This window comes from Eumetopias jubatus, unplaced genomic scaffold, assembly GCF_037043125.1.
Source record: "Eumetopias jubatus isolate StellerSeaLion01/CBP00866 unplaced genomic scaffold, mEumJub1_p1.0 scaffold_7, whole genome shotgun sequence".
Classification (NCBI taxonomy): Eukaryota; Metazoa; Chordata; class Mammalia; order Carnivora; family Otariidae; genus Eumetopias; species Eumetopias jubatus.
In genome coordinates, this window is record NW_028274813.1 from 128,683,447 (window position 1) to 128,827,625 (window position 144,179).

General features: G+C 46.6%; 1 protein-coding gene and 1 pseudogene across 3 annotated transcripts; both read left to right on the forward strand.

The window, feature by feature from the left end:
* Positions 1-29,798: 29,798 nt before the first annotated feature.
* ST8SIA2 (ST8 alpha-N-acetyl-neuraminide alpha-2,8-sialyltransferase 2) lies at positions 29,799-91,519 on the forward strand. 3 transcript variants are annotated; one of them, XM_028122196.2, is made up of 6 exons: positions 29,799-29,896; positions 62,487-62,549; positions 65,930-66,058; positions 69,865-70,122; positions 75,989-76,282; positions 91,234-91,519. In XM_028122196.2, the coding sequence occupies exons 1-6, from the start codon at positions 29,799-29,801 to the stop codon at positions 91,517-91,519; spliced, it is 1,128 nt and encodes a 375-aa protein (XP_027977997.1). The 3 variants fall into 3 exon arrangements, with proteins under 3 accessions (XP_027977997.1, XP_027977999.1, XP_027977998.1); XM_028122198.1 differs by lacking the exon at positions 65,930-66,058; XM_028122197.1 differs by lacking the exon at positions 62,487-62,549.
* Positions 55,853-56,431, forward strand: LOC114223248 (alpha-enolase pseudogene; annotated as a pseudogene).
* Positions 91,520-144,179: the final 52,660 nt, after the last annotated feature.

The window sequence follows — 144,179 nt, forward strand, 5'->3', positions numbered from 1 at the left end:
ATTGACTTATTTCACTCAGCATAACACCCTCCAGTTCCATCCATGTCATTGCAAATGGCAAGATCTCATCCTTTTGATGGCTGCATAATATTCCATTGTATATATACCACATCTTCTTTATCCATTCATCTGTCGATGGACATCTTGGCGCTTTCCACAGTTTGGCTATTGTGGACATCGCTGCTATAAACACTGGGGTGCACGCACCCCTTCAGATCCCTACATTTGTATCTTTGGGGTAAATACCCAGTAGTGCAATTGCTGGATTGTATGGTAGCTCTATTTTCAACTGTTTGAGGAAACTCCATACTGTTTTCCAGAGTGGCTGCACCAGCTTGCATTCCCACCAACAGTGTAGGAGGGTTCCACTTTCTCCGCATCCCCACCAACATCTGTCATTTCCTGACTTGTAAATTTAACCATTCTGACTGGTGTGAGGTAATATCTCATTGAGGTTTTGATTTGGATTTCCCTGATGCCGAGCGATGTTGAGCACTTTTTCATGTGTCTGTTGGCCATTTGGATGTCTTCTTTGAAAAAATGTTCACATCTTCTGCCCATTTCTTGATTGGATCATTTGTTCTTTGGGTGTTGAGTTGGATAAGTTCTTTATAGATTTTGGATACTAGCCCTTTATCTGATATGTCATTTGCAAATAACTTCTCCCATTCTGTCGGTTGTCTTTTGGTTTTGTGGACTGTTTCTTTTGCTGTGCAAAAGCTTTTTATCTTGATGAAGTCCAATAGTTCATTTTTGCCCTTGCTTCCCTTGCCTTTGGTGATGTTTCTAGGAAGAAGTTGCTGCGGCTGAGGTCGAAGAGGTCGCTGCCTGTGTTCTCCTTTAGTATTTTGATGGACTCCTGTCTCACATTTAGGTCTTTCAACCATTTGGAGTCTATTTTTGTGTGTGGTGTAAGGAAATGGTCCAGTTTCATTCTTCTGCATGTGGCTGTCCAATTTTCCCAACACCATTTGTTGAAGAGACTGTCCTTTGTCCATTGGATGTTCTTTCCTGCTTTGTCAAAGATTAGTTGACCATAGAGTTGACAGTCCATTTCTGGGCTCTCCAATCTGTTCCATTGATCTATGTGTCTGTTTTTGTGCCGGTACCATACTGTCTTGATGATGACAGCTTTGTAATAGAGCTGGAAGTCCAGAATTGTGATGCCGCCAGCTTTCCTTGTCTTTTTCAACATTCGTCTGGCTATTTGGGGTCTTTTCTGGTTCCATACAAATTTTAGGATTATTTGTTACATTTCTTTGAAAAGAGTGGATGGTATTTTGATGGGGATTGCATTGAATGTGTAGATTGCTCTAGGTACCATTGACAGCTTCACAATATTTGTTCCTCCAATCCATGAGCATGGAATGTTTTTCCATTTCCTTGTGTCTTCCTTAATTTCTTTCATTAGTATTTTATAGTTTTCTGAGTACAGATCCTTTGCCTCTTTGGTTAGATTTATTCCTAGGTATTTTATGGTTTTGGGTGCAATTGTAAATGGGATCGACTCCTTAATTTCTCTTTCTTCTGTCTTGTTGTTGGTGTATAAGAATGCCATTGATTTCTGCGCATTGATTTTATATTCTGCCACTTTACTGATCCTGTATGAGTTCTAGCAGTTTTGGGGTAGAGTCTTTTGGATTTTCCACATAAAGTATCATATCATCTGCAAACAGAGTTTGACTTCTTCTTTGCCAATTTGGATGCCCTTGATTTCTTTTTGTTGTCTGATTGCTGTGGCTAGACTTCTAATACTATGTTGAAGAGCAGTGGTGATAGTGGACATCCCTGCCACATTCCTGACTTTAGGTGGAAAGCTCCCAGTTTTTCCCCATTGAGAATGATATTCGCCGTGGGTTTTTCATAGATGGCTTTGATGATATTGAGGTATATACCCTCTATCCCTATACTCTGAAGAGTTTTGATCAAGAAACGATGCTGTACTTTGTCAAATGCTTTTTTTGCATCTATTGAGAGGACCATATGGTTCTTGTTCTTTCTTTTATTAATGTATCATATCACATTGACTTGCGGATGTTGAACCAAACTTGCAGCCCAGAGATAAATCCCACTTGGTCGTGGAGAATAATCCTTTGAATGTACTGTTGGATGCTATTGGCTAGTATTTTGGTGAGAATTTTTGTATCCATGTTCATCAAGGATATTGGTCTGTAATTCTCCTTTTTGATGGGGTCCTTGTCTGGTTTGGGGATCAAGGTAATGGTGGCCTCATAAAACGAGTTTGGAAGTTTTCCTTCCATTTCTATTTTTTGGAACAGTTTCAGAAGAAATGGTATTAATTCTTCTTTAAATGTTTGGTAGAATTCCCCTAGGAAGCCATCTGGCCCTGGGCTTTTGTTTTTGGGAGATTTTTGATGACTGCTTCAATTTCCTTAATGGTTATAGGACTGTTCAGGTTTTCTATCTCTTCCTGGTTCAGTTTTGGTAGTTGATACATCTCTAGGAATGCATCCATTTCTTCCAGGTTATCTGATTTGCTGGCATATACTTGCTCATAATATGTTCTTATAATTGTTTGTATGTCTTTGGTGTTGGTTGTGATCTCTCCTCTTTCATTCATGATTTTGTTGATTTGGGTCATTTCTCTTTTCTTTTTCATAAGTCTGGCCAGGGGTTTATCAATCTTGTTAATTCTTCCAAAGAACCAGCTCCTATATTCATTGATCTGTTCTAGTGTTCTTTTGGTTTCTATTTTATTGATTTGTGCTCTGATCTTTATTATTTCTCTTCTCCTGCTGGGTTTAGGCTTTATTTGCTCTTCTTTCTCCAGCTCCTTTAGGTGTAAGGTTAGGTTGTGTATTTGAGACCTTTCTTGTTTCTTGAGAAAGGCTTGTATTGCTATATATTTTCCTCTTAGGCCTGCCTTTGCTGCATCCCAAAGATTTTGAACAGTTGTGTTTTCATTTTCATTGGTTTCCATGAATTTTTTTCATTCTTCTTTAATTTCCTGGTTGACCCATTCATTCTTTAGTAGGATGCTCTTTAGCCTCCATGTATTTGAGTTCTTTCCGACTTTCCTCTTGTGATTGAGTTCTAGTTTCAAAGCACTGTGGTCTGAAAATATGCAGGGAATGATCCCAATCTTCTGGTACTGGCTGAGAGCTGATTTGTGACCTAGGATGGGATCTATTCTGGAGAATGTCCCATGGGCACTAGAGAACAATGTGTATTCCATTGCTTTGGGATGGAATGTTCTGAATATATCTGTGAAGTCCATTTGGTCCAGTGTGTCATTTAAAGTCTTTATTTCCTTGTTGATCTTTTGCTTAGATGATCTATCCATTTCAGTGAGGGGGTGTTAAAGTCCCCCACTATTACTGTATTGTTGTCGATGTGATTCTTTGCTTTTGTTATTAATTGCCTTATATAATTGGCTTCTCCCATGTTAGGGACATAGATATTTACAACTGTTAGATCTTCTTGTTGGATAGACCCTTTGAGTAGGATATAGTGTCCTTCCTCATCTCTTATTACAGTCTTTGTTTCAAAATCTAATTTGTCCGGGCGCCTCGGTGGTTCAGTTGGTTAAGCGACTGCCTTCGGCTCAGGTCATGATCCTGGAGTCCCGGGATCAAGTCCCCCATCAGGCTCCCTGCTCGGCGGGGGGTCTGCTTCTCCCTCTGACCCTCTTCCCTCTCATGCTCTCTGTTTCTCATTCTCTCTCTCTCAAATAAATAAATTTAAAAAAAATCTAATTTGTCTGATGTAAGGATTGCCACCCCAGCTTTCTTTTGGTGTCCATTAGCATGGTAAATTGTTTTCCACCCCCTCACTTTCAATGTGGGGGTGTCTTTGGGTCTAAAATGAGTCTCTTGCAGACAGCATATCGATGGGTCCTGTTTTTTCATCCAATCGGATAGCCTGTGTCTTTTGATTGGGGCATTTAGCCCGTTTACATTCAGGGTAACTATGGAAAGATATGAATTTAGTGCCATTGTATTGCCTGTAAGGTGACTGTTATTGTATATTGTCTGTGTTCCTTTCTGGTCTGTGTTGCTTTTAGGCTCTCTCTTTGCTTAGAGGACCCCTTTCAATATTTCTTGGAGGGCTGGTTTCGTGTTTGCAAAATTCCTTTAGTTTTTGTTTGTCCTGGAAACTTTTTATCTCTCCTTCAATTTTCAATGACAGCCTAGCTGGATATAGTATTCTTGGCTGCATATTTTTCTCATTTAGTGCTCTGAAGATATCATGCCAGTCCTTTCTGGCCTGCCAGGTCTCTGTGGATAGGTCTGTTGCCAATCTAATGTTTCTACCACTGTAGGTTACAGATCTCTTGTCCCAAGCTGCTTTCAGGATTTTCTCTTTGTCTCTGAGACTCATAAGTTTTACTATTAGATGTCAGGGTGTTGACCTATTTCTATTGATTTTGAGAGGGGTTCTCTGTGCCTCCTGGATTTGATGCCTGTTTCCTTCCCCATATTAGGGAAGTTCTCTGCTATAATTTGCTCCAATATACCTTCTGCCCCTCTCTCTCTTTCTTCTTCTGGGATCCCAATTATTCTAATATGTTTCATCTTATGGTATCACTTATCTCTCGAATTCTGCCCTCGTGATCCAGTAGTTGTTTATCTCTCTTTTTCTCAGCTTCTTTATTTTCCATCATTTGGTCTTCTATATCACTGATTCTCTCTTCTGCCTCATTTATCCTAGCAGTTAGTGCCCCCATTTTTTATTGCACCTCATTAATAGCCTTTTTGATTTCGACTTGGTTAGATTTTAGTTCTTTTATTTCTCCAGAAAGGGTTTCTCTAGTATCTTCCATGCCTTTTTCAAGCCCAGCTAGTATCTTTAAAACCATCATTCTGAACTCTAGGCCTGACATCGTACTAATGTCCATATTGAGTAGGTTCCTGGCAGTCCGTACCATCTCTTGTTCTTTTTGTTGAGGTGATTTTTTTCCAACTTGCCATTTTGTCCAGAGAAGAATAGATGAATGAGAGAACAAAATGCTAACAGACTAACGATGTCCCCAGAAAATATACTCTAAACAAATCAGAAAAGACCTGAAACTGGGGGAAAAGAAAGATAAAGAGAGAAAAAAGAAGAAGAAAAAGATAAAAACAAACAAAAACAGAACAAAACAAAACAAAAAAAAAACAGAATATGATCAAATATGATCAGGCTGGTGCATAGATCAGTACCACACACTAGATTTTGGGTGTATTTTGGTCTGTTAGAAGAAAGTGCCTCCCAAAATTTTAAAGAAAGAAAAACTTATATATGTACAAAAATAGGGGTTAATATGATGAAGGGATGGAATATGACTGTAAAGATGAAAATTATAAAATATTTTATAAAAGGAATTGATGAGAAGTTGTTTGAAAAAAGAAAGAAGAGGATTTAAAAAAAAGGGGGAGAAAATGTGATCAGGCAGGAGACTAGAACAAAGCCATACACTAGAGATTCAGGATATATTTTGATCTGTTAGAAGAAACTGTATCTCAAAATTGTAAAGAGAGAACAACTTAAAAAGATATATATATGCCAAAAATAAAGGTAACTACTATGAAGGAATAGAATATGACTCTAAAAATGAAAAAGAAAAAGAAAAAATTAACTTTGAAAGAGTAAAGAATCACAGTAAAAAAAGCCATGGATTCTATGTGCAGTATTCCCTTGCGCTGGAGTTCTGCTGTTTTCATTGATCGGTAAACTTGGTCTTGGCGGGCTGTTCTTGCTGATCTTCTGGGGGTGGGCGCATGTTGCCGTGGTTCCCAAATGTCTTTGCCGGAGGCGGAATTGCCCTGCCCTTGCAGGGTCTGGGCTAAGTAATCTGCTCAGATTTGCTCTGGGGCGCTTTTGTTCCCTGCAAGCTTTCCGTCCAGCTTTGGAGGATGAGAGTGAAAATGGCGGCCTCCCAATCTCCGCCCCAGAGGAGCCGAGAACTCGCAGCCCCGCTCCTTGGTGCGCCCCCAGAGAAAAGCAGTCACTCCCGTCTCCCTGGTCTCCGGCCGCACTCCGTGCCCACCCGGCCTGTGACCGAGCGTTTCTGTCTCTGGCCCCCGACCCCCTGTGGAGTCTCCAAACCCAGCAGATCCCTGCAGTGCGCTCCCTCACTGCTCCTCCCCGGGAAGGAAGGGGAGTCTCCCCAGATCTGCCGCTTGTTGGGTCCCTGCTGGAGGAGCAGTGGCCCGACTGGGCCGGATCACAGTTTATGGCAACCCCGAGCTGAGAGCCCGCGCCTCGGCTCCGTCTCTGCAGCTGGCTTCCCCGCTCTGATACCTGGGAGCTCTGCCGCACTCAGGCACCCCCGGTCTTTCTGTGACCCCGAGGGTCCTGAGACCACACTGTCCCGCGAGGGTTCCACCCCCCGCTTAGCCACTGGACCGACGTCCCTCGGCGGAGCGGACTTCTAAAAGTTCCGATTTTGTGCTCCGTGGCTCTAGCACTTGCCAGAAGCGGCCGACGGAGACCCCCTCCCCCGCCGTCTATCCTCCCGAATATCGCCTCGGATTCGCTTCTCCGCACGTAGTACCTTCCAGAAAGTGGTCGCTTCTCTGTTCAGAGAGTTGTTGCTACTCTTTTCTTCGGTCTCCTGTTGAGTTCGTAGGTGTTCATAATGGTTTGATCCCTGTCCAGCTGAATTCCTGAGACCAGACGAAATCCAGGTCTCCTACTCCTCTGCCATCTTGCTCCATCCCCTCTGATGTCACTTCTTATAAGAGTGCTAAGTCCATCATGAAGGTCCCTACCTTCATGACTTCATCCTAACCTAATTATCTCCCAATGGCCTCATTGCCAAATACCATTTTATTGGGGGTTGGGGCTTCAACCTATGAATTTGGGGGAGACACATTCATTCCATAACATTTGGGCTCACCACTCAGTAGCTAAGGGGTCTTAGGCAGGCTATGTAACCTTTCTGAGTCTCAATTTTGTCACCTGCCAAACTGGAAGAGTTGGACAGTTAAATGAAAACCTCAACATAGTTCATGGTACATAGTTTATCCCGCATATGTTATTGGTGGAGAATACTTTTTTCACAGACAGAAGTACCATATACACAAGAAATAAGGGCAGAACTGCTTCTCTTAAGGCAAACCTTCCATCTGGGTCTCACTTCTCTCTGGACACAACACTAGGACCCAGGACTTCAGAGAACATCATTTAAAAAACCACTCATCTGGGGCGCCTGGGTGGCTCAGTCATTAAGCATCTGCCTTCGGCTCATGTCATGATCCCAGGGTCCTGGGATCGAGTCCCGCAAAGGGCTCCCTGCTCAGCAGGGACGCTGCTTCTCCAGCTCTCCCCTGCTTGTGTTCTCTCTCTCACTGTCTCTCTCTGTCAAATAAATAAATAAAGATTTTTAAATTAAAAAAAAAAACGCTCATCTGGCACAAGTCCACCACACTTGTTGGGTGGTGATCCCACCCTCACTTCCGGGGTCCTAAATATTCAGTGCACATTCATGTGAAGACACTGTCATAACTCAGGCAAGCCTGGATTCCTGGGGCCACATCCATATCCTCAAGACAAGTCTCTTTCTCTGCACCACCATCTTATCCCAATGCCCTATATTCTCTCTTCAATGTCTGTACCATGCCTCCCTCTCCAAGAATGGACTTAGATTCTCAACCCCTTTCAACTTGTGTTTAACCCTCGCCCCCCCCACAAAAAAGGAAAAGGAATCCAAAAGATTTATTTTTTTCACGTTCCAGATTAAAAAATTTGGAACAGCACAGTGTGTATATGTACCATGGGCTTCAGTGTAGACAAACTTACTAGATTTAGGAGTCTTATTTTCTCTTAAGTAGTTGTACAGCAGGTTAAAAAGTATATGATTCAGAAGTTTTGCATTCATTAGTATCATTTCTATGTTGCCAAATGCATAATTCTGATTCACAGTTCCCACTGAACCTATAAGGAAGAGGATTTATTTTATCCTTTCATTTTATTCATTGCTTTTCCTTCCCTTTCAGTGTTTCCCTAGGACTGCGTCATGGGCAAAATTTTGCCTGTCGTTAGATATGAGATTACAGCAGTGGGAGTTGAGGATCTGGGTATCAGTCTCCCATTGGCTGGTACCTACACCTGGGTGGGATAAGGATGTTTCTGAGGAGAGTTGTGGCCCCAGCCAAAATGTTTCTAGCCAAGGAGAGGAAGACTTAGCCCTAAGGTATTAGGACTTCCTCCTTAATGTTTTGTATTTTTGCTCAGTAGCTTAGACAATGTATTTTCCTTTTAATCTGACTATCCTGAAATTTGTAAGTAGTTTCCATCATGAATAGCAGTTCACAGAAGAAACATAAGAAAAGATGTTCATTCTCACATATAACAAAATAATTTGCATTTAAAACATCAAAATACTAATTTTTTTCCACCTAGCAGATGGCAAAGATCAACAAGTGTGATACAATGCTATATTAACAGGTGTGAAGAAACATTTTGATGGAAGAGTATATTTGCATAGCTCTTTGGCAATGGCCACCAAAATATAAAGTGTGTATGATCCCCAATTCAGCAGTTCTGCTCCTGGGACTTCTCCGAACTCCAGTGGTCCATGTGAACATGGCTGCAGAAAACACCATCCTTATGGAGACTGGACGCCCGTTACATTTACCCTCAAATCTTAAACAGGAACCCAGATCCTACTCAGAGATTCTACCACTCTTTTCCTGGTCTCATGACTTCCTGCTTTTCGAGATGACTACATCATACGGGCACCTGACTTCTTAAACCTCCAACTTCTCTCAGCTGGAGACCCCACCTCAGTCTTCATGGAGAAAGAGATGAAGATCCAAACTGGTTTTCCCAATTAAAAAATTGTGGCAGGCCTATCATGGGAAGGGAAGACAGCATAGGATTTGCTAGTCAGTCTCAGAGGTAAATGGGTTTAAATATCACATATTAGCATGAGATTTTGGCCAAGTCATATAAACTCTCTGAAATTCAGCTTCTTCGCCTAAATAGCCTAGATTCTGACCATGCCCTTAAAGAAAAGAGGAGAATCAAGAATGACCAAAGTCTCATACAGATAGATGGCATTTAAATCCATTTACCCCTGAGGTTGACCCATCACCAGATCCTGTGCTGTCTTCCCTGCACAGACAGACCCTCCACAAATTTTCGGTATTTTTTTTCCTCTGGGTTTGTTTTCTTACAGTTATGAGAAATAAACTAACTTCCCTAGTTACCCTCAAAGCCTCTTGTCAGGAAGTGCCTTTCTTTTATTAGAAAAGAGATCTCATTAGACAGAAACAGGGATGAGGCCCCAGGCAGTTCTTTGTATCTTCAAAAGCAAAGGCCTTCTACTAATTTCCTCCCATAAGTACTTTAACAGAAGGGGAACATTCATAGATATAACAGGGAGAAGAAAGATCCACACTCCTTCCCCTTGGTTGTTTCAGGTTAATAAGCCAGTATTTGTGCAAATGAATTGACTCTGATGGCCACATGAATATGAGCCTGCCAAAAAAGATTACTCCAAAAATGAGCATAGCATGGACAAGTCAATGCCACACTGGGATGGGGTCATGATCTGCCTGTCACTCACTGTCTTCCTAAAGACATCAGATGGCATTACCTCCTAGGGTCTGGGCCATCAGATGGGCCGTTAAATCTGAATTCATCCAGTGAGGATGCAAAATGCACTTGATTTAGTCAACTCAAGAGAGGCTGAAAGCCAACAGTAGGTTCCATAAAGGTTTTAAAATTATCTCCTGAACAAAGAGGCTGTGAGCCCCAGCCAGCATACACCTGCAGGAACTGGGGGAATATCTGTGGGTGCTTGATCAAGGGAGCCAGACATAAGATTGGATTGGACTGGGCTCTGGGAGTCATTACTGTGTATGCTTGCCATGGTGTAGGGCCCTTCCTCCTGGGACTCAAGCACCTCTTCAATCTAAAACTGACTGAAACCAAGAATAACATTTTATTGAGGTGATTGCACCTAGCCTTCTGCTCATCCATCCTTGATTTCTTCTGGCTGTACAGCTTAAGAGTACCCTGGTTGGATTCCATAAATTTCATCTCTAGTGCTACTGTGTTCTATTACCTGTCTCCATAAAGTTCTGAATTTTCTATGGGTCAAGCCTCTTGGATGCCACTCCTGCCCTGGTCCTCATCATGATAAATGTCCCCACCTGGTCTTCATTGTTCCAGTGCCCTATCATCCCCATTGTTCTCAGTGTGCCCAGCTCAGCAACAGCTTCTCCTACCACCATCCCTGGCTTACAGAGGAGTGGTACCACTGAACTTTTTAGTGATGCTGGTGCCCCCTCATCATTGGTCTTAGAAAATGGTATCATCTTTGAGACTTCCTTAGAACATCTGTTAAATCTCCTGGCTTTATATGGTATACCCACTCCAGTCCTTCCTAAGGGACCAACAGCTATTAACTTACATAGCTGTATACCAGGGGAAAGGGAATACTCAAATGTTTGGAGGACTGTTGGACACATGATTAACACTGACACTCATAAACCTAAAACATCATAGTTCTCTCTTTCTCTGCTAGGTTGGGGAGCATATGGGGGCCAGGTAACACATGGAGTTCTGGTCAAGTCCAATAGATCCTCTGGGTCCATGGACACACCTACTAGTCACTTCTGGGCCCCAAATGCAGATTTAGGGTTTACAAACTCAGGAACTGATGCACCCCCCCATTGGGTTCTTGATTTATGGGGTGAGAACTATCATAGTGGGGGACTCCAAGTGGAAGCCTCTGGAATGGTATTCTTATTTGGAGGTAATTCTCCATAATTCTGGCATTTCTGCTCATCTTTTGATCCAAAGGCCCTGCAAAAATGCTTCTATAGCAGACAGCCTTTGAAGCTAGAGAGAGTGTCTCCCTAAAGATAGAAATCCTAGGAAACATTCCAGGATAATAAAATCTCCCTCCTCCCAGGAGAGAATTTTCTTACCTTCCAGGATAATAAGCCTAATCTTTCTCTGGAGAGAAAGATGGGCATGTTTGCCAGCAACCTTTATAAGATTTGGCATTTCCTGAGCTCAATGTTTCTTGGCTGTGACACAGACCTGTGTGTGCAGCATCCACTAGGCCCAGTCCACATCACCCCATGGAACTTGGGGGGTAATGGGAATCCATGCAAACAAGTTTTGCCATGACTAATAGATTGTCTAAATTCATTTTGCCTCATTGTTCTCTTACCAAATTTACAGAAATGTCGAAAGCAAATTTTAGGAACTGCTTGACTGCTTGATTTGACACATCCTCCTCCTCCAAAACAAGATAGCAAATTTTTCTTTAGCATGGCAGAAATTAGTGACACTCTTAAAGACCTAAAGTTGGGATTGGCAAATTACAGCCCACAGGCCAAACCCAGCCTACCACTTGTTTCACTAAATAAAGTTTTATTGGAACACAGCCATGCTCATTTGTTTATATATTGTCTATGGCTGTTTTTGCACTACAGCACTGTAGTAGTGTTAAACAGTTATAACAGAGATTATGTGGCCACAAAGCCTAAAATATTTATTATCTGGTGCTTTAAAGGTTTGCTAAGCCCCCATCTAAGGATTGCAGGCTATGCAATCCCCATCATACCTCAAATGAATTCATCAATCTGGCCCCTGGAAAAAAACAAAGGGATCCTAAAAAATGACAATAAACTACCACAAACTCAACCAAGAAGTAGCCCTAATAGCAGCTGGTATGTCAGATGTATTGACTTTGTTAAGGCAAATTAACATGACCTCAGGTACATGATATGAAAAGAGAATCTGGAACAGTTTGCATTCACATGGAATGGGCAACAATATAATTTCATAGTTTTGTTCCAGGGATATAGGAACCCTCCTGATAAAAGAGATGTGGATGATTTGGACATCCCACAGAACATCACATCTATCTTCTACATTGATTACATTGTGATAAATGGGACAGATAAGAAAGAGTTGGCTAGCACACTGGATGAGTTGGTATGACACATGCTCTTGATGGTGGAAGGTAAACTATGCCTAAGCAGGGCCTGCTACATCAATACAATTTTTAGGGTTACAGTGGTCAAGGGTAAGCCAAGACATCTCCTTCCAAGCTGAAGATAAAATATTATATTTTATATCTGCAGCCATGAAGAAGAAAGGAAACACAATGCCTGGTAGGCTTCATCAAGTTCTGGACGTTTCATATTCCACACCTTGCAGTACTGTTCCAGTCTATAGACTGGGTAAATTGAACACTGTATACTTTGAGTGGAGCCCAGAGACAAAAAGGACTTTGCAGCTGGGCTGGGCTATAGTGAACGCACATTGTTATTTTAGCCATATGACCCAGAAGAACCTACAATATTGAGTTATTGATGGGGGGGAAAGGTGCTGTGTGAAGCAGATGGTATGTTCCAGTTAAAGAACCACAGTGCAGGTCCCTAGGATTCTGGCAAGGCCTTGGAATCTGCAGTGGAGAACTGTATACCTTTTGAAAACAGCTCCTAGTAGAAATGGAGCACCTGATCTTGTAAACATCACAGGTGACCATGAGTCCAGAACATTCCATTATGATCTAAGTCTGTCAGACCCACCATGTCTTAAGGTTGGGTTGGCCCAGTAGGAACCCATTATAAAATGGAAAAGGATAAGATTGCACAACAGTATGCCTAGGGGGGCACAAGAAAGCTGCATGAACAGAGAGCCCAGATGTCCATGACTTCTCCCTCAGCCCATGCCTGCAGCTGTATCAGAACCATGGATGACTAGCTAAAGGAAGAAAAAGCCAAAACTTGGTTATAGATGGATCACTACTATGGGCTACATGCTTGTGTCCCCTCAAAATTCATATGTTGAAGTCTTAACCCCCAATGTGATGATTTGGGGGGTCTTTGGGAGGTAGTTAGGTTTAGATGAGGGTGTGAGGGTAGGGCCATTGCGATGGGATAAGTGCCCTTATAAAAAGAGGAAGAAGCACCAAAACTCCCTCTCTCTGCCATGTGACGATACAGAGTGAAGGCAGCTGTCTGCAAGCCAGGAAAAGAGCCCTCACCAAGAACTGAATCTGTGAGAAAATAAATGTCTACTGTTTAAGCTACACAGTTCATGGTATTTTGTTATAATAGCCTGAGCTAAGACAGCTTGGGATGTGAGTGCAAGCCAAAAATGGATGACAGGTGCATGAGAGCCTAACTCGGGAGTGAGGGGGGGGTGTGCTTTGAAAGACAGTGGTGAGGACAATTCTTCCAATGGGTGGCACTTCCAGCAGTGTAATTCGTTGTACTTTGTACAGAAGGAGAAGTGGCCAAAGGCGAGAAAATATATATATATATATATATATATATATATATATATATATATATATATATGGCTCATGGGTAGTGTGACTAGTCCGGCTGGGTGATCAGGAGTCTGGACAGAAAGATTTGGAGATTAAAAACAGAGAGATTTGGGTAGTGGCATATGGATGGACATATGGCAGTGGGCACAAGGTGTGAAGATCTTTATATCAAATGTTAATATCTACCAGTGAGCATCCACCATGGATGAGGCACAAAATAACCACCAGGACAAAATGACTCAGCCATTTGAAATATCCACCCTAGATTACGGGTCACATGAATAGAGTGGCCACAGAGAGGGGTGAATGCTATGCATGGTCCCAACAGCAGGGGATCCCACTTACCAAAGCTAGTAAACTGCTGCTGCTGCTGAGGGTCCAAATGCCAGCCACAGAGAAAACCCTGAGTGCCTAATATGGCAACAAACTTAAAGGAATACAGCTGGCCACTTCAATTCTTCCTTTCTGGAAGAGCTAGAGATTCCTTTTAGGAGGAATAGATGTATAATTTCAAGTATGAATTTGCCTTTCCTGCTTACATGGCCTTGGCCAGCACCACTTTCCAAGGGCTTAAAATTTTTGATCCATTAATATAAAATCTTACATAACATTGCATCATAAGAGACACACTTTGCAGCAAAGGAGGTGAGGAAGTTGGCTTATATGGAATCTACTGGTCAAATCACATAATGCACCACCCAGAAGCTGCCAGGCTTATAGAGTAATGGAATGGCTTGCTGAGGTTTCAGTCGAAGCACCCTTAGATGCAATACTCCACGAGGATGGGGTACCTTCTCCAGGATGCAGTATGCACTTTGAATTAAAGACCTGTATATGGCACTGTGTGCCCAATGGGAAGAATGCATGGGTCTGGGAACCAGGAGGTAGAAGCAGGAATGACCTTATTTAACATCCCTCCCACTGGAGAAATTTGCATTTTCCCTCCCTGTAACTGGGTTCTTCAGAGTTAGAGGTCCTGTTTCCCAATGGGGGCACACTTTTGCCAGAGCCAGAGCAAGAATTTCATTGAATTATAAGCTGTGGTCGCCACAAGGGCACTTCAAACTCCTTCCATCCAGAAACAAACAGGTGAAACAAGGAATCACCATCTCAACAGAGAAAACTGTCCCTGAATGTGAGGAGAGGTAGAGCTCCAGGTGATCTACTTGGTTACTTTCAGTCAGTCCTCCCTTCCAAATGTGAAGGTGAGCAGATAAGTGCATGACTCTGGCCTGAGGAAAACAGAGTGATGAAGGACTCAGACCTCTGGGTCACTTTAGCAGGTAAGCCACCGAGACTAGCAGAGGTGCTAGCTGATGGTAAGGGAAATCTAGAGAACAATGAGTTCCAGGTGGGCCCCAAGACCAGCTGCTATAGGTCCTTCTAATCTTCTCCTACATTTCCTACAGGAAGGGAGCAACACACTGGGATCTTGAGAATGTATGTGAAGAAGTGGATCTGAGTGGTACAAATAGTGGACCATGGTCCCAGAGGCGTCCACCAAGATCTCTATGGAAGAGAGGACCTGTCACAGCTGTGGGGGGTGCTGTCAGAGGACAATTTCCAGTTGTCAATTCCTCCAGGTTTTCTCAGCAGCAAAGAGTGACCTCACCCAAGGGCATGTCTTTCCTAGGGTAACACATCCAATAACCCATTGTGGGGAATATAAATAGCTGGCATTTTCCACTCAATGGGGAAAAACTATGATTGGCCAAATATGATCAGGAGTTCTCCAGACAGTTGGCCAAGCTTTTTGTTAGGCCCACATAGCAGTTCCACTCCCCCCACTACCAGCCCAGCCTTGCTTCCTTTCCCTCTTTTCCAGTGTGGTTCACAGAGAAATGAGCTGCCCAAAACCCCATTCAAGGAAGGACATGGTGTCCAGTGTGGAAGATAACAGTCAGCAGCCTCCAGTGTCAGCTCCTTCCAGGTCTGTGTCAGGGGCAGAGAGCCACCAAGCAGAAGTCACCCCCCTCTTGGGGGCAGCCTGCATCCAGAAGCTCAGCAAGTAGGGCTATAGAGGCTCTGCCATTTCAGCCCCCTTCAAGACACATCTCCTGGACAATAGTTGCTCCAGAGTCCCCCTGCCTCTGAACCGCCCCAGTTAGATTGAGGCTGTATTGACCTGCACTGCGTTCATTCGCTTTCTGCCCAATCCTGCTCCATTCTCCTTCTTTCACAGGTGTTTATCCCTGATAAACATCTTTACAACCCAAACTGTGTTCCAGAGAACCCAACCTGCAACAAAGAGAAGGGGGAAATATGAATGAAAGTCACCCCAAATCATAGTTCCCACCATAAATATAGAGTATGTCTCAGAGACATGATAGCTCTGTCGTAAGTATATGAAATCAGCCAAATAAATTGTAAACTGTTAAGTCACCCTTCTGTTTACTCAATGACAGTGTCAAAATCTCAATGTTTTCATCAGAATAAAATATAAAAGCCTGCCAGTACCTCATCTAAGTGATGTGTAGTCCCCAAACATTTTAAGATTGCTACATTTACGCAATCCAGACATCCACTATTCTCCTATATATACCTCCAGATCTCTCATCCTGAGTATTAGTTATCTAGTGCTACGTAACAAATTACCACAAGCGTGACAGCTTAAAACAACACACATTTATTATCTCACTGTTTCTGTGGGTCAGGAATCTAGGCATGGCTACATGGCTTAGTTGGATCCTTTTTTTTAGAGTCTCCCACAGGCTGCAATCAAAATGTTGTCCAGAGTGGGGTCTCAACTAGAGGTTCAATGGGAAAAGCTCACTCGATGGCTGTTGGCAAGATTCATTTCCCCATGGGCTATTGGACTGAGGGCCTCAGTTCCCCACTGGCTGTAGCTAGTGGCCACCCTCCATTCCCTGCCAGGTGGGCCTTTCTGACATAGTTGGTTGCTTTCATCAACATAAGCAAGCCAAAAAAGCAACAGAGCCCAAAAGCAAGACAAAAGTCACAACCTTTTGTAACCTGATCATGGAACTGACATCCCCTCAGTGTTGCTGGATTCTGCTGCTTAGAAACAAGTTACTCACCTGGAGAGGGTTATACAAGACTGTGAATACCAGGAGGCACACCACACCATGCAAATATGTACATGTTAATGTTTGCAAAAGTGGAATCCTATGGTTTTATAATCTTCAGTTTCCTAAAATGCAAACCAACTTCTATATACATAAATATCACCAAGTTATGATTGTTAATGACCACACAGTCCTCCACTGAATAGCTATCATATGATTTGTTCATGAAGGCCTACTGCTAGCCATTAGGTTGTTCTCAATATTTCATTTCTATAAATGACATCGTTATAAACATCTTTGTATCTGGACATGTCCACATGCATTTATGTATTTCCTTAGGAAAAAATTTCTGAAGATGGGCAGAATTATTGGGTTGAGGACATGTTCTTTTTAAAGATTTCTGTTACTTTATGAGATGTTTCCAACTCCAATTAATGGACTTGTTTGGCTAACGAGAGGCCTCCATTCCTCTCCATAACTCATACCATTAACTGCTCCCAGGCTGTGCAGGAAGAGCAGGCCTCCCGGGGTTCTGCATACTTCTATTCCCACTGACCATCAATTCACCTTACAGAACAAGTGTCTCCTATAGCAGGGCTTCTGCATATCACTAAATTGACCTCCAGAGAAGTTGTTCCAATTTCCCCTCCTGTGAACAGTATATGGGATTCTCCCCATTTATTGAAAATCTATTATATGAGAAGGTGCTGACCCATCATCAGTGAAGTATGCACATTCTGGGTTCTTTTTCCCAATAATGTGGGCTTCATGTTGATTCAGCTCCCAGATGCCCTTGGAGCCAGGCAGAGATCACAAGTGTATGAATCAGACTAGATCTAAAATACGTGGTGGAGCCTATGGAGAGCTGGGAAGTCTGTGGTACCCTAAAGGTTTCCAGACTCAAAAACATTTTTAAACACTTTGCTGGTCCAAGAAAATATCTGGGAGGCTTAGATTAAACTTGGGCTATGAGTTTATGATCCATGATTTACACTTGAGAGAGTGTTGGTGAAGAACAGTTATTACATCTGAACACAAAAAAAAAAAGCATTGCCTAAGCAAAGCCAATTGCCTCATACAGGTGACCCAAAAGCAATAAATATATCCTTACTCCAAAAAAAAATATCTCATACAAAATGGGCCAGTAGGTACTGCAAGATGGACAAAGTGCACAAAAAAAAATTAATAAGCTTTCTTTTCTTGGGAAGCAAAACTAGGTGTCATAAAAAGCATAAATGAATGAACAAACGATGACAGCTTTTGGGTACAGCGTTCACTCCCTCCTTATCTGCCGCAGGAGCAGAGCTCACCCGCTTTCAGAACCTGGGAGCAGTGGGAGGCGCGCTTATAAATACTCCCACGCTTGCCGTGAATCGCAGTCGCTTCAGCTCCGCGTCCCTGGGGACTGACTCTACGAACTCTGCAACATGTGACAAGCGTCACCCGGTAAGTGAATCAGGGATCTTTTCCAAAGACTCCGGGGGGGGGGGGGGGGGGCGGGGGCGGGGCGAAGCCCTGGCGTCTATTTCTTCCTATCAAGGCACTGGGTACAGTGCTGGGCTTTTAAAGGGAAGATACTGAATAGTGCCTCATTGGCCGGTGCGTGAGCTGCGAGGACACAGACGCTTTACTAACATCACCCTCTCCCTCCATGCCCAAGGGAGTGGATCTTCTATTTTATGTACGTGCCTTGGGGGAGGGGGAGGCGCATCGAGAGAAAGGGTGATTCTTGGTCAGGATAACTGGGGAAGTAGAAACATTTCATATTTTCTAACTCTCCAATTTAAACAGCTAGAAACGCACATCTACTGTAGTTGTGCCCAAATCGGGGACAGTGCAAGATGTTGATCTATTACTGATTTTCACTGATAGTGTGCTGTGTCCATCTATCATTGATTTCCATTATTGATTATCTAAAGAACTGCTCAAATTTCATTTCCTCGCCAAGGCTAGAAGGGACATCAAGAAGAGGACCCCTCTGCAGAGATAACTGGGATCATCCAACCAGTTTCTGGTGATTTGTGTCCATCTCCCATCTCGTTTGTTTTGAATACTGATTTCCCGACATAGTGTGTCTACTTCTTATCCCAGTTACATGCTTGAAACTGGCTGAAGGAAACCGGCTTCCGTGGGTCTAACACAGGTCAGTAGGCAAAATGCAAGATTTTTGTCCTCTGGGTGATTGTGTCCTTTCTCTGTTCGCATTCTCTCGATTTCCCTTTTGACCCTCCCTGGCCCAGCATCTACCTGGCACAGGCTCAGCCCTGCAACGCCACTTCATTTTGGAGACCCTTGTCTAGCACAGTGCCACCTGGTGGCCCTTCTCTGCTGTTGCAACAGGACAACAAAAGCCAGGAAAAGACCACCACATGGGTGAGCGTGAATACACCCAGGATTGACCCCATGCAAGAAATCAAATGACTGGAGAGAGAGAGAGAGAGAGAGAGAGAGAGAGAAATTCCTGCTTTTGTGGAATGGCCCATAAATTCCCAAGTTGTATGAAAGCACAGGAAGGATTGATTCTGTGGAGTCAATTTTCCCAAACATCAAAACTATACTCCTCTCCATGCCTTCTCTCAAAATACCTTTTCTATTGTATTTTGTCAGCGGACAAAGATCACTTTTGAGTGGTTAACCACTCCCTATGGAAGCCTTCTCTTTACTGGCTTCTGAAAGCGAGACTGGAAAATGGTTTTCTATTATCTAGCAAATTATGATGAATCATCAATATTATTGATACTTATGAGTTTATCCGTTCAAAGGACAGCAGCCACCTTCGAAGGGTAATTCCTGCTTCAGTGGGAGGGGACTGGCTCTCACAATGGCTAGCTGTGCATTACAGGCCCAGATCCCTGTGGGTCTTCTGCCCCGCGAGGAAAAAAAAAAAAAGAATGAAGAGGCAATTATCCCTTTTTTTTTTTTTGACTACGCTTTGGTAATGACAACAAAAATATGTGTTTGGTGTGATTTTTAAATTTCTCCACCTTTTAAAGTGGATGCTGCTGAGTGATTTCCACCCCATCATTATTTGTGGTCAATTTCATTCTAGAAACAGGGAAATAAAAGTTCTTTTCTTGCCAGTCTCATCTTTCCCATTGGTTTCCTCACGCCATGCGAGCCCCTAATGGATTTTGAAAGGAATGCAGCATTGCTTTGGCTTCCTCGTTTATGGAAGGGGCACAGTTGTGGTCTGAGCGGTGGGACCCTCATCCTGCAGGAAGGGCACTGGCCCCTCCCAAAAGCTGGCGGACAGGAGGGAAGGAAGGGGAGGGGAAGATGTGTTCCCCTTTGCTGGGCCTAGAACCGTAAGAGAATATTGTCTTTTGACATGAGCCTCGCTACAGAACATAAAATCTTCCTGAAATACGTGAGAGTCAGGAAGTGAGCAATTCAGGTGGAAAGGGAGAAGGGCAATGCTGGAAATGGGAGAGGTCCTTAGAAAAAGCCAGATGAAGTCCCTTATACCTTCCAAGTTTTTAAACTACAAAGTAAGTACTACAGGACCCATCTTAAATGGTCCAAAGTGGGGATTATTCACACAGAGAATGAGAGAAAAGGAAGGACATTGTCAAGAAAGTCCTTTGAGTCCAGCCATCAGTGGTTCCTTTTTGACCTTCCCTATGGACTCAAGAACCACACTCCACACACACAGCTGAATCAGTGGACCGGAGCCAGTGGGTCCCTCCAGTAAAATTTAGAGATTTTGGCCGAGGATCTTATGGGCACTTAGAGAAGTATAATAACCCGCTATGGGGCCTTTCTGGATCTGAGACCCTGGCATTTTCCTTTTGGAATAAAACTGAAAGATCAAGCTTCCTAAACTCTCTTGGACATATGTTCTGCTGTCTTGGGAAAATCACATAGCATTTTTCTGACTCAGTATGTGAATAACTTAAATGGTCTTTGGGGTTGCTGTTATGTGCCCAATCTACCTCTAGTAATGTCACATGGCTGGAGGCCACGGCTGCTCCCAGGGCCACTCAGGAGAATTTATTAAACTGCTTTCCAACCAAAAGAGTGACCCAGAACTTATTTGTCATCTCGATGAGTTTCCAGAAACCTGCAAAATGGACTACGTTTCCTCCCTTGGATCAAGTCTATAACTGGGGTTCTGTTACTGATCAAGGTCTTGCAAGCAAATTAATCATGGCCATTACCAATAACATGTTGATCCAAAGGCCGGTACATGGCCACAAATCTCCATAACCATTTGGAATTGTCAAAATAATCTCCCTGTTGGTAAACATTTACTCTAAGCTTTAGTTATTTTTTATTTTATTATTTTATTTTATTTTATTTTGAGAGGAGGAGGGCAGAGGGGGAGAGAGAGAGAGAGACTCTTAAGCAGGCTCCACACCCAGCATGGAGCCCCACGCAGGGCTGAATCGATCTGGATCGATCCTGAGATCATGACCTGAGCTGAAATCAAGAGTCTGACACTTGACCGACTGAGCCACCCAGGCACCCCCTAAGCTTTAGTTACATGCAGGATCCCAGTGCTCTCCGAAAAATGTTTGCAACAAAAAAACATGCAACAACTGGGTCATAAAGATCATCTTTACCCCAAAAAATGTTAACTATAATAAGTGTTAAGTAGTAATAATGCCCTCTTAGAATCTGGAAGAGTTTGAGACAATTTGGATTTTAGAGTTTGGATTTTTTTTAAAAAACTCTCTAGGGAAACTTATATTAGTGCTTTCTTTTTCATCTCAATCAATTTCCTCCCACCAGAAAAAAGAGGGGGGCGCCTATTCCAAAATATGAAGAGGCCACATAGCTGGCTTCAAGGTGAGGATCATTCTTCTCTCAAAGAGAGCTTTGCATAGTGAGATGACCCAGTGGCCCGGCCAAGGACTTTATGTGATGACTTGAAGAAGAAGGATGTCTTGATTATGACCCTCTTATTTGTCTTTTCCCCTCTGCCCCTCGTTTTAACATATCCTCAATATCGCTGCCTGCACAAAACCATTGGCAGCAGAGTTTGAGCCATGGTGAGGTAGAGGGGAGAGTCCATCTCTTCAGCCTCAGGAGCTGGGGGGATTGGGGCGCCATGTGGGCATGAAGCTATTGCCTACTGTCCCTGCACACAGCTCTATGAGTCACCCCTTTGCTCCAGAAGCTGGGACTTGGCCCCGACGCAGAGCAATCAACAGAGAAGCCCAGGTTAGGTGATAATCGGGTGACATCAGGGAAGAAAATAGGAGAGAGACGCATCTCCAGGGCTTTCTGATGCTAGCGGGCAAAGTTTTATAAGACTGTGTTTTCCTTCATCAGAAACTGCAGTATGAATATTAGGTAGCTGCTCACAAAACATCAAAGGAAGGTTGGAAATTGTTTGCAAAACCAATTTTCTTTACTATGTGTGTTTCTATTGGGTTATTAAGAAAGACTATTAAATTCTGGCAGGACAAAAAATTCAGTGCTGAGCAAATAGGCACCACAAATTGTAATGACTTTTTTTTCCTGATTACAGGGTAATTTATGGTCATCATAGAAAATCTATAAAATGGAGAAAAATAAAGATCAACCCAAATTTCACCATCCGGAAATAACTGCTATTTGCATTTTATATGTGTGTGTGTGTGTGTATGTGTGTGTGTGTGTATCCTTTCTATTTTTGCATTATCCTAAATAATAAACAGAAGTCCATATGTAATGAACACTTACTTTATGCCAACATACTCCTAAGTACTTGAGTTATACGATCTTAGATCATTCTTACCAAAACTCATGAGTTAAGTGTTATTATCTTCTCCATTTAATATCGGGAAAATTGGAACTTAGATCCAAAAAAAAGGAAAAAAGCTAAGTTCCGAACAGCAATCTGTGTGGTCTCAAAATCAGCTCGGAGCAAGAACCACTCAGAGTGTGGTCCAGGGACCAGTGTGTGAACTGGGCTCCTGGTCCACGCTGAGATGAGCGCAGAAATTGAAGACAAGCCTTTAGAAACGTTCACAGCAGTTTCACGTGTTGCGGCATCTGTGTGGTCAGTGACTCCCCTCGATGAAGAATGTGGAGGTGCTCGACGCACATGGTGAGAGGCCCATGATGTGAAATGCACACAGGTCCCATGGTAGGACACCTGTTGTTCTGCAGTTGATGAGATTTAAGAACAGAGAAAAACCTGGTCCTGTACCACAAATAGTTTGCAAAGTTCTGCTCTAACCCGTGTTTTTATTTTTTTTATTTTTTTAAAGATTTTATTTATTTATTTGACAGAGAGAGACACAGCGAGAGAGGGAACACAAGCAGGGGGAGTGGGAGAGGGAGAAGCAGGCTTCCTGCAGAGCAGGGAGCCCGATGCGGGGCTCGATCCCAGGATCCTGGGATCATGACCTCAGCCGAAGGCAGACACCCAACGACTGAGCCACCCAGGCGCCCCTAACCCGTGTTTTTAAATGCAGGTGTTGCTATAATTCAGCTGTGGGGAAGCCCATGATCAGGAGGCCATGGCCATTGAAAAGATAATCTGTTACAGCTCCCAAGAGGAGGGCGCAGGCCATGCCAAACGGGAACACACACACACACACACACACACACACACACACACACACACACACACACAGAGGCTCCAGGGTCCGTCAGCTGGCAGAGGAGTGGGAAAAAAATGTGGGCAAGAAGCTTCCTGGTGGTTGTCATGGGAAGGAAGAGGCGAGTCAGGGTAAACAGGCTTAGAATTCACTCTTTGTAATTTCGGTGGGCTCTGGGGCACAGGGGTTGTCCCTCGTTGTCTTTTATGGGGCCTTGGGGTGATTAGGGCAGGGGGGGATAGTGCCCCAGAGAGTGACAGCCCATACAGGAGGTGGATGGGGTGTAGGTTCTGGATTGGCTTGTTTGCAGATGAAAGGCACACTCCCAAACAAATCCCTTACTCTCTCTGGGACTGACCAGCCCTAGGAGAGTACTTTCCAGGGTCAGGGAAGGCCCAGATGTCAACTCATTAGAATAAAAGGATCTGCTTAGTACAAATCAAGCCTCCTAGGATACCTCCCTACAGTGATAACAAGGAAAGAGTGTGGCAAAGTAGGGCACTAAGAAACAGGAAGCTATGACAGTCTGAAACTTGGCTTCAGGAACAGCTCTGTGGCCACAGACTCGGGTATTTCTGGTCAGGCCGCACAATCATCTGAAGGCAGGGCTAAGGCAGGGAGAAAAACCCTGTGGTAGTCTTTTCTGTCCCCCATTGTGGCAGAGCCTGCCGGTTGCCCCTCACATCTGCCCTTCCCCTTCTTCCACAACAGGCTTCTCAGCTGAGTGCACAGAAGGCCAGAATCCCCTGCAGCTAGAAGGGGAGTCAGCAGAAGCGCTGTGCAGTAGGTTTCGGGAACTTCTTATCTCTCCTCCATTCTACCCCTGGGAATCTGGAGGTGACGAGCGGTGAGGAAGGGCCTCATCAAAGGGATGGCAGACAGAAAAGCTGGAAGGACCTGAATCCTAAAGACTTTAGGGAGCTCCATGGCCAAACCAGCCCTGGCTGCCTACCGGGGGCATTTGCACGTGAGAGAGAAACAAACTTCTTTTGAAGAAGCCATTGGCATTTGGGGTTTACGTTGCTTAACCTAATCCAAATACACTCCCGCAGCCAAAAACCACTGTCTTTTGATCTTCCTGTAGTTTTCCAGTCTGCTTTGTCAAACCAGACTGGGGGAACTGGGAAGAGAGGATGAAAAACACAAAGACTCCGTGTGGGCTGTGGAGACGTAGAATAGGACTCCCAAAGGGACATTTTACAAGAAACCTACTTGGGGCCCAGGGCACTCTCCTCCGGCCAGTGCACTGTGCCAAGATCCTAGCAGGTTCACATTCCACTGAATGCTGCCACGGTTCAGGAGACTCTCCCATCTGGAGTTTCCTTTAGAAATGGTATTTCGCCAAGCATGCTCACCAATTCATTGGGACTGTGCCAGCTTCCTGTTGCCGCTGGTCACCAGTATCGTGCTGGAGGCAGTTCCTGCTGATTCTGAAACAGAGCCATTATTAGAAATTAAAGCCTGCAAACTTCCAACTACATAAATGTATTAAAAACAAAGGCCATACATGCTCAGAACTCATCACTTCCAAACTTTATCTTCTACCTTTTACCATTATCCATGCCCTTGAGATTATTGCATCTATTGTAAATATGTGGTGGACATACCATATCATGGCGGGCCAGGGCACACCCTTCCCAATGTTGCCTTCAGTGACGTAATGGTGGTGGCTTGAAACTGGCCATGGTGGGAACACATATTCACTGGATAATGTGGGACCAGGAGAGGAATAAAGCTCCCTACTCCTTGGGAGTTTACAGTCTCATTGAACTGTCATGGAAAATGACATGGGAGAGCGTAGGTATGGGAGACCTGGCACGGAGCTCAGCTCAGAGACAGGAGAGACAGAATTCTGCTCTCAGCTCTGAAACTAGCTAATGAAGTACTGTATGGTGACCGACATAACATAAAAAAAAATTTAATTAGAAAAATAAAATGAAATGAAACTAGGAATGGACCTGTGGGCCATCTCTTGATCTCTGGGTCCCAGGGTTTTCCATCTGTAAAAATACCACAGGACTCCAAGCCCCACAAGGGCAGAAACTCTCCCTAGAGTTCACCACTGCATGCCAGGCTTCTAGCATAATTCTTGACACACCATAGTTGATTGAGTGAAAGGACAGGGGTGCACCCTCTCTACCAAACTGCCCAGCTCTGAGAATGCAGAGGTCCATGATCCAAACAGAGGCTAGAGAAAGTGACACAAGACAAGACAGAGAGCCAGGGATGGCTGACCAGGGCCAGCTTCCTTAGATGTTCCTGGGGAGGGGGTCATGCTGGAGTTTAGGCAAAGTTGGATGAGCTGATTCAGAGATCCCAGTTGTAATTTCACTGAAGCACTGTTGAGAATCGTGAGAGGACATTCCTTTTCATTTATCTCTGCCACCTGGTCCTTGACTTCATGCTTTGGTTCAAAACCACCTTTAATCCTGACTGAAGAATTTGGAAAAATCCCAGCAAAAAAATGAACCACTGTGCCCCCCCCCCCCCCACTCTGCTATCACTTCCAGCTCCCTGTGGAGCTTATTCCCACGTCCCTCCTAAGGTCTCTTGCAGATAATTCCAGAAACATTTACAGCACTTGCCTGGGTATATTTCTTTTCTTTCTTCAGCTAATATACAATTTTGCTATTTACAAAAGCTACAAATGGAATGCAAATGTGCCCGTTTATTTTCCCATATTGTTATTGCTGGATTCTGATTTTGAAAGGGGAAACGTTGCATTTGTGAGAACATTCAAATTTAGTGTAAATTTCAAAAGGGAAGTCTGGTTCTCTCAGTTATGGGAGGTACAGAAATACAATAGCCTATTAGTCTATTCCAACTAAGATATTCTACGTCTTTACACACACCCCCACAGCTCCCCCACACACACACTAAACAATTCATAGCTCCTCCTTCGGAGATGGACTGTTACCACTCTAGTTTTTTCTTAAACATTCTAAACTGCTTTCCAAGCCAGTTCAAGGGTAGTTCGGTACTGGGTCAGAATTTTGGATAAGAAAAATTATTACTTATTATTGAGGGTTTTTTTTAAAGATTGGATTAAAAAGACTGCTTTCTTCTGTGCGGAGAGATGAAAATTGAGATTTATGATTACGATCTCACCAATGATGGAGGGTGTGCAGTGAGTGAAGATAAATTTGTTCCCTGAATCCTGACATACCAGAATGAAGGGGATTCAGTAAAAATCAAAGCTGGTGCCTATTTACAAATCCATTTAGAACTGCCCAATGTGCTGGAGAGGACCTTGGCATTCCCACAATCCCAGAAGTCACCGAGGCCCAGGGGAGGCCAGCTGCATTGAAATTCCCTTTCTGCCAACAGAGCTTATCTTGGGCAATCGAGCCCCTTCTGAGCCACAGTTTCCTCCATTGTAAAATGAAGATGATGGTAGCTGTGTGAAAGGATTGCCAAGAGAAGACTTTATTACCCGCAAGACGTAGTTCAGGTGAAAACTCTCCATATCTTGAGTGAAAGGCACAGAGAGGTTAGTTGATGTGTAAATGATACATACGGTTTTTGGGTTTTCAGGACTTTCAACTCTGGGTGGGGGTCCCCACTCTTGAGGTCAGCGCCTAGAAGGGGAAGCATGCCCTTAGTCAGAGTCGGAGACAAGGAAGGGCCGTGTGATTGCTGCATGTGATTCCAAGGGACCCCTTCTCGGCTCTGCAGAGCTCCCTGCTCCTCTATCCCTCATTCATATGAACTTCCCAGAACCCTATCAGTTGCCTGAATAGCTAATCTACTCCATTAATTTGAGTTAAAATGTTAGTGGGTGGTAATGACTTTTCATTTGCTGCCACTCCCATATAACTCTTGTGTTTTAACCCAAATATTCAATAACTTAACCTAAAGAAGTGATTACTGTGAGTTCTCCTAGCTTCTTAGAAAGACCAATGTAGAAGGGCAGCCAAGCCAAGTGTGTGCCCGTGTGGCAGTTTATACCGCATGAGCAGACATGACACTTGCTGCCAATCCACTCATCTTCCCTCCTTCCAGACCCCAGGAACAAACTCGGTTTTCAGAGACAGCCTCGAGGCAGTGAGCGTGTACAGACCACCATAAAAGGAGCTGGCCCACGTGGATTCAGATGCAAGTGCTGCTTCCAGACAGACATAGTTGACCACTATGACCAGGGTCCCCACCACTCTCCAAGTAAAACCCCGTCTCAGCGACTGTCAGTGCAAGGATAGGCTCAACATTACAAAGCTAGCCCTTTCCCAGCAGGTGTACTTGATGGATGTGGCTCTGTGGCTCTCGTTACAAGGATTTCTCTAGAAGGGATGGAAGTGTTCAACAGTTTCCACGTTTCCTGTCCACTCATGATGACTCTTCTCAAGTGAGTCCAAAGAAGGGAGGCCCCAAGCCTGGGATGACCTAATAGGAGTCACCTAATAGGAGATGGGTACACTCTGTCGTAACAGTTGTGATTTGGATGAATTTAGGATCACAGCAATCTCTCCATGATGTTCAGCATAGTGAGAGTGTGGCTGGTAGAGAAGCAAAGAGCAGAGAGGAGGGAGGCCAGCCAGTTTCTTCTTGCTCTCCTGTGTGGTCTTATTAATCAATTATAAGCTATGCGGGAGATCATAGCCATATCGTAGCTTGCTCACATCCCACACCATAATTACAGCTGTCTTCCTCCTAAACCATGAGCCACTAGAGGGCAAGAAATGCCTCTCTCTCTTTCTTTCCCTCTCTCCCTCTCCCTCTCTCCCTCTCTTCTCTTTGTAGCTCTAGCCCCAAGCACAGAGTGTCTAGCACAGGGTAAGTGCTCAATAAACATTGATGAGTAATAGAGTCAACAAATGAGTGACTGAAATATGGAGCAGCATAACAGGTGCACCCTGTTTTTACTTCTCCCTGTTCAGATACCACAACCATTCATCTCAGAAAAACAAGACAAAACAACAACAAATACAATTCTACAACTCCTTAACCACCCATCAAGCAAGACAAGGGAAAGATCAAAGCATTCAGAAAAACTGGAGACATGATGGTTAAGCCATGTGGCCAGCCACACTGATGGTAAATCCTCTTTTGATGACTGTTACCACCTCTAATGGACCAGGAGACTGACATCCAACATTGTACTCAACATCACAAAATCTCACTCCAAGAAAAATAGGTGGTATTCCAGAGGAGCTCACTGTAGGAGTGGAGGTACACAGATTTTGCAAGGGGCTAGGAAAGAAATGAAGTGCGGTTATGGGGGTCGGTGTACCCCTCCTCTGGAGAAAAGACATCTGTTCCCCACACCCAGAGCTTTCCCCTTTTTTCTGGGCTGCTTCCCTCTTCTGCTCTCCAGGCAGGGTGATGGGAACTACTCTTGCAGGGGAGAACTTATCTTGGCTTCCAGGGTCAACAAGAGCTGTCCAGCAGCCCGCTAACTTGGAAGAATTCCTCCTGTCCCTCCTTCCTACACACAAAGAGGCAGAAGGACTCTGGGCACAGGCAGCCCTCTTACCGCCCCTCCCCCCCCCCCCGGGCCAAGGTGCCTCTGAAGGGACTAGCCACTGACATCCCCTCCCCAAACCCCTGTGAGAACTGGTTCTGTGTGGGTGGTCCTGGGGGAAACAGCCAATGTGCACCGTTCCCCTTCATTCCTGAGTCCTTTCCAGGCAATTAGGATATTCCATATAGCTTCTTGAACAGGACCCTTTTTCCCAAACTCACACCTCAAGGACCCTTTCATAAACCAGATGGTCACTTCTGGGAAGTTACATTTCCTGATTTGAGGATTGTTACAATTAGTGCAAGAAAAAAAAATAGGTTATTATCTAATTCCAGTAAAACTTAATGGGGCCCTTCCCAGGCTAATGGTTGGTGCAAAATGTAATTTGAGTTAAATTGTCTAAGGCTGGGGAAGCGAAAAATATTAGACTTGGGGAGCATTACACCTTGTGGGAGCCATATTTTCTAGCAGGCCTTTAGATCAAGATAGGACCCCTCGGGGCGGGGGCGGGGGCGCTACTGATTTTGCAAGGAGAGGGCAAGAGCTGGGGAGGTAAGCCCACCCCAGAGTCAGAAGGGCCAGGGCCGAGGCAGGGCAGGGCGGATGCTAAGTCTGCCATTGTGGGTACAGCAGCCACTCCAGAGCTCTAGCCAAGACTGCGTGACCTCAGGCAACTCGGGGAGCCTCTCCGGATCCAGTCTCGGTTCTGTCAGTGGTGACCAAGATGACCGCCCGGAGGGGGTGGTTTTTAGGGGGCTGAGCACCTCGCCCACAGATTGCAATCAGCATCTCCGCTGAAGTTGGCCTATCTTGGGTATCTCTTCTCTCCTCCCCTTCCCCCACCACCCCTCCTAATTCGTCAACTGCCGAAACATCTGCCTGGTTGAAACCGCCTCCTCGCCGAGCGCTGGGGGCTGTCCCCAGGTGTAGGTCTTTGTGTCGCCAAAACTTTGCGAGAAAGCGAGGGCGCTGGACAAAGAGCGAGCGCGGGAGGGCGTTTGCCAGCCGGCTGGGGACGCCGGGCGGTGCGCACTCTTCCCTGGGTTCAGCTCGCTACCCGGACGCCAGCGGCGCCCCGAGCTCAGCCTCCCTAGGCGGGGAGTGGCGGGTTCTGGCCACAACCCAGCGCCCTCGGGAGCTGAAAGAAGCCAGGCGGGAGGAGCAAAGGCGGATGGCTGGACCTAGGAGTTGACTAAGGGTGGGAGGAGGCGAGCAGAGGCGCGGAGCAAAGCTGTCAAACTGCACTCGGAGCCCCGCGCGGGGCGGAGGAGGGAGGGGAGGGGAAGGGGAGGGGAGGAGAAGGGAGGGGAGAGGAGGGGAGGGCGGGAGCGGAGAGGGAGCGAGCGGGCTCGCCGCGCCTGAGCAACCCCTGTCTGCCGCTGTCGCCGCCGCCGCCGTCGCTGGCCCGCACTCGCCCGGAGCGCAGGGTGTCTGCCCCGCTGCGCGCCGCGCGCGGAGGCTCCGGCGCCTGCCGCTGCGCCCTCCAGCCCCGGCTCCTCGCGCCGGCCCGCGCGGGTCCCGGCGGGCGCGAACCCACCATGCAGCTGCAGTTCCGGAGCTGGATGCTGGCTGCGCTCACGCTGCTCGTGGTCTTCCTCATCTTCGCAGACATCTCGGAGATCGAAGAAGAAATCGGGTAAATAGCTGCGCCCAGGCCCGTGCAGAGCCCTGGCGGGATCTCTCCCACCCCGGTACTCCGCCCCCCACACCCGCTTTGTGTGCGCCGCGCCCCCCTATCGCTCAGCTGGAGAAGTGGGGGAAGGTTTTGGCCCGGGGAGGCGGTGCCGGGGGACCGGGACGGTTTGGGGTGCGGAGCATGGGGGCGCGGCTGCCCTGGGGTGTCCCCAAGCGGGGAGCACGGGCAGCCTCCAGCTGGCCCGCGTCAGGGAGCAGACTCGCCTACCCTACCCCCCTTCCCTAGCGTGTCCGCGAGCGACGTCGCCGGGGTCGAGGGAGGGCGCCGGGGAGTGTCTGGGGTGGGCGGAGGGGCCGAGAGTGGAGGAGGCAGGAGTTTCTTTGTCTCCAGCTCGGCCGCTTTCTCGCCTTGGCAAAGTGGGCAGGGGGCGCGCGGGGATCTCTGCGCTGGGGGAGGGGATCCCCGGGTTGGAGCGGAGGGCGGGGCTCTGCACTGGCTCGCGGTAAGGGGAGTGTCCCCAGTACCTACGGACTGGCGCACGATCCTCCAGCCGGCCCCGGAGCCCGGCGTAAGGACGCCGGCGGGCACCGCTAGAGGCGGAGCGCGCAGGGCTGGGCTGAGACTCTCTCCCTCGCCTGGCTTTGGACTCTCAGCTAACCCCACGGCGCCCCCTGCGCCCCCGGGTTCCCGTGCGCTCTTAGTGCGGAGACGGAGACCTTTCCGGAAAGTCTGTATCGCCGCCGGGTGGTCTTTGGGGGCCCCCAGGCGCGCGGTCTCGCCCGGGCTTCTCTCCGGATCTCTCCAGAGGTGGGGCGGGACCGCGAGACCCTGCCCTGGCGCGGGACTTCCAGGAGTGCGCACTTGCGGCGCGGGACGCACCCGCAGTCGGTCCTGGAGGCTGGGACTCGTGCCCAGCCCGGCAGCCTCCAGCAGGCTCGGCCGGGTCTCTCTGCTTCGGCGCCACAAAGAGCGTCCAATCCGCGGAGGGCAGGTGGGGAGGCACCTAGGGTTCTGAGGGGCCCTGAGGAGAGCAAAGGTGAGGTCGCCGAGTGGGCAGAAGGTCCCCTCTTCCTTGGGGCTAGAGCCAAGACTGGCGCCCTACTTGAGTCCCGCGCCGCGTGCGCCCCCTCCTTTGTCCCATTTGTTTCATTCATTACCAGCTCGAGTTGGAGGGCCCGCTACGCTGACAGGTCCCTCAAAGGGAAATGCCTGGATCCCAAGGCCCTAAGGACCCAAACCTGGGGCAGGCGCCAACTTCCTGCTTTCTCCTTTTCTCCCTGCCCCTTCCCATCTCAGAAACCCAGGAATTCCTTCTGTGAACTCCACCACTCTTCAAGAACCCCTCCCTGTCTGCGTCCTCCTCTTCCTCATCCTCGGTTTCCCCGAAGCTCCGAAAACTTTCACAGATACGGTTCACTTAATACGCGACGTGCTCCCACGAGGAAATAGAGAAATCCGTTACTTTCCATAGCTGTTCGCCTCAAAAACCGGGGTCGGAGAGGAAATCGGGAAAGCCAAGTCTTGGGTGATGGATGACCCGGTGGGGGAGGGCCTTCCTCTAGGTTCTCCCTCTCTTCTGCCGGCTGTGGGCTCTGCTTGGCCCAGACTACTTGCTAACCTTGACAGGTGAGAGGGAAGGACCAGCAGCTGCCCATTGTTCTGCTATAGAAACCTAAGAAGTGTGGAGCTCATTCAGGGATCCCTGGCTTACCCATTCTCTGAACTTTTACTGAATAGCTTCTACATGCCAGGGACTTCTAATTTTTAAAATGCAATCAGGAAATCATTTTGCACACAATGCTGCACTTTCTTGCCAAATGCTTTACAGAGCCGCCCCCCCCGCCACACACACACACACACACACACACACACACTCCACATCAGGTTATTCCAACAGGGTATCCAGGAATAAGCTCCTAGGCCAGAGCTAAGAAGGGCATTTGCCTATATATTTAAAACCCAGAGTTCCTCTGCTCTGCGTGTGCCCGGGGACCTGTTTCATTGGGGAGGGGAGTGTCTATTTGGGTTGACCCTGGGAAAAATTGTCAGATGGGTCAAATGTGTAATCTTCTGTGGCATTATCCCTCCTTCTTGGTGTCCCTGTGCTCAGGCTGACCCCTGGCTCGAACAGTTTTGACCCAGGCTTGAGACATCTCCCCCAGTCAATCCCTCCCCCAGTCCCACCCCCAGTCTGTCTCACACATGTTTAAGTGGAGTGGAGGCATATCTGGGATTTGCCAGGGCTAAAGGAGGAAGGACATCGCGCAGAGGACCAGAATCCCAACAGATCTGATGTCTGCTTAGAAGCCAGGTTCCAAGCTCAGTCACTTCAATCCTTGGAACCACCCCAACTTTGAGTGGCCAGCCAGGGCTCAGTGGGCCCTAGCACAGTGGCTAGTGAGGGGTGCCAGGAGTGGGGCTCTGTCTTCCTCATCTTATTCCTTCCTGGGAGACCTGGACGCATATTCAAGACCACGGTGCCTCTGAACCAGCCGTGCCCACCCTTCCCCAACTTAATCTCAACCTGCACCCGGGACGATTGCAAATTACCTGCCAGTGTCAGTCCCTGGAAGAAAACACTGGTTCTATAAACAGATGGCTGTTTCTGGGAGGGAGACCCTATGGTGTTGTTAGGAAGGGAGGAAGGAAGACGTCTCTTTCTGGAGTAAGTATTCAAGGATTAAGGAATGAGAAGTGAACGAGGAAAGAGAATTGCACACGCATTGTCTGGTGGAACAAAAGTGAGATACACTTTGCTTAAGCTCTTGATCCCCTTTCTTCTAAAATGAAGCTTTTGGTATGGTAGTCTCAGAGGTCCTGTCCTGCCCAAGGGATCATACAATGGGTTGTGAGGGGCAGGTTTTCCTTCCTGAAGCTTTTTCCGAGAGACTCGTTTCTTTTCCTCAGTGATGATTTTCAACTTCTAACTTGCTTGCTTGTGGAAACGCCTCCCTGGGGCTGAAAGGGAAAAGGAAATGTAGAAAGATGAGTTCTCTGCAAAGCACTCAAAGAGCGAATTCAAATTCTACATCAGACATTGGGTGGGGCTTTGATAAAACAGCCCCCATCAATTCATGCAGTGCCCCAATTTTTAGACCAAGTTGTAAGCTAAAATGTTTTTTCTGGTTGTCCCCTGAGCTTTAGTCTTGAGGGTAACTTAAAAGAGAGGGGTGTGAGGCCTGACTCTGTTGTCCACCGAGGTGTCCCCAGAACCCGGCACACAGAGGCATTCAATAAACTTCTATTGCACTGGCCCAGTGATGGTCACATATGGTATCTTTGGGCAAAGCAGACACCCACACAGCCTTAGGATGGAAAGGAAGTGTGAGGTTCCTCCTAGGAAACCTCCTCTTTTTTTACAGTTAGTATAAATTTGACCCTGCGAAGCAGTATCGCCTATCCAATATCACACCCTGACCTGGTAAAGAGAGGACAAGCCTGCACAGGTCTCCTTATTTGCAACCCAATGCCCTCATCCCCAAATGAGCTCTTTGAACATAGTCTCTGGTTTAAAAGAAGGTAACTAGTAATAATAATGGTGATGGTGAAGATGCAGGTGATGATGGTCATTAGCATTTATTGATTTATTGAGTGCTGGCTATGAGCCAGGAGCCATTCCAAGCACTTCATTGATATTAACACATCTTTTCGTCATGGCAACCCAATAGTCACCTCCCAGGGGCAACAAGAGCTCCTATCGGTCGAGCTCTGTGTGCCAGACACTGGGCTAATGGCTTTAAAGTACTACTCTGCTCAATATTCTTGAACCTCTTTAAGCTAGGTACTGTGGCTATCTCCGAGTTGTCAGTGAGGAAACTGAGGCTCAGAGAGATTCGGTGATCAAGCAAGGTACCCTAGTTCTGTGAGAAGCCAAAGACCGCCTTGCTAGACTGCCCTGTCTTCTGGGTTCTTTCACCCTGCAGTAATACCACAGAATGGGTCTCAGAACTTAACTCATTTCCCAGGGATGTTGCCCAGGCCCAGAATTTTCCTAAGAGCGTGGTCTGGCCTCAGCAGCTTGCAAAGAGGGAAGGAGAGTGGAGACTGTGGGAAGGACGGGGGGCTCGTGTGTCCCCGAAATGCCCCTTTGGTCCCGTCAAGTTCAGTGTGATGCTAGAGGACAGAATGGCACTATTTGGCCCCTGGCTTTCTCAGACAAGCTCACGTGCCACAGGCAGGAGCATCCTAGACTCACAGGTGGGGCCTGGGGCTGAAGCTTCCGGAGAGAAGACTCCTATCCATTTGCAAATCTGATTTCAAATGTCAATTGAAAGAGAATTCTGGCATCTACACACCATATGATTGGGCACCTGGGGGCCTGGAGCAGGCGTGATTGTAAAGATATTTCACAACGGGTCCCTGTGAACACTGGCCTTTTGGCATGGACGTCTGACTGGTCAGGACGGATGCCATCCAGGCACCCTGGCCAGGGGTCCTTGTGCACCCCAGGCAGACATCAGATCACGACTGGGGAGAGTTAAGACGGGGGTCAGGGCTAGCTCTGGTCCTTGGCTGTGACCAGGTCTGTGAGCAGGCAGCCGCTGTGGCCATCAGCCAGGAGTGAGGTGAGGTGCACCTTTTGGTGGTGGGTGAGTGCAAGCTGATGTGAAAGAAAATGAGCTCCTCTTTGAGCACTTGAAGTGCAGGCACCTTGTAAGGAGAATACATATTTGCTTAAGACGATGCAATCTTTTTTTTTTTTTTTTTTGGAAAAAGCTCATTCTTCTTCCCAATCCTGGTGTACTTCCCTCTCGTATAAACATGACTGGAGGATAAAATAGGAGGGAGAAAGCTTTGGTTTTTAACTCACTTGCTCCAAGTCCTGTTGCCAACTGTTCCTAGCATCAAATTTAAATTGTAAATAGATACCCATCTTAGAAACCGATTCACCACTCAAGGCCTCTTTCCCCTTATAAAGCAGGGTTGCTAGGTTTTAAAATTGTTTAGGTTTTACAAACTGGGGATGTTGTAAATTGCAAATTATAAATACTTCTCAAAGAGAGTGGAATTCTAGAAAGGCTCCCATGCTTTGAGCATGGTGTGCAAGGTAATACATAATCTGGCCCCAGGCTCCTGTTTCAGCCTCCCTGAGCTCCAGCCATTTCTGTTTTGCTCACGGTTTCCTGGAATGAGCCATTACTCCATGCCGCCATGCTTTTGAACGCATTCTTCCTCCTTTTGGGAAAAATCTCTTTGCACACCATTTCCCTCCTGACTCCCACCCCACACTATCCTCCCTTCCCCTGACTCCACCTTCAAGGCTAAGGTTTGGTAGCAGTTCCTTTGTAAAGCATTCCCAGGGCCCAGACCCTCCCTGGACAGTCTGAGGTGGCCGTCCCTCCTGTGGATTACCCTTAGCACGCTGTCATGCCAGTATCTACACTAATGGAGATGGCCTCAACAATTCTGTTTTATTTTTCTCTGCCCCTGGCCCCTGGTGATAAGCATTTGGTTTAGTGCGTGAAACCCATAATATAGTTTTCGGGCCTAGGATGTGGCCAAAATAAGCTTTCAGTCTTTCTGCTCCCAAAGGTCTATACTATTCTTTTTTTTTTTTTTAAGATTTTATTTATTTATCTGACAGAGAGAGAGCACGCACAAGCACAAGCAGGGGGAGAGGCAGGCAGAGGGAGAGGGAGAAGCAGGCTCCTCGGGGAGAAGGAAGCCCGATGCGGGGCTCGATCCCAGGACCCTGGGATCATGACCTGAGCCGAAGGCAGACGCTTCACTGACTGAGCCACTGGGCGCCCCTCTACTATTCTAATAACAAGTAAACACCCTCTACTTACCTGGAAGATCCTGCTTTTCCCACCTTATGTATCCGCCCAGTTAAGGGCGTTGTTCATCATCTTAGAATGTTGGAGGTGGACCTATAAAAGTAGAGGACCCAGTGGTTAGGTTTCCAGCTGCCAGTTCAGATAAAAACCAAAACTGTCGAGACCCACCTCCACGCCTCTGTTCAGCCCTTGACTCTCCAGAAAGCAGGCTTAACTTAGAGCCAACCGTTTCCTTCCAAGGGCTGGTCCCCAGAAAGGATGCTGGAAGTTGCGTGTTTGAAACATTGAGAGAGTATGAAATGCGAGGTCAGGTCAGTGTGTGGGATCTCCAAGACTTTTCTTATTAAACATTTTTAAGTGGTGCTTTGATTTGCAAACACTGATCAAACCAGGGAACCGTGATGGATGGGTCAACACTGTGGCAGCTGCGTGGACCCTAGAGAAGCTCCAGAACCTCCTATCTGTTAGCCCTCTCAAGCAAAAGCGAGTTCTGGAGACAAGATGGAACAGAAAGGTCTGTGGGAGGGGCAGAAACATAAACGATGCCACGGGGGAGGGGTGGAGCAGGAGGGGGTTGCGCATCGGGTGGCTGTCTCCTGTGGGGGGTGGGGGGGTGGGGCCGGTCCATTTCTCCAAGAGAAGCCCCAGGGTGAGAGACACTTGGGTGCCATCTGCGTCCAGGAAAACCATCTCCTGTGTCTGAATGACTGCCGGTCTGGGGCTTGTCCTTAAGTGTTGAGATTAGTCACTCTCCTGGGTGGCAGCTGGGCTGGTTTTAAATTCTCCCCAGTCGCCTGCAATCCGTCACTCGGCTAGGAAGCCGCCCAGTGTCCTGACGGGACCTGTTTGTCCCAGTGTTTTCTCAGCTTCAGCTGTCACAGACTTCACCGTGGCAAAGGTAACTGCTCCATCCGGGGAGATGGATACAAGCCATGTATCCGTGTTATACGCCAGGAGCGGCTCCTCCCGACAGTCTACTTGGAATCCTGATTCGCTGCTCTTGGAGATCCAGCGTCCCGCCTTGTGGGGTGTGTGGTGCGTGTGTGTGTGTGTGTGTGTGTGTGTGTGTGTGTGTGTGTGTGTGTTCCTAAATTGCTCTGCAAGAAGAAGCCTCTCGCTTTGTCAGAGAGTTTCCCAGCACCTTTTTTCTTCTTACTGGAGGAACACAGAGGCCCTCAGCCCTGCCTCCCAGCCCCTTTTCCAGGCTCAAGGCGACAATTTTTCCTCCTCCTCTGGCCTCTTAGCGGTGGGGGGATCAAAATGACTCTGAGGTCAGCAGTCCCCAAGGCTGATCCGCAGAAGACCCGGGATCCCAAAGGGAGAAGAAGAGAAAGAAGAAAAAGAAAAAGCACGACGTGTCCATGACAATTATGTTCGTTTCAGGTTGCTAACCACCGATCCTGAAAATGACTCTTCTTTGTTCTAAGATGATGTTCTTCTTTCCTTTGAGGTGTAAAGGTGTCCTCTCTTTCCTGAGAGAGGGCGATGGTCTTCCGTGGCCGAGGAGGTTGGTGACCCTGTGACTCCCCGACCCCAATTTTGGGGAAATGTTACCGATCCCTGAAATCTAACAGTCTGGGGTCCGAGTGTGCCTTGAAGGGTAAACGGAGGGGATGGCTTCTGGAAGCGCAGCCTCACTCCTCACACATCTTTTCTTCTCAGAGGTGGACGCCATAGAGAATAATGCATCACTCTAGGGTGTGTGCTCTGCGCCGAATGATACTCGAAGCCCGTTAGCTTCTTCACAACCTGTCCTCTCAGCAGTCCTGTGAGGGCTGTGCTACTGTTACCTCCATTTCACAGTTGAGGAAACTGAGGCACGGAGCAGTTAAGGAACGGGGCCAAAGTCACACAGCTAGTAAGTTGCAGAGCTGGGATTTGAACCCAGGCTGTGGGAAGCAAGGAGAACCACCCAGAAATGATGTACTAAATGGCATCTGGTGGTACATCTGGGGAATCTGCACACGCCTCCTTCCAGAAGCTAAAGCTGGGAAACATGAAGGTCTGTGGGGAGCAGCGGTACTGAGAGAGAGCTCCGGGGCAGTGGAAGGAAGCTGGCTGGGAGGGGACAGGCTGGTGCGGGGAGGTGGCATGTGCCCAGGGAGCCCCATTTTCCAGGCACTGACACGTGTGCACCATTCCACTCCCTTAACCCCCACAACCACCCCGTTTGCCCATTTGCAGATGAGGAAGGGGAGGCCCGGAGAGGTTCCAGGATTTGCTAAGGTCACACAGGTGGGAAACTGAGGCACTGGAATCCCAGGCAGGCTTGCCTGACGCCACGGCCCGTGCAGGCCTTAGCTACTTTCGGGTACTGGAATTACGGGGCTGCTGCCCTATTCCGACAGCTCCCTCTGTCCCACACAGAAAGTTTGTAAAGGGAAGCTGGGGATAGCTGAGACATCAGGAAAGACTCATGGCAGGTCAGAGGAGCCCCCCAGACACAGTGCTGGCCGCGGCCGTCGGGTGCCCCATTTCAGCGGATGCTGAAGAAGGGGCAGCCACACTTGTACTCTGCCGGGGAGGTGTGGGAGTGTGTTGTTAGCTCCCCAGCTCCAATTTCCAGAACAAGAACATTGGCTGCATTCAGAGGAGCGATACCCAGGATTAATTCACACCTTCTTTCTCAGTAAATGCCAGCGTAGCTTAAATAGTGAAGGGAGGAGGCATAAGATCTCCGGAGAAAATGAGTTGGTAAATTGATAGGGTTGGTGACTTTCAGTTGCTGTTCTCCTGTAAGAAGCAAAGCCTCCCCGGAGTCCCTGGGTGGCTCGGTTGGTTAAGCGTCTGCCTTCGGCTCAGGTTATGATGCCAGGGTCCTGGGATGGAGCCCCGCATCGGGCTCCCTGCTCAGCGGGGAGCCTGCTTCTCACTCCCACTCTGCCGCTCCCCCTGCTCGTGCACTCCCTCGTGCTCTCTGTCAAGTAGATAAATAAAAGCTTAAAAAAGCTTATTAAAAAATAAAAAAAGAAGCAGCAGCAAAGCCTCTCTGCACCTCCATGGTTCCCAAAACTTGGGACTTCACTCTCAGAGGACTCTATATGATGTCTGACTGTACCCGGATCAGTAGGTTGAGTTCCGAGGAGAAGCAAAGAGAAGGGCAAGACAGAAACCCCCAGGGCTGTATCCATCCTGGCCTTCGCAGGATGCCTCTTAGGCTGTGTTACTCAAGGACAGCGTGCTGACAAACGGCCTCGCTCAGACCCGCGGCGGTCCAGCCTTGGGCGTGGAGCCAGCCAAGACTCTGAAGCCCCTTCCCCAGCCTGCCTGGTGCTCCCCACTAAAGCTCTAACCTCCAGCAGTGTCAGAATAACTCGCTTAGGTCTTCACTGTGGATTTCTCCCCGCTGCCAACGTGAGGATAACTATGGGAAGATTGAGGCTCTCATCTCTGGAGAAACACTACCTGTGTGATCTCACGCAGGTGACCTCACCTCTCAGAGCCCCAGCTTCCTAATCTAAATAACGGGGTTAAAAATATCCAACTCACAGTGTTCTGAGGATTAAATAAAACACACATCATAGGAATGAAAAATGGTGCAGCCATGATGGAAATCAGTGTGGCGGTTCCTCAAAAAATTAAAACTAGAATTACCATAGGATCCAGCAATCCCACTTCTGGGTGTGGACCCAGAAGAATTGAAAGCAGGGGCTCGAACAGGTATTTGTATACACATGTTCATAGCAAGAGTATTTGCAATAGCCAAAAGATGCCCAAGGATGGATGAAAGGGTGAGTAGAATGTGGCAGATAGTTATGAGGCGATGTTACTCAGCCTTAAAAAGGAGGGACATTCTGGAAGGGGAGTAAGTCGGAGGGGCAGACGAACCATGAGAGATGATGGACTCTGAAAAACAAACTGAGGGTTCTAGAGGGGAGGGGGTGGGGGGATGGGTTAGCCTGGTGATGGGTATTAAAGAGGGCACATTCTGCGTGGAGCACTGGGTGTTATGCACAAACAATGAATCATGGAACACTACATCAAAAACCAATGATGTAATGTATGGTGATTAACATAACAATAAAAAAATTTTTTAAAAAAGGAGGGACATTCTGACACAGGCTACACTATGACATGGATGGACCTTGAGGACATTATGCTAAGTGCAATAAACCAGTCACAAAAGGACAAATACTGTGTGATGCCACCTCCATGAGGTGCCGAGAGTCATCAAATTCCCAGAAACAGAAAGCTGAATGGTGGTTGCTGGGGGCTGGGGGAGGAGGGATTTATTATTTAATATGTACGGAGTTTCAGTTTTGCGAGATGAGAACTCTGGAGATGGGTTATACAACATCGTGAATGTCCTTAACACGACTGAACCGTACAGTTAAAAATGGTTAAGATGGGAAATTTTATGTTATGTGTATTTTAACCACAATTAAAAACACATACGGATGCAAACCGCCAAAAAGAGCACCTGGCAGGTGCTCAAGACACATTGATTTATTTTAAGAGAGTGGTTATGCTCTTAGCCAAGCAACATCAATGGGAGTACTATTTAATTCAAAAAATAATATAGTACCAAAAAGCAAAGTGGGGAGGAAGTAGAGGGAGAAAAAGAAGAAGGAATATAGACCTAGATTTACAGAAATACAAACCACTTGCTGGAGGTGGCCAAATACCCAACACTTGGGATTTAGGATTGTGGAAAGTGCAAACACATGATTTCTTTGTTGTACTCTGCGAATACTTGTTGGCCTGCCTGCCCGTCTAAGATCAGTGGAGGGGCCAATGAGGTCTCATAAAAGCCCAAGCCGCATGGAAGGCAAAGAATGGTGGGGGGGAGTAGGTAGGGTGGAGGGGTAGACAGCCCAAACCACCCTCCCACCCAGATCTAGGTCCCTATGGCTGCCTCTTGCCTTAGCACCTGCATCAGGATAGCCTCGGTTAGTGTTTTGGGGTCAGTGTCAATCTGAAACAAGAAGAGAGCCCCCAAATGCTAACCCACAGAGATTTAGCTCTCTCTGGCCTGGGAAGGGCTGAGATACAGCTGGATCTCTCTCTTTTAGGCTCAGGCCACACAGTTTCCCTAACACAGGAGGAATGAGCAAGTGCCGTGGATTCCAGGGGCAGGAAGTGCCAAAGCTATGGCTCAGCGTCCCATGAGGGTTGTAAGAAAGAGTGCTAGCCCCTCCCCAGGGTTTCTGATTCAGCAGGTCTGGAGTGCAGTCTGAGAGTCCAAATCTCAAATGAATAAGTTCCAGGTGATGCTGTTACCCTTGGTGCCTCCAGGGACCACACTCGGAGAACCATGGGGCTAGAGCCTTGTCACTCAAAGGGTGGTCCTCAGACCAGCCACATGACATCATCTGGAGTTTTGGTGGAAATGCAAAATCTCAGGCCTCACCGCAGACCCTAATGAAATTGAATCTGCATCATTATAAGACCCCAGGTGATTTGTATGAACACTCCCTCCACTGGTGGGAATAGCTGGTTTCCTGGCCTTCTGCAGAGCCCCAGCCCAAGTTAGTGAGTTTGGCCCATCAGACCAGGGGAAACTTTTCCAAGGATCCCTGTTACCCATCACAGAGTTGGCCTAGAGTTACTCTCAAATGTCAGAAAAACTTACGAATAGTTATTATTATAGCCACTCGCTGGATGCCTCTATATGCACCAAGAGCTTTTCATACATTATTTCTCACATTTATTATAAGACATCTACAAAACCCACTTTATGGAGAGGTAAACTGAGACTCAGGTAAAGTAACTGCTTCCTAAACACAGAAAAAGAGAACTGAATTTTCTCAAGGTCTAGATGGCCATTTCCCAGGTGCTGGAGATTTAGCCCCAAGGATTAGCCTCTCTCTCTGCCCCTTTCCCAGATGAGGCCCAAGACATGAGGCAAGGCAAGGAGAAATCCCAGCCAAGGGTGGAACTGATTTATGAAATCAGTTTTTTAAGGAGGCTGCCGTGTGTCTATACCAGAAACAACCTCAACCCAGAGCAATAGCACATGGTTGAAATTTCCGGAGAAGCTGGACAGCAAAGCACTCCTTGGCTGGATCGTTAAACCTCCTCATGAGCTTGGCTGGGATGTGGTCATTCACATAGGAAATGGCCCCCCTTCCCTGTTGTATACGCATGGAGTTCCTGGGGTTCCTGGGTGGTTTTGGTGGCTTACCTAGCCTGCAGTCTCATCCCAAACTGTGCTCTGTTACAGAAAGCAGAGGAATTGAGGTGGGGGAAGCCTCTGGGGGTGATCAGAGGCAGGTATAAGGGAGCCCTTAGAACCAATCTGCTCCTTCAGGTAAAGACAGCCTCTGGGCAGGCTGGTAGCCAAGAATTTAATTGTATTTATTTTTGCCATTACTTTCTATTGAGGGCAGGGGATATTGGTATTCTATTTATAGCAGTGATATAAAGATTCCTTTTATGATAAATTCATTTATGTTTTTAAGTGAGTCATTGTAAAGAAAAGTATTAAGTCAATAAAGTGGAGTTAGCAAAACCCGAAGGTAATCCAGGAAAAGACTGATGTCTACGCAGTGATGATGGGCTAGCCTTAGTTCTTCCCCGTGATCGTTATCTGCCCCTTTGGTAGCAAAGCTGTGACAATCCTTGCAAAACTTCTATAGAGAGGAAGTGAGTTAATCTTCCCAGAAAGTAACTAGTTACAGAGACACTTGCTCACTGGACCTGGGAAATTGCCCAGGGTACAAATAAGGAATTGGCCAATGAAACAGTCTTGTGAATGCCTCGAAAGGCAAGGGCGATTTAGGCCCGAGAGGCACCTCACCCCCAGCAACACCACGAGGTTAGACTCCTATCTCGCAGTCTCCTGACACACTCTACTTCTCTTTTGTGCCGCACCTTATGCTTTGCGTGTCTTGCGTGGTACCTTTCTTGCCTGCAAGATGGTAGCCCTAGGAGGGCTAGGGCCATTGCAGACCTGTGCTTCTTGTGCTTCCAGCTCCTTGCATGGTGCCTCACAGAGACTAAGTGCAGGTTTGGAGGACAAAGGAAGGAAAGGAGAGGGGGCAGGAAAGGGGGAGAATTCGTTCCTTGAGGTTCAGAAAGGCCCCTGCTGCCTACATCCTGAGATCGTGTCTATGTTTCTCTCCATGGCCAAAGGAGAGAAAATGTAAATTATACGAGCCCCCCATAGAACTGTCTGATTTGAAATCCATTAAGTGCCATCCTGTTTACAGAGGAAGCCCTCTTTCCTTTTTCCTGGTTCCATGAAGAAAGACCAGCCCCCCCCCCCCGTTAACATAAATATCGCTCGCAGGGTAACTCACGGTTCTATACAGTCTCCGTGACCTGGTACACAGAAGCCAGAGGACTGGAGAGATGTGGCCAGAATCAGGAATCAGGCGAGCTGGCTCCTGGCAGGCTGAGATCAAGCTGATAACAAGGAGATTAATAAGGGTCTGCAACCTCCTCCATCCTGTAGCATCAAGAAGGGTTTTTAAATCAATGCTGGTTTGGCTGGCTTAATGGTACCTAATCTTACCTTTTGAAACTGGAACATTTGGGAGTTGAGATCAATTGAGAGAAAATCAAGTAAAATGTGTTGACTTTCGGATTTTTTAGTCTTCATCAGAGTGCCATTGTGTAGCGTTGTTTTTATTTTCTGTCTTGGAAATTGGCGATTAGCCACTGAGACGATCGTTCAGCCTGGACTAGGAAGTGGTGTATTTACTTTTGTTCTTACTGTTTTCATCCATAAGACAATCTCCATGAGAGAAGGGTCCATTTCCGCCCCATTCACCAATGTGTCCCCACTGCATGGCACGTGGTAAATGCTCAGTAACGGTTTCTCAAATGTCACATTTTGGCATAACCAGCGCATGCTATCTGCCATGGGCTGGTCTGCTGGAAAAGTCTGCTCCTGATAAGGTGTAGAAACAGCATGGTGCCCCTGGAGAAAAACTTGCCTGGTACCTAGATTCGGTGACAGTTACCACAAGCTTTATGCGCTCATCACAAAGCCGCATCCAACTCACTGTATACAGATGCTCACAAGCCCTGTGTTGGATGTTGGCGCCCTGCAAAGCTGAACCCAGTATAGAGAGAAGCCTCAAGGTGTTTGTGGTCTGACTGGGCAGAGACTTCTTAGGGGTTGATGACAGATGTGTCTGGAGTGAGCAACAATTTGGGGATCCGGGCTTTGGTTGTGGATTCGCCAACACCAGGCCATTCACCTTAAGGCCTGAAGCGCCTGAAGCGCTCTGGGCCTCAGTGTCCCTATCTGTAGAATGAACTGGTCTTCTCTGGCTCCAACGCATCACAACTGGGTGCCTCCCACAATGAGTTTCCCTGTTGGAGGGAGTCCAGACTCACTGGAAATAGCAAATCCTTTTGTTATGCCTCTGAATTCCTTGCCCTGAAATTTTAGAGCAGGGCAATAAATAGGTGCTGGTCTATTTTCACCCACCACCTGCTCTACATTAAACAGAAAAAAAGGCCACCATCAGAGAAGACAAACTAACATACTGAGCACCTGCTACATGCCAGACATCACAATAGACACTCTCACACCTCAATGAAGTGCCTTGATAAACTTGCAAGAGGTTCAGTAGCATCACTGTTTCCTGCCTTCCACGACCACTTGGAGAATCATTATATTACAGGAGGACTGGTGTTCCAGATAAATTATGCTCAATATTCCATGTGTTAGAAAAGCACCTGAGTGTGTCATAAAATATAAAAAAGCTGTTACCAAATATAGCTAAGTTGGGGAGTTTTGGAAGCCTTCTTCCTTTGGTTGTCAGGAAGATTCATGTCACCAACAAACCTCTCGTGTGTGCAATGGCAGTGCCTGTCCTCAGCGGTGAGCCCTGCCTTGTAATAAAAATGAAAGTGACATTGTTGTGCTAATGGCACTGATGATTCGTATTATAGGAGCTCCAAAGAGGGCTGAAGACAAGAAAGAAATTTTCCAGAGGAGGCAGGATCAGGGTGGGAGTTGCGTCCGAGGAAGGGTCCAAGGACTTAGCCAGAAAAAGAATGAAGGTGGTGATCCAGATGGGGAGGATGGCCCAAGGCAAAGAAGGTATGAGTGACAGCAAGGAGCTTGGCTGGAGTGGAGGCTTCAGGAGTGCCTGGAGGTGGATGGAAATATGGCAGGACAGAGGGCTTAGGGCCAAGCTGTCAGCGCTGACGATATCACACTTGGTTCTTTTGGGAGCCACTTTGGTTTAAGCTGGGGTCCAAAGACCTCTAAAGAGTCTGTGATGGATCTTAGGAGATCCGTACACCTCTTGAAATTCTAGGCATTTTTCTGGGCAAAGGATCCACATATTTTAAAGGATTCTCAAAGGGATCCACAAAGCTGAAGAGAAGATGCTGTGGACAATAGGGACACTTGAAGCGTTTTGAACAGGATTGTGCAGAGAATATGGAAGTTGCTTAGAGGAGGATGGGCTGGGGAGACCAGTCAGGTCATCCACAGGAGGAGCATGAATGGTATGGGCTGCAGTTGTGTCAATGGAAAGGAAGAGAGAGTTAGGGCATCGTGGTACAGAGAAGTGACAGCACTCTGGGGGCCATCAGTGGTGGCTAGGACAATGGTTTGGTCTTAAACATGATGATTATAAAAGGATGGAGTTTATGTGGGGATGAAGACATTTAAAAATCACTGACTGAATCACTAATTATCGGAGCAAAGGGACAAAGGCCAGCTGGCCCATTCCCCTTTATTCTTCAAGTGTGACAATAAAGGCCCCTAGATGAGAAGAGATTGTCCATGGTCACGTAGAAGGTGGGCAACCAGGGACCAAGCCATAGGAGAATAATATTTAGGAGGGAGCTTGTTGGAGATGGAGATTGGAAGCCATTTGTAGGGAGAAGTTGAAGGCAGGAGTGGAGACAAAATCCCTAAAGAAGCAGAGACCCCAGGATTAAGCCTTGGTCATTGATCTCATTTAGAGGGTGGGAAGGAGAAACCAAGGTAGCAAAGTCCATGGAGAAGGGTGGACAAAGATGAGAGGGGAACCAAGGGACCAAAGCAGTGAGCAAGAGAGGTGAGTGCTCCCGGCAGGAGGACCTTAGGTTTGAGGGTGTTCAGGGGCCACTGGGCTTGGCCATCAGCAGGTCCCTGGTGACATTTGGGAGAATGATGGGGTGAAAGAAGATTTCAGAGAGAGGCCCCTAATCAAAGGGGAGGCGAGAGGTCACACAAGAGGTTTGAGAAGGAAGGAGAAGCAGGTCAGGGGTGTGGAGACCAGGCAGGAGGAGAATCGTTTACAAAGGAAATAATGCATTTATAAAAGTAAGGTAGAGAAACAAAGGTGAGTGGGAGAAGCACAGGAGAGGTTATATGATAAAGCCACAATGTTGAGGTGAAAATGGGACCAATAACCAGAGTTGGGGAGAGGAAGAGTGGGATGAAGCCTCAGAGACCGTATTCTAGAGTGGGGAGGCTCCGGAAACATGAATTTTAAAGGAGGGAAGATCAGGGATCCACCAACTCATCAGGCTCTTCTTACCTGAGCAGACCCATCTGCCTGGGGCTCTTCCCAGAGCCCTTTGTGAGTCTGGCTCCTGCTCAGATTTCAGGGTTCCGATGGAATGCCGGCTCCTTCGGCGGCTCCTCCCTGTCCCCTACCGAGCTTGCCTCCAGTCCCTGCACACCCATCACCATTCCTCCTACTTTCTTCTTAGTGCCACCGAGTACATGTTTATGACTCTGTTCCTTTGCTAGGGTATTTGCCTTTCTTGTATGTGTATGTGTGTGCTTCCTGTCTCCAAATTTTGGGTTTTTTTTTTAAGATTTTATTTATTTACTTGAGAGACAGAGAGAGAGAGCACAAGCAGGGGGAGTGGCAGAGGGAGAGGGAGAAGCAGGCTTCCCGCTGAGCAGGGAGCCCGATGCGGGGCTCGATCCCAGGACCCCGGGATCATGACCTGAGCCGAAGGCAGACGCTTAACTGACTGAGCCACCTAGGTGCCCCTCCAAATTTAGATTTTAAGCACCTTCAAACCCGGGGGGGGGTCTGTCTATCCCCACTGTGCCCCCAGCACCCAGTTCAGGGCCTGTCATATAGTAGGTGCCCAATAAATACATTCTAATTGGAAGAAAATGACGGGAAGGCAAAGGAATCCAGCCGTGACCTAGCTCTCTTCTCAGAAGAGTTTTAATGAGAAAAATAATAAAAATAAAATAAAAATAGCATCTGCCAAGCTGTTTGTATATATTCATTACCTCATTTACTCTTCAAAGTTTACTCACTTTAAGAAGTGAAGAGGCTTAGCTTTAAATACTCTGCTCGTGAAGGCAGAGCTAGGGATCACACCAAAGCTTGTGTTCTTCTGCCACTCTTTTTTTGACAGTATTGGATCAAAGAGGCATCTCTATCAAAAATAAAATAAAATAAAATAAAAATGCAGAGAGGCTAGATCTCTTTCTGCCATCCCTCTGCCAGGGGGTGGGGGGGTCCTGGGCTTCCTCTCCTCACTTCTCCCCCTTCTGAATGTGCCCAAGCAAAGCCCTTCACATGCCAGGGTGTTTTACAAGAGCCTAAGAAGGGTTAAATTTCCCTTCCACTTATCCAGTCCACTGTGGTCACATGGAGAAGTCAGCTGGTGAAGAATTCTCTTTGCCTCTGGATTTTTCTAAAGTCCAGGGAGGGGCAGACTAGCCTTCACTTCACCCTAGCTTCTTCCCTGGCATTTTCTAGGTGAATTCAGTGGCAGAAGTGGGGGAAGGGGGAAGGCTGAGGAAGCCCCAGTCCAAAGCCAGAAATTCTACCTTGAGCCATTGTCCCCAGAGCACCATGCAGAACCACCAACCCAGACCCTGGAGGCAGACAGACAGAACCCCCCTGGGAGTCCAGACTGATGCTCAGGGCAAGAGGAAAAGCAAAGGAGAGGCTACTTGTCCAGTCCATCTTTGCGCCTCTCACTTTTGTGTGTTCACAACAGAACCAGGCTCCCTGAAAAGCTTCTAGAAACATTTGAAGCATTAGGGCCAAACCCTTCTAGAATGAGAGGGCAGGAATCCAGTCAATGGACAACCCCAGGCCCCTGCACACACACACCCCCTGGAGGACTTGGCTTCCTGCTTCCTCCTCTTGGCTCTGCCAGGGGACATTTTGGGCAACTGTCTGGAGTCAGGTGTAGTGTCCCAGGTACAATGGCTGTCTGGTCCTGCTCTCTGGCTTCTCTTCTGGGTTTGCTCCAGTTTTGACTCCACTCGGACTTTGACCACCCCACCCCGAGCCCCTTGCACCATGTTCCCAATTTGAAGACAATCTGTTAGACAAAGCCAGCTTCAGATCCTGCCTCTAGCCCCTCCTTGCTGTAAATCCTTGGATTCAAGGCTTAACATCTCTAATTGAATGGGAATACTAAAATTGCCCATCTCATAGGGTTGTGATAGAGACGAAAAGAGAAAATCCACAGTGAGGGCATGGATTGTGATGCTGGATGCTAGGGGCCCAGGCAGTAAGAACTCAAGATGATCACTCCTCTGGGCTCTGTCGTCCAAGCACATTCCTTCTCAAGTCCCCACCCAGACACCTGTTTCTAGCATCAACCTGACACACGCTTGGGTGCCACCATCCTCTACGCCCATCCTCACCCCACCCCCACCTGCTACAAGCTACAGCATTTGTTGAGTGAAGTCATTTTCTCTACCCTAACTCAACATGGCTGGAGGTCATGTTTTCCACCCTGAGCACCACCTCTGGGCTTTTCTCCAAGGTGACCAGGAATTGGCTCACAGGGAGGACCCAACTGGCAGAACGCCTCCGCAATTCCTCCCCAGAGCCCCAGGCTCTTACAGAACACAAGGTGGGTGTGAGGATGGAGGCCGTGGCTGACACCTGAAGACATCAGGGCTGAGTATCCTTCCAGAGCTCAGGCTGGTTTCCTCTTACTGGTCTATGGGTTGGCAATTCAATCAGTGAGCCCTGGGGAGCAGCCTCTCACTGTATGGTAGGAAGAAGGAAGCTCCTAGATTTTCCTTTCTAGCAGCTTTGTTTCTACACGTTGCAGGGGGCAAAGGACTAGGCCTCTGGGTGTTCTTCTGCTTATGGTTACTTTATCAGTAAGCACCTTGTCAGTTGTCACTGAGAAAGAACAAGAAACTAGCACCCCCTGCCACTCCCTGCACACCCTCAGGTCCAGCAGGCTTGCTATACCTGGCATAAGAGGGGCTTCTGAGTCAGGGGGGTTAATGGAGAAGGTGGCATGCACTCACTGTTCTGCTACCTGAGTAGCAAAGAGTCGGTCCAGGTAGAACTAAGTTCAACTACAGAGTCCACGTAGAACACATACATAAGTGAGGCATCTCGGTATAAGACAAGAGGAAGTGGTGAGGACTGTGTGTAAATGTAACATATTCCCCCAACCCCCCAATCCCACCAACCTGAGGCACAGCTTCTCAACTCAACCAATTACTATGGCTCAGTGTGGCCAGATCTTCTGATTGTTCAAAAGAGCCAGAAATTAGCATGCTTTACAATAACTATTCCCTTGACTTTTAAAATATTAGCCTCTGATTTTTAAAATGTTTAGCATATGCAAGCCACTCCCACCCAGACAGGTATTTAGGCCAGATATGTCCTGGGGCTGGCACTTCATAAACTCTGAATTAAGTAAATACAGATAGAATAAAGGATTCCTGAGGGAGAGCCTGATGTTCAAAGACACAACCTTGGATCCGACCCACGCATTCCAGAAACTTCCCTCTGCTTGGTGGAGTTAGCAAGTGGAGAGCCTGATGTTCAAAGACACAACCTTGGATCTGACCCACACATTCCAGAACCCTGAAGAGTTTCAAGGAGGGACTACCAGACTGCAACTTTGCATCTCAGAAAGCTGGGTCCAGTGTGGGAGGGCCTGGCAGAGAATGACTCTCCAAGACAGAGAGGCAGAGAAGATGGAGACCAAGCAGTGATCCAGGGTGAGGCCATGAAGGTCGGCACCTGCTCCCCTCAGGTGTACAATCTGAAGGCTGGGTGGTCTTGGAAGGGGGAATGTGGTGAGGGCGTGTGGGATTGATTCTGAATGACCTAGGTAGGCTGCCATCCTGGTCAGGTTTGAGTTCTGTGTGGAGGTATCCAGGATGCGCGTGATTCTGGAAGCAGCAGTGAGGTGTGCCTGCCGGGAATCAGGCAGTCATGGCATATAGACAAGCAATGAAGTTGGGGTTTGGACAAGTGACCCATGCTCAGCAGGGCTCTGAGCTACCCCAGCATAGAGTGGAGGGAAGGCAGGTGGGGAGGAACTGGGAGAAAGTAGTGGAAAAGTTTCAGAGAACACTTGAAGAAGTGAGGCCACTCGATGGAGGACAGTGTCCATGGCTCGCGGGTCTTGCTCAGTTCACCAGCAGAGCAGAAAGAACCGACATGTGGTAGGACCCGCTCAAGGACCAGGTGGCACTTCGAGAGTTTCTGCAAGAGAATCCTCCTGAGAGCTCAGTCCAGCACAGCCTGGTAGCCAGTGGATACACCACACCCAGCTCTCAACCGTGTAACTAACCTCCAGCGATGCCTCCTGCTATTTAGCTGAGAGTTCCTTTGCTGAAGAAAAGGAAGTGCACTACTTCAGTCTCTGGCACACCATCAGTGAGAGATACCACGGCTCTGCCATGGTGAACACATGCATCTTCTTCCACCCGCTGGTCCTTACTTCTCCCTCGTGGGCTGCACTGCTGAAAGGCAGCTTCCCTGAGGACAGCTGTTCCACAGGGGCTCAGCAGAGTCCACGCCCAGCCATGGTTTGCTCTGATCCAGAGGGGGGAAGCTGTCACCTTAACACTGCAACCGACATCCCTGTCTGTCCCATGCTTCTCACTGCAGTCCCACAACAGGACCCTGCTTTACCGAGAAGGACATCAAGACCTAGAGGGGCCTAGAGCTGCAAAGCCAGAACCGTCAGGAGACAGAGCCCTAGGCCCCTAGCTGCTGGTCCTGGCCGTCCTCCTTCTTCATGACACCAACTCTCCGTGCATGGCAACAGCTGGAAAGGCAGGCTGGGGACACATCTGACACCCAGAAGAAACAGGACTTCAAAGTCCCCTCCAACATCAGTGCCCTCGGGGGGTTTCCTCGGGGAAAGGCTGCAGCTGACATTAATGGGGATGCTGTTTCTGAATGCGGCTCCATCAAGAGGTGAACAAAAGAGAGGGAAGAAAGGCTGGCTTAAGGTAGAGGCCTTTCAAGTGGCTGGCGAGGCGAGGCAGGTTCAAGAGCAAAGCACAGCACATTGGACGGGCATTCTGCTTCTTTTTAAAGAGCACAGATGTATCCATAGCAGGCCACATGAATGAAATGAGAAGTTTGCAGAGCTGCCAAGCTCCCGCTTCAGGTTTTTTGCAGGAGTAGATTTCTAATGCAATGCAAGAGGGAAAGATGACAGCCGGGGTTAACACTGTGTCTGCAGCAGGAGGCCCAGGGGCTGCCGGTAAATGGACACTAAGTAATTGGCCAGTGGAGGTGCTATGGTCTGAATGGTTGTGTCCCCCCAGATTCAGACGTCGGAACCCTAACCTTCATTGTGGTGCTGTTAGGGAGTGGAGCCCTCTGGGAGGTGATTCGGTCATGCAGGTGGGACCCTCGTGTTGGGATGAGTGTCCTGTTCAAGAGACCCCACAGAGCTCCCTTGCTTCCTCCACCACACGAGGTTAGAACAAGAAGTCAGACCTGGATGGGGTTGGGGGGGAAGGGGCTCACCCGACCATGCTGGCTCTCTAATCTCAAACTCCAGGACTGGATCATGTTCTATCCTTACTGGTGTGGTGCAGGTGAAGAATCTAACTGGAATATTTCTCCAGTCAGCTCCCCAGCTGTCTCACAACCACTTGTTGAGTTCATCTTTGCTTCCTCTTAACTCCCTGGCATCTCCCTGACAGTATATTAAATCCTTACCTGCAGCAGGTGAAGGGTGGGGTGCCGGCTTTCTGTAGGTACAGGAGACCCCTGTCCCTACTCTGCCACTGTTTTCACTGGGCAAATCACTTAACCTTTTGGGACGTCTGTGTTTGATTTTTAAAACCACAATATGGAAATTAACAGGTCCCTGTTACAGAGCCCAGGAAATGAGGTTATTAATATTTTTCACTGATCTCTTTGGAATTTGCATCCCCTTCCTAGAAATATGTTTTATTAACGTGTCCATCTGGGACAGGGATTGTCACCTGGGTTGGTGAAGGCATCACTCTTAGGAAGTAAATTTTGCTGGGAAAGGAGAGGTTATTTCATTTTTAAAAAGATATATTCCAGTGTATTTCTTATTTGAAAATTTTATAAAACTAATATTTTGTAAGAAAAACTGTAGAAAGTAACGCTGAACAAAATCTTGTTGGGTATGAATATAGAGAAAAATCAGGACACCCTCTGTCTAGGGAGTAGTGAGAATCCAGGAGGGATTTTATGTCGTTGTAAGTGGAACCTTAAAGTGTTAAGCGGTGATGATTTAATATAACAATGGATTTTCTGACCCAGCAGGAATCTTAACCATGCCCCGAGGACTCTAACCCATCTCTTCGGTGGGGATCACTCATCATGTCCCTTCCTAGTAGCATATTTCCTCTAGAGGGAGGTCTGTCCCATGGCCAGACCCAGGAAGCCCCGACTTTACCTATCCAGGAGGGAAGAAGTAGCCACTGTCATCACACAAGGATGGGGTTCAAATAAGATGGGGAATGAGTAGCGTCCATTGCAAGATGTTCACACAAGAGCTCATTTTGATAGTGTGACGGGGACATAGACCAGACTGGAGGGGTGCCAAGAGAGGGTAGAATGAGGAACCCAGATGATTAGTGTAGATGATGCTTTAAAGAGTTTGCAAAGTGCTGGCAAGACATAGAGAAGGTGCTGAGGGGAATATCGAATTAAGGTTGGGTTGTTTATTTAAGATGAGAAAAGCAAACATATATATAAATGCTAGTGGGTATGAGCCAGTGACATGGCAGAAGAATCAGGAGCTGCGCTCCTGAGCCAGTCTCCTGGGTCCAAATCCTGATGTCCCAACTTAGTCCCTATGCTGATCTAGGAAGTATTTCACCTTCTCTGTGCCTGTGTGTCTTCTCACATGGAATGGATAAGCTGTTCTGCTTCACAGGGCTATTGTGAGGTCCAGGATAAATATCAGAAGTATGACAGAGCTGAAAGGACATTGTTGAATCTATGGAAGGAGAAGTAGTTGATAGAACAAGAGTCTCAAAAGGCAGGAAGGGATGCAATTCAGAGCACGGGAAGGTTTGGATAAGAGAACAGCTAGCTCCTCTCTTAGAACAAAGGAAGGGAGGAGGCAGACTCCTTCTATTTACAAATATTCATTGAGCCCTTATGATGTCCAGGCACTGTGCCCAACACCAGGGGTGCAGCCGTCAACAAGACAGACACAGTGCTTCCGTCACGGAGCTTACATTCCAGGGGCAGAATCAGACAGTGCATTTAATACATGACTGTGGTGATACGAAGACAAAAGGAGATGGGAGCAGGGAGGGCCACGATAGGGGGGGTATAGCAAAGCAGACGCTATTTTAAATGGGGTGGTCAGAAAAGGTGTCTCTGAGAAAGTGACATCTGAGCCCAGGTTTGAAGGAACGGGGAGTGAGTCATGGAGATATCTACAGGAAGAGTGTTCCAGGGAGGGGGGGACAGCCAGTGCAAAAGCCCTGAAGCTGGAGCACCACCCTAGAGGGACATGGGTAGGTGGGCAGTGGTGGTGGAAGTGAGGCTAGGATTTCCCTTCTTCCTCCCCAGGCCATGCTTCTGGGAGGCTGAGTCCTCTTCTCTGCAGTGGAGGGACACCTTCAGCTTTCCTGACTCACCTATTCATTCAGCAGCTCTCTCCGCAGCATGTTTGATGTGCAGGAGAAACACACCCCACCTCCCACAACACGGAGATGAGCAGGACCCTGTCCTAGGCTTGGCTGCAGTCTGGCGAAGCCACGTGCTAGGTGACGCTGCAGTGGTAGGGAGCACCTTGGTGCAGGTAGGACCAGCTCACAGTAGTAGGACGAGTGCTCTGGTTCGCTATAAAGCAGAGCCTTCAGGATGGGGGCAGGGGGCTCTCAGAAAAGTCTCCATAGCCTTGAATGGCTTACAGAAGTCTTCTCTGCTGACAGCTTCACTGTCTCCAGCTCAAGTCACAGAATAAATATGTCTCACGTCTGAGATTTAACTGCCTTGGTTTCTGGGTTTTTGAGTGTTTTCAGGGTTTTGGAATGCAGCATTCTCTTAGAAGTCTTAAGGAGGGCACGTAGTGCATGGAGCACTGGGTGTTATATGAAAACAATGGATCGTGGATCACCACATCAAAAACTAATGATGTATTGTATGGTGACTAACATAACATAATAAAATTTAAAAAAAAAGAAGTCTTTCTTTTATAAAGTCCGTCTCCTTTATAAAATGGGTATGGATTGGAGGATGGCGAGTCCCACGTGGATGGTAATCAGTGCCTCAGTTTATTCCAAAAAGGCTCTGGTTTGGATGATAAATCATATGGTCTCCCTTTCCCTCACCCCGTTAGAGGTGACAGTTTCATGATGAGAAAGGATCAGCAATAAACAGGGTACAAAATGTTTGGCATCCAAGTGACTTGTTTACTTGAATTTTGATGTGCAGATGCCTATCTGTACTTTTATACGAAGACTAGAGAAATTCACTGGAACATAATCAAAGCCCTAAATTCACATGGATGTTTTCTGAACTTGAGCAAAGGGAAGAGCCAGGAGTGAGCCATTCCTTTTTGTACACCGATGGAAGCTGATTAACAAGCAAAAGTTTGCTGAAATCAAAGCAAATGGGTAATATTTAATAATTTAATAATGTGCTAATATTTAAAGTGAAAGAAGGGAGGACAGCAGAGAAAGGAGCTGAGCGGTCAATGAGGAGAGCTCAGGGGCATAAGAGAGACACCTGTGAGCTCACTGACTTCACCCTCGTCCCTGGCACCAACAGCAGAGATCACGATCGTCATGGAAACACCATTGTCAGGGTCGAACCCTACCCAGGTCTCTTCAGAGCTCTGTGCCCTGCATGTTTCAGTATCTGGGAGGTCCAAGGGCTTCTGTACAATAAGATTCATTGTACAGGAAAGGGTGTCACAGAGACTGTTGAGCACATCAGTAGAGCCTGAGGCTGACCTGATGAGCAAGAAGCTGAGTTCATAGAACCAGAGGAGAGAGACAAGCTGGTGACAAGCATGGGTGGCACTGGTAATAAGTCTAAATCTGATGGAACTACCAAGCCAGAAGCGTCATTTGCTGCCCATAAAACTGAAGCTGCTGTGAACTTTACAGTCACGCCGTGTCCTGGCTGGCGATCCAGAAGTGACCAGCCGGTTCCAACTTTCAGTAGGATCCACGGTCACGTGGTAAAAAGCCGGCAGTGCAAGAGTTCATGGTCCTCCTTGGAGCTGTGACTTCAGGAAAGCTGTGCTTGATCAGAAGGATGTCATCAAAAAGAAATATGGCAAAGACCCCTCCCACGAGGGGGATGAGAGGCATTTTGCTCTTAACTCCCTAGAGCAGAGGTCAGCAAAGTGTGGCTCATAGGTCATATCCAGCCAGCCACCTATTATCATGTGGCCCTCAAGCCAAGAAGGTTTTGACATCTTTTAAAGGTTGGGGGAAAAAAAATTAAAGGAAGTGTAACACTAATATCGAGCACTTTATAATACATCCTGCGATGTTCTAAAGCCTTGCATTCATTAGCTCATGCAATCCTTACTAAAACCCCATGAAGTGGATACTGTTACTCATTCTGTAGACCAGGAAACAAACAGAAGCTTCTAGATCAGTTAAGTAATAGTCAAAGATCACAAAGCTAACAGTTAGTTCAGCTAGAACTCAGACTCAGGGAGTCTTATCACAGAGCCTTGTGCTCTTAACCTGCACCCCCATATGAAAGGTTCTCCAACCCTGTAAGCGTAGATAGAGTAGAAGTCCAAAATAGAGACTCAAGGCACACGTTCTGATGAGTTCACAGGAGGGAAGAAGGAAGGGAAGGCTTTATAGAAGAATGATGCCACCTTTCCATCATGATGACAGGACTACTAATTTTGAGTCTCAATTAAGCAAACTCCAATCTCCCCCCAAAAAGAATTGCATTCTTCTCGTTGTAAAACCTTCAGTTTTTCCTCTCGGTCCACAAAGCCTAAAATATTTGCTGTCTCTGGCCCTTTAAAGGAAAAGTTTGCTGACTCATATCCTGCAGAATACAGAACCTTGGGGTTGCTATGGAATGTGACTAGAAAGGCTGGCCACACTTACAAGATGGCGAATGGCATGAATGCAGTAGCCTCTAGGTCTTCGAGTTTGGAAAGTATGACCTCAAACTTCAGGTCTCCTCATGAACCCAGCCATTGCATTACTCCTGACTAGCTGGTGACTGGGTACAAGTCCTTCATCAAGGACTACCCAGTGGTATCTACTGAAGATGCCCTAGATCAGGATGACTAGAAAGCTGGGAAGAAGTTCCCACAAATGCAGGTAGTATACAGGTGGTAGGGGGTGGTCTCACGGTGATCAACCCAAAACGAATTACTAAGCCTATGGACGCCACCACATGTAACTGCCTTCTGTTCAGAGTGAATCAGAGACCAGTGACAGAGTCTCTTCAGGAATGCAAATTGGCCTGGTCCAAAGGATGGGGTGCCATGTTTCCCACTGTGCTAGGGCAACTGAAAATACTTGTATTGCCAGCCTCATGGTGAGGATCTGCACTGGATCAACAAGGCTGGGCCTCTTGCCCATCTGAGCACTTGTCCAAGTACAACCAGCTCCATGGAGGAGGAGATGGACAGCAAAGCTTAATTTTCTGGCAACAAATTCAGGAAGCTCCTTGCCAAGTAAGTCCTGGGCAGGAGAGCCCCTGATCCATCCAAGCACTGGTCAGCTGGTAGAACCTTTGTTCCTGTTCTAATCACAGGTGCTCAAGGATCAAGACACAAACACTTTGGAGGGGTCTTTCCTCTCTTGTCTCTGTGATATTCTGCCTCCTTAGAACAGCCACATCAAAAGCTAGGCTTCCGATGCATGTTACTACATGGAAGAATCTTTAAGAAATTATACTAAGTGAAAGAAACCAGACACAAAGGTCAACTCTTGTGTGATTCCACTTATATAAAATATCTAGAATAGGCAAATTCATGAAGATAGGAAGTAGAATGGAGGTTACCAGAGGCTGGGGGAGAAAGGGGTCAGGGAGATACTGTTTAATGGGTACAGAGTTTCTGTTTGGGTGATTAAAAAATTTTTCTGGAGCTACATAGTGGTAATGGCTACACAACATTGTGAATATATTTATGCCATTGAATTGTACACTTTAAAAGGGTTAAATGGGGATTTTATGTTAAGTATATTTTGCCATAATAAAAAAAAACCCACCCTTGAACCCTGAACCCAGGAGCCCTAGCTCTGTCCATGTGGCTAACCCCCAAATGAATCATCCCTTTCCTTACGGTCCTCCCCACCATGCATCTCTGGGGCCATCTACTTATAGTGTGTCCTTTGGATGTCAACAGGTAGGAACCCCAAGTGGTTTATGCAAAAATTGAAGGGAAAAAAATGCATTCAGTATCCTCCCAAAACTCTGAAGGAAGAACCATCTGCAAATTCATGCTTTGTGCTTTAGTTTAATCTTTTATTCTCAAAACTAGTCAGTTGTTTAAGTTGGGTCTAGACTCTTAATTAAAGCTGACAGTTTGTTTACCGAGCCTGACTCTCCAGTGAGAAACAGAGAACACAGGAGATTCTAAACAGCTACAAGACCCCGACGTGCTAGGTGTTACCTTACTCATAAACAATTGGGTTTGGGTGAAGAGGCAACACAGAAATGCAGCTTTCAGGTTTGCTAATTGCTTTTCACTAAAAACAGAACTAACTGTACATGATGTGTTTTTTTTAACATACCATTTTTACGTATTGTCTTAGTTTACCAAGTACACTCTACTCGGTGGGAGTATTGGGTCAGTGGTGGAAAGGAGATCACTGTCCTAAAATGCAGGGCTCTAAAGCAATCTCTCTCATCGCTGTGGCTGAGAATATTCAGCCGGGCCAAATGCACAGTGGTTATTACTAGTATTATACCTTGTTTTATAGAGTTTTTTATGTGTGCAAAGTGCTCTCCCATATGTTTTCTCCTTTGGATGATAAGCGCCTTTTTTCTATGACTTCAGCACACTGTGAATTATCTTTAGCAACTTTTTTTTACCCGATCATCTTCTTATGTCACTCAACCAAGCAGGTATCAGCATTCCTCCATTGTAAGGAAGGTATGCTTAGTTTAATAACAGTGAAGGCAAAACCTAATCAGAAAAAAAAAAAAATCCCTTTTCAATTCATATGATTCTTGTTGAGCCAAACATCTGCAATCTATTTCTTTGAATGATGGTCTGCCCCATTCTATGGATATCTGAGAGGTGAAACTGTGTCTTGTACAGGTGTAAATAATATGCAGGAACACGGCATGCTCACTGGGAAGGGAAGGCTTTGAAAGAAAAGTCCCACTTAACCTTGAAGTTAGATTTGATTCACTAAGCCATAGTTGGGGAAGACTGTGAAGGTGAACAAGACAGGGTCCCCCCGCCCCGTTTTAATATAAGTCTTATTATTATTTAGGTATGGTCAGGCCATATTGGGACAATTGCCATTAAAAAGATAGTTTGTTATACTCCCAAATCCCCGGTCACTCAGGAGGCAGAGAGATGGGGAAAACTGTGGACAAAAGCCTTCATTGTCATTCTCACAGGTAGGACAAGGAGGCCGAGGTTGGCTAGTTTGAATAAATCCAGCAGGCTCTAGGACATAGGGTCTGCCCCTAGCTGTCTAATACCTGGCTCTGGGGTGATTAGGGCAGGGGGATAGTAGCCCAGAGTGTGAGACCCCAATAAAGGGAGGTGGCAGGGGTTGGTTGGTTTGCCTTTGAAAGGTGCACTCCCAAGTGAGTTGTTTAATGTCTCTAGGAGTTGGCTAACTCTGGGAGGGGCGGTCCCTCCAGAGTCCACAAGGCTGCAGAATACAGAAAATATCCATTCATCTGGATAAAGAAATGTGGTATATATGTACAATGGAATATTATGCAGCCATCAAAAGGAATGAGATCTTGCCATTGGCAACGACGTGGATGGAACTGGAGGGTGTTATTCTGAGTGAAATAAGTCAATCAGAGAAAGACATGTATCATATGACCTCACTGATATGAGGAATTCTTAATCTCAGGAAACAAACTGAGTGTTGCTGGAGTGGTGGGGGGTGGGAGGGATGGGGTGGCTGGGTGATAGACATTGGGGAGGGTATGTGCTATGGTGAGCGCTGTGAATTGTGCAAGACTGTTGAATCACAGATCTGTACCTCTGAAGCAAATAATACATTATATGTTAAAAAAAAAAAAAAGAAGAAGAAGATAGCAGGAAGGGGGAAATGAAGGGGGTAATCGGAGGGGGAGACGAACCATGAGAGACTACGGACTCTGAGAAACAAACTGAGGGTTCTAGAGGGGAGGGGGATGGGGGGATGGGTCAGCCTGGTGATGGGTATTAAAGAGGGCACATACTGCATGGAGCACTGGGTGTTATACGCAAACAATGAATCACGGAGCACTACATCAAAAACTAATGATGTAATGTATGGTGATTAACATAATAATAATAAAAAAAAAAGAATACAGAAAATAAAAGACCTGGTTAATGCATGCCCTCCAGGGGCTGACCTTCTAGTGTAGTGAGCAGCTGAGGAAACTGCAACCAGGACCAAATCTCCAGGCCCTGGTTTCAACTCTAAGAAGAGGAGTTTGGACTATGCACATGAGATTTCTTTAAAGCTCCCCCCAGTTCATGAGTTCATAAAATAGTTGAAATAATTAAATACACCATGAAGGTGACAAATGCTGTAAGATAATTGAATGCTCTGGGAGGAGAAGGAAAAGATGGCAGAGAAATAAAATAGGCATGGTTTGGAAGGGAGGCACAGGTGTTGGCTCAGGGTTCAGCTCGGGAAGGTGACACAGATGGGCTGGCTGGTGGGAGATCCATTTTGCCAGGGGCACTGGGCAGAAACAAGAGCTAGAGCAGAGATTCTGAATGGAGACAATTTTGCCCCCCCCGCCCCAGGGGACATTTGGTGATGTCTAGACATATTTTTGGTTGTCATAACTTGGGGGGTGGGGAAGGGCTCCTACTGGCATAAAATGATAGAGGCCAAGATGCTGCTCAACACCCTACCCCCAACCCCACCAACAAAGAAATATCCCACCCAAATGTCAACAGTGCTGAAGCTGGGTAGTCCTGAGGTAGAGGAAGTATTGGTATGAAAAAGGGCCTGGATTTGTGGTGCCCACGTCAGTAGGTCTTGGTGCCACCCAGGACCCGGCCTGGAGGCAGAAGAGAAAGACCTGGGACAGCTGTAGTCGGGCACGTGGTTCTCTCCGAACCCCTGGTCACCTTAAACCAGAGGGCTGCTCTCTCTTCTGATGCCTGCTTCAATTTCATGAAAGCCACTGTGCACAGGGTTTGTTGAGGATTGTTTTTTGTATAAGCAGAGTTTTAAATTTTTATAAAGTCAAGTCTGTCTTATATTTTCTCTTATGATTCTTCTTACCCTTCTGAATTTTAAAAAGTCCTTCACACACACTCTTCATACCTCATCAAAGATTTGATAAATATTCTCTACCATTTTCTCACCAATTTCTTATGGGATCCCTTCCTTAAATGGGTACCTCTTCAATTCAGTCTTTTCCAGAGGGTGCTAGAAGTATTCTTGGGGAGACTATGACTTTAGGAATTCCATTGATAAATATTTTTGTGTTAATGACTTTGTGTTCTTTTCAAATGCATATATAATCACGGTATCAAACCTGTATTTTCACAGATGGCATTGCTTAGGATCAGAAGTTTTTAAAGATGAGTCAGTTTTAAAACTTAAGTAGGTAATAGTGTGAGTGATAAACGAAATATGGCAAACTGGTGATAGGAGTATGAGAATGGCTGGTGTTTAGGAAGCACTAGTTAAATCACTTGAAATTTATTTTGCTGTGTAGTATAGAGTAACATTCAACTCATTCCCCACCTCACCTCCAGGTTGTTAACCAACTACTCCTAACCATTTATTGAATTTCTCATTGATCATGATTTTTTAAAGTCATATATCAATTCTTATATGCAGTCTTTCTGGATGGTCTTTTTTGTTCCATTAACCTTTCATTAGCCTTCAGCTATTACCACACTATTAATTACTGCACTTGACTTAAATATCTAGCCCTGCAGGTCTTCCCTCCCCGTGAAGAGTACTGATTTTGAGGACGGGGGTCAGGATGGGAGGATGTGAAAAGTCAATGACATGTGGACAGGAGTACAACCAGGAAAACCCTTGAGGTTTGATCTGAGTAGCTACAGTTATAGGGCCAGAGCTGGCCGATATTCCCAGACCCCTGAGTTAAAAGTGCCAGAACAGAGCTCTGTTCCCAGGGAGAAACAAGGAGGAACAAAAAGGAAATACTGGGCATTGATTTAAAATGTGAAGAACCAATGATACTCCATGCAATGCAAGAACTAGACTGGGAAGGATGGAAATTTGAGACCTGAGGAAAAACCTGAGGGAGAAGGCCCTCGGCAGGACGTAGCATACTTCCTTTTGTTGGGTTGTCTGGCTGTGAAGTGGGAGAATGTTGCCTGTTGCCAAATAATGCTGAAAAGACATTTCAGTCCATCAGGAGAAGACATGTATGTTTTCACACACATGTATACACAAAGTGCACACACAGTGTTATAACTACAGATATGATAACCCTAAAGAAAGCAGACAGAAAAATCCAGACATATCCAGTGTAGAGATAAGCATGCACTTCCCCCAAAGAGTGCTCATTAAATCACAGGATCCCTTGAAACACACAGCTTTGCCAGTGACTTAATCGTTTCTTTGGAGTGTTCTAACACCCTGACTGAAAGGCTAGATGGAAATTTAAAAAATGAGAAAAGTATGAAGAAAGAGCTCCTCAACCACACATCCTATAAATCAATGGGAGAAAAAAGTATTTAATTTAATAAAAATAATTAGTCTCACAACTTTTTAAAAACACACACAGGGAACAGAGTGGACTAGGTACTGAGGATGGATGGATTCATCTATCCCTTGGCCCAGTGTGATAGCAAAGCAGGATGAAACTTCATGGCCCTAGAGGCCCCCTTCAGAATGGAATTTCCCAGAATCGAATGGATGGTGGCACTGGAAAGGGACCTAGAAGGCTTTTACTCCAAAAACCTATATTCCAGAGGAAGAAGCGAAGGACCCCATTATTCACCCATCTCCTGTTTCCCACTCCCAAAAAAAGTTACACCACTTATTATTTTTCCTGCCACCAGAAAGCAAATCATTATCACATTTGGTTGGAGGCAATGACTGAGTCAATCATTGCTGCCTCTGTTGAACTTCTGGCGTCTCAGGTTTGGAATGTGATGGACAACATCCTAACACATGTGAGTGAGAGCAAGAGAAGACCAGGGGCAGATGCTGAATCATGCTAGAGTAAATGCCAAGTCATGCTAAGTCATGCTAGAGCAGATACTAAATCATGCTGAGTCATGCTGAGGTGTACTATCCTCTGGGATTAACTAGGGGAGATTAATCCCAAAGAAATTTGTCTCAAGACTCAAATGAAAATCTTAAGTGGAAACCCTGGTACGAATTGAAACAGTGTTCGAGTGGGAAGCAGGAAGGATCTGGAGGCCTACTTCCCTGTAAAACGCTTGGGTCTGTGGCTGGGCCAGGATGTTGCCCATTCTGGAGAAGCCAGAGTGAGATCTCATCCTCCCTCTGTAGTTCTCCAGAAGGGCTGCAGGATCTCCTGGTGATTGAAGAGGGCTTTGCGAAGAAGAGCTGGGTTTATAAATAATGCATTTCCTTTGTCTTGCAGGGATTCTGGAGGCAGAGGTACAATCAGATCAGCTGTGAACAGCTTACATAGCAAATCTAATAGGTTTGTAAATTAGATTTTGTGTTCATTTGTTTTTGCTGTAAGGCAGCTATTAATCTGCTTCTCCTCTTTGCTGGATGGTGCCCTTCTTACTTAGCAAATAGATCTGTTTAGTTTCACTTTGGCTTTGCATTTCCCTAATCACTTTTGGGGAGGAGCTGTCAATAGAAGAGCCCATGAAACGGTCCAAGGTCTAGAGGCTGCAGAGATGGAAAACTCAGATGGGTAAGAGCTACTTTCTGGAAAAGAGCCCACACGCTTGGAAGCACTTGAGCCACCAATGTGCTTATTCATAACTTGCGTTTTTGCTGAGCAGTGGAAGCTCTGAAGAGAATCAGGTCTTTCACTCAATTTCATTGTGGTAGGTGGCTTATCCAGGAGATTAAGATGGGAAATAAAACATTCAGGAACTTCACAAAGACCTGTTAAAAATATTTAGGGAGTCAATTCAGTAATGTTAATCTTGATTGTTGAATGCACAATCTAAATTCTGAAAGTGTTTTTTCCTGTGATGATCCTTGGCCGGGGGCTGCTCAATACACAGAAGCAAGCAAATGCTTTGCAAGCCAACAGACCCACACTTGCCACTGGCTATGGTTAGACCATTCCTCTGAGCCCCCATTCTCCACTGATGACAACTGCCCCATAGCTATGACCTACAGTCTATGAGCCTGAGCTTAAGGAACATTGGAAGGAAGAAAGAATGCCACATTATTTGACGTAAATAGCCACTACTGAAAATGAAGACCTTGTTTTACTTTCTAAATATCCTATTGTGGTCAGTCTGGGAATGAGAGATCCAAATTATTTGGAGTAGGGTCATTATTTACCCTTCTATAGATTTTTTTTAGGTCTCTTGACCATATCAGACCTATTCAATATGTCAATTCCTGACCCCACATGATTCAGGAAAGTGACCCTCTCTCCCTGACATCATTGCTTCTAGCTATCTAATGACCTCTTAACCACCTGGGAGCTACAAATGAAGGTTGCACTATCTCTTCTACTGTGGAAAAATGTCCCCTTTTGGAGAAACAAGATCTTGACCCTTGATCTTGCCACAGCTGTGCCCCGTGGTAACTTGAGGGTAGAAGAGTCTTACTCAAAATCAAGTATGAGAAGCAGGAAGAAAAAGTCTTGGGAGCTAAGCAGACCTGGATTCAGTCCCCGTGCTTGTTAGCTGGGGCCATGGGCAAATTATTTCTCCTCTCTGAACCTGTTTCCTCATTGAATTAGAACAACCCACCAATCCAGCTGAGTTTGTGCAACATAGAGCATGTAAAACCAGTGACCTGAGGTGGTTCCTGGGTCACCTAATCCATCCCCTCAGTGTTACAGAGAAGAAGGCAGAGGCCAGAGACCGAAGGTGACTTGAGCAAGTCCCCCAGCTCAACTGCCACAGAGCCAGGTTTAACTCCAGGAAGACCGTGGCTGGCAGTGCAGGGTCTCCACCAAGGTTTCACTAGGAAGTGGAGAGAGAAATGGAATTTTACCACTAGTCATGCCAGCGTTTATCTATTTCCCTTCCTCACCTCCACCACTCTGTGTCCCAGAGAAGCCTGGAAACTCCTTCTGGGCAAGCATCCAGGATAGATACCTCTGCAGATCCTTCTGGCCTGAGAGAGCCTGGGATCACCCAATGTGCCCCAGTTTCTGGGAAGCTTCACCTTAAGATCAAATCCACCTTAAGCCATAAGATGCCAGATTCTGGTCACTTATTACCCATGAGAACGTCAGCTACCCTGTTAGGAAGACAATTCCCCATCACAAGAAGTCAAGTGTTTCTGTCACATATACCATCTGATGTAAGCTACAGTGAAGTTTGGGTTCTTGGGCTGGTCCCAAGTGCCACTGCTCCTGCCTGTGGCCTGTGCAGAAGGAGGCAGTGCCAAAGGGTTATAGCCACAAGCAGTTCCTCCTGGAGCCTCACAAGAGGGCAATCAGTGAGAGGTGCAGGAGACCTCACGGTCCTTACAGAATTCTAGATCCTTAATGCTGGATATCTTCCTCTTCTACACCCTCTTTCTGTAAATGGGGAAACTGAATCTCAGAGAGGTAAAATGATTTACCCACAGTCACACAGCTTGTGAAATCTTTCCATGACACCTTCTGCTTCCTTTCATGAAAACAGCAAAATTTCCAAGGGTCTTCTGTTTCCTCTTCTAGTCCTCTGCAAAAGTTACATATGTTTGAATCCAAGACCAGCAATATCAGCCAGAGGAGTCATGAGTATTGAGCAATGGAGGTGTGTGGGGAGAATGTGCAGAGACAATTTGCCACCCCCAGCTGTATTTCTTCTCTACCTACAAAAAGCAAAATAGAGCATTGGCTGTAGACCTCGTTAAAAGAATTGCATCTTTTTTAACTTAGCTGTTTCAAGATAAATGCCGACGACATAGATAATTTGGTTTGAATTCTTTAGAGCTCCAAAGTTTGGCATCACAAATCCACTTATCACTCAAAGTGGGAGAATCTACTATCAGCACAGACAAAAGCAACACCTGATGTGACCCACACTCATCTGTGCATGTCTGACAGAGGCAGGCTAGCTACTACACTGCCTTTAGAGATGTAATTGTAACCTAGTTTCTTAGAAACCTACTAGCATAGATTTCAAACCTCAGAATTCAAGCGGGTCCTGAATGCTCAGTGTTCCTGAGTCAGGTGGAGAGACGGTGTGCCACCAGAATTGTGATTTGCCCTGGGCATACAGGGCCAACCAGCTCCTTCATCCATCCAGGCTCCCCCAGGGTGAAATTCAAATTCAAATTCAACAAACACTTATTGAGCACCTGCTATGTTAGACCTTTGGGGAATGAAGAAATGAATGAGGGAGCTCCCCTGCTTACAGCCTAGTGGGAGAGGGAGACTGAGCACCGAGAACTGTGGAACGAGGTGTGAGGTGTCATCTGAGAGTACAAACGGGGAAGTGATGGGGTAAGGAGGAGGAGGGAGAAGCTGCAGGCTGCTTCACTTTCCCCTGGTATGAGCTTTTGTTTTCTCTTTATTAAGTTTGTAGACCATCTGATGACACCCAGCTGCTGATGCAACTGCAGAGTTTTGCAAAAGTAACTTGAAGACGTATTACTATTCCAACAGTGACAGCTAGATTTCACTGGGAGGAGACATTGGGGTGGGGGATGGGGAGAAAGAAAGTTCTACCACCCCCTTCCCCGTCTCCAAACTGGATGTAGCGTATACCTGGGGGAGAGAATTTGTGCATTCTAGAGGATAAATAGACTTCCTTCCCTTCTCGGGTAATAACTGCAATTTTGCTCTCCCAAAGTTTACATCCAAGCCCGTGCAAAAACAAAACTATTAGACTTGTCATCGGCATGCTAACAGATCATGTCTACCCTCTTTCTCTTTCTTTTCCCTTCCAGAGCTGAAGTTGTAATAAATGGCTCCTCGTCACCAGCTGTTGTTGACAGAAGTAATGAAAGCATTAAGCACAACATCCAGCCAGCCTCGGCCAAATGGAGGCACAACCAGACGCTCTCTCTGAGGATCAGGTAGTGGTAATCACCTATAGGACAAGAGACAGCCTTGGCCTTCTTCGGCACAAGCTGGCAAATTGCCGCTTTCCATCATCTAAAGAAGTCAGGATAGAAATAAAATGTTTACCTCCCACTGAGGCAGGTTTCATCTGTAAGCGATCAATTGCAAATAAAAACCTGAGACAAGCCCAGCGGCCCAACACATGTGTGCAGTGACTGGGGCCAGGGAGGTGGGCAGGAGCACCCTGCTGAGGTCCTGGGTTCTGGAAGGAGTGAGGCTCTCGGGTTGGCAGCAGCAGCAGGAGCCTGGGGGGTGGAGACCACAGGTGGCTTCTTCCAGGGGATCCAAAGCAAGTGTCCTTCTCGGGCGGGAGACGTCCCCAGCCTGGTACCTGTGCTGCCGTCTGTGGGTGACCCAGGAGCTGGTATGAAGAGGAGAGGTCTGCTTAGCCAGAGAGCAGCTCTTGTCCTGAGCTTCGAGGGTGATATCTCAGAGCTCTGCAGTCACTGCTGGGTGGCAGGGATGGAGAGTTGTATAGAAGGAATTACAGCATCAGCATTTTGAGTACTTGACATCGATATAGCCATGACTGACCCAGCAGAGCTTGGTCAGTAGAACCCTGGCATCGTGCTGGGGGCCCGGGGTGCTAACATGAAACAGACATGCTAGCGGGGAGACGCAGATATAAGACAGGACAGTGCCATGTGACGCACACATTATGAGATGTATTGCATCTCATAAATCGGTGGAAATACAGAGATCACACTGAGGAGAGAACACTTCATTTTGTAAGGGGACGAAGCAGGGTAGTCAGGAAAGGAGCAGTGGGATTTGAAAGGTAATTAGGAGTTTGCCAGGCATGCCGAGCTTCGTCCCGCTTGCGCACAGCCTGATGTCTGGTGTTTGGGCTCCGTGCTGCTGGAGCACAAAGTAGGAGGTAAGGAATGTGGATGGGGAGGTTGGCGAGGTAGCCTGGGCCAGGTGGAGAAAGCCTCGACAATGGCGGCCAACCTTCCCTGGCCTTCCACCATGGGGAGGGAGAACAGGGGGCCCAGACCTACCGAAAGTGTCACCACATGGAGCAGGGAGGTACCCCCTGTAGGGTAGGCTCACTGTCAAAATGGAAATGCCCCCACCCCTCAGTTCTCAAGGCTTCATTTGGGGACATGAGGGGGTGTGGAGGGTGGGGGCTAGAGAGGCATGAGACCCAGGACCCCGCAGCTGAGAAGCCATCTGAAGGAACTGACGCCTGGCACCACCCTTCTGCCATCCTCACCAGTGTGCCTTCTGAGGCCCCCTGGGTGGACAGTTGGCAGGCCTACGTCACTCACCCTTGGATCAGCAGCACCGTTGGATCAGTCAGTGAGAACACGTGTAATAGTCTCCCAGGGTTGCGTTGCTCTTAACCAATTCCCACCCCCTTGGTGGCTTAGGACAACAGAAACGTATTCTCTCCCAGCTCTGGGGCCCAAGTTCCAAGTGCTCCCTCTGCAGGGCCGGGGGGAGGGGGGGCAGGGGCGGGTTCCTCCAGCCCCTCCTCAGCCCTGTGGCCTCGTCGCTCCAATCCCTCTCCCCATCTCTTCTCTGTGTCTGGGTATTTCCCTCCCCCGCTTCTTGTAAGGACACTCGTCATTGACTCTAGGGCCCACCGGGTAATCCAGGACCAATTCAAGAGCCTTAATTTCATTACATCTGCAAAGGTGCTATTTCCAAATAAAGCCACACAACAGGTTATGAGGCTTAGGAAGTAGACATATATTTGGTGGGGGGAGCACCCCACCTCACCATCTGTGAGAGAAATCTTCCCACCAGCACACACCCACCTGCATCCCCCTGGCCCTTCCTCTGCCTCTGGGTAGACAAATGGACACTTCACACACACACACACACACACACACACACACACACACACACTTTCAGAGAAGACCAGGCCATGAGGGCCTGCAAACACACAACCACTCTAGCAGAAACAATGTGCCTTCACCCAGGGGGGAGAAAGAATTCCCTTCAACTTCCTTCAATTAATCACCAAAATTATTCTTAATAAAAGATGCTGTAAGTGATTTGGAATGATGTTTAATAATTGATAGTAATTTCTCATAATTAGTTATAAATCAATTCACTCACAGAGGTGTTTATTTATGGACTTTCTGGGAGACTGTCCTTACTTTTAAACACTTTGGGGTGAGTAATTGCAGAGGTTTTAGCAATTGCCATGCTGTATCAGTTTGTCAAGTTGTATAATTCTTGGTAAAGGGCAGTAAATAAATATAATGCCTCTTTTCCCATCAAGAGATACAAATTATTAAGGAAGGGGTGTCTCCCCTGCACGATGGCAAAAGATCCAGGTCATTAATAAGAAGAGACTAGTGGAAGAAGAGCTTCGTGCCCTGCCGAGCATTCTAGCTACTCCTTGGCTATGCTAGTCTCCCAAATCTGGGCGCACGTTAGAGCCACCTGCTGAGCTTTAGAAGTTTGCAGACACTGAGCCACTCTCAGAGTCAGGATTTCTCAGGTGTGAGTCCAAACCTTCTGAATTCTTTATAGTTCCCTGAGAGCTTGAATGGGCACCTTACTAGGACACACCGCTGGTGGTCAACATCTCCAGTTCTACGGGCTCTCAAGCATCAGTGTTACCATCTGCACAATGGGGCAACCATCTTGCAAATTCGCACATTGGGAAAGTGCAGGAAGAAGTGTTGTCCCTCCAGGCTCTGTGGAAAATAAGACTGGCATCATTGTATCTATGCTCGATAGGGGCTTGCTGCAGGAAATGAAGTTCATGTAGGCTAATGTGGGGACCAAATTTCTTTCTCTCTCTGACTTGAATCATTTCTCAAGATCTTTTAGGAGATTCAGACAGTAAACACCCCCACCCCTGGCTAGGATACCCCAGCTAGGCCTGAGTGATTTGAGTAAATCTCCCCAGGTGATTCTAAGAAGACACCAATCCTTTTTCTGACCACACCCATTCCCTCTGTGTACTTTGCTAGATGATTCTAGAGCATTCCCCCTAAATCAAAGTCATCCTGGAGCCTGGGGAGCTGTCCTTTGCTCACCTTTGTTCTGAAATAGCACAAAGGAATTTCTCTGAGGGACCAGAGAGGATCAATTTTTACAAACCTCAAACTAGACAGCAGCAGGGGGCAGGACAGCACACTCCATGGAATGGACCAGCTCAGGGACAGCAGGCCATGTTCTCCATCTCTCAAAGGGAGAGTTGACACACCTCACGGTATCCACACTCCCGTTCACCCCATGGGACATCCCTCTGCCCAGAGAAGATTTTTGTGGAAGAAAATAGACCACTGGGGTGTGAAAGACAGGTGTCATCCTGGCTTCCTAATCCTGGTTCAGGAACCCCTGTCAGATGCTGGCCCCGAATCCCACTGAGAGGGGAGTGTAATGTATGGTGACCACTGTTTGGAAATGTCCAAGACGGGTTCCCTGGGATGTGGGATTTTCAGTGCCAAAAGCAGGCCGTCCTGGGCAAACCAGAATGGTGGATCACCCTTCCTTCCAGGGCCTTCTGTGATGAGTTCACACTATGTCCTAATGGAGTCATTTCCCTGGGCAGTTATCAACTCTCATAGGAAGAGGCTGTAACCACAAAAACCAGACTGGCCCCCACCTTAGTTGCCTCTGGGCTGTTTCTGGTACACCCCACCTAGAACCCATTCTCAGGGGGCACCTGAACTCAGCTTCACCTGTGTGCTGGCTGCATCAGGCCACAGGGGGACAGAGAACAGGAAAAGCTGGTTTGACAAAAGGCAGTTGGCAACAGGGAGACTTTTTCCTCATGTGTGTTTGGTTTCTATAGGAAGCAAATCTTGAAGTTCTTGGATGCTGAAAAAGACATCTCTGTCCTCAAGGGGACCCTGAAGCCCGGAGACATCATTCATTATATCTTCGACCGTGACAGCACAATGAACGTGTCCCAGAACCTCTACGATCTCCTCCCCAGAACCTCGCCCCTGAAGAACAAGCATTTCGGGACTTGTGCCATTGTGGGCAACTCGGGGGTCTTGCTGAACAGCGGCTGTGGGCCGGAGATTGACACGCACAGCTTTGTCATAAGGTAATCGCAGCAGGGGCTCTGGGACCAAAGGGACAGGTAGGTTTAAGTGGAGCGTGGCCAGTTGTCCTGAGAGGTTGAAAGAAGAGACGCGGCTTAGGTTAGTCACCGTTCTCAGCTTTGTGCATTAGCATTTCTTGAGGTGCCTTTAAAAGTCCCAGTGTCCAGACTGCACCCCAGACCAGTTAAGTCAGTCTGAGGGGTCAGCAGGATGTAGCCCAGGGAACCCAAACCCTTCTGGTGTACAGCCAAGGTTGAGAATCCCTAACCTGGCACAGAGGTAGGCAGACTATGGCCCACAGCCTGTTTTTTATCAATAAAGTTTTATCGGAACATAGTCATGCCCATTCATTTTCATATCTTCAATGGCTAAATTAGTTGGGCAGAGTTGAAGTGTTGCAACAGAGAAAGCATATGCCAGAATCTGAAAATAGTATCTAGCCCTTTACAGAAAAAGCTTGCCGACCCCTAGGTAAAGCCTAGGCCAGCCAGTTGTCGGTTCAAGTTTGCAAAACTCTTATAAGTGTTCTTGAAGGTGGTTCTCTGCTAGTAACTATTATCCTGTAGTCAAAATCTGGGAGGTAAGGGGGTGGCAGAGAAACTTGGACTTGACCATCATTCTCCCTGAAATATCAGCTCTTTGTTCAGTCTCCTGGGACCCATTTGGACTCAGTTACCAATGGCCCTGATACCTGACCCCCAATCCAGACAGACTGGGAACAAGGCCTTGCTGTCCCCTGGTCAGAAGTAGGGCACACAGAGCCTCGAGTTTCATCCCAAACAGTGCCCCAGCCCTGGCAGAAGGGCATGCCGCATCTCACGTTTCCTCCGGGGCTGTCCTGATGCAAAGAGAGCCTTGTCCTGGGGTTTTGGGAAGCGGCCTGCTCACAGAGCACCCTGAACTTCAGGACGTGGGATTAGACGCTGTGTTTGCTCCTGCATCCACTGTGATGGAAGCAGCCGAACTTTGCCAGATTCTGCCTGCGCCTGGCATAGCCCGTGGCTCAGCCCCCATTCTCAAAGCCCTCCAGTCTACAGACTCAGGGACAGAGGGGGAATGCAAGGGGGAAGGAAGCAGGGCAGGTGTCTGATGGAAGCCAGAGCAGGGGTGAGGGTGCAGGGGCGGGGATGTTAAAGGTGCCGGCAGAGGGCAAGAGTAGGGGGTGCCAGGCAGCATGGAGCCGGAGGCCTTCCTGGCTTGGTGTCACGCGTATAAGCCATGCCTCTTCCTTGTTTGCATGCTCCACCTAGCCCTGCCCTAGCACTTTCCAGAGGCAAGGACACATTCCAGCCAGTCATTTCCCCCTGGGGGCACTGACCCAGGGAGATGAGCAGTGTGGTGTCAGAGTCCGGTCTTGCCCTGCGGCTCGTTTGTCACGTGACTTGGGAGTGTATCACTCCCCTTTCTGGACCTCGGTTTAACCACCTGTAGACCAAGCAGGCTGGACTAGCCGTGTTTAAGGTCCTTCCGTTAGGAATACCGGCTGTGCTCTGGCCCAGGGCCCGCAAACCCTGACCAGCCCAGGAGTCCTCGGGAGCGCATTCAAGGGTGGAGTCATCAGGGGTGGGGCCGGAGACTCTGCATTCCTAATGCCTGTTGTGGTGCCGCCTGCACCTGGAGAAGCACGGCCACAGCATGCTTTGCCTTCCCCCGGGGGCCGTGTCCACACCTGTCCACGGGTGCTTAGTAAAGAGGGCCCTGACACCAAGGAAAGAGCTCCCCAGAACAACACGTGGTTGTCCTTTGACCTTTAGGTCTGTCTCTGCGTGTGGCTTGCACACACCTGCATGTTTTGGGGGGTGGACTTGAATGACCTTTTAGGATAAAATTACAAAGGCGCACTGTGACAGACACCTTGTGATGCCGAGTGGCAGCCCTGCCCCCCCCCCCCGCCCCACCAGGGGCCACTCCTCTGGGCTCTTCTCACCTTGGGGGGGATCACCCACCTCCCCCCAGGGGATCCTACAGGCCACAGCCCCCACCGAGAGGAAATGGGGTGCGATGCTGTGGCCACTGCCTGAGTACGCATGTGTGAGTGTGCATGGACGGTGTCTCCGTCCAATAGAGCACACTAAGTGTTCATTCCCTGCCCTGCCTTTCCCTGGGGTGCAGGGAGGTCACCCCACGATTCCATACCACCTCCCCTGTAGCATTTGCCTGTCTGAATGAGAGCTCTCCATGAACCCTGTGTCTCCACCCCAACCGCCTCACGCTGACCATGAGCTCCCCCAAAGCAGGCTGCTCCTGTCCATCTCTGGATGCCAGTCCAAGCCTGTGCCTGGCACAGATGAGGGGCTCTGAGCTCGGGCTCTGGGCTCTATGGGATAACAGATACCAGGAGGGTGTCTTGGTCTCTGTCAATTGAAGTCTTTATCACTTTGCCTTGCTCCGTGTTAATTGGGCCCCTCCTCTGCGTGGGAGACAGCGAGACCTTGCCCCCTCTCAGAACACTCTACCCTGAACAGTGGGAAGATGCCCTGCATGCAAAATGCAATGAGCTTGCAAAACGCTCAGCCTTCCTGGGGGAGTTCAGGGCAGCCTTCTGGAAGAAGTGGCATTCGAGCTGGCCGACTTTGGCAAATGAAAAAGGTGAGCAGGAGGAAGCAGCATGAGGAAAGCCACGGAAGTGAGAAACTAGATTCATGGCTGGGGCTTGACTGAGCCCGCTGCCAACATATAGTGCTGCTGGGACCTGGGGCCGGATGGGAGGGCTGGTCCTGCAGTGTCCCCGTGAGACTGCAATGGCAGGTTGAAGAGACTGTCTGACTCGGGGTCATCTATGTACAGAATAAATTCCCAGATGTTTGCAGATCAAAACTTTATTGTGTGCTCACCCTCACACACTCACTCACACAAACACACACACACACGTGCACACTCACCTTCAATAGGGAGAACCTAATGAACCAATGCCCCGTCACAGACCAATCACCACCCTCATCATGCTCATTAGGCACTTAGCATGTACTAGGTATAATTCGATGCACTTCGTGTTTATTGACTTACGTAATTCTTGCAACAGCCCTATCAGGAATGTTCCATTTTGGGCTGGCTTCTGAGATGCAGAGAGCCACAGGTCCACAGCACGCTCGGGTGGCCAGGCTCAGGCTGTGGGTCCAGACAGTCTGGCTCAGAGCCAAACATGAGCCGCCTCTCTCCCCGGCAGGTTGCCCCTCCCCCATGCCTATGGCCATGCCTGTCTCTGGAAGGGACAGACTCCTTTCCAGCCCAGAGTCATGCCTATCAAAGCAGCGCAGCCCACATACAGACCGCCCCCCCCCCCCCGCAGAATTTGCTCTGGGAGGCCTGGCCTGCTGTTAGATCAAGCTTACTCCCAACCTGATTCCCCCCCTCTGACCACCCACATAAGGAAAATTGCCCTGTGAGGGAGGGGCACAGCAGGACAGAGCTGCCCCCATCATCCTCACTCAGGAAGTGACCCTGAGACATGGTCATGGGACTAGCCTGGCCCTCACAGCCCTCCCCTGCCTGGAACACCTGCCATGAGATGGGTCCCATGTTGAATGAGGTGGGGAGCCTGCCTCAGGTTGCTCACCGCCCCAGGGCTCCTCCAGAGTCTGCAGTAGGGCACTTGGACGACACCCCAACTGACCAGTATTGTAGCTGGGCATGCACTTGCCCGTTTCTTCTCCCCTGACGAACCTGGAAGCCTACTGGGGGCAGGCTCCACATCACTTCCTTCTCTGCCTCTCCTGCAGCCCCCACTGGTCCATGATAGACTCAGTAGGTCTGAACCACATTGAATCCACTCCCGCCTGCTCTCAGGACCTGGAGGTTGGCCCTGGGGGAGGCCCCAGGCTCTCAGGAAGGTCTTGGAAGCCTGGCTTAGCCAGGCTTCAGGACAATAGGGGTAATTGTCCCAAACTGGTGGCCATGATAATGATACTCCGTTTCTCTGACATCTGAGGCAGGGGCCCCTGAAGGTGTCCCAAAGCATTTCCTCCCCCTTGCAGTGTGTAGCCACAGTCAGAGATAGCAAGGTCAGGGTGGGGATGGGGACGGTGGATATTTTAGGGGGTCTAGTCTGAGCACAAACAGGCTTTTGAGTCAGACACATCGGAGACTGAATCCTGGAGGTTCTCTTACTATCTCTGGGCCTCTGAGCAAGTTACGTTGCACATTCTGGCCTTGGTTTCCTCATCTGTAAAGTGAGGGTGATTAATACCAAGTCTGAATAAAATGAGCTGACCTATGTTAAAGGACCAGGGGCTGGCACACACCAGGAGCGCAAGGATGTTAGTTTTCTTTCTGATCATCCTACTTTTTCTCCCCAAATGTTGAAGGAAGAAAGTCCTGGCTTGCAAGGAGGGTGAGTGGTGTCTCTCTGGATCTCATCATTTGGCAATGACCTGTGGCCCTGGTCTTCATGTCTCTATCCTCTATTCTATAAACACTTATTCTAGTTTCTCAGACTTAATTCTATTAGTCAAAAGGCTCTTCCACCATCAAATCCTCCATGCAGGAAACAGCCAGGTCTCCCCTGTGGCCACCCCAGGCCCATCGGCTTGCAGCATGGGCAAGAAGCCCCAGTGTGCACACCCAAGCTGGACCCATGAAAGTGGGAAAGTTCCCCACAAAGCAGGCCTCTGGTGAGATATCAGAGGTTGCCCACCCAGACAGGGTTCCTGTCGAGTTTAGCACGAAATTGCAATGGCCTTTTTATAGTTTGTCCGCCCAGACCCAATTCCATCCAACACAATACGTACTACAACTTCATCATATTGTTGTCTATCTGTTGCCTAAAATGCAAATTTGTCATGTTACTCTCCTGTTCAAGAATTTTCTGTGGCTCCCTTTTGCCCTTGGAACCACATCTGTGACATACAGTCTGTGCTTGCCTCTCCAGCTTTGTCTCCTCCACACACTATGCCCCAGGCAGAGCAAATCACTTGCCCCACCCCCAGATACCCACACTGTTTCCCATCTCTATGCCCTCAGATACATTTCTTGTGCCTACAATGCTATAGCACAATGTTTCCTAAACTGCCTGGTCATAAGAACTACCTGACTGGCTTGTAAAAGTAAGTGTCAGTTCCTCAGCTCACCTGTTGAATCTGGGTCCCCAGGTGAGAGACCTGGCGAATCTGTATTTTTAACTACCGCCTGAGGTGATTCTTCTGCTCTGCAAGCTGGAGAAATACTTTTCTAATTGCCTCATCCACAAAGGGACTAATGCTCATCCGTCCTTCTAGATTTCCCTCAGTGGTCACCGCCTCTGAGAATACCACCTAGTGCTCCTCCTTCCTGTAGTAACATGACACTAGTTCACACTGAGATCTTCGTGTGGTCCAGCAGTGTTCTGAGTACTGGGTACGTAGTGACTCCTTTAATCCCTGGGAGGGGGTGCTCTTGTGCTCTCCATCGCAGCTCAAGAAACCATTGTGCATATTCCTTAGCTGTAGGAAAGCTCTTAGGAAGCACAGAGAGGTTGAGAAGGTTGCCCAGAATCACACAGGTAGAAAGCAGCAGAGGTGGATTCTGAACCTGGGAGTGTGCCTTCAGAGCCCTCACTGTTACCTGACGTGGCCAGGTCACACCCGCCTGTAGCATGGTCGCTTTGTGGGCTGAGGGCTGGCTTACTTGCCTCCTTCCTCCTTGACTAGATCTGGAACTCCAGAAGGCATGCACTGTGTAGCCCCAGGGACTAGCGAAGTTCTATGTGTGTGGTAAGAGCCTAGTAAATGTGTGTGTCAGGGAAGAAGCAGCAGGGATGACTGGGGCGGGGGCAGGGGGGCAGTGCTGGAAGATGAGGAGGAAAGGACAGGAGGTAAAGGTTGGATAAAATGAACTATAGGCAGCAGCATCTCACCTTCCCCAAAAGAACTGTGATGCCTTTCTCTCTGGCAGGTGCAACCTGGCCCCCGTGCAGGAATACGCGCGGGATGTGGGGCTCAAGACCGACCTGGTGACCATGAACCCCTCGGTCATCCAACGGGCCTTTGAGGACTTGGTCAACGCCACCTGGCGGGAGAAGCTGCTCCAGCGGCTGCACAGTCTCAATGGCAGCATCCTGTGGATTCCCGCCTTCATGGCCAGGGGTGGCAAGGAGCGCGTTGAGTGGGTCAACGAGCTCATCCTGAAGCATCGCGTCAACGTGCGTACTGCATACCCCTCTCTGCGCCTGCTGCACGCCGTCCGTGGGTGAGCGGCCTCTCCACGGGCCAGGGGGCCATCACGGAGTCTGGGAGGGGCTTGGTGGGCAATATTCCTCTCCCGGATGCACCTGCAGCCCAGCGTACCACTCAGCAAGCCCCCGGGGCCTTTCTGCACTTCCCTTCCTGGAGAAAGGAGAGGGGCGGGCAAGTGGGTTTCCTCTGGCATGCCAGTTTTGCCCAATGCCCGCCCAGAGAGCTGTGTTGAGAACAGTCTTCCCGTTGTGGCTCAGAGTGAATGAATCATAAGGGGAAGGATGGAAGGAGGAAAATGTGCTGGAAGCTCTTGCAATAGTCTGCGTGAGGACTGACTGTGGCTTAGACTGGGGTAGTGGTAGCAGATAGGCAACAGGTGGCTCAGATCAGCTGGAAACTTTGGAGTAGAGGCCTCAGGATTTGCTGATGGGTTCTATTCAAGGACCTCAAGAAGGGTGAGAAAGAGAAACATCCAGGATAGCTGTTAGGATTAGAGCTTGAGCATATGGGTGTGCATGTTTGGGGCTATTTAGTTTGGGCATATTAAGTTCGAGACGCCTGTTACAAATACACCTCTCCACACTCCTGACCTTGCTCATCCGACCACATGGCAGTTCACCGTCCTGCTTAGTGGCACCAGCTAGTGCACTACACAGACCCCCATTGACATTGAAAGGCTCTTTACTGGGGCCCAGGCATAACTCAATGTGACCCTGGGAAGCTCTCTGACCAACCCACAAAGGGGTCTGGCTGTCCTCACAAAGGTGACCCCCAAGTTCCCCGAGCCTATGACCAGCCCTGGTCTCATTAGGGTAGGTTGCCAGCACAGAAACCTATTACCCCCAAGAAAAGCCGAGCAAGACATTCAGTAAGAGGTGGCCACACTTGTGGCTGATGGAGCAGAGTGACACCTGATGGACACAGGGCTCACTGGGGCCACATCCCTTATCCTGGAGGTTGACCTGTGAGCCTGCCTTGAGCATCCGCTTCATCCCTGCCTGTCTGTCAGCAACCCCCATCTCACAGAATCTAGGCTCCATGCCTTAATTGTTGTCTCTGCCTGGAAGGAGGAAAGTCTTTGCATGGTTTGGGGGTCAGAGGGGATGAGAGTAGGAGGACTAGCCCATGGTAAAGAGAAATAGTCCCTCGGACAGGGAATGGGCTACTACCCAGAAGAACTGTATGCAGACAGAGCTATTTCCAGCTATAATTGACTCACTTTCATCTGTCAAAATAGCATTAAGCACCAGTAATAAGCCCTTTAAACAAACAGGCTGTTAATCCTGGGATGGCAACAACTTCCCTTGCAGGAACTCCCAGGAGGAAATACTGCGGGAGAGAATGGGGCTGGTTTCTGCTTTTAGCAGGAGAGGAGGTGGTGGGGAAGAGGGTTTCGGGGGCCTTGGAATGGATTTCCACCAATGGCCCTCTCCCTCTGCAGGGTGCGGGTCCAGTTGGGCATTACAGGAAAGGTGGGCAGCGTCTGTAGTGAGAGTGAGGGCTTGCCCAGACTTGGTGGGAACTTCCCCGGTGTTTGCCACAAGAGAAGGAACGGGCTGGGGGGATGGGGGAGGCACGCAGAACAAAGCCACGGGAGAAAAGACCAAGGGTTCGTAGAAAAGATGGCTGAGGAAGAACCCGGCCCAGAGGCGGTCTGGTCTAGCATGACAATCATGGGCTTTGGAGTTAGGGACACCTGGGTTCAAATCCCACCTCCATTACTCAGGTGGTGGAACAGGTCCCTTGTCTCCCTGAGCCCTGTTTTCTCTGTCTCTCACTGAGGAACCCTGCCTACATCCGAATGTGTGTCCTGTGCTGGCCAAAAGGGACACACAAGTCAGTCATGGCTACTGCCACCAACCCCCCAGCAAGGGATTAGACTTGTCCTATAGACTTAAGAGGCAGAAGTAGGACCAGAGGGTGAAACCACCGGGAGGAGCGTATATTTAGGCTCAGCTTGATAAAGGATTCATAGAACGGTGGACAAAGTCAAATTCACCTGTCAGGAGTTCTTCACCTCAGAGTTCCAATGTGGTCTGTAGCTTAGAGAATAATCTTGTTTCCATATTTAAAAATCTATCATTCCATAAACCCTCTATTTATGAGGTGGAGGGGATAAACATTTTTACTGTGGTAAAATATACACAAGATAAAATTTACCATTTTGACCATTGTTAACTGTGCACTTCAGTAGCGTCAAGGATATTCACAGTGTTGTGAAACAAATCTCCAGAACCTTTTTATCTTGCAGATCTGAAACTATACCCATTAAACAACAAGTCCCCTTTTCCCCAACCCTCCCTCCCTCCCTCCAGACCCTGATATGGTAAACTTTCTACCTCAGTTTCCATGAATGTGGCTACTTTAGATTCCTTATACAAGGAGATTCATACTGCATTTGCCTTTCTGTGACTGACTGATTCCACTTAACATGATGTCCTCAAGGTTCATCCATGCTGTAGCCTGTGCCAGATGGCCTTCCTTTCAAAGACTGAATAATATTCTGTTGTACATATATAACAGATTTTGTTTGTCCCTTCATCCATCGGTGGACGATTCGGGTTGCTTTCACATCTTGACTATTGTGAATAGTGCTGTTGTCAAATTGGGTGTGCAGATATCTCTTTGAGACTCTGTTTTCAATGGCTGGATCGTATGGTAGTCCTATTTTTAATTTTCTAAAGAACCTCCATCCTGCTTTCCATGGTGGCTGCACCATTTTATGATCCACCAGCAGGTGCATGAGGGTTTCAGTTTCTCCACATTTTCCCTGACACGTGTTATTCCATTTCACCACACCTTTGCCAACACTTGTTATTTGGTAATAGCCCACTTTCACCACTTACACGTGTACAATTCGATTAGAAGAAATTGGCTGTTAGAGGAAAATATCGTGGAAAATTTTTGTAACCTTGGGTTTAGCAATGGTTTCTTAAGTATCAAAACTTAAGAATGAAAGACAAGAGAGATAAAAGGGACTTCATCAAAACTAAAACTTTTCATGGACTAAAAAGCCAACATACTCTGAGAAGGGAAAAAAACCCACCCACAGAATAGGGGGAAATAGTTGCAAATCATGTATCTGATAATGGATAAATATCCAGAGTACATGTGGAACTCCTACGACTCAACAACACCACAAATAAATCAAACAACCCAATTTTTAAATGGGCAAAGGACTTGGATGGACTTTTTTACAGAGAAGATACACAGATGGCCAATAAGCACATGAAAAATGCTCGACATCACTCAGCATTGGGAAATCGTAAATCAAAACCACAGTGAGTTACCACTTTCCACCCCCTGGGATGGCGGCTATCAAAAAAGTGGGAAATAACATGTGTCGGTGGGGACGTGAGGAAATCGGAATCTTTGTGCCTGCTGGTGGGAATGTCAAGTGGGAATCACTTTTGAGGCATCTTAGTGTGTTCGTTCTGCAAAGGAGGAAGTTGATGCCCAGATGAGTTGGGTGATTTGTAGGAGGCCACCGGGCCAGTGAGGAGAACAACCAGGAACTGAAGCAGAGCACCTCACTCTGGCCAGGGCACCAGAGGCAGCAAATTCACACCCAGCCAGTTCTGGATTTGGGGCCCCCGTCAGCTCAGTGGGCCAGGTGCTGTCACACCAGAGAAGCGGTGTTAGGAGACCACAGAGGGTAGCGGTGTATCAAGACGCCCTGGGTACATGGCAGCTCTTCTGAGTCTGGGGCAGCGTTCCCACCAGGCAGAACAAGCTGAAAGGTCAGAACACCTCAGGGTCCCACCAAACACCAGCGGGCATCTGAGACTTGACACGGTCTTGTGGAACCGCCTGTCGAGGCTCTCAGTGTTGTTCACCCCTTGATCTCATCTTGGCCTTTGCCTCCCTCATTCGCTTGACTGCTCCTTCACATCCAAGCCATCTTTCCGAAGGAAAACAGCTGTCCTCAGATAGCAGCTGTGCATCCACACCCTCTGAATGCAGCTGGGTGGCTTGAAATACCCAGACATGTCCATATACAAGTCATTGTGCTCCTAGGGCTGGTTTAGTGTCCCCAGTCCATCCATTCATGGGGAAAAATCTGTGAGATGCTCTAGTAACAGCAAATAGGCTTGTCACGAAGACCAAATGAAATCGTTTATATAAATCACTTTAGAGCCCAGTGCTGGTCATATTAAGTCCATCTAGCACTACAATCTGGCACATGGTAGAGCCAGGCTTCATGTGAAGAGACCACATGACCGCAGTTTCAGTTCTCCTGGTTAAACAATCTCCTCCTGCACTTTTGTGGTTATTAGTCTACTTCTTATTATTAACCGTTTAAGTTGTAAGTGCCTTGAGGTCAGGATAATGGCACTTCATGCCGCACCCTTGTCCCCTGCTTAGTGCCTGATACTGGGAGAGCATCTGGTGACTGGTCAGGGGGTCCCCAGTGACCTCAGATTGAAGAAGGACGTGGAGGAGAATAGATGAGGGACACAAATAACCATCCTTAACACTGCTGTGCTAGACACCATGCTAAGAATTATGTCATGTAATGAGGGAACTAGAACCAACATCCTATTTTAAAGACAACAAATTGAGCCTCAGGTGGTAACTTGTACAAGGTTGCATGGCTGGTAAGAGTCAGATCAGGACTCCTCCCTTGCTCCTGATCATCACCCATTTGCCCCTGTGAACAATAACCAGGAAATAATGACAGGGACCCTAGAAGAATAATGTGGGGAAGGCCAAAGCCAGAGTTCAAGCTTATGAAAATACTAAGAAAAACAGAAAGGGGGCTCCTGGGTGTCTCAGTCAGTTGAGCCTCTGACTCTTGATTTCAGCTCAGGTCATGATCTCAGAGTGGTGAGATGGAGCCCCGTGTCAGGTTCTGCGCTGGGCGTGGAGACTGTTTAAGATTCTCTCTCTCTCCCTCTCCATCCACGCCTCCCCCCACTTAAAAAAAAAGGAAAGAAAAACAGAAAGTGTATTTTATGTTTCAAGTAAAAAGAAGCAAAAAGTTAAGGGCAGGCGGTGTAGAGGCTATGAAAGACAGACGGGAACTGGACTCTTGGTTCCTCTTCTACACCTATCTCCTCAGCAAAGGAGAGCTGTCTTTTACCTGGATAGCATAATGGATGGAGCCTTTGGTATCATTACTTACAATCCCACTTCACTGCCCTAAACCAGCGGTTCTCAACAATGGTCCCTGGACGAGCGGCATCAGCATCACCTGGGTACTTGTTAGAAATGCAAATTCTCAGGCCCAGCCCAGGCTTACTGAATCAAAAACTGTAGGTCTGAGGCCCAGAAATCTGCATATTAACAAACCCTACAGGTGATTCTGAGGCGCAGTATAAGTTTGAGAACCTCTACTCTCAACAAAACCAAGACCTATTAACATCCCAGGAGATATCATGCACAAAGACCACTGAGCAGCTGGCCCTGATCTTCCCCAAATCATACAAAATTGGAAAAGGAATAGGCCATCCCTACCCCAATCTTCTAAACACGGGGAAGCAACGGACTCCAGTGAGCTTGTTGTCAACCCCAAGCCAGGGTTTCAAAATGGTTATCAGTGCAATGGCTCGGGAACACCTGACGATGAAGAAGCAAATATCAAGACCAGATGTCCTCATGGGATAACAGCATGACACACTGCCCCAGTCTGCTCTTCTGAGGGGGGCAGTACACAGGTAGGCCCAGGGTCAGGGCAGTCATTTCATATCTTGGGTTCAGTCAGATGCTTTGACAAAATATTTCTTGAGCAGCATGGAGAACTGTGACATTTCAGGGAGTAAAAGGAAGCAAATGTTAAGTGTCTTCTTAGAGAAACCTTGTAAGATAGATACTATTTTCATCCCCATTTTACTCACAGGACACAGGCTCATGGATGTTAACTGAATTGCTCCAGGTCACTCAGATGAGGAGGAGGGAGACTAGAACCCACGTGTATGGGTTTCCGTTGTGTTTACCGCCATCCCCCTTCTCATGCCCTTGACAGACTGACCACAGTCTGTTGACCACAGATACCCAAAAGACTAATTAATTAAAGGCTGACCTTGTGGGGATCTCTAAGCACATGCCACCAGCCTCCTGTACTGCCAACTGTCCCCATTTTTACCAGTGACTTACATGAAGGCATCAATTGTCTCCTTAGCCAGTTCACAGAAGACATGACTTTGGGGGGATGCCTAATAATTGGGACCTCAGAGTTGAATCCGAACTTCTTTTGATGGGCTGAAACAATGAGCCGATCTAAGAGGGAGAGATTTAATACGGACAAATGCAAGATTCTGTACTTAGGTTCTAAACAATTGTACAGGTGCAATGGGCAGTACCAACCAGCAGCAGGCACGTGGCTGCTCAAAGAGTAAGATAATCTTAGATCACAGGGACGGATGTATAATGTTTTGAGAGTCAAGGAGGTCAGCGATGACCTTGGTCGAATCCCACTTGGAGAGGTTTTGGGTCCCAGGCTGGAGAGGGACCACAGTGGCAGAGAAATTTGAAAGTCAAAAGGTTTGGGGAGAGAAGTATCCAAGGAGCATGAGAGCAATCTTTCTTCAATTAGCAAATATTTACTTGCTATGACCTAGAAGGCTCCAGGCCTGTGCTGGGGGAACACAAAAATCAATGAAACAAGGCTTCTGACCTTGAGGGGCTCACAGATTTAGACTGCAAGGCTCCAGGTGTAGAACTAGGGTTGAGAAGTCATCTACAGGGAGTCAGGTTTCATCTGGGCCCTGGGAAGAGCATTCCAACAAATAGAGGTCATCTGAAATGAGCTTGGTTGCCTCTTGTTCCGGCAGCAGTGAATGCCCCTTGCTGGGCCATGACTTGGAAAATCCGCATCCTACAGAGTTAGTGGATGAGTCTGCCAGCACTGCTGTAACAAAGGGCCACAGGCCAGGTGGCCTAAACTGACAACAGAAAGTTATTGTCTTGTAGATCTGGAGGCTGGAAGTCCTTCTGAGAGCTCTGAGGGAAGAACCTGTTCCAGGACTTTCTCTTGTGGAGGACCATTCTCCATCATTATCTCTGTGTGCCTGTATATCTCCAAATACCCCCTGCTTATAAGGACATCAGTTGGATTGGAATAAGGGCTACCCTAACAACCTCATTTTAACTTGCTCACCTCTGTAAAGACCCTTATCTCTAAATAAAGTCCCATTATGAGGTACTGGAGGTTGACCTCCACAGATGAATTCTGAGGGGATATAATTCAATCCATAACACCCTTTCCACTCAGAGATTCTTTGATTCATCATACCTGTGCCAGGAGAGTCTCTAGCCACTGGGTACTCTGGAGATTCCTGCCCACCTGAGGCAGTTATTGGGCCTGGGCGTCTCAGGGAGGGGGCAGTGTGGTGCAGAGAAGGTCTGCTCTTTAACTCTTACTGGCCCTGCCCCAGACCGAGCAGCTCTTCCAGGGGGCTTCAGGCTCTGCCAGCCCGCAAGAGTGGCACAGTGCCCTAGCTGGCTGTTGGCAAGGGAGGTGAACAGCCCAGGGGAAGGACACCCAGGCAGTTGAATATGGCTGCAGGAAGGGGAAAACTCTGGTCCGCAGATGGTAGTGAATGGCTCAGATTCAATTACAACAATGAGGAAGGCTGTGACCCACAGAGAGGGTGGCCCTCGGGCAGGAAAGCAGCCCATTGCCTGGCCCCATTTAGCCACCCAGACCACAGGCCTGATGCAGAGGAAGCCTGTGAATTGGTGCTTAGTTAGGCACCAAAAGTGCTGAACGTCGGCCCTAGGATGGCAGGGACCCAGCAGGCATCCCTGCCAGGGCTGGAGCAGTGGGTCAGCAAAGTGAGCATTGCTGCCTGGCAGCAGGGAGCAGAAACCTGCACGCTGGACAGGCAAGGGAGTAAGCATGGTGCAGAGAATGAGGCGAGACCAGCGCAGGTTGGAGGTGTGCCCTCCCAGGCATGCCCATTGCAGTCCCAAGAGCATGTCCCCAGGGCCAGTCCAGGAGCTGGGTTCCAGTCTCCTCCAGGGGACACAAAGTGTGAAAGTATATTCCACGGCAGTGATACATAGAGAAAAAGAGAGAGGTCTGTGGTATGCAGGCACAGATGGCATTTTGTCATTTTTCATAGATTGTCTCTATTTTTTTCAAACAGCGATGCACATAGTAAAAAGAAAAATCCAAACAGTATAAAAGGATTTAAAGTGAAAAGCAAGTGAGCCCTCCTCCACAGAGGCGGCCTGTTACACTGGTTTTCTATGTGTATTCTTCCAGAATATCCACTTTTACACATAAGAGAGCATGTTTTAAGCATTGTACATTGCTAAATTCTGGAAACTATTCCACATCAGTACACACCACCTTGCTCTCCTTCACAGTGTCTGGACCATAATTTATGGGAGCAGAAGCCATTGGTGGGCATCGCGGGTTTTTCCAATCTTTGGCTAGTATAATCGGTGCTACGGTGATCATCTTATACCGACATCTGCACACGTATGTACATCCAGAGGCTCGCTCTTTAGGTGTGCCGTCACGAAAAAGAGACGCATGTAAGCGTTGTTCGCGTTGTTAGTTTTTATAGTGGTTACCAAATTGCCCTCCCTGGAGCCAGATACCGATTTACACTCCCACCTACGATGATTGAAAATGCCTGCTTTTCCATAACCTCACCAGCGTGGTAGATTACCGACACTTGTTCTCTTTGCCAATCCAGTGGAAAATGCCATCTGATTGTTGTGTGAAATTGGATTCCTTTAATTATGAATGAGGTTAATTATAATTTTTTTTCCCATTTGGAGTGGCATCAGTTTAGATTCCAGAATCCAGCCAGGAGTTTTCAGCCCCCAAGACGTGGTCTTTCTGGATCCCTGCTGGGCCAGAGGTGATCCCTGTGGGTGAGCCACAGTCTCTCGACTCCTCTAGGGACCCCCCACGTAGCAGGAGGAAGCTCTGAAATAATCAGCGTCATGATTTTTCCTCCTTTCTTTTGGCAACAAATGGTCTTAGGACACCACCAGCCTGCCTTTCGCATGTGCAGACCTGTGGGTCTGTGGGAAGGCCAACCTCCTTGGCTTCTGCCAGTGCCCACCCCAGGGAGACACTAGCCTCTGCTTGCTCGTTTTCACTCCTGGCTTCATTAAATAGAGATTTGTGGCGCACCTACTTTGCTCATGAGCTATGCTAGGATCTGGGGTTATATAGGAGCAGGAAGTCAGTCCACTGGCTCACAGAATTATAACTTGTAGGGGAGGAGAAAGTCAAGTAAATGAATAATGATAGCATAGCATGATAAATGCTATAATCAGAAAAGAGCAATGTACATACAGGGCACAAACCCATCCGGGAAGGTCTGGGAAGTGACATCGAAGCTGAGACCATAAGTAGGAGTTGCCAGCCAGGAGAACGGGGAGTTGGTGGTGTCCTGGTAGGAATGAAGAAGGTCCTTACAGCCGTGTGGCTGTGCAGGCCAGGTGGTGGGAGGGACCTCAGGCCCAGGTCACAAGGACTTCACAAGCCCGGCTGAAGCCGCTGGATGTTGTCCTGGGGACTCCGAGAGTCTCTGGGGAGTTTTTGGTGGCGTGGTCGTCCTTGAAGTTAACCTTGCTTACTTGACACTGGCTTGGGTAAGCATTGAGGCCTGAGGACCAGGAATCGGCCTCAAGCATCCACAAGACTTGGTCAGCTCTGCACTCCAGCCCCAGATTTTGAGACAAAACCCCCAGCTCTCCATGCTCTCAAAGCTGGGCAGCCTCGTCCTGAGATGTTCCCCAGGATACCAGAGCCCTAGGCAGTGTTCCCAAGGAAAAGACGGCAATGGGCTATGGGCCCCCAGACCAGGGCCCAGGCTGCTGATGTGGATAATTGGAGACCAGGGGTCTGAGGGTTCCGTCCCATTTTGCTGCTCATCTCGCACAAAACATCCCCAAGTGTCCCACGGCAACCACCTGTAAGGCATTCCTGCTCCTTAAGGGACAATATGCGCTATGTGCCACAAAGGGCTCTCAGCATCTTAGAGAAAGCCCTTTTGGTCCCTTTTTCCAACCGTGGCAGCCACGGTGCTTGCCACATACTGAGCGCAGGAATCCAAAAGAAGGACAAATGTGCTTTGGAGATGATTTTGGCAATCTTCATCTATAGCTGTCCATGCTCATAAAATACGGCGCTTAATCATCTTGGCAATTGGGGTAACCAATTTGAAAAATAATTACTGCCTTCTTTGAGATTACTTTGCCTTCTAATTAAAATCTCAAGACTGGGATATTAAAGGTGCATTGTCAATACAACGTTCCCGGATGCACCCAGCTAACCTCATTTGGGAAGGCAAAATTAATTAGTTTGTGTTTTAACACCCAGCTGTTATCCTGAGGAAGGAAATCGTCTACAAGTCAGCCACACACACAGTCTCTAAATTGGCCAGAGCGACTGAGGGGGGGTAGAAAGGAAATCAAGGGTGATTTGTTCCCGCATAACTCAGTCAGCTCCTATTACAAGCTGCTCATTAAACGGCGCCCCCGCGTCCCTGTCAGACATGGCTCAGGAGTGTTCTTGTTCACCCGTAGAGGCAGAATGGGAAATAAGTGGGTCCCTCCGTGCCACTGAGCTCCCCCTTCATTCTGGAGCCTCCTTTGCTGTTAACACCTCTCCCAGTGATTGATTCTTGGGGGAAAGCGGGCAGCGGATCCGAGAGGGTGGGCACCTCTCTCCCTGTCCCCGACGGCCACAGGTACAAAGCTGCCTGCCCTGCTGGTTTCCCTCTTCCTCCTTTTCGACTTCTTCCTATTTTCCAATTCCATTTGAGCCAGACCTTTGCTGAGCACCATGGAAGCCAGGATAATAATGGTTCTAGGCTGTGCAACAGTCACGACCCCCCAGCCCCTCGTGGTTTTAGCACAACAGAAGCTGATTTCTTCTTCATGCAAAGTGTGATGCAGGTCGCCACCCACTCTATTCCAGCCGGTGATCCAGGGATCTAGGATTCTTCCTTCTTAGGCTGACACCATCTTTACCAGAGGCTTTGAGATTCCCCGAGGCAGAAGAGAAGGTTGGCCCCCAAGGGACATACTTCCTGTCACAGCCTATTGGCCAGAACTGGTCACGTGACCCCAGCCCCATTGCAAGGGATGCCGGGAGATGTAGGCGGGCACGTACAGTGTTTGTTGAGTGCTTCTGTCCCTGCCACAGTGCCCTGGCTGCCCCGTGCACAGAGCCAGGTGCCTCTGAACCCCCTCCAGGAGTGTGAGGCACGGCCCCTGCTCCCGGGGAGATGCCCGCTCTGTTCTGTGTGGGAGGCCAACCCGTACAATCGTGAATTATCAGGCAGGATTGATTGATAAGCACAACAGAAGTAGAAGCAAATTTCATGATAATGGGTGGAAGTGATTACCTCAAAGGGGTGGAACAAAAGGAACATTTCCAGGAAGATGTAATGCATGTGCTTAGTTTTGGGGGGGAAGGGGAAGACAGTTCACCACGGGGACATGAGGAGGAAAGTCACATCTGCAGGCAGGGCACAGCCCGCGTCCAGGTAACCTCAGACCTCCTACAGATCAAATTCTTCCCTCCTCGTGTCTGAGCACAGCACTGATGTCCTGAAACGAAATTCATTTCCGAAAGCCTTCTCACGCTAAGGCCTTACAATCAAAAAATAAACAAACCACAAATCCCTAATATGGCATTTGTGACCGGTGTTAGGACTTGAATTTGCTCGGGGAGCAAATAGCGCTATGCTCTCGGGCAGGGACACTGCAGTGGCTTGCACTTCCTTGGGGAGGGTCAACGGCCGCTAAAGCCGGCTCATGACGGGCGCGACCCTCCCAGAATCGCTATTTGGTGGAAAAGGCCCAAGAACCAGGAGTGGGGAGGCTAGGCTGCGTTTTATCTAAGCCCTCTCTACCCAGTTGCAGGAGGAGTGCCTCTACTGGGGCCTGTCTCCCTGGACTCCCACGTGTTCCTCTGGAACCTGCAACAAGAGGACAAGTTCAACCTAGGGGGCCCATGGATCACCCACAGATATGGTCTGTTGACTCACCCAACAGGGCCTCAGATGATGTAAATTTTTTTTTTAATTAGTTGTCAACATTCAAAAATTTGGAGAAATTGCATAAAAATCCAGATCTCTGATACACACTTTGGCACTACTATACTGGACAACAATAAAACTGGCTACCTCTTTAGATGCCACAGTCCCCACCACTCCCTGTTGCCTTGGCAACCCTGAGGCCAGGCATTGGTTTTCCCTACACACATCCCAGCTCCCAGCTCGCTCAGTTACATCCCCTGCCAGGCCACTGGGCTAGACAAGTTCCCCGGGGAACAATAATCTTTAAAACTTGACAACTATTCCTGAGGCTTGCTCTTTTCCCTTATTTTCTCTAAATATACCTCATTCTTAGCAGAACCACCCACCAGTGAGAGCAGGGCTTCTTAGCCTTGGCTACACATTTGAACGACTGGGGGAGGTTTTAAAAATCCCAGTGTCCAGCCTGCACATGGAGGTTGCACTCAGGATCGGTCCTCTTAAAGCTCCAGGTGATTCAGTGTACAGCCTAGGTCGAGAAGCACTGAGTCAGAACCAAAAATACAATGGACTAGCTTAGGAGGGGGTGAGCTCCCCATTATCGGAGGTGGTTAAGCCAAGGTGGATGAGCACTTTGCAAGGATGTGTGGGGCGATCCAAACATCAGCTGCTACACTCCTGGGATTCTTCCCTCCTTCCACCTCCCTGCCTTTGCCCCTCAGCACCTTCCCAAGCTCAGCTCAAACCCCATTGAACCTACAAGTGTGCACATGATCTAAGAAGGGCACCTTGTCTCTTGAGCCTCAACCTCAGCACCACACAACCCCCAGGCTTTTCCCTGTTACTGCCCAATTGTGTTTGTGGTTAATGGAGCCATTGTCTAGCTCCCTGCCTTTGTCCTCTCCATCTGATTCTGGGTTGAAAAATTCAGCCACAGGGAAGTTTCTTGGCCCAGACAGGATGAAACAGGAGGAGATGCAAGCAAAGTGGTCTTCAGCTGACAGGCTTATGACAAAAGACTGGTTGTCTAGAGGCTCTCCTGGAGGTCGGCACAGTGCCCCCCGAGAATCATGTTAATAGGATGGTGTGAGGGTCCTTGAAATATGTTTCATTATATCAAATATTACGTGATTTACTAAAATTATATGGGTTACTAGGAATCTGTAACCTTGTCTGTTTCAAAGGCTAACACCTCCTCCACAAAAAAAAGGGGGGGGGATTTAAAGTTAACTTTCTGGAATGTCTTGGGGTTTCCTTTTTGGGTCTGCAGAAAGAACCACTTGCAAAAGGAAGGGCATGCTTGATCTTCTAGAAAATCTTCCCCCTACCCACCCAACTTTTCCCTAAAAGCACTGCGAAGAATATGGAACAGTTTCAACTTTCAACAATATGTAAATGCTTTGCCTGGCATACTTTTGCTTCTGGCGTGAATGTAATTGGTTCATTTGACTATAAAGTCACACCTGTCACTGTGCTGAGGTGTCATCAGGAGCCGCGCTGGGGTTGTGGAGTGGATGTTTCTCACAATGGCAGGTGGAGCAGGTGTGATGAGGTGCACAGAGTTTGAGGACAGAAAAGCTCAGCCGGTGTCTGGTGTGGACACACAGTAGTGAGGAGTTGGTGGTAAGGAATTCCATCTTTCCACCAAGACGTATGCATTGCCTTTCAAGGGATTCAGCTTTTTATGAGAAATAAAGAGGTTAAACCACACATCCCAGTGAGTTCTAAATCCAAGCAGAAGAACCACTGTGGAAAGCCAAAATGGTGACAAAGAGAATGGACATTTTCCCACTTCTGGAGAAACGTCTAGATTGTGTTGAAACTTGGAGATACTCTGGTCTGTGGCCCATCATCGTATAGATCTGAAAAATTAGGTCCAGCAGGGAGAAGTGACCTGCCCAAAAGCACGCAGGTAGCTGTTGACAGAACTTTCACTTGAAACTGAGGTCTAAAAAGTTGGTAGCTCCCCAGACCTCTGTTTCCTAGTCTGTGGAATGGAGATGGGTTCTTCCTCACTGCTGTCTTGGTTAAGGTAAACTGAGACCCTCTATGTGCAGAGGTAGCTCAGTGCCTCACCCAGCACTGGGATCCGTTAGCCCAATGCCATGCTCTTCCCAATTCTCCATAGCTCCTCTCATTACCCCTGCCAGATTCCTAGGCAGGAAGCGGGAACTCCCATTTCAGAAAGGGATATACCAAATACCACAACAGGCCTTGAGAAGAGATCATGGCAGAACCCGGCTTCACCGGGCAGAGCACCGTCTGGTGTCCCCTCAGCTCTCAGGGAAGCCACCCAATGTCAGAGGTGGGCAACCCGCATCAGAGGGGTGGGGGTTCTGCGGGCAGCGATGGGAAGGAAATCGGATGATGCTCAAGGGACAAGGAAGTCAGTCTCTGCTGGAGTCAGGAATGGTGATATGCAAAGGGAAGCGTGACCATGGGACCCTCCACAAGGGGAAGATGGGGGCACCATGCAAGAGCCACCCTTTTACGGGGGGTTTGCATGCGGTGGCCCATGCAGCAAGCTGCCACACCCACGTGTGTCATCTGTGTCTCTCTCTCTCATGCTCCCACAGCAGAGGCCAGGAGCATGGCTGCAAAGCCAAAAATATCTACCAGATGGCTCGTTATAGAAAAAGTTTGCCCGCCCCCACTTTAGATCTCAACAGGCTTGAGCCCAGGTCAATGTCCTGCCCTTTCCACCTAGGTGACCTCAGGCAAGCCACTTTTGTCTCTGAGCCTCATTTCTGCATCTGTACCTACTACCAAGCTCATCATGTTTCCATAAAAATCATATATGTGAAAGTTCATGATGTAAGGAATAGTTCTGTTGCTTAATAAAGGTTGGTAGTCAGTCCCCTGAGAAGGGAACCAGGAATCAACGGCTGGACTGGTCTCCACAGCTCCTGGAGTGGCAGGAGGCAGGCTGCTGGACAGGTTAAAATTGTCCTTTTCCTGGAAAGGATGATTCACAAACTCATATTTTCTCACTTCTTTTTTTTTTTTTCCCCAGATACTGGCTGACGAACAAGGTCCACATCAAAAGACCCACCACTGGTCTCTTGATGTACACCCTGGCCACACGTTTCTGCAACCAGATCTACCTCTATGGCTTCTGGCCCTTTCCACTAGATCAGAACCAGAACCCTGTCAAGTACCACTATTACGACAGCCTCAAGTATGGCTACACCTCCCAGGCCAGCCCCCACACCATGCCCTTGGAGTTCAAGGCCCTCAAGAGCCTGCATGAGCAGGGGGCTTTGAAACTGACTGTTGGCCAGTGCGATGGGGCCACGTAAGGTGGGCTCCCTGTGGGACTCAGTGGCTCACATTTCCTGCCAGCTACACCACAGGCAGATGGGAGTCGGGGTGGCGCAAACTGTAGAACAAGCAGGCTAGTGGTTTTCTTTGTTAAAGTGTAAAACAGTGACCAGAATATATATATCTATACCTGCATATATATATTGACCTGAGTATTTATAACTGTGTGGTGTTCATCTAGCATTAGGCAGATAAGCCACAGGAAGAAGGTGTGGAGAACCCACCCAAACTGGATTGAGACTCAGTCCATCTTTAGGGGCAGAAGGACTCGACATGAAAAGAAGCCAGTCCCATGACTTTGGATGACAAACTGCCTCCTGGGTTGGACAGATCTTTGGGCTCATGGATGAATGGAGAGCCACCTCTTGGCAGCGACCCTGAGCCTCTGAGTAACCCGGATTCTGGGTGAGCCAAGACCCAGAGGGGACAACTTGACCCAAGTCTAAAATGGTGCTGTTGACAGAGGAGAGGAGGTTGAGGGGTTCAGCCTGGCAAAGGTGTACAAGGACCCCAAGAAGCAGAGGCCACTTCAGAGGCGTGGGCCTTGTTCCACAAACTTAGAGTTTAACTGTCCGAGGGATGATCCACGGTGGACCCCCCTGTCCCAGACAGGTTTCCACAGGTATGAAGAGAAGGCTAGAGAAGTAACCATGGACAGTCTATACTCTGGCCTTTGCAAGAACCACCAAGAACCTGGACAGAGCAGGCAGATGACCCTAAATAGCTGGGGTGTTCCCCTGGCATTTTGGAAAAATTGAAATCACCCGCTCGGGGGCAGCACTCCACCCCACAATAAGGCAGAAGAGTGTCCAAAACGTGGTGGTTTGGTGGGTGTTCTTTAAAGCAACTAGAGTCTACCAAGGAGGAAGGGACCCTGGGATTTTACCCGCTGGCTTAGCCCCCTTCCTGCTCTCTTAGAATGTCACATAAGGGACCGTACTGTCCCCTTCTGCCACCAGGGAAGCCACAGTGAAAGCTTGAAAGGGTCCGGTCAAGATAAATGTCATCCTTTTTAAAATACATATGATTGCCTTTCTGGGTGCCTCACAGAGCCCCAGAGTGTGAGACCTGAAAGGGTGTTAAGCACCTCGCTTCATTTCTCCGTGACCCCTCTGTTTCCTTTCTGCGTCGTGCACTCGAGGGGCCTCTGCAGCCATTTCTTGACATCTTCCTATCCTGATGGTCACACTAGCCGGCACTGAGCTCCAACACCGAGCTTCTCCAGTCTGCAGGGAGAGGCTCCAATGTCCACCCCCACCCCCACCTACCCATCCTCCGCACAGAGGCAATGATTTTAGAATTTCACAAAATCCTTTTTGCCCCCTATGAAGATTAATAGTGAAGACTTTTTTTTTTTTTTAACCCAAAGCCAAATGCAGTATCCAAATACTGGGCATAATCTCCCTGGGGAAATCTGGGCTCCATGCCAATCACTTAGGGGCTGGAATCAGAGGTCACATATAGACAAGCATTAGGCGGCTTGATTTGTTGGATGTATTCCCTTGCCTGATAAATAACACTGTTTTAAAACATATTTGAAAGATAAGTAAAAAACCATTATCTTGAAGGTGAAGGGAGTTAAGAAAAGTAACCGAGATCTGCTCCCAAGCACACGAGACCGGACATAATTAATCAGTGGCAATTCAGACCAGGACGTTTGCTCTAAATTAATGGCTGGCGGGCAGCAAACGGAGACGGTGGGAGGATGCTCAGAACCGTTCACCCCGCACATGGGTGCTCCAGCTCCAAGCCCCAGCTGTGACTGCTACCCTGCATCTCTTATGTTTCTTCCCTTGTTGTCCTTGCTGTTGATGCTTCAAGTCTGAGATTTGGGATTTGCATTATAAAATGAATATTTAAGAAAGCAACAGCCCTAACAGCCTCTGTGGGAACTGCGTGGTTTGGACTCCCTCGCAAGAAGTGGAAATAATTAGTATCATATTTTACACTTCTCCAGAGCCTTTCATCTTGAGGATCTCAAAGGCCCTGGAAGACATTTAATGTCTGAAGCTGGCAGTGCCCTGGGGAGCAGGTAGAACTGCCTGGGCCTCCGTGGATTAACCAGGGCTTTGGACTCCAGAACGTTCCAGTGGTGAGTCCTGAGGGGAGCTGGGATGTCAGGTCCTGGGGTTGGCCCCACGCTCCGTGTACCGGCCAGGAGCCTGCCCTGCGGGGCAGTTCAAGGCCAGAGCTCCGTGGAAGAGCTAGTTTTCCTTCTGTCCCATATTGGTCTTGGTTCCTTAAGCGGACACCAGTGGCTGTTGAAGTAGAAGGGGCCCTAAGAACCTGCCCCTGGGAAGCCAGGACCATCTGCACCCCTCCGTTCCCCAACTCACAGGTCCTGTGCTGCCCAAATGCACTGACCACCTGATGACAGGAGCTCCAGGGGCCTGGGCTTCCCCACCCCCTCCTGCTCCTCCCCCTGGGCGGACAGTCAGGAGGCAGGCCGTCCCCTCTGCCCGTTTAGGGCAGCTAAATGCACAGGCCAGCTAGCCTGGGTGGCCCCGAGGAGTCCCCAGCCTGCCCCTTGTCCCTGCCACCCTGGTCCACTGCCTTGTAACTGCGGTGGTCACAGCCATCCTGGGAGCAGGAGACCCTTCCAGTCACCTCCTGTTAACCGTTAATCAGTCCCCAATCGCCCTGCCATCATCCACCCTGGAGCCTCTGAGACCTGCAAGCTCCTCAAGCCCCCAAATAACCACTCCCCTCCATCGGCCGCCTCCTTGGCTGAAGAGAAGGAGCCATCTGAAACACCATCTCCCCTCCAGATCTCCCGATCCCTTTCCACCCCACGCCTCTCCTTCCTCCCATTTCTGAGGACGTGAAATCCATCCTCTGGGCAGTGACATTTTCCCACACACCCCAGCCGCTCTTCTGCCACCTCTGTCCTCACTTCCACCAGCACACACTCTATTCCCCATCCCAGCTCCTGCAGCCTCTTCCCTCCCCTTCCCTGCACCAGCAGCCCCGGGAAGGGGTCTCCAATGCTTGCGCTGCCGTCCCCCACAACCTGCCTAGCCTCCATGCTCCAGGGACCTGCGATTCAGCGCCCTCCATGTTGCCACATCAAAAGACCCCTTGCCGTCACCAAGCTCCCCACATCGCTGGGCTCCACAGCGACCCCTGCTGGACACCCGTCCCCTCGGTGCACAGGATGCAACGTACTCTGTTTCTCCTCCATTCCCAACGTGTCTTCATCATTTATTTATGTATGTATGTATGTATTTATTTATTTATTTATTTATGATTTATTTATTTCCACCCTTCCCTTGATCTAAAAAGGACCCGAGGTGGGTCAGACCATTATTTCCCTCCCTCCTCCTTGCCCCACCGCACGGACACTCCCAACATTGGTGCCTTCCATTGTGTCCCCACCCCACCTGCTTTAGACTCCATACATCCGAAGCCAAGTTTATCATCTCTGCTTCCCCTTCCTCCACGATCCCCCCTCTTCTTGATGGAATCCCCGTGAGCCTCTCAACCACCCAAGTCTGAGACCCTAAAGTCATCTTCAACTCTTCTCTATGGGTTCCCTTGTCACCCCTCCCCACCGGTGCTGCCCTTGCTTCCCTTGCTTGCACAATTTTAGCAGTGTTCTCTTCCCTACCCCTCCCTGTTGCCCCTCTGGGCATGCTTGCACACCCCCGTCTGTCCTGCACATTCATAGTGATTTTTATCTCCAGCCATTCAGAAAACTTTAAAAGTTCCTGGCCCACAAAATAAGGTACAAGTCTCCACCCTGACATTACAGATCACCCAATAAGGCCCCTTCCTTCTTTACACCCTGCACTGGTCGATAGAGAATCATCATTTCTGGAAGAGGTGCCTGGTTTTCCTGTCTCTGTGCCTTTGGTCTTGCTGTTCTCATCTCCTGGGACCCTCTCTTCTCTTCCCTTCAAGGCCCATGCAGAAACCACATCTTCCATGAAGCCCTCCCTGATCTACCAACCACTGGGATTTCTCCCTCCGCTGAACCACCGTAGCACTTTATTTGTACCTTTCTCATGGCACTTACCATATTCTGCCTTGTATTATAGTTATTGTGCACTTGTCCTATGACCGTTCTTAGATTGTAAGCTCGCCAAGGGCAGGGACTGTGTTTTATTCATCTGTGTCCATCACAGCACCAGGAGTGGTGCAAAGCACACAGCAGTTGCTTAATAAATGTTTGTTGGATTAAATCCTTAATGCCTGTGGAGGGCTATGTAATTAATGAAGTCATTTTGCACCTGTAATGTCCTAAGAACCTCCAAAAAATCACATGAGTTGGGCAGACGCAGAAATCATTATTCCTATTGGATGGGTCATAAAATTGAAGCAAAAAAAAAAAAAAAAAAACTGTGTGAAGCCCCATACCTCACTAGCAAAATTCACACGCCGGTCTTATCCCCACTCCATGATCTATTAACCCCTGTGGCTGGGTCACTATAAATTGGAAACTGACCCCAAGTCTTGGCTGCCATGGGTCTGGGATCACCTTCACAGAGTCAGACAGACCTCAACATGAACCTCAGCTTGTGTGCCCATCAACAAAGGCAAAGTCTCCCTCCTTTTGGGGGAGGACAAAAGCCATTCAGGTTTTACCAGGCCCAGGGGGTGGAGCTGTGGGACCTCATAAATCATTCCCCCTGCTGTTGTCACGGGGTATGAAGCCATCCGTCCAGATGGCAAAAAGACCAACAGCTCCAAGGGGCTGTTGTTTGATAAATCTCTTCATACCTAATTAAAGCTCCCCTACCAGAATGAATGGAACAGGGGCATTTGTTGATGCTGGTCAGATGGGACTCCAGACGTTCATGCTGCCTCATGAATGCCCTTAATAGCATCCCCAATGACACCGACAGCCTGCCCTAGCCCGCCTGTCTCTCAGCAGCACTGCTGGATGTCATCATTCCTTCCTGTCTTCATTCCCATCCTTCTGCTTCCCCTCCCCAGGGCTCTTCGCTTTGGCATCCACCAGGAGCCCGGTGAGCCTAGGGACCTAGGTGGCAGCTCTTCTTGGGAACCTAAGCCTTGACTGGGGTAATGTGGTGGGATGGCAGGAAGGGAGAGGGTGAGGAGCACTCTGTGCCATCTCTCCAAAAAGCAAAAACACCAGGGTGCTCTGTTCCAGTGGCAGGTTATCCACAACAGAGGGCGGGTGGAGGGGTTTCCATGATTACTATGTGGAAGCAATGTTTTTGTTGCCCTTGGGCTTCATGGTGAGGGTAGGAGATTCATATCCATCCTTAGTAATCCAGGTGGTGGAACCAGTTTCCAAATACTGCACCTCAAGCCATCCAGCCCGGGATCATCCAGTTTCCAGAATCACCCCGGTTGTGGGTAGCCACAGCCCCGCGAAACCACCCAGCGAGATCACTAAAGGTCCCTTGTGGCCCTTCTTAGTCTTCCTCACAACATCCCTGCCCTCCCTAGAACCTGGGGTGTGAAATGGGTCACCCAGGGGTTCCAAGGGCTGTGTCAGGAAGGAACCAAATGCTCCATCCATGACCGCATATTCTAATATTAAAGAGGTTTCTCCAAAACTGACCCAGCAACAGCTGCGAGCAGCCAGTCCTTGGGGAATTAATAGAAAATGAGAGCCCAAGGCCAAGCAGTGGGACCGCTGCCCAGAGGCCTGCACAGACCCCAGCAGTGAAGATCCCAGTGCCAAACACTGAGGTGAGTCACATCGGAGTTGGCGCCACAAAACACCCCTTCGATCTGGTGCAAAGCACCTTCATTTCTTAAAATGAGGTTGTCCCAGTAGAGCTGCTGGTCAGAGTCTACGAAGGGACGGCTAGCAAGCAGAATAATTAGCTCTTTGTGGAAGTTGGGCGTTGCAATGAAGACCACTCTGCGGGGAGCTGTTTTGCTCAAGGACAGCCAGCATCGTGTGTTTTCCTTCCAACCAGGGCTTGGCAAGAATGTAACTCCCTGTAGTAACAACTGTGGCTACTGGCGCTCAGCAGCAACCTGTCTCCGGGCAAGAGCTCTGGGACAGGCACCAGATGATCTCATCTGTAACGCGGATAGGACACCTACCCACCTCCTTCACAGAGTTACCGTGAAAATGCAAATAAAGGATGGGGGAGAGAGAGAGAAGCTGGGTGGGAAGGAGGTTCAGGGCCATAAAGCAAATCAAGTGCATACAGCTGTGAGTTTGCAGGACTCTCCCCATGTCATTGCCCTGCCTAAACACATTAGTGGCTTTCCTTTGCTCTTAGAAGAAAATGCTTATGTTTGCTTGAAAGCTCCTCCCCTCTGGTTCACTACATTCCAGCCACACCGGCCCTTTTGCTTCTCCTCAAACTTTCCAGCCTTATTCCAGTCTCAGGGTCTTTGCACATCCTGTTCCCTCTGCCTGGAAAGCTGCTTTTCCTGCTCCTTGCAAGCTGCCTCCTGCTCATCGTTCAAGTTTCATATTACATGTCACCTCCTGGGGAGTCCATCCCTGGTTTCCCTGAGCTAATTACTCTCTATTACCTTTCACATGATCCTGCTAGCTGGCCTATATAAACTATCTGAATTATCTCATTTATTTTGTAGTTCTCAGCCCTGTTTTGCTCAAGGAGAGCCAGCCTTATGCATTTTCCTTCCAACCAGGACTTGGCAAGAATGTAACTCACTGTAGTAACAACCGTGGCTACCGGCGCTCAGCAGCTACCTGTCTCCCCGCAGGAGCTCTGGGACAGGCACCAGATGATCCAGAAGCCTGCACTCGGGAGCAGCAACACATGAAAGACCCCGATGCCCAGGCCACACTCCCTGCACCTCTTCCTTCCAGGCAGCTTCCCTCGGGCCTCTGGTTGGAGGTCGTTCCTTTGTTTCCGGCTTCTGGGGTTTTCCTTCTTTGATTTAAGCTTGGCTCTGTTTCGTCCGATGGGTTCTGTTGATGCTGCTGATGGGTCAGTCACCTCCAGGATTTGGGATTTTTCTGTGTGCTTGCAACAGGAGAAAAGGCCTGGCATTGCCTGCTTCCCCTTCTAAAACATAAGCTCCGGGAGGACCGGGACCCGCCTGGCAGGTTCGCCGAAGCACCCCCAGCCCCTGGAATGGTGCCTGGCACACAGTAGGCACTTAATAAACTCCTGATGCCTGAATGAAAATACGGGCATGGGTACTTTAAGGGAGACACGAACCCCGTTGACCCCCAGAGTGAGGAGGACTCTTATCTAATGGAAAGAACACCTCCTGAAGAGGGGCAGGGGTTGCTCGCTTGTGCTCTGCTAGGCCGTGCATTCTGGGTCCTGTGCTTCCTAGAACACCTATCTCTACCACAGCCCTGTGAGCTTCATTGCCCCATTTTTATAGATCAGAATACCTAGGTTCTCAGAGGCTCAAAATTTGCTCGATGCCAAAGCTCATGAGCGGATGGTTTGATACCCAAGCCAACACTTAGCACCAGTCCCCCAAACCTCTACCATGTGGTCATAGGGTGAACCCGCATACAGGAGGCTGACTCCTCACAAGCTGCCGCTCCCATTGGGCCTTCCCATTGACAGATCTGCTATAGACCCAGCACACACTCGTGCAACAATGTCAGTTGTTAAAAATACTTCCTTGCCAGTTGGTTAAGAGCTCCTGCACTGAGCCCCCCACCTCCCCCGAGAGTGCCATGCTCCAACACCATGACCAGAGTACATTCTGACTGGCCAGGAACCCTCTGAGTTCAAAACTATTTCACACATCACCCCCTGCTCCCAGACCCTCCAAACAAGAGGTTGGTTTGAGCATCTGAACCAAAGGGTAGGACATCAGAGCCTCATCTCAATGCTGTGTTCCTGGTAGCCAGGCCTGAGGAAGTGGCTGGCTTTCCCCACCTTTGTTTTCCATGGACACGTCCTTGGACCCAGAGCAGATGTCCTGTGCAACTCACGTGAGTACAGATTGCAAATTCAGTTGTGGAAGCATCGAGAAGCATCTTAGAGCAATCAGCCCGGGCTGGTCATGAGAAACGATTGCCATTGCCTCCAAGAGTATCTGTGAGGCACAAATGGAGGGAGGGAGATGGGCGAGGGACAGAGGGAGCGGCAGAGGACTCAAAAAGGCAGGCACATTCACTGAACACTCACTGAGTGCTTTACATGGACAAATTCATTTCATCCTCACAGAGGTCCCTTGCAGATGGACATTATGATCATCCCCACTTCACCGATGAGGAAACTAAGTCTCAAAGGGTTTATTAACTTGCCCAAGGTCAAAAAGCTAGGAAGAGGTCGAGCTGGGATTTGAACTTAAGCCCACATGTTCCAAAGTGGTACAGGAAGCCCTTCAACTTCACCTCGATCGGCATAGGTCAGTGCACTGGGGGCTGCACTAGCCTTGTCGCTGAGCAATGCGCCTGCTTCCCACAGGGGCCGTGCCCACACCAGTCCCAGCCACCGGCCCCTCTTCGCCCCCAGCTGCCGCCACCAGGCCCACTGAGTGGAAACGCTCATTCATGCGGGGACAGTGACAGGCTCAGGCTGCACGGCCTTGGGCCCTGGGGCTGCAGCTGCTACCTTTTGAACTTGGCGAGGAAGCTAGGACTGAATATGTCCCTCTGCACGTGCCGGGCCACTTGGCCCAGTGTCTGGGGATGAGATGGGGGACAGCCAAGCCACAGGAAGTGGAAGCGCCTCTGGCAGAGGCCAGCCTGGGAAGGAGAAGTGAAAGTGAGCAGAGGACAGAAGTGAATGAGAAAAGAGCTGGAACAGAACGGCTAGAGCGTGCGAAAGGTCATGGCGCTTTCCTGTGAACTCTGCCAGATGTCACCAGTTGTCCTAGTCAAGCCTCTTGCTTCAACAGCCTGCCTCAAACCTACATATTCACACGAGGCTGGGTTACAGCAGAGAAGGGGCCTCCAGGCCTCCTTTAGGGCACTGAGGAAACCGAGGGACCCCAGATGACCCATGCCCCAAACTTTCCTCCACCGCATCCTGTCTGAGCAACCTGGGTCCAGCCACTTCACTTCCCATCTCTGTTTCCCCATCAGCAAACTGAGAATTTGCCTGCTTGGTTGCTCCTGTGACTAAGCCTGACCAGGCGCCTTGAGTTCTTCGCCCCCGGAAGGCTAGCTATGCGTGGTAACTCACTGCCTTCTCTGACAGCTCAGGCCAAGGGGGCGAAGACTAGTCCGTGATGAGTTCTGGTTCAACCTGGCTCCGTAGCTGTTGCAGAAGTGAGTGGCAGGACTTGGCATGCAGTAGGTGCCTAATAATGAATGAATATCTGTTGAGAGAACAAATGCTTCCCAGTTTCCTGAAACCACTTCTCTCCAGCTACTCAGCAGATGGGCTCCCCAGCCTTGGTTTTCATTCCTGAACAAAAGAGATACGTTCCTCTGCCTTCCTCTGCCTGGGAGTCACAGCTAGGATCACAGTAGAGCAGCAGATAACTAGGGGTTTTGAGTGCCAGTTGGCACCCCTAAATTCCCTCCCCACTGCACACCAGAAGAGGCCTTTTCCTGAGTGGCTTGGTGTCCCTGCAACAACACCCTGACTCAAGTACTTTTAGGACCTGCCATTTGTTGAGTGTCTATCATGTGCCTGCCGCTACATTGGGCACTTTGCCCTCTGGGGCCAATAGTATTATCCCCATTTTATGGATAAGGAAGCCAAGACCCACAGCTTGTCAGATGCCTAATATGGCAGAGCTGGGATCTAACTCAGAGGGAGAATTCCTTCTAGGAATCTCTCCCTGCCTAACCTATGCAGCAGTTTGAGCTCATTCATTCATGCATGCATGCCCCCCTTTACTCATTCATCTCTTCACCCACTTAAGAAACACTGTGGGGGGGGCACCTGGGAGGCTCGGTCGTTAAGCGTCTGCCTTCAGCTTGGGTCATGATCTCAGAGTCCTGGGATCAAGCCCCACATCAAGCTCCCTGCTCAGCAGGGAGTCTGCTTCCCCTTCTCTCTCGTGCGCTCTCTCTCAAATAAATAAATAAAATCTTTTGAAAGCAAGAAACAAACAAACACTGGGGAGTTCTGTCTGGGTGTCATGGCACATGAACAGCCTGTCCTCGCTTCCGAAGGGCTCGCAGTCCGGTGGTGGGAGTGGCAGAGGGAGGGCAGACACAAGGCGCAGTGCTGTAAGGGCAGGTGTAATGGGAAGGAGCAGATTGCCCAGGGAGAACAGAGAGAAAAGAGTGAGAAACTCTGTTTGCAGGAGGGCACACCGGGGAGAAGGACCCCAGGAGGGGTGGCTCGCCAAGGAGGAGGCATTTGAATTCTTATCACAGACAAGTGTTCCCCTTGCTCCTAGTTCTCCAGCCCACCCAGGTCAACTCCTTCCTCTCCCGCTTGTCCATTCTCCCTTTGACACCTTTTACTCTAGAGGGCAGCGGAACTTTGAAACATGCCCTAGGGACTGAGTCCGTGTGCCTGTGAAGAAAACTCTCCTTTCCTCTACAGACACAAGAACCACAAGGCGAGTGAGGGCTGGGACACTTGGGTCCCTTCTTCCCCATACCCTCAATCTTGGTGACCCTCCAGCTCAGGGGCCGTGGGGTGTAGTCCACATACATAGCAAACAGCCCCCACCAGTGAGCTCACCAACAGGAATAGGGCAAGGAGAGGTGCTTAAGCATGTCTGCTTCTAGTTGTTCATTCAATATCAGACACACTGAGAGCCAGCAGCGAACTAGCTCTGCTCTGGGCACTGTGGGAGACAGAGTCCCTGCCGCTGGAAGCTCAGGTCTGATGGAAGGAACAGTTATGCACAACCAATGGCAGAATGAAATAAAAGGGAAACACCAGCCCAAGTCACTGGGGAGATTGAGAGCCAACGTCACAGAGATGATGATAGATGAGCTGAGCCTTGAGGAATGAGTAGGATTTTGATAGTTGGATGTCGACTCTCTTGATGATCCCCTCTGGGATGGTTCCCCCCTCCTCAGCACCAGCAAGGGACAGGGGTAGGTTCAGGCAGCCGACTGCCACACTGCTGCCAATCCCACCAATTTACAAAAGCCACCAAGGGAATAAGCCCTGCTGCCACCTGTCCAGCCTCCCCTCTAGATCGAAATGCCAGCCCAGGTGAGGTTACCTGGATGCATGAGACCCTTGCTCTGCAGGTAACGATCTCTGCCATGCTAGGAAAGGACAGGCAGGTGCCCACCCAAAATGCGCCAAGACCTGCAGTGGCAGCTTATTTCCAAGTCCGCCCCTCATGCCCTCTCCTTTTCCCACTTCACCTGCTTCCGAGTTGCAGCTGGTAAAACCTCAGCCTCCCACTTCCATTCACAGCCTCCTTAAGTCTGTTTGCAGCTCTTCTCACTGTAACACCCGTCACTGGCCCAGTCCTCGAGCAAATGCTACAGCTTCCCAGGAGTGCTGGCAACTAGGCAGGCCACTGAGGCACAGATTCGCTTTCTCCTGATCTTTCTCAGGGAAGATAGAAGCCTCTTGCTGCTCACCAGTGGAAGTCAAATGGATAGAAAGGAGGAGCTAAGGATGAAAGTAGTGGCAGCTCCATAGATCACTGAGCTGGGTGAGCAGGATCCTGCACTTTTTCTTCAGCCCTGGAGAAAAAAAAAAGGACCTGGATATGAGAAGCAGCCTCAGCACCTAATGTCATCAGTCGGGATCCCACCAAGCTCACCAGAATCTCCAGGAGACATGGCGTCCCATCCCGAATGAGGGCGTTACTCTTACCCTGCCCGTGAGCATGAGGGATATGTGACAAGGTTCTATATCTGAGCTTTCCACCTACAAGAGGAAAAGGCAGATGGCAGGAATAACTGGGGTCCAGTAAATAGTGGGGCACCTCACAATTTGCTAACAAGACGATCTACCCCGAATCATACCTGGAGGTAGGAGTAGAGGACGGAAGAGAAGCCCATTCTACAATGTGGCACATTTTCCAAAATATTTAAGATAATAAGCTGACATGACAGTCATTAAGACTGATGAAAAGACGCAAGAAAGAGCAAAGTGAAATCAAGACATAGAGACACATGGTTAAGTGATGGCGTTTAGCTGGTGCTTATGACCTCACACCCAACAACACAGGTGCCAATGGGGCTCATCCCTGCTTTCATTCCCAAAGGGAGACATGAGCTACACTTCTGTCTGCAACAGATGGTGACTTTGAACTCAGCCTATTTAAAAACAGCATACACGGGGCGCCTGGGTGGTTCAGTCAGTTAAGCATCCAACTCTTTGTCTCAGCTCAGGTCTTGATCTCTGGGTTGTGAGTTCGAGCCCTGCAATGGGCTCCACATTGGGTGTGGAGTCTGCTTTTAAGTAATTAATTAATTAATTAATTAATAAAAAAACAGCATGCATAATGTGGAGGTCTAGCCATTCTCAAGAGCTAGGGGACAAAGAGGAGCCTTGCCTGCTTTTGACTCAGGCATTGTCCTTGTCGATCATGAAAGAGAATTTTAAAAAAGAGTGGGACTTCCGTTATGGAATTACAGTAAGGCTTCCCGGGAAAACACTGTGTCATAGACTAGATTCAAACCAAACATTTCCTCCTGCCTGTGCCAGAGGTGGGAAGCTGGCCTAGATAGCTCTATAACTCCAGCCCATGGTTCCTATGCTTAACACAGGGAAGCTGTCTCAGGAGCTTAATTCAGAAGAGCCTGAGCTGTACACCAGGGGACCAGATAATGTCAAACGTTCCCATGTAAATCTGTATATAGGGCCCAGGCGCAAGATGAATCATATGTACCCAGAGTAGGTTTAAAAGCAGAGTTGACTAATGGAGTCCCTACCATCTTCTAAACACTATACCAGGGCTGAGAGGCCAAACCCCAAGCACAAAGGATGTGTTTGTCCTCCCTTTGGAAAGCACAAACAATCACCCATTTCTACTGGAGACAAAATAAGGCCTGTGAGAGCCTATTCCAGGCTGTACCTTCAATCTGGTGTGCCTGTGTTCCATAAACATCCCCTGGCAATCTCCGTTCATTCTGCCATATTCTCCAAGAAAAAAAAAACATAAATTACAATGTGTTTCTGGAAATAAGGTCTTTTATAACTCCCTATAAAGAGAACAAGGCGGGCTCTCATCAGGCTTCCAATAAACCATCAAATAAACTCTTAAAATATGAAGAGATGCTGTGCCTCTTCTAAGTCGAAGAAGTCCATGATAAAGCCACAATATGCTACTCTTCACACCCTGAAGGTTTATGGGACCAGAGTCACAGCACAACAGTTTCAGGGCTTGAGGGCATATGCGGTGGATGAATTTGTGTTCCACATGGTGAAAAAGAAAACTCCCTCTCCGCATTCAGTGGTCCTACTCTACCAAGCTTCTTAGAATTCACTATGGTCTGTCATCTACAAAAATGCTCCAAAGCTAAGATACCTACTTCTCACCCTTACTAAAGAGAAGGAAGACATGGTGTGTAAAATGCCCTGTTTTGCTTCCTGAATGGGAGTAGGACAAAGCTGCCCCAAGTTCCAATGACAACAACTTGAAGTGATAAGATGTATGGACGACTGTAGACATTATCATTTATCAAGAAAAGGAGTTTTATAAACATTGTGAGAACAGGGGGCGGAGCAAGATGGCGGAGGAGTAGGAGACCCGGATTTCGTCTGGTCTCAGGAATTCAGCTGAATAGGGATCAAACCATTCTGAACACCTACGAACTCAACAGGAGATTGAAGAAGAGAGTAGCAACAACTCTCTGAACAGAGAAGGGACCACTTACTGGAAGGTAGGACGTGCGGAGAAGTGAATCCGAGGCGATATTTGGGAGGATAGACGGCGGGGGAGGGGGCCTCCGTCGGCCGCTTCTGGCAAGTGCTAGAGCCGCGGAGCACAAAATCGGACCTTTTAGAAGTCGGCTCCGCTGAGGGACGTCGCTCCAGTGGCTAAGCGGGGGGTGGAACCCTCGTAGGACAGTGTGGTCTCAGGACCCTTGGGGTCACAGAAAGACCGGGGGAGCCTGAGTGCGGCAGAGCTCCCAGGTATCGGAGCGGGGAAGCCGGCTGCAGAGACGGAGCCAAGGCGCGGGCTCTCAGCTCGGGGTTGCCATAAACTGTGATCCGCGGCCCAGTCGGGCCACTGCTCCTGCAGCAGGTACCCAAAAAGCGGCAAATCCGGGGAGACTCCCCTTCCTCCCCTGGGAGGAGCGGCGTGGGAATGCACCGCAGGGATCTGCTGGGTTTGGAGACTCCACACGGAGTCGGGTGCCAGAGATAGACGCTCGGTCACAGGCCGGGTGAGCACGGAGTGCGGCCAGAGACCGGGGACACGGGAGGGACTGCTTTTCTCTGGGGGCGCACTGAGGAGTGGGGCCCCGAGTTCTCAGCTCCTCCGGGTGGAGATTGGGAGGCCACCATTTTCACTCTCGTCCTCCAAAGCTGTACCGAGAGCTTGCAGGGAACAAAAGCTCCCAAGAGCAAACCCAAGCGACTTGCTTAGCCCAGACTGACAAGGGCAGGGCAATTCCGCCTCCGGCAAAGACATTTGGAAACCACAGCAACAGGCCCCTCCCCCAGAAGATCAGCACGAACAGCCAGCCAAGACCAAGTTTACCGATCAAGGAGAACGGGAGAACTCCAGCGCTAGGGGAACACTGCACATAGAACTCATGGCTCTTTTACCATGATTCATTAGTTTTTCAAAGTTAATTTTTTAACTGTTTTTTTTTTAATTTTTCTTTTTCCCTTCTTCAACCAACATCTTATCAATCACTTTTTTAAAAAAATTTATTTTTCATTTATAGAGTCATATTCTATCCCTTCATAGTAGATACCCTTATTTTTGGCATATATATATAAGTTGTTCTCTCTTTAAAATTTTGAGATACAGTTTCTTCTAACAGATCAAAATATACCCTAAATCACTAGTGTATGGCTTTGTTCTAGTCTCCTGCCTGATTACATTCTCTCCCTTTTCTTTTAACTTCTTTCTTTTTTCAAACAACTTCTTTTCTTATCAATTCCTTTTATAAAATCTTTTATAATTTTCATCTTTACAGTCATCTTCTATCCCTTAATTGTATCAACCCTTATTTTGTACATATATAAGTCTTTCTTTAAAATTCTAGGAGGCACTTTCTTCTAACAGACCAAAATACACCCAAAATCTAGTGTGTGGCACTGATCTATGCACTAGCCTGATCATATTTGATCATATTCTGGTTTTTATTTTGTTTTGTTTTGTTCTGTTTTTGTTTGTTTTTATCTTTTTCTTCACTTTCTTTTTACTTTCTTTCCCTTTCTTTTCCCCTGGTTTCAGATATTTTCTGATTTGTATAGAGTGTATTTTCTCGGGACGTTGTTAACCTGTTAGCATTTTGTTCCCTCATTCATCTATTCTCCTCTGGACAAAATGACAAGATGAAAAAAATCGCCTCAACAAAAAGAACAAGAGGTAGTAGCATCTGCCAGGGACCTACTCAATACGGACATTAGTACGATGTTGGACCTAGAGTTCAGAATCACGATTTTAAAGATACTAGCTCGGCTTGAAAAAAGCATGGAAGTTATTAGAGAAACCCTTCCTGAAGAAATAAAAGAACTAAAATCTAACCAAATCGAAATCAAAAAGGCTATTAATGAAGTGCAATCAAAAATGGGGGCACTAACTGCTAGGGTAAATGAGACAGAAGAGAGAATCAGCGATATAGAAGACCGAATGATGGAAAATAAAGAAGCTGAGAAAAAGAGATATAAACAACTACTGGATCACAAGGGCAGAATTCGAGAGATAAGCGATACGATAAGACGAAACAACATTAGAATAATTGGGATCCCAGAAGAAGAAGAAAGAGAGAGGGGCAGAAGGTATATTGGAGCAAATTATAGCAGAGAACTTCCCTAATGTGGGGAAGGAAACAGGTATCAAAATCCAGGAGGCACAGAGAACCCCTCTCAAAATCAATGATAATAGGTCAACACCCCGACATCTAATAGTAAAACTTACGAGTCTCAGAGACAAAGAGAAAATCCTGAAAGCAGCTTGGGAGAAGAGATATGTAACCTACAATGGTAGAAACATTAGATTGGCAAGAGACCTATCCACAGAGACCTGGCAGGCCAGAAAGGACTGGCATGATATCTTCAGAGCACTAAACGAGAAAAATATGCAGGCAAGAATACTATATCAAGCTAGGCTGTCGTTGAACATAGAAGGAGAGATAAAAAGCGTCCAGGACAAACAAAAACTAAAGGAATTTGCAAACATGAAACCAGCCCTCCAAGAAATCTTGAAAGGGGTCCTCTAAGCAAAGAGAGAGCCTAAAAGCACCATAGACCAGAAAGGAACACAGACAATATATAATAACAGTCACCTTACAGGCAATACAATGGCACTAAATTCATATCTTTCCATAGTTACCCTGAATGTAAACGGGCTAAATGCCCCAATCAAAAGACACAGGCTATCAGATTGGATTAAAAAACAAGACCCATCGATATGCTGTCTGCAAGAGACTCATTTTAGACCCAAAGACACCCCCACATTGAAAGTGAGGGGGTGGAAAACAATTTACCATGCTAATGGACACCAAAAGAAAGCTGGGGTGGCAATGCTTACATCAGACAAATTAGATTTTAAAACAAAGACTGTAATAAGAAATGAGGAAGGACACTATATCCTACTTATCCAACAAGGAGATCTAACAATTGTAAATATCTATGCCCCTAACATGGGAGCAGCCAATTATATAAGGCAATTAATAACAAAAGCGAAGAAACACATTGACAACAATACAAGAATAGTGGGGGAATTTAACACACCCCTCACTGAAATGGACAGATCATCTAAGCAAAAGATCAACAAGGAAATAAGGACTTTAAATGACACACTGGACCAAATGGACTTCACAGACATAATCAGAACATTCCATCCCAAAGCAACAGAATACACATTCTTCTCTAGTGCCCATGGAACATTCTCCAGAATAGATCCCATCCTAGGTCACAAATGAGGTGTCAACCGGTACCAAAAGTTTGGGATTATTCCCTGCATATTTTCAGACCACGATGCTTTGAAACTAGAACTCAATCACAAGAGGAAAGTCAGAAAGAACTCAAATCCATGGAGGCTAAAGAGCATCCTACTAAAGAATGAATGGGTCAACCAGGAAATTAAAGAAGAATTTAAAAAATTCATGGAAAGCAATGAAAATGAAATCACAACTGTTCAAAATCTTTGGGATACAGCAAAGGCAGTCCTGAGAGGAAAGTATATAGCAATACAAGCCTTTCTCAAGAAACAAGAAAGGTCTCAAATACACAACCTAACCCTACACCTAAAGGAGGTGGAGAAAGAACAGCAAATAAAGCTGAAACCCAGCAGGAGAAGAGAAATAATAAAGATCAGAGCAGAAATCAATGAACTAGAAACCAAAAGAACAGGAGAACAGATCAACGAAACTAGGAGCTGGTTCTTTGAAAGAATTAACAAGATTGATAAACCCCTGGCCAGACTTATGAAAAAGAAAAGAGAAATGACCCAAATCAACAAAATCATGAATGAAAGAGGGGAGATCACAACCAACACCAAAGAAATACAAACAATTATAAGAACATATTATGAGCAACTCTATGCCAGCAAATTAGATAACCTGGAAGAAATGGATGCATTCCTAGAGATGTATCAACTACCAAAATTAAACCAGGAAGAAATAGAAAACCTGAACAGACCTATAACCACTAAGGAAATTGAAGCAGTCATCAAAAATCTCCCAACAAACAAAAGCCCGGGGCCAGATGGCTTCCCAGGGGAATTCTACCAAACATTTAAAGAAGAATTAATACCTATTCTCCTGAAACTGTTCCAAAAAATAGAAATGGAAGGAAAACTCCCAAACTCATTTTAGGAGGCCACCATTACCTTGATCCCAAAACCAGACAAGGACCCCATCAAAAGGGAGAATTACAGACCAATAACCTTGATGAACATGGATGCAAAAATTCTCACCAAAATACTAGCCAAGAGGATCCAACAGTACATTAAAAGGATTATTCGCCATGACCAAGTGGGATTTATCCCAGGGCTGCAAGGTTGGTTCAACATCCGCAAATCAATCAACATGATACAATACATTAACAAAAGAAAGAACAAGAATCATATGATCTTCTCAATAGATGCAGAAAAAGCATTTGACAAAGTACAGCATCCTTTCTTGATCAAAACTCTTCAGAGTATACGGATAGAGGGTACCTACCTCAATATCATAAAAGCCACCTATGAAAAACCTACAGCGAGTATCATTCTCAATGGGGAAAAGCTGAGAGCTTTCCCCCTAAGGTCTGGAACACGGCAGGGATGTCCACTATCACCACTGCTATTCAACATAGTATTAGAAGTCCTAGCCACAGCAATCAGACAACAAAAAGAATCAAAGGCACCCCAATCGGCAAAGAGGAAGTCAAACTCTCACTCTTTGCAGATGATATGATACTGTATGTGGAAAACCCAAAAGACTCCACCCCAAAACTGCTAAGAACTCATACAGGAATTCAGTCAAGTGGCAGGATATAAAATCAATGCACAGAAATCAGTGGCATTCCTATACACCAACAACAAGACAGAAGAGAGAGAAATTAAGGAGTCGATCCCATTTACAATTGCACCCAAAACCATAAGATACCTAGGAATAAATCTAACCAAAGAGGCAAAGGATATGTAGTCAGAAAACTATAAAATTACTCATGAAAGAAATTGAGGAAGACACAAAGAAATGGAAAACCGTTCCATGCTCATGGATTGGAAGAACAAACATTGTGAAGATGTCAATGCTACCTAGAGCAATCTACACATTCAATGCAATCCCCATCAAAATACCATCCACTTTTTTCAAAGAAATGGAACAAATAATCCTAAAATTTGTATGGAACCAGAAGAGACCCCGAATAGCCAGAGGAATGTTGAAAAAGAAAAGCAAGGCTGGCGGCATCACAATTCCGGACTTCCAGCTCTATTACAAAGCTGTGCTCATCAAGACAGTATGGTACTGGCACAAAAACAGACACCTAGATCAATGGAACAGAATCGAGAGCCCAGAAATGGACCCTCAACTCTATGGTCAACTGATCTTTGACAGAACAGGAAAGAATGTCCAGTGGAAAAAAGACAGTCTCTTCAACAAATGGTGTTGGGAAAATTGGACAGCCACATGCAGAAGCATGAAACTGGACCATTTCCTTACACCACACACAAAAATAGACTCCAAATGGTTGAAAGACCTAAACGTGAGACAGGAGTCTATCAAAATTCTAAAGGAGATCACAGGCAGCAACCTCTTCGACCTCAGCCGCAGCAACTTCTTCCTAGAAACATCGCCAAAGGCAAGGGAAGCGAGGGCAAAAATGAACTATTGGGATTTCATCAAGATAAAAAGCTTTTGCACAGCAAAAGATACACTCCACAAAACCAAAAGACAACCGACAGAATGGGAGAAAATATTTGCAAATGACATATCAGATAAAGGGCTAGTATCCAAAATCTATAAAGAACTTATCCAACTCAACACCCAAAGAACAAATAATCCAATCAAGAAATGGGCAGAAGACACGAACAGACATTTTTCCAAAGACATCTAAATGGCCAACAGACACATGAAAAAGTGCTCAACATCGCTCGGCATCAGGGAAATCCAAATCAAAACCTCAATGAGATACACCACCTCACACCAGTCAGAATGGCTAAAATTAACAAGTCAGGAAACGACAGATGTTGGCGGGGATGCGGAGAAAGGGGAACCCTCCTACGCTGTTGGTGGGTATGCACGCTGGTGCAGCCACTCTGGAAAACAGTATGGAGGTTCCTCAAACAGTTGAAAATAGAGCTACCCTACGATCCAGCACTTGCACTACTGGGTATTTACCACAAAGATACAAATGTAGGGATCCGAAGGGGTACGTGCACCCCAATGTTTATAGCAGCAATATCCACAATAGCCAAACTGTGGAAAGAACCAAGATGTCCATCGACAGATGAATGGATAAAGAAGAGGTGGTATATATACCCAATGGAATATTATGCAGCCATCAAAATGAATGAGATCTTGCCATTTGCAGCGACGTGGATGGAACTGGAGGGTGTTATGCTGAGTGAAATAAGTCAATCAGAGAAAGACATGTATCATATGCCCTCACTGATATGAGGAATTCTTAATCTCCAGAAACAAACTGAGGTTTGCTGGAGTGGTGGGGGGGTGGGAGGGATGAGGTGGCTGGGTGATAGACACTGGGGAGGGTATGTGCTATGGCGAGTGCTGCGAATTGTGTAAGACTGTTGAATCACAGATCTGTACCTCTGAAACAAATAATGCAATATATTTTAAGAAAGAAAAAGAAGAAGAAGAAGATAGCAGGAGGGCAAGAATGAAGGGGGGGAAATCGGAGGGGGAGACGAACCATGAGAGACGATGGACTCTGAAAAACAAACTAAGGGTTCTAGAGGGGAGGGGGGTGGGGGGATGGGTTAGCCTGGCGATGGGTATTATGGAGGGCACGTTCTGCGTGGAGCACTGGTGTTCTCACAAACAGTGAATCATGGAACACTACATCCAAAACTAATGATGTAATGTATGGTGATTAACATAACAATAGAATTTTTTTTCATGTAATTTATACAAACTTTTTAGAAACACATTTTGAAAATGTACATTCATAATGAGTTCAGATTATAATTTTTGAAGGGAGACAGCTGAATATGTCTTTAAATTCTATCCTATGTAATAAAAATCTTTGTATTGAGGCACTACATCCTGTTTTCTATTATAGTTTGTTATTCTGCATTTGTTTTTCTTTCCATTAGAACTGTCTTGTACATTTATTATTTTTTTAACACTTAGAATAAATATTTAATACTTTAAAAAAATTGTGAGAACAGGTCTTCTGCATAAAGGTGGGTATTGAAAGCATCCATTTCCTTCAACTTACTTTAGTTACTCTATTAAAATGATTTTAAAAAAGGATACAAATTTGCTGGCACATAAATAATGGGAGAGAAAACAAGAGAAATTTGGAAGATGAAATGCAAATGGATGAATGGGAACTGACTTAACAATGTTGTAAGCTGGCAGCAGGAAAGGCGGCACCAAGGGCCCATGAATGTGGAGATGAAGATGAGGCTAAAAACAGGAAAATTGGTAATTAGACCTTCTGATATTCTCTCCCTTCTGGGAAACTGGGTTCCTCACACACCTAACACTGCAGAGGATAAAACCAAAAAACTGTGGATACCAGGACAGACAGACGGAGTGACTCTAAGCATATTAAATGCTGAGGTTCCCCCTGACACACACACCCCATTTTAGCTTTCTTCCTCCTTCCAGAGCATTGGCTACAAGGATTCACTCTATAGGTAAGAGATTAGGAGAACTTCTTTGGGAATCTGACCAGCTCAAGCCAGATCACTGTGTACTGGAGCCCATAGTCAAAAAGCTTGTGGCAAAGGCAAAGACTGTCAACATGCATTTCATCTGCTCTCCCACATTTTCCAATCCACTTGCAGTGAGGCAGAACCTAACTCTAACTAGATCTGGCCAATTGACTATAGGCAGAAGTGGCACAGTATTTCTGGAATGAGACATACAAGAACCAGCACACACACAACCATCTGGCTGTCTTTTCCTGTACTAGGGTGCCCAGAGAGACAACATGACCCAGATGAAGCAACTACAGAACAATGGAACCTCCATCAACCTGGGTCCCTAGGTGTGGAGCAGAGTTCTAAAGCAATCTTCACTGAGTATGTTGTGTTAAGTCACTGAGAACTGGAGATTGTTTCCAAACATAAGTCTATGGGAGCTCCCCTCTACTTGCTAAGTGGGATACTGCTCAATTCATAAATTGCTTAATAAACCCAATCAGATCTTCAAATTCAAAAAAAAAAAACCATAAGTATAATCTCTCATGACTAACACAAAGTCACACACACACACACACACACACACACACACACACACGTTTTCAAATGCTCTTTTGGTTTGCAGTGCTAAAATATGAGCACTGAAGATCACCAGACATCTGGTCCATCATCCTTCCAATTATACCTCTGGGGTAAAGTCTCCAGACCAACTCTCCTCTTCACATCTATTCAACTCATGGAAAATCCACAACATTGACTCCCAGCATCCCCCATCCTCCCAGCTGTGATGCCTCAATCTATAACTTAATCTTTATTCCATAATCTGTAATTCCGACATTTATCAGGTCACAGTCCACTGTGTCCCCCCATTCCAGGGAAGAACAGCATTCCAGGTGGCCCTCCAGAGGCTGCTCTCACTTTGGCCTCCTCTCTCCTGTGGTGTGTGCATTAGTATGGGGCAGGTCACATCACCTACCAACAACTCTCCCCCCAAATATCCTCTCTTTCCAAATTGCCATTTTCAACAATTCTATACCCTTGAGATGGGCGATGGGCTAAGGATCAGGACCTGGTTTTAGGTCACCCCCTTGGCAAGTCCTACATGGATGTGTAGCTCCTGGCTTTGGATTGCAAGAGTGCATGGCTGCTTTTGTTTTGTTCTTGGCCTGTGACATCCCAGCTAAAAGAGAGGCAGGGGTGCCTGGATGGCTCAGTCCGTTGAGCATCCGAGTCTTGGTTTTGGCTCAAGTCATAATCTCAGGATTGAGAGATTGAGCCCCACATCGGGCTCCTCACTCAGCGGGGAGTCTGCTTGAGATTCTCTCTGTCTCTCCCAATGCCCTTCCCCTATTCATGTTCTCTTGCTCTCTCTATCTCTCTCAAATAAATAAATAAGTCTTTTTTTAAAACGAGAGAGAGAAATTTGAATTTTAATACATTGTTACAGGTAATGATTCAGGCAGCTTGCCTGAAAGCCCATCCTACCGGGTCAAGCAATCTCAGGGGCCTAGATTTCTCAAAGCTCAATCTCTAAGAACCCAGAAAATGGACATTTGGTAACTCAAGGCCATGATTATGGCTTATCGAAACCTAAAGAGCTGCAAGAAGATGTGGGCCACACCTTGGTGATCTGAAAAAAGATGAGATTCCATTATCTGCCACTTGCTTTTGGTTTACAATCTCATTAAAATCAGAATTCCAGATTAGTTGCATCTGTGTTTCTGTGACATCAAACAGTCTGTGGTTAGAACTGTTCCCTAGCTCAGGAGTAAAACTTCACAGCAATGGGCAGAAGGACATAGGGGTTTGTATATAGGCACTCCTCATGTTAGAGAATGGTTTGAAGCTCAAGCACCCTTCTTCAGTCACTAAGAGGTTTCCAAATGGTGCCCAGTCTTCATAAGGTCAATTGTTGAAAAAACTGAATCATAGTTACCTAGTTACAAAATGTTATTGCTGGAAAGGACCTTAGAGACATTCAATTCTGAACGAAATAAGTGGTGACCATGCTCACTCTCAGGTCCCAGGCTCACAGCAAACATCAAATTGATTTTACCACTGTGCACACTAAGCCCAGCCTCAGCCAATACCCACCAGTGCAAGATGGCATGAGAGATAAAATCTATTTGCCATTGCCAATTCTACCTAATTCCCTTATTTTATTTTTTTATTATAAAGATTTTTATTTATTTGAGAGAGAGCATGAACAGGAGTTGGGGGAGCAGAGGGAGAGGGAGAAGCAGACTTCCCGCTGAGCAGGGAGCCCAACATGGGACTCAGTCCAGAACCCCAGGATCATGACCTGAACCAAAAGCAGATGCTTAACCAACTGAGCCACCCAGGCTCCCCTAATACTCTTATTTTATAGGTGACGAACATAATCCTAGCACTTGCTCAAAGTCACACAGTGAGTCAACAGCAGAGAAAAGACCAGACTCTTTGTTCAATGTTCTTTCAACCACCTCAACCTAGGTAAACAGGAAAATGAGCCCTTCTCCCTTACTACTTTTTCTCTGTTCCTCCTGTCAAGTCTCTCTAAACACTCAAGGCTTATTCTAGCTGTACATATGATCCAGATGCCATATTTACCAGTCTCTCTTGAGCCACAGTGCTTCTGCTTTTCCATTCTGAGATCCCCCCAAGAAGCATCAAGTTAAATTCAAATGGGTTTGAAAGGACCAAAACAATTTAACTCATTATTTATAGAGTCTCCAGACCTTAACAAACAGTCAAATGTTATGCTTGTGAGTTAAAAGTTGTAACATATTCCTGGAAAAGTAAAAATGGAATACTTCCAAGTGCCATATTATGGATGCACTAAACTCTTAGAACTGATTTCATTTGAGGTCTTGAGTCTCGAAGGGGCTAAAGAAAACAAAAGCCATCTCTTCAGACTCTCAGCATCATTCTGAATCTTTTCCAAATGAACTTGTCTACCTCGGTCCAGAATAGAAAGTGCTTACGGGTTAGAGGTGACCAGCAATGCAGAGGTAGAGAAATAGTGCATTCTATTCTTGGATTGCATATTACTGTTCCATAGAGGGGGGGCAAGCCAAAACATATGGCGTTCCATCTGCAAGATGGGGCTGGCTGGGTCCCATGAATGGCTTTTAATGTGAGTAGATTCAGCCTGATTTGGTCTGCCTCCAAAGGAGAAGAAAAACCAGTGATTCAAATATTGTGTAAAGGCATTGAAATTAATGGCACAAAACAGGACTCATTTGTATTCCACCTAATTTAAAAGATGTCTGCTTGGTGTAGAGTAATGAATTAGTTACGGGGGTGTTTTGACTGAATGTTCAACATTCTCCTTGAAGGAATAAATGCCTTTTTTCCTTCTCCCAAGCCACTCTCTGTTATTTTGTGCTGTTTCCCCCAGGAAATCTGCTAAGCATTTTGGCTTCTATAACCAGCTAGATTTGATGAAGTTCACAACACTGGGCACAGCTGATCCTGTTTCAACTCCCCAAGACCAGGTTGGGAGAGAGGATTCAAGAAGATGCTCTTTTAAAAGCTGCCTAATGGGGAGTTGAGTTCAAGACAGCAGTATAGGAAGATCCTGAACTCACTCTTTCCATGGATACAATAAATGTACAACTACATATGGAATAATTTCCTCTGAAAAAGACCAGAAAACTGAATGAACAGAGCATCTACAACAAAGGACAAAAAGGATGGTATCAGACAGGTAGGAGAGATAAAGAACGGTTCCCACATAAAAAAAAAAAAAAAACAGAAACCACATCCCAGACATAGCAATCCACAATTGGGAGGGATCTCAAAAATACAGAACTTCATCCTGAGGAGTGAGGGGTTTATGCTCCACATCAGAAACCTCAACCCTTATATCCTTCACCAGAGAAATAGGCCCCCTAAATGCCAGGCTTTGAAAAACACTAGGGATTATGTCCAGGAGAACCATAGAACTGTGGAATGGAGAAACCAGTCTTAAAGGGTTCATGCACAGACTCTCACCCTAGGACTCAGCACAAAACATCAATTTGAAAAGCACCTATACCGTACGTGAAAAAGACCCACTTAATAAACTTAAGTCACCTGCCAAAGAGGCCGGAAACTATTAGGACTTCCTCTCGGGACAGAGACATTGGTGGGCACCATATTTGCAACCTCATTCTGTTTTGCTAATGTTGGCAATGGGAGGCACCATTTTGAAACTATCTCTCTAACATGCTAGAGCTGGTGGTCTTACCCAGCTGAGAACACTGTCCACCTCTGCAGTACAACAGCAGGTCACAGATGGGCCAGCCACTAGCCCTGCCTGCCCCTGCACCACAGCACAACTGCACATTGTAGCCAGGCCAGGTGCTAGTCTTACCTACCCCTATGCCACAGACATAGCTTTTATGTCACAGACACATGGCATATGCAGCCCATATAAGGGACACCCCTTGAGTGATGCTCTGGTAGTCAGAAGTGATTGTGCTTCTGGGCTCCATATGAAATCTTCTACACAAGACCACTCTTTCAAGACTGGGAGAGGTAGTTGATTTACTTAACATATAGAAACAAATGCAGAAAGTCAGGCAAAATGAGGAGACAGAGGAATATGTTCCAAATGAAAGACCAAGACAAAACAACAGGAAATGACAGTAAAGAAATGGAGATATGCAATCTACCTGAAAAAGACTCAAAATAATGATTATAAAGAGCTCACTGAACTTGGGAGAAGAATTAACAGAGTAGGACCATCAATAAAGAGATAGAAAATATAAGAAAGTTCCAAACAGAAGTTACAGAGCTGAAGAATACAATAACTGAAATGACAAATACCCTAAAAGGGTTCAACGGCAGACTGGATGAAGCCAAAGATAAGATCAGCAAGCTGGAAGACAAAGCAATAGAACTAATCCAGATAGAGCAACAAAAAGAAAAAAGATTTTTAAAAAATGAAGCTAATTCAAGGGGCCTTTGAAACAACATCAAATGAAATAACATTAGCATTACAGGGATCCCAGAAGGAGAAAAGAGAGAGAGAAGGGGCCAGAAAACTTATTTGAGAAAAACGACTGAAAACTTTCCTAATTTGAAGAAGGAAATAGACATCCAAGTCTAGGAAGCTCAGAGAGTTCCAAATAAGATTAATCTAAAGAGATCCACACCAAGATACTGTATAATTAAAAAGGTAAAAGTTAAAGATAAAGAGAGAATCTTAAAAGCAGGAAGAAAAAAAACAACTTATCACATACAAGGGAAACCACATAAGGCTATCAACAGATTTTTTAAAAAATATTTTATTTATTCATTTCAGAGGTAGAGCAAGAGAGAGCGAGTGAGCACAAACAGGGTGGGGGGGTGGAGCAGTGGGAGAGGGAGAAGCAGACTCCCCGCTGAGCTGGTACCCCAACGAGGGGAGAGGAGTGGAGAGGAGAAGGGAAAATATCAATGACACTAAGAGCTGGTTCTTTGAAAAAAAAAATTTTTAAGTTGACAAATATTTATATAGGCTAAGAAAACAAGAGAGCATTCTAATAAACAAAATGAGAAATGAAAGAAGAGAAACTCCAAATAATACACAGAAATACAAAGGATCATAAGAGACTATGATGAACAATTATATGTCAACAAACTGGACAATCTAGAAGAAATGTATATATTCCTAGAAATATGCAACCTTCTCAGACTGAATTATGAAGAAATAGAAAACCTTAATGGGACTGATTACTAGAAAGAAGATTGAACTGGTAATCAAAAACCTCCCCCAACAAACAAAAGTCCAGAACCAGATGGCTTCACCGGTAAATTATACCAAACATTCAAAGATGATTTAGTACCTATTCTTAAAAGCTTCTAAAAAAGTGAAGAGAAAGGAACAGTTCCAAACTCGTTTTATGAGGCCAACACTACCCTGATAACAAAAGGAGAAAAGGACACGACAAAAAAAGAAAAATATAGGCCAATATCATTGATGAACACTGATGTGAAATCCCTCAACAAAACATTAGCAAACCAAATTCAAAAATACATTAAAAATGAGAATTCACCACGATCAAATGGGATTTATTCCAGGGATGCCAAAGTGGTTCAACATCTGCAAATCAATCAACATGGTACACCACAAAATGGTGTAGGATAAAAATGAGGGATAAAAATCATATGATCATTTCAATAGATGCAGAAAAAGCATTTGACAAAATTCAATACCCATTTATGATAAAAAAAAAAAACAACTCTCAACAATGTGGGTAGAGGGAACGTACCTAAACATAATAAAGGCCATATATAACCAACACTCAGCTAACATCACATTCAATGGTGAAAAGCTGAAAGCTTTCCTCTAAGATCAGGACAAAACAAGAATGCCCACTCTTGCCACTTTTATTCAACATAATATTGGAAGTCCTAGCCACAGATTAGGCAAGATAAAGAAATAAAAAAAATCCAAATCAGAAAGGAAGAAGCAAAACTCACTATTTGCAGATAACATACTATATATAGAAACCCAAAGACTCCATCAAAATAACAGTCAGAACTAATAAATGAATTCAGTAAAGTAACAGGATATCAAATCAACATACAGAAATCTGTTGTGTTTTTGTACACTAATAACAAATTATCATAAAGAGAAATTAAGAAAACAATCCCATTTATACTTGCATCAAAATGAATAAAACACCCAGGAATAAATCTAACGAAGAGGGTGAAAGGTGTCTACACTGAAAACTATAAAACTCTGAGAAAGAAATTGAAAACACAAGTAAATGGAAAGATATTTCATACTCGTGGATTGGAAGAATTAATATTCTTAAAATGTTCATACTACCCAAAGAAATCTACAGATTCAATGTAATTTCTATCAAAATTTCAATGAATTTTTTCACAGAACTAGAACAAATAATTCTAAAATTTGCATGGAACCATAAAAGATCCCAAATAGGTAAGGCAATCATGAAAGAAGGACAGAGTTGGAGGTATCATGCTCCCTGATTTCAAACTATATTACAAAGCTATAATAATCAAAACAGACAGAACAATAGAACAAAATTGAGAGCCCAGAATTAAACCCACATGTAAATGGACAATTAATTTGTGACAAGGAGCCAGGAATATACAATAGAGAAAGGACAGTCTCTTCAATAAATGGTGTTTGGAAAACTGGACACCTGCATGCAAAAGAATGAAACTAGGTCACTATCTCATAGTATACACAAAAGTGGAGTAAAAAAATGTATTAATGACTTGAATGTAAGACCTAAAACCATAAAGTTCCTAGAATAAAACATAGGAAGTAATCTCCTCAACATCGGTCTTAGTGATATTTTTGTAGATCTGACTCCAAACGGAAAGGAAACAAAAATAAATAAATAAACAAATGGGACTCCATCAAACTAAAAAGTTTCTACACCATGGGGGGAAAAAAGCCATCATCAAAATGAAAAGGCAGTCTACTAAATGAGAGAACATTTTTACAAGTCATATATCTGACAAGGGACTAATATCCAAAATATGTAAAGAGCCCACACAACTCAACAACAACAACAAACAAACAAACAACCCAATTAAAAAATGGGCAGAGTACCAGAATAAACATTTTTCCAAAGAGGACATACAGATGGCCAACAGGAACATGAAAAGATGTTTAGCATCATTATTACAGAAATGCATATCAAAACCACAATGAGATATTACTCTACACTGGTTAGAATGGCCACTATCAACAACAGAAGAAATAACAAGTGTTGGAGAGAATGTGGAGAAAAGAAAACATTTATACAGTGTTTGTGGGAATGTAAATTGGTACATTGGTACTGAAAAACAATATGGAGATTCCTCAAAAAAGTAAGGATAGAACTACAATATGATCCAGCTATTTCATTTCTGGGTATTTATCCAAAGAATACAAAAACACTGGTTCAAAAATATGTAGGCACCATCACTGATGGCAGCCAAGAAATGGTAACAATCTAAATCCACTCATCAGTGGATGAATGGATAAAGAAGATGTGGCATATATACAATGGAATACTAATCAACCATAAAAAAAAGAATGAAAACTTGCCATTTTTGACAACATGGATGGACCTGGAGAGTATTATGCTAAGTGAAATAGGTCAGACAGAGAAAGATAAATATCATATGACTTCACACATATGTGAAATCTAAAAAAATAAAAAATAAAAAAATAAAAACATACTCATAGATACAGAGAACAGATTGGTGGTTACCAGTGGGGCAGGGGGTGGGGAGGGGAGGAGGGGGCAAGTGAAACAGGTGGAGAGTGCCAATAGTATGGGTATGGACAGTAACTAGACTTTTAATAGTGATCATTCTGTAGCATACTGATGTCGAATTATAATGTCATCTACCTGAAATTTATATAACCTTGTACCCCAATTTTACCTCAATTAAAAAAAAATGCCTAATGGAGTATTTTTGTTCATGCCTCTCCAGCAAATCTCCAAGGGCCACTTATCATCAAGGGACCAGTGGACAGACCTTGCCCTTCCTGAAGTAGCAAGACAGAATTTGGAGTTCATCCTTGAATAATTGGACTGTGTACCCATGTGTCACTTTTCACATCCCAAAGGGCTCACCTGCAGCCCCTGCACCGCTCAGGCAATGAACAGGCCATCCACTCCCAAGGTGATGATGATGATGATGATGATGATGATGATGATGTTTCAGTGAGACTCTGATTTGTACCAAAGAGCATGCTGCACATTATATGTGAATGATCTGATTGCATTTTACAATAACTTCATAAGGTAGGCTCTGTCCTCCCCACTTTTCAGTTGAAGAGGCTGAAGTTCAAAGAGTTAGTTGTCACGGTCACAGAGTCAGTGAATGGCAGACCAAGAACACCGGTGTTCCTGCCCCCCAAAACTATGCTGGGATCAAATAGGAAAAGGTGGGGCGGCTGCCCCTGTGAACACCCAACCCCTAACCTGCTGTGTCTTTCAATGGGATGGCCCAGCCTGCTTAAAGTACTGGTTGACTCAAACCAGGGCTACTCTCTCTAGTCATGACCCTGAGTCAAAGCAGTACCAGCAGAAGACTGCGCATCACTTCAATGGCATCATTCAGATGGGACTGGCCTCCTCAACACTATTATGTGACTCAGATCGGGACACTTCCAATCAAGGCCAAAGTTAACCAAAACCCCCACACTCCATCTTTTCCTGTGGAGTGAAAGCTTTGTGCCTTATGGTCCATTCGCAGCTGTTCTAGTCCCGTGGCTTTCAAACCTATTTTGGCAACGTAGACATTTTCCCCTCCAAATGAAATCAGCAAACAGAACCCCTCCATTTGAAAAGAGGGGGCCAGAGGCTCATGGCTTCCTTCTCCTCTGAAGGACAAACTCTGAAGATTCTAAGGATTGTAAAGACTCCAAGCACCAGTGCTGGAAAGCTATAGTTTTAGACCCATTTTTCACCTTCTACCTGTAAGGGTCCTGACAGACCAGCCATGGGGACATCCCCTGGCTTCTTGCAAGGAAGTAGAATTGTTGTGGAAAGCCGCCAGGCTTACTGTTAACAAGAGCCATTTTCATAATGGCACACATTAAGCAAACTATACCATCCTAGATGATCACAGAACGTGGAGTTCAAGGGACTCCCCGCCGGACTCATGTCCAAGAGAGAGTGTTATTAGAATACTTTGGTCAGGAGCTGCCTTCCCTTTGTGGCAGGCCACGCGGCATGTGCAAGGTGATCGTGCCTTGCTCATTACTTGATAGGAAGGAGGTCATGGAAGCCGCTGCACCTGTTATATGTCTTCTGGTGTTTTCAAGATGGAAGTAAAAGCTATTAGGAAATTAAAAGAAAATAGTTTTAGCTCTCCAGTATCCATTCTAAAAGAGAGTATTCTAAAAGAATAAAATGTGGATTTCCTTTGCTGGAAAATTGTGGACTGCCTTCCTTCCTTCCTTCCTTCCTTCCTTCCTTCCTTCCTTTCTTTCTTTCTTTTTCTTTCTTTCTTTCAGTTCCTCCTCTCTTCTCATTTTGACATCCAGTGTGAGACTTAGCACAGTTTATTTCAGGTTTCCCTATCACAGAGCACACCCATCAGAACATTCACTGAGAAGCTATTTGTCAGCAGCTGGCCCAGCAACTGCCAATGTAGGCCAGTTCCATCGGCACGGTTGTAAAAGCAAAGAAACCGTGTGAAGTAGGAGGTGCAGAGTGGAGCTGGAGGTCCAGGAACGGGGCCTGACCAGCCAGGCTAGGAGGTTTCTCCTAATTCTACAAGAAAATCGTTATGGCGGCCATGTCCTGGATAATTTACATTATGCTGAGACATTGGCCTCTGTCTCCTCACCCCCTTCCCGGGGACAAAGACACAAAATTGCATCTGCCGCCACCACCACCACGCACCCCATCCCCATCCCCACTCTGCCTCTACCCATAAAAGTCTATGTCACCCTCCCCTAATTCGGGACCAGCCCCTCTTTCCTTCTCTGACATCCAGTCTGTAAAAAAGGCTGGAGTTCTGCTTCCTGAAGAAAGGGGCCTTTAATAAAGAAGAAGTCAAACTCTCACTCTTTGCAGATAATATGATACTTTATATGGAAAACTCAAAAGACTCCACCCCAAAACTGCCAGAACTCATATAGGAATTCAGCAAAGTGGCAGGATATAAAATCAATGCACAGAAATCAGTTGCATTTCTATACACCAACAACAAGACAGAGGAAAGAGAAATTAAGGAGTCGATCCCGTTTACAATTGCACCCAAAACCATAAGATACCTAGGAATAAATCTAACCAAAGAGGCAAAGAATCTGTACTCAGAACACTATAAAATACTCATGAAAGAAATTGAGGAAGACAAAAAGAAATGGAAAACCGTTCCATGCTCATGGATTGGAAGAACAAATATTGTGAAGATGTCAATGCTACCTAGAGCAATCTACACATTCAATGCAATCTCCATCAAAATACCATCCACTTTTTTCAAAGAAATGGAACAAATAATCCTAAAGTTTGTATGGAACCAGAAGAGACCCCGAATAGCCAGAGGAATGTTGAAAAAGAAAAGCAAGGCTGGCGGCATCACAATTCCGGACTTCCAGCTCTATTACAAAGCTGTGCTCATCAAGACAGTATAGTACTGGCACAAAAACAGACACCTAGATCAATGGAACAGAATCGAGAGCCCAGAAATGGACCCTCAACTCTATGGTCAACTGATCTTTGACAGAACAGGAAAGAATGTCCAGTGGAAAAAAGACAGTCTCTTCAACAAATGGTGTTGGGAAAATTGGACAGCCACATGCAGAAGCATGAAACTGGACCATTTCCTTACACCACACACAAAAATAGACTCCAAATGGTTGAAAGACCTAAACGTGAGACAGGAGTCTATCAAAATCCTAAAGGAGATCACAGGCAGCAACCTCTTCGACCTCAGCCGCAGCAACTTCTTCCTAGAAATATCGCCAAAGGCAAGGGAAGCGAGGGCAAAAATGAACTATTGGGATTTCATCAAGATAAAAAGCTTTTGCACAGCAAAAGATACAGTCCACAAAACCAAAAGACAACCGACAGAATGGGAGAAAATATTTGCAAATGACATATCAGATAAAGGGCTAGTATCCAAAATCTATAAAGAACTTATCCAACTCAACACCCAAAGAACAAATGATCCAATCAAGAAATGGGCAGAAGACACAAACAGACATTTTTCCAAAGAAGACATCCAAATGGCCAACAGACACATGAAAAAGTGCTCAACATCGCTCGGCATCAGGGAAGTCCAAATCAAAACCTCAATGAGATACCACCTCACACCAGTCAGAATGGCTAAAATTAACAAGTCAGGAAACGACAGATGTTGGCGGGGATGCAGAGAAAGGGGAACCCTCCTACACTGTTGGTGGGAATGCAAGCTGGTGCAACCCCTCTGGAAAACAGTATGGAGTTTCCTCAAACAGTTGAAAATAGAGCTACCCTACGATCCAGCAATTGCACTACTGGATATCTACCACAAAGATACAAATGTAGGGATCCGAAGGGGTACGTGCACCCCAATGTTTATAGCAGCAATGTCCACAATAGCCAAACTGTGGAAAGAGCCAAGATGTCCATCGACAGATGAACGGATAAAGAAGAGGTGGTATATATACCCAATGGAATATTATGCAGCCATCAAAAGGAATGAGATCTTGCCATTTGCAATGACGTGGATGGAACTGGAGGGTGTTGTGCTGAGTGAAATAAGTCAATCAGAGAAAGACATGTATCATATGACCTCACTGATATGAGGAATTCTTAATTTCAGGAAACAAACTGAGTGTTGCTGAGTGGGGGGGGTGGGAGGGATGGTGTGGGGCTGGGTGATAGACATTGGGGAGGGTATGTGCTATGGGGAGCTCTGTGAATTGTGCAAGACTGTTGAATCACAGATCTGTACTTCTGAAACAAATAATGCAACGTATGTTAAGAAAAAAGAAAAAGAAGAAGGTAGCAGGAGGGGAAGAATGAAGGGGAGTAAGTCAGAGGGGGAGACGAACCATGAGAGACGATGGACTCTGAGAAACAAACTGAGGGTTCTAGAGGGGAGGGGGTTGGGGGAAGGGGTTAGCCTGGTGATGGGTATTAAAGAGGCACGGTCTGCGTGGAGCACTGGGTGTTATGCACAAACAATGAATCATGGAACACTACATCGAAAACTAATGATGTAATGTATGGTGATTAACATAACAATAAAATTAAATTTAAAAAAAGGAAGGGGCCTTTAAATCTTGCAACATGGTTCCCCCATTCTGTGTGCAAGTAACAAAACTTGCCTATCTGTCTATAACCTGTGTTTTTTCTATTTCAAGCCACCACTCCACAAGGCTGGGAGAAACTCTGACTCAGTTCAGAATGTCCTCACCTCCCTGCGCCCAAACCCTGAGGACTTCTGTGGTTCCACGGCACGGGTGTGAGGGGTGCCATCTGGTCCTTGGTGTCAGCTGTCAACTCAGACATCTGCTGGCATTTCCTTTGTCCCTTTCCTCAATGCCCTTCGGGCCAGCTCTCCACTGCTTCTATGGCTGGTGGAAGGCCCAGGAATGATTTTGCTCTTCTAGGTCCCAGGGTGGGGTCAGTGGGGTCAGGGGTAGTCACCCAGCTTCCAGCTTCTACTCTCGGTGTGTCCATGAACACACTTGCTGCCTGGGGCTCTTGCCTCCCCTGGAACGCAGTTGCCTGCGGGACCCCACTGATTTTGTTTAGTTTGAGGTGAATGGTGTTGTGGTGTGCAGTGGAGTGGATATAGCAAAGACAGGGATTGTTAAGTGACAACAACAGAACACAACCTTAACGTCTTTGAAAAATAGGACACCCCCCTCTAGATGCCCGCACGGCAGCAAGACGGGGTCCCTCTTAGAAGATGAACCAAGCCTGGATGGAGGATGGAAGACAGGGCTTCCTGGGGTCATGGTGGGGACAACCTGGGACCCCGTCCCTACAAGGCAGGTTATAAACTAGAATGGGCAGTGGGGTATTTCTGGAAAGGATGTCCCTGTGCAGATGGGGCTGGCCTTCCCCATGCTGGTCATTTATGGAGCAAGCTCATAAGGAACTTGGAACGCTCGCAGCTGGTTCCTGTTGTGTCATTCATCTGACACAACACAGAGCAGGTGCTCAGGATGAGCGCCCCTAGACCCCTGGGGTACTTCCAACAACCCAGAGAATTGAGGCTACGGCTGCCGTTGCAATGAAGATGTTTTTATTTGTCAGTCTCCACCTCTCAGGTGTGAGTTTTTAAAAACCGCTCAAGAGCCCCCTCTCTCCACCCACTGAGGGAGAGTGATGAGAACCCATCAGTCAGAACCCTTGAGAGGGCAGGTTTTAGAATCAAGGGATCAAGATTACAAGTCTTGCCATGACAACCTAGCAGTGTGATATGGGTCTCCTGGAGTCTCCCATTTCTCTGTTTAGTAACTCACAGCTACCTGTAAGAATTGGATGAGAGCATTTGTGTGCAAGCCTTCGCACAGCATCGGGAACACAGTGAAAGCTGATGACCCAGAGAATTCAGCTAATTCCAATGTCATAACCCCCAGCCCATTTCCTTGCCCCTCTTCCTGGGCAGGCAGACCCAGGGAGAGGCTCTCCAAGATTCCCTTCCCTCCTCTCAGGAGGGGTACATAGGCCCGAGCAACCCTGCCCGAGGGAAGCCCTGTCTCTAGGACCTGACACGGTGGGCCCTGATTTTCTCCTCTGTTTGCAGAGTTAAGAGAGAGGGTGGGAAGGGTAATGACCACCTAGGACTGACTCTGGGACCCTCTCTTCTTCCCCACTCCACTTAACTCTGCACAGGGACATGTTCTGAGTCCCCCAGGTAAGCATCAGGGGACAGAGACCATGCCGTTTCTGTGCCAGCCACACCTCCTTAGGCAATCCTCTGTCCCTATAAACTGAGCCATTCTGGGCCAGCCCACTGTCCCTTAATGTCTTAGAATATCATCTTGACCTTAGTTTATGGGCAAAGAGACCTGCAAAACCAGGGTCCCCGACACTGAATCCCAATATCTCTGAGGCTCAGAGAGCTAGAAGCCAAAACCTGAATAGTCATTTCTAGTGGCTTTGGGGCAGAAATTGTGGTTTTTCTTTGGGACAGGCTCTGCTTGCTGTTGGGAAAAGCCACTCCATTGGCTGTTTTCCAAGGTGCAGGCACAAGTCCCCATGTAAGCGTCCTGAAACGGGGAGTGCTTGACAATCCAGAAGCAAATGCTATGATCGGGATGTGGGTCACCAGGTGCAATAACCTAACAGGAGAATTTCACAGAAGGTGGGAGATACCCCTCCAAAGATAGTTTTGACATCCGCTCTGACCTGGCCAGGCATGGGGGGTGACAGGGGGCTCCAGAACTGAGGTGGGGACACTAAGGGGATAAACACCAGATTAATTCAACTGTGGGAAGAGGGGGCCTTACAACCTGGGGACAGGCCTGGGGCTCAGCAAAAAGATTGCTCTGGGGAGGGGAGGGAGCTGGAAACCGAAACTCTGAGACCTCGAGGAGACACATTTTGAGGAAGTGAAACCTCAGGACCACTTTTAGAGTTTTATTTTCTTTAATATAAATCCTTCAAGACTTGGTGAAGTTTTTTAAAACAGGTCCATGTTTGTGTTCATCCCTTAGAAGACAAAGGGAAGAACCAGTGTTTAACTCTGGGGCCAGGGCGATTGGAGGAGATGGGGACCCCTCTCCAGTCGAAGGTCCTCCTTCAGAACTTGTGGGTAGATTTTCCAGATGTATGCAGGAGTTTGGACACTGACAACAGAAAAGCACCTGAGTTGTGGTCATTTTTTCTAATAGAGGGAGAATAAGAATGCTTAGAAATGCATTTACTCACCATTTATTTGTTTGTTTGTTTCAAGTTTTTATTAAATTCTAGTTAGTTAACAAATGGTGTAATATTGGTTTCAGGTGTGAATTGAGGGATTCATCACCTACATATAACACCAAGTGCTCATTCCATCAAGTGCCCTCCTTTATACCCATCACCCATTTACCCCATCCCCCCACCCACCTCCCCTCCAGCAACCCTCCAACAAACTATAGTTTGTTTTCTATAGTTAAGAGTCTCTTACAGTTTGCCTCCCTCTCTTTTTTTTTTTCTTCCTTCCCCTATGTTCATGTGTTTTGTTTCTTAAATTCCACACAGGAGTGAAATCATATGGTATTTGTCTTTCTCCGACTGACTTATTTCGCTTAGCATAATACACTCTAGCTCCATCCACATCCTTGCAAATGACAAGATTTCATTCTTTTTGATGGCTGAGTAATATTCCATACTCACCATTTCTTTTTTTTTTTTTTTACTTAAAGATTTTATTTATTTATTTGACAGAGAGATAGAGAACACAAGCAGGCAGAGAGCCAGGCAGAGGGAAAAGCAGGCTCCCCGCTGAGCAGGGAGCCCAATGCGGGACTAGATCCCAGGACCCTAAGATCATGACCTGAGCTGAAGGCAGACACTTAACAACTGAGCCACCCAGGCACCCCTCACCATTTCTTTTTAAGCACAAGCTATATACTAGGCCCTGTCTAAGGTGATCAGGATACAGGATGGAGAAAACAGACACAGTTCTTGCCCAGACAGAGTTTCCAACACCAGGAACGAATGAACAATAAACCAATATTTTGCATGCAGTGTATTAATTAGGGCTCTGCAAAGTGCAACAGAAGAGATTAGAGAGCCAAGAGAGGGTATAATGAGCAACCTAACCTACAACTTCTATTATCTTATTGGGACATTATACTTTGTTATATTTTTAACAGCAGATCATTGTGTCATTTAAACATCAAATTTTGTTAGCATTCCATCATAATGGCAACTGACATCTAGTAAAAATGAGATCCCAGACACTGTTCTGGTTTGCTTCTGAGACATGCTTTCAGAATAAAATGCTGGTTGCTTCCCCCAACAAACACAGCATGGGGGCAAGAATGGCCCAGAAAAGAGGGCTGTCAGGAACAGATGACTATTTGGGGTTGAAGTGCATCCTATCAAAGTTCTTATGTTGAAGTCCTAACCCCCCGCACCTCAGAGGGCAATTGTATCTGGAGACAGGGTCTTCAAAGAGGTAATCACGGTAAAATGGGGTCCTAGGGGTGAGCCCCAATCCAATGTGACTGTCGTCCTTATAAAAAGGGGCAATTAGGACACAGATACTCACTTGGGAGACCATGTGAAGAAACAGGAAGAAGACAGCCATCTGCAAGCCAAGGAGAGAGGGCTCAGAAGGAAACATTGTGCTGCCATCTTGATCTGAGACTTCTGGCTTCCAGAACTGCCAGGAAATAAATGGTGTTTAAGCTGCCCAGCCTGTGGTATTTTGTTATGGCCGCCCTAGCAGAGTAATATGGGGGGAAGACCTTCTGGAAGGAGGTGAGGACAAGCAGGGCCCTCTCTTCTGCCTGCCCACATCCCCATTCCATCTTCCCTGTGTGTCAGCCAGAGAGTCGGACCTCCCCTCCTCTCAGAGCAGATGTGGGACCTCTGTTTCTAAGGGCCAGGGGACTGCGGACCGTCAGCAGCACCTGCCCTTTCCAGGAGCGACCTTTATCTTCCCTGATGCCCAATCATCCATCCCTTTCGCCAGACTGATGGTTAGTGAAGGATTGAGAGCCTGATCTATCCTCCCAAAGATGTCTGCGAGTGTCACATATTTCTTGCCTTCTCCCCTCTTCTTTTAACCATGGGGTGAATACAAAACAACCTCTTGAAACTCCCCAGCAGCAATTGCGCATTCCAGCTCTTCTCCCGAACAAGGAGCACCGGGCTTGTAGTGTAAAGGAGATTATCTTCTCAGATTTAATGAGAGTCACTGTGAAAACAGAGTCCCCAGGAAAAGGAGAAAAACACCACAATAAAAAAAAGGGTGGGGGGGAAAGAATATCTGTCCAATTAGTGTCTCTAACACGGCCTCATTATATATCCACTTCTGACATTTGCTAGTGGTGTTCGAATTGAGCCACAAAAGAATGTCTTCTGAAAGGCAAACTGACATTTGCCATAAATATCCCCACCCCTTTGCCCCCTAAAAGGTAAGCATTTACCACAACAGCTGGGATTAGGCAAAGGAGGAGCAGGGCAGGGGCTGAATTCATGGCCGGGGAGGAGAAGTTGGAGATCTGGTGATTGGGGAGGGAGACAGGGCAAGAGCACATCATGGTTACATGTGAATGACCCTCATCATCTGTGTCTCTGTGTGATTTCCTTTTTAGGGAACATTTAATAAGATACAGAAGCCAGATTTGGTTGAGCTGAATGCAGGATCGCCATGGCAACCTTCCTTTGGAGGTTATCCAAGTCAGGTAGTGACAGCAAAGCTGAGTTAAAGGTCACCCCTGCAGAGAAAGATGGGCATTGATAAAGTATTTTAACAAGACCCAGAGGAGCTGGTATTTGAAAGCTACCTACAGAGGACCAGTAGGCACCAGGAACGGGAAGCAAACAACAGCAGGGAGAAAGGGGGCGTCCTATGGGGGATTCCACCAGAGCCAACACTGTAAACACCTCGTCCAACTACAGACAGAGAACTCAGGTCTCCACCAAAAGCTCAGACTTGCCACAGTCCGTCTGTGTTCAATGGAAGGCTTCACAATCTTTGTTACCCAGGCATTTGGATGGTAAAGAAATCTGCTTGTGCCCAAGACATGCCTTCCTGAAAAGTCCTGAACAACCACATTTTTGCAAATGGAACAGCACTGACCTTCTTTATCACTCCGCAGATGATTTATTTACTCTCTTTTCTATTAGAATGTCACTTTAAAATCTTGGGGTTCAGAAGACCCTTCTTTGCATGATGCTGAAGCCAGAAACTTTCGAGGAAACCGTATATATATTATCTGTGTGGCTGGCCCCTCGAGAAAGATGTAAAGATGAGTTTTAAGCATAAGAAAATATGGAAAAATTGGAAAATTAACCCAACCTTCCTTATATATAAGGAAATGCCGATTTAAATAACAAATAAAAAGAGGTACATTAAAATAATAAATTTTTGCTTCTCAGATAAGCAAAATTCTAGAAAGTGTGGTACTACTTAGAGCTGGTGGAGAATGGATCTCATACACTGTTGGTGAGAGGGTAATTGGTACCACTCCAATGGGGAATAATTTGCAAATAACTATCTAAATTTAAAATGGACCTCCCTCTGAGCTGGAAATTCCATGTGTACACATCTGGTCTCAAGCAAAGATATGTGGACATAGATGTTCATTGCAGCATTGTTTATATTAGCAAAAGATCAGAAAAAATTTCAAGGGCCATCAGTAGGAGACTGACAGAATAAATTAATGGCATATTCGTGAAATGGAAGAGTATATGGCTTTTAGAAAGACATTTTTATGGGTGTGGGCATAAAACAATCTCCCTGATATATTGAATGAGAAAAGCAAGTATAGAATCATGCGCATCATATGCTTACCTCTCTACCTTCCCAAAATTAGAAAATTTTGCTATGTGCATGTATTAATTTTTCAATTTAAAAAGTTAGATTTAAAAGGTCATCTGGAGGGGCGCCTGGGTGGCTCAGTCATGATCCCAGGGTCCTGGGATCGAGTCCCACATCGGGCTCCCTCCTCAGCGGGAAATCTGCTTCTCCCTCTCTCACTCCCCCTGCTTGTGTTCCCTCTCTCGCTGTGTCTCTCTCTGTCAAATAAATAAATAAAATCTTTAAAAAAAAATAAAAGGTCATCTGGGGTTTGAATTATGGGTCATTTGTCCCCTGTAGTGGACTTTGTTGGTACCTCTCCAGCTTTCATTTTTCCCTTCCCCCCTCACAGAACCTCAGCTTTGTTGGGGGAGGGGTCTACCCCTTCCTTAACTACTCTATGTGATTCAAGGACATAACCAACTCGGCTCCAGTGGTGGGCCCTGAGCCAGTGGGTCTCAGACTTGATGGACCATCAGAACGAGCTGGAGAGAATTTCTGATTCGTGGATCTATGGTGGGGCCCTGAGAACTTCTATTTCAAAGAAGGGTTGATGCTGTTGGTCTAGGAACACACTGTGAGAACCCCAATTTAAGCCAAGGGCATAATACCCCTCCTTTTTGCCAATGATGGCTTCTGAGATAGGGCATCTACACCTTCTGAGATATAGTGAGATGTTTGATAGAAGTGTTTTGGAAGAAAATTTCCTTCTTTTAAGAGAGAGCCACAGGACAAGTCAGACTTTCTCTGCTTCTTCTCCCCTACCCACCCCCCAACCCTGAACATAAATAAGAGGAGAGCGAAGCCCTAATCACTAGCAGGTATCCTAGAACAACAAAAGAAATCAGCCTTAAGATGTTGCTGATACTCTGAAAGGTGGAAAGATCTGAGCCCTTGCTGTGAGGCCCATCTCACTGCTAGACTTCCCGTTATATTAGCCAGTACATCTGATTATGGTTTAAGCCCCTCAGCATTGTGTCTCCTGTTACCTGCAGACAAATACATCATCACCAACACAAGCCTGGGAGATATTATTTTTAAAATATTTAAAGTTAAAACAGTTTTTTTTCCTTTATGGCAAAATGCCATAAACTTAGTACAAAAACTAATAACAGATTAAGGGAAATGTCTGCAAAGTGCACCTCACGTGCCCTGTCTCAGTTAATACCCTGGTCAAGTGAACCTTCTTGCTCTCCTGAAATCCAGTGTCACACAGAGGTAAGTACTAAAGAAATAGAGCTCTGAATCAAAGCTCAGAAAAAGAATTGTATTGAATAAATAGCTCAGGGAGGGGGACGGAACAAGAGTCTACAAAGGAAAGGTTACAACACCCAGAAAAACGTCCTTTAAAAGAATGTTTAGCCCATCTATCTCCCCCACATCCCAGAGCGGAGCTGTTGCCCTCAATCTTCTCTCTACACGTGCCCCTCATTGATTCTTCTCTTTATGCTTCCTGCCTTCTCCGGATATGTCACTATTATGTAGACACCCCATCATGGTTGCTAATAATACCGTCTCTCCCAGTTATCCCTGGAGGGGTGTAGTTGAGGTGACACGTGTGAGAGGAAAAGAGTAATATTTTATACCTGTCCAATATGGACTAATTTACAGATGAGAAAGTGACAGCAGATTTTAAGTATCTTAGTCCAAAGTCACGTCTCGAAAACCCAACACTCACCCACTACTCTAACCTGCCATCAACAAAAGACCGAGATCCCTAACACAAAAACAAGTCTTACAAATCGGAGGGGAAAACCACCTTAATGGAAAAATTTGCAGAGAACATGCACTAGCAAATTAGGGAAGAAAAACAAATTGAAAAAGATGTTCAAGCTCACTAGTAATAAAACGAATGGAAATTAAAACAATATTTCAGCTAGCAGATGAGCAAAGATTTTTTTAATTAATTACAGCCAGTGTTGGCGAGGGTATGGAGGGAAAGGAACTCCCACACTGCTGGCGAGAGAGTAACGGAAGAAAAATTAGGTAATACCTTTCCAAATTTAAAATTAGCATGCATTTGACCCTGTGATGCTGCTTTGAGCAATTTATCCTAATGAGTTCATCAGACTAGTAGGAAAGAAATATGTACAAGAATGTTTACAAAGCCTGGTTTTAATAGCAAAACATGAAAACAATTTAATGCGCCCACAGGGGATTGTACGATAGAGGGAGGGGGGAAGAGAAACACTGACTATGGCTCTCCATTGGAGAACCCCACCACTGATTGCCTTGCCTGCTGGATCACAGGTGACACTGGGCAAACACAGGCTCACTCAGCAGGACCAGATCCTGCTCCTGAAAGACTCACAGCAGGGAGCCCCACGGCAGAGCAGGGGCTCTCTGCATGTCCTGGGAAGGAGGAGGTGTTGCGTTTCTCCAAGCCCCTCATCTTCAGAGGACTAAGTGAGGCATTAGAGAAAGGCTGGAGTGTTCCTCTAGTGGAGGTCTTACCACATGGAAACATGAAGAGTAGAGAAAGGAAGTTCCCTCTACACCCATCCTAAAACAGATATATAGTCACGGAAGAAAGTCTAGAGATGGATAGCTATCAGAAAGTGGGGGAGTGCTTATCTCTGAGCAGTGGACCCATTTCTTTTTCTTCTTTAATCTACTATTCTAGCATGTTGGATTTGTGAGAGAATCAGAATCAGACATGTGGTTGCCTACTGCAGAAAAAGAAGGGAGGGAAAATCAATGTCTTTTGCACACCTACTATGTGCTGGGCTGGGCGGTCTATCTGCCTTGCCTCCAAGGATATAAGTTGGCCACTTTAGGATGCTTCCCCAGTGAGAGAGCAGCCAGAACCTTCACCACTGAGGAATGCAGGAGGAAGTAGAACGCTGTGAGTCAGCAGGCCTGCAGTGACACTACAGAGGGGAGGAGCAAGGTGAGCCACTGAAGGCAGAGGTTGCAGAGGAGATGGCCCAAGCCAGTGGCCAGATGGAAAGTGAAGTGATATCTGCAAGGCCTACAAGATCGCACATAGGGCCTAGCCAATAGGGGTTGGGGTAGAAATGGGCTTCACTTTGGACAAGCAATAGATACCAGTAAGATACTCACCGAGCAGGCAGCACAAAGATCCTCTTCAGGGGAGTCATCAAGAATCCAGATGATAGCAAAAAGACCCTCCATGAACCAGCTGCCCGCCTCGTTGGCATGAAATCACATACACCTTTACCTACACCCAGACGCCATCTTGAAAAGTTGGATAATAGAGAAAAGCATTCAAAAGAAGAAAAACTGGCCCAGTAGAAGTGCGGGATTCAATGCTTTGCTAGTTGACCTCTACTGGCACCCTGCAAAAACTTGAGGAACATTTCTAGAACAAGAAAATGATGTGCGAGTCTTGTTGCAGGAGGACATGGGTGAGGTGTTAGAGGCAACTCACACCATACCTTCAGGTAAGCCTGTAAGGATTTTGTTCCTACACTTTGGCCTTGCTTTTCCTCACATTGGGGTGTGTTTAATGTGATTTTCTTTTTCTTTTTCTTTTATTTTATTTTACTTTAGAGAGAGAGATAGCACAATGGGGAGGGACAGAGGGAGAGGGAGAGAGAGTCTGAAGCCGACTCCACCGTGAGCATACAGACCCACATGGGGCTCGATCCCACAACCTCGATATCACAACCTGAGCCAAAACCAAGAGTCAGACGCCTGACTGTGCCACCCAGGTGCTCCTAATGTGATTTTCATGTAAGATAGTGTTTTCAGCACACAGGATTGGTTGCCTGCCCAATTCTGTTCCTTTCCTTCCTTTCCTGCCAGCAGAGCAAAGCCCAGGTCTCCCTCAAAGTAGTGCATGTAATTTGACACCCCCAACAAAAAGCTGGGACCCTAAAAGCTATCCCTTAGTGTCAGAATGATCTAGAAATAAACCCATCCCTTGAGGACTACAAGGAAAATAACCTGTCTTAAACCTCTGTGGTGAGTAGAGAAGAAAAAACATCTCCCCTGAGACTTTATAATCTCAAGTCTGACTCATGCAGGTTCACAGGCTGAAATAAAATTACCTGCTCAATTTGAAGAACCTCAAGGAGAGAATGTAGTTCAAATAGTCCTGGGTGTGTGATTCCCCAGAGACCTGACAGCAAGCAATGCCTTCCCTATCTGAGGGAAGTCATCTTCAACCCAGCCCTGAGAGCACTTCCTCAGATAAAGATCCAAATAATATGAGTTCACAATCTACAACAAGAAATCATGAACCAGAGCGAGCTGAAAAAACAGCAAACAGACCCAAAAACATGGTAGATAAGGGGATTATTGGACACAGAATATAAAGTAAGCTTAATATGTTTTTAAAAAGTAAAGGCGAGTCAAGTAAGGAACAAGCATAACTAAAAAGGGTGAAGCAGATTTGAAGAAAAATGAACAGAACCTCTAGAAATGAAAAATATAATAATCGAAATTGCAAATATATTGCAGAACACTATACACCCACTACAGCAGCTAAACTTAAAAAGACTGGCAATATCAAGTGTTGACATAGATTTGGAGCAACTGAAATGCTCATACGTTCTCAGTAGGAATACAAAATGACATGGAAAGTTTGGCAAATGTTCTAGCAGTGTTTTATAAAGTTAAACATACATTTACCCTATGATCCAGAAACCTACTCTAAGGTATTTATTTATAAGAAGTGAAACATAAGACCACACAAAGACCTGTAAGCAAGTGTTCAAGGCATTTTTATTCATAATAGCCAAAAACTGGAAACAACTCAAATTCTGTCAATTGAAGAAGGGATAAATTGTGGTACATCCATACAATGGGATTCTATTCAGCAACAAAATAGAATGAACTACTGATAAACAGATGACTCTCAAAAATATGCTAAGTGAAAGAAGCCAAATCAAAAAGATGTCTATACTGTATGATTCCATTTAGATGGCATTCTGGAAAAGACAAAACAATAAAGAATGAAAATAAATCAGTGGTTTCTAGGATCTGGGAGAGGATAGAGGGAATCGATTATGAAAGATCTGAAGGAAAGTTTTTGAAGGGATGGAAATGCTCTATGTATTGATTGTGGTGATGATTACACTATTGTATAATTTTGTCAAAACCGATCAAACCAAACAACTAAAAATGGTGAATTTTACTGGCTGTAAGTTATATATCAATAAACATACCTTTAAAAAAAGATAACATTGGGGGCACCCGGATGGCTCAGTTGGTTAAGTGGCTGCCTTCGGCTCAGGTCATGATCCTGGGGTCCTGGGATCGAGCTCCATGTCCGGCTCCCTGCTCAGCGGAGAGCCAGCTCCTCCCTCTCCCTCTGCCTACTTTTTCTCTATTAAAAGTATATTCCCGTCAAACAAGAACATCTATCTTCCAAGAATACATGCAATGGAATACATGAAGATTGCACAAAGTGGGAGTGCTAGACATGGAGAATAAATAGATAATGCAAGAGAGGTGCCTTGCATGAATCAATTATGAAAATTCACCATGCACCATGAACTAAGAAGCATAATTAACTTGACCCTCTGCTCTTGATGCCTCAAAAAAAAAAAAACAGAATAATAAAAAGAATTTTCTTTCTTTAAGAAAGAAAATAAATAAGGATTGGAAAGGAAGAAACAAAGCATCCTAGTTTGCAGAATATACTACAAACTATGTAGAAAACCCAAAGCATTTACCTATAGTTAGAAGTAATAAGAGAGTTTAGGGTTACCAGATTTGAATTCAAAATATAAAAATAGGGGTGCCTGGGTGGCTTAATCGGTTAAACGGCTGCCTTCCGCTCAGGTCATGATCCCGGGGTCCTGGGATCGAGCCTGCAGCGGGCTCCCTGCTCAGCGGGGAGTCTGCTTTTCCCTCTCCCAGATGCTCATGCTCTCTCATTATCTCTCTCTGTCTCTCAAAGAAATAAATAAATCTTTTTTAAAAATAAATAATAAAAACATACTTCATTTCTATATACCAGCAAAAAAAGTTCAAAATATATTTTTTTAAAAGATGCGATTTAGAACAGCACACAATTGACAACATTTGTCAACATATAGACAGTATCTAGAATAAATTTAATTAAAATTGTGCGACACTGGGCTCTTTCCCTCATTATTTACATAGTATTATTGCTCTATAAGAATTATATATAACATTGATTTGAAGACAATTACCTTGGCTCCCTGAATCTTGTCCTCAGAGCAAATACCTCCAGCTCTTTCTATGGCACACGTCCAGACCCCTGTTTACCTTACTCTCGAAAACCCTGGCTTGTCACTACTTCTCTTAAAGTGTATTGACCAGGGATAGCCCCAGTTCGGGCCTGGAAAGTGAGCCAAGGCAGGTAAAGAGGTGAGTTTCCTGGCATAGCACTCAGCAACAAGGCGCCAGCAAGGATTTCCTGGACCCCAACTTGAAAGTCCCTTTTTAACAATGAATCGTGGATCACTACATCAAAAACTAATGGTGTATTGTATGGTGACTAACATAACATAATAAAATAAAATAAAATTTTTTTAAAAAGTCCCTTTTCAAGATGCTGACAAGAATTCAAATGTACTGTCTTCTGGCCTTGCATTCTGAACGAGCCCCCCCTCATCCAGCTACCCAGAACTGGCCTTCTGATCCAGACTTGACTCTTTTGCTACCAAAATTGAACTCCCTGGCCTTAACTGTTCAGGTCTGGTCTGACCTCCAGAATTCTTCTGGCGTCGCTTGTATTAAAAATCTCAGCCACAAGCGTTAGCATCTTCTTAATAAAAGGAAAAGGGTTAAGATGGTAAATTTTGTGTTATGGGGTTTGTACCACAATAAAGGAAGGAAGGAGGGAGGGAGGAAGGGAGGAAAGAATGATCAGTGGTCGGTGCAGGCTAAGCGTAGAATTTGCAGCACCCGGGAGAGGGGCTCTCCCCACACCCAGCTTAACCTCTTTCTGTTCCCATCCGGACTTCCTGGGACATCACAAAAGGCCTCCCGTGCACACTTGTGTCCTGCCTCGCCCATAAGGGTAGGTCCACATGACCGCCTAAACATGGTTGTTCCTCTGACCTCAGGGTATGTCGCCCAACCTCTCAGGCCCAGGAAGCAGGCAGAACTGTGAATAAAATATTCCTGGGCCCCGAGGCTCAACACATGGTCCGATGAGGGCATGGGCACTGGATGGGCAGGGGCTCAGCTGGCTGGCTGTAAGGGGTTCTGCCCAGAATAGCCCAGTGCAGGAGGGCAACCACCATGAGAGAATCTTCAGGGTTGGGCAGAAACTTGCTCATTCTTGGCAGGACAGAATATCCGGGGCAAAGCAATAATGGTAAGAGAGAGTCAAGGAACACGAGGTGCTGCCAACAACCCTTTACAAGAGCCCAGGGGGTGAGTGTGCTGGGTGGGGCTGGAGGCAAGGGGCAGAGCAGGGAAAAATTGGCCAGGAGAGTGAAGGCCAGATCAGGCCTGGGAAGCCATGCTTGGATTGTGTCCGGAAAGCAGTGCAGAAACATGATGAATTTTAGGCTAAGGGGCATGTGATGGAATTTGTATTTTAAAGAGGCAGCACCCTGCCATGGAGGGAAATAATGGAATAGAAAATGAACAAGAACAAAAGATAATGGCTTGGAAAATATAGCCTGCTGAAAGCAGATGTTGCAGGGGGCTGCCAGAGGAAACAGGTCAGCGGGCGGGTGGGAGGTTCTCTTTCCGGAGGAAGCCAGCCATGTTATTTGACCCCCCCAGGCCTCAGTTTCCTCTCTAAAAAAGCAAAGCAATTTACTAAGAACAAATGAGTTCACAGAATATAAATTGCAAAGGCAGGCTTTACTCCTCAGAGGTGGTCGGACTCAGGACCCTCTCCCCAGAAGACTTGTGGAGAGCTTCCACGGAGAGCAACAGGTACAGGAAGAAAAGCTGGGGAGAAAAGCATCAGTTATCGCCAATTTTGCCCAGATCCTTGGCAAAGAGAGCCAAAAAAGGAAATGGAAAGACAGACAGACAGACAAGTTGGAGCTTTATGAAATTGCAGAGACACAGACAGGCCTTGTGGAGGTGTTGTGGGCTTCTCTGACCTGCACCCTGGAACCTGCTAGTAGCGAAACAGGAATAGCTTTCATTTATTAAGAGCATAATTTTGGGGGCACCTGGGTGGCTCAGTTGGTTAAGCATCTGCCTTCGGCTCAAGTCATGGTCCCAGGGTCCTGGGATGGAGCCCCGAAACAGGCTCCCTGCTCAGCAAGTAGCCTGCTTCACCCTCTCCCTCTGCCTGCCACTCCCCTTGCTTGTGCACGCTCTCTCTGTCAAATAAATAAATAAAATCTTTAAAAAAAAAAAGAGCATAATTTTTTATTAAGATTTTATTTTAGGGAGCCTGGGTGACTGAGTCAGTTAAGCATCTGCCTTCAGCTCAGGTCATGATCCCAGGGTCCTGGGATCAAGCCCTATGTCGGGCTCCTTGCTCAGCAAGGAGTCTGCTTCTCCCTCTCCCTCTACCCCTCCCCCCTTCTCGTTCTCTCTCGCTCTCTCTTGCTCTCTCTCTCAAATAAAGAAATAAAATATTTTTTAAAAGATTTTATTTTAATTCCAGTTAACATACAGTGTCATATTAGTTTCAGGTGTACAATATAGTGATTCAACACTTCCATATAACACTTGGTGCTCACTACGGTGAGTGCGTTCCTTCACCCCATCACCTATTTCCCCCAACCCTCCCACCCACCTCCACTCTGGTCACCATCAGTTTGTCCTCAATAGTGAAGAGTCTGTTTCTTAGTTTGTCTCTCTTTTTCCTTTCCTCATTTGTTTTCTTTCTTAAATTCCACATATGAATGAAATCACATGGTATTTGTCTTTCTCTGATTTATTTCACTTAACATTATTCTGGCTCCATCCATGCTGTTTCATTATTTATGACTGAATAATATTCCATTATATATCTGCACACCATGTCTTCTTTATCCATTCATCTATTGATGGACACTTGGGCTGATTCCATAATTTGGCTACTATAAATAAGGCTGCAATAAATGTAGGGGTGCAGGTATCCCTTTGAATTAGTGTCCTTGTATTTTTTGGGTAAATATCCAGTAGTGCAATTACTGGATTGTAAGGAAGATCTATTTTTAACTTTTTGAGGAACCTCCATACTGTTTTCCAGAGTGGCTGCCCCAGTTTGCATTCCCACCAACAGTGCATGAGGGTCCATTTGTCTCCATATCCTCACCAACACCTGTTGTTTCTTGTGTTGTTGATTTTAGCCATTCTGACAGGTGTGAGGTGATATCTCGTTGTAGTTTTGATTTGCATTTCTCTGATGATGAGTGATGTTGAGCATCTTTTCATGTTTCTGATGGTCATCTGGATGTCTTCTTTGGAGAAATGTCTGTTCAAGTCTTCTGCCCATTTTTTAATTGAGTTATTTTCGGTGTTGAGTTGTATCAGTTCTTTATTTTGGATACTAGCCCTTTATCAGATATATTATTTGCAAATATCTTCTCCCATTCAATAGTTTGCCTTTTAGTTTTGTTGATAGTTTCCTTCTCTGTGCAGAAGCTTTTTATTTTGATATAGTTCTAATAGTTTATTTTTGCTTTTATTTCCCTTACCTCAGGAGACATATCTAGAAAAATGTTGCTATGGCCAATGTCTGAGAGATTACTGCGTGTGCTCTCTTCTAGGATTTTTATGGTTTCCTGTCTCACATTTAGGTCTTGCATCCATTTTTAATTTATTTTTGTGTATGGTGTAAGTGGTCTAGTTTCATTCTTTCATATGTTGCTGTCCAGTTTTCCCAATACCATTTGTGGAAGAGACTGTCTTTTTCCCATTGTATATTCTTTCCTGCTATGTCAAATATTAATTGACCATATAATTATGGGTTTATTTCTGGGCTTCTTTCTATTCTGTTCCATTGATCTGTGTGTCTATTTTTATGCCAGTACCATACTGTTTTGATCACTACAGCTTTCTAATATAACTTGAAGTCTGGAACTGTGATGCCTCCAGTTTTGTTTTTTTGTTTTTTGTTTTCAAGATTGGTTTGGCTATTCTTTTTTTTTTTTTTTAAGATTTTATTTATTTATTTGAGAGAGAGAATGGTAGAGAGAGAGCACGAGAGGGAAGAGGGTCAGAGGGAGAAGCAGACTCCCTGCTGAGCAGGGAGCCCGATGCGGGACTCGATCCCGGGACTCCAGGATCATTACATGAGCCGAAGGCAGTCACTTAACCAACTGAGCCACCCAGGCGCCCCTGGTTTGGCTATTCTGTGGAAAGAGCCAAGATGTCCATCGACAGATGAATGGATAAAGAAGATGTGGTATATATACACAATGGAATATTATGCAGCCATCAAAAGGAATGAGATCTTGCCATTTGCAATGACGTGGTTGGAACTGGAGGGTGTTATGCTGAGTGAAGTAAGTCAATCAGAGAAAGACATGTATCAGAGAAAGACATGACCTCACTGATATGAGGAATTCTTAATCTCAGGAAACAAACTGAGGGTTGCTGGAGTGGTGGGGGAGGTGGGAGGGATGGGGTGGCTGGGTGATGGACATTGGGGAGGGTATGTGCTATGGTGAGCGCTGTGAATTGTGCAAGACTGTTGAATCACAGATCTGTACCTCTGAAACAAATAACGCAACATATGTTAAGAAAAGAAAAAAAAGAAGAAGATAGCAGGAGGGGAAGAATGAAGGGGGTAAATCGGAGGGGGAGACGAACCCTGAGAGACAATGGACTCTGAAAAACAAACTGAGGGTTCTAGAGGGGAGGGGGGTGGGGGGATGGGTTAGCCTGGTGATGGGTATTAAAGAGGGCATGTTCTGAGTGGAGAACTGGGTGTTATGCATAAACAATGAATCATGGAACACTACATCAGAAACTAATGATGTAATGTATGGTGATTAACATAACAATAAAAAATAAAAAAAAGTAAAAGATTGGTTTGGCTATTTTAGGACTATTTGCTCTACTTCTGTGAAAAATGCTATTGTATTTTGATAAGGATTGCATTAAATCTGTAGACCGCTTTGGGTGGTATGGACATTTTAAGAGTATTTGTTCTTCCAATCCATGAGCTTGCACTGTCTTTCCATTTCTTTGTGTCATCTTCAATTTCTTTCATCAGTGTTTTATAGTTTTCAACGTGCAGGTCTTTCATCTCTTTAGTTAAGTGTATTCCTAGGTATCTTATTATTTTGGGTACAATTGTAAATGGGATCGCTTTAATTTCTCTTTCTGCTGCTTCATTATTGGTGTATGGAAACAGCAGATTTCTGCACATTGATTTTGTATCCTGTGACTTTACTGAGTCCATTTATCAGTTCTAGTAGCTTTTTGGTGGAGCCTATAGTCTTTATATAGTATCAGGCCATCTGTGAAGAGTGAAAGTTTAACTTCTTCCTTTCCAACCTGGATGCCTTTATTTCTTTTTGTTGCCTGCTTGCTGTGGCTAGGACTTCCCGTACTATGTTGAATAAAAGTAGTGAGAATGGACATCCTGTCTTGTTCCTGACCTTAGGGGGAAAGCTCTGTTTTTCCCCAGTGAGTATGATGTGAGCTGTGGGTTTGTCATATATGGCCTTTATGTTGAGGTATGTTCCCTCTAACCCTACTTTGTTGAGGGTTTTTATCATGAATAGATGTTGTACTCTATCAAACGTTTTTTTTGCATGTATTAAAATTATCATATGGTTTTTATCCTTTCTAAGAGCATAATTTTGTGAGCCTTGGAGAACCACCGTGGGGGCTGACAGTGACCTCCAGCTCATCCACCCCCATCAAGAAACATACTTCCAGGGCATTGAAATAGGTCACATACTAGGAGTTTCTCCCAAACTCGCTTTTCAAGGAGCTGTTCCCACAAAAATGACCAGAGCTAGAACTGCAGTTTCCTGGTGAACCAAGGAGCCAATAACTCTCAATGACCAGGACACATAAAACAGGACAGTTTCAAGGAACGTGTTGGTGAGCAATGATACAGCCAGGAGTTGGAGAGGAAATAGAAATCCACCAGCTGGCTCAGCAATTTATCAATTGTCCTTTTAAGCCTCTACATAGAGAATGCCTTCATCAAGAAATAACATTGGTTGATAGACAACAGACAGTAAAATCCCATTAGTTCAAAATCAATTAATCATCAATCTGCAGGCATTTATTTTGGGCTAAGTTAAAGCTTACCCTTAACCTATGGCAACAGGGCTTCCCCACCATATGGTAATTAGGATAGCAAGAAACATGGAAAATCATCTCACACAGGTGCACCCTCCTTGCCATTTATGTCATATTGTACCAAACATGCATTTTCTTTTTTTTTTTTTACCCCACAGAGTAACACCTAAAGCAAAATTAACTTAAAAGTAGTATCCTTCCACCACCACCCAATTTATCAGTAAAGTCCTTCTCTCTGTTGGACTGAATGTCCTGTTATTCACCACGGCAGGAATGGCAAACACAGCACACATACTACCTCTCATCCTGCCCACGCCCCCTGCAGACATGACTAGCTGATCAGAGCTGAAGGATCCTTCTCCATTCAGTGCTCCAAACAAGCAAGGCGTTCTAAATGTT

Bases quoted from the DNA above. Each gene is read 5' to 3' on its own strand.
- ST8SIA2 (XM_028122196.2), top strand. From the start codon at position 29,799: ATGCAGCTGCAGTTCCGGAGCTGGATGCTGGCTGCGCTCACGCTGCTC. The intron at 29,897-62,486 runs GTAAATAGCTGC...TTTGTCTTGCAG, and splicing joins GAGATCGAAGAAGAAATCGG to GGATTCTGGAGGCAGAGGTA. The intron at 66,059-69,864 runs GTAGTGGTAATC...TGGTTTCTATAG, and splicing joins ACGCTCTCTCTGAGGATCAG to GAAGCAAATCTTGAAGTTCT.